Here is a 144,179-nt window from a genome sequence, read left to right as displayed (position 1 = left end):
TTTCTTATTAGGCCTATTTAGGCACTGGAAGGGACTCTAAGATGTCCCTGGACTCTTCCCCAGACAGAACACTCCCAGCTTTCTCCACCTGTACCCAGAGGGACTCCAGCCCTTGGAGCATTTTGTGGCCTCCTGTGGACTTGATCCAACATGGGGTCCTTGGGGACCACAGACCAGGATGCAGCACTGTAGGTGGGGCCTCACCAGAGAGGACCAGAGGGGCAGAATCCCTCCCCATCTCAGCCTGGTGGCCACACTTGTGATGCAGCCCAGGACACAGCTGGGGCCCTCTGGGCTGCCAGTGCACATGGCTGGGTCACGTGGAGCTTCTCATCAACCAACACCCACAAGTTCTTCCTCAGGTTTGCTCTCCAGCCATTCTCTGCCCAGCCTCTACCTGTGATTAGGATGGCCTTAACCCACCTGCAGGACGTAGATTGTGGCCAAGACTTTTCAGATATGATGGACAGTGGCTTAGACATTAATTTCCTCACTTTTCTCAGGATCTGCAGTTGTGTCTCAACAGACCCTACAGACCTTCCATTTCCTCAGATGATCTCAAAGCTAATCTTTGACAGTGGGCAGTTCTTCATTCTCCTAGTTCCTGCCTATGCTTTCTGCAACTTGGGCAGTGTAGCTGCAGCACTTCGCAAGCAATGAGACCTCCTGCTTCCTTCTGGACAGCACATTTTCCCTTATCATACCTATAAAATCTTTTCAAGTTGCCCTTGATGTCCCTGGTGAAATAGGACTCTAGGACTGCTAGGACTTTACCTTTCCTAGCCTGGACCCCATCTGCTAGACAACCTCTCTGTATTCCTCCCAGGCTACCTGTCCCTGCTTTCACCCTCTGCAGATTTCCTTTTTTGTGTCTGAGTTTGCCCATGAGCTCCTTGTTCATCCATACATGGCTCCTGGCATTTTTGCCTGATATCCTCTTTGATATTCCCAACTAAAACATCCGGGGAATAAAAATCAAAGCCCAAGGAACAGAAAAAAAGAGTGCAAGATCATAACAAAAAGAACAACATGACTGGTTACAGGAGTGGAAAAAGCCTAAGGCATAAAAAACAGACTTAGTCCTTTGTATTTGTGGTACAATGGGACTTTTTGATGTGTTATCACTACAATACCAAGTATATAGGAAATTGGTTCTATTGTAAAACTCTGAGCTTTCAGAAAAGAACCCTTACAAGCACCTTTAATCTACTCAGTCACACCAAGCCTTCTTAACTCACCCATGCAGTGGTTTGAGTAAAATCTGCAGCTGCAGCTTGTGTCCTCTGAGGTTCCAGGTAAGGGTCAGGCTCTTGCTTTTGCATTTTGGCTCTCTGATTTTTTGCACTTGATTTTTGAAATAAAATAGAATTTCCAATTCACTTCATTATCCACAGACTTGGGGATTTAAAAATAATCCAGCACTGACGTCCAAGATAAAATTGTGAATGTTGGCAACAAGTTATTTGCCTATATCACAGTCCAGAGCTTCAGCCTGGTATAAAAGGGGTTTTACTTATGCATGTATTCTTACAGATGTCAATATAGTGGGTCATCTTGTATAAGGGTTACCAAGCCACAAGTGAAAAGCCATCCATTTGGAGAGTAAGAACAGAAATATTTATTATACTCTTGTAAACTTTTTTTTTTTTTAGCTGCAATTGAAATGGTAGAAGTTAATGCAAAAATCAACAGAAGTCCAACAAGTTCTTGAGCTTCCACGTAACACTGTCCAATGCTGATGTAAACAGACATGAACTCCAAGATATTTTAAAGTGTACATAGCTCCACTACAGGGAGAAGTAAGTTTGCACCAAGTGGGGATGTAAACTGTCCCAAGAAATATCCATGTTGCTTCATGCTAATGCTGTTGCCTTGCAGACACACTTGCAAAGAATGAGAGTCTGTTTCTGGACATTCAACCACCAAACTAATGCTCACCTCATTTACCCTTTCATTTCAGACTGCAGTAAGGAGAACAAACCTCAGCTGGGACTTTCTGGCATCAAAACAAAAATGTGAAACTATCCTAAACTATGCTGGGGTTTTTGGTTTCTGTTTTTGGATTTTGATTGTTTGGGGGCCTTTTGCAATTCTGAGTTTAATGTAGAGGTTTTTTTGCTGTGGTAGGACTAGGAGAAAGGAAACCAACACAATAAAGGTATTGTAAAAAGGTTAAATTATGGCTGGGTGGACCCAAAAGGAAACTGGCTCCAGAAAGGGTAGGATTTGACCCTGGAGAACTGTGAGAGAATGAGAGAAGAGAGACAGAATACATATGATGACTTGTGAGATAGGGAAGACCCTCACAGGTAATTTCTGATTGCCTTCATGTACTGAAATCTGCTCACTTAGGATCCTTGCTTTATTTGAAAGTTGCTTTTAGCTGCAGTTGCAGGTTGAGAATACTTCGGGAGATGACAAGGTTGTTAAAGCGCAAAACCAGAGTGTAGCATGTGGAAAATGTGCCTGAACACACACAAAGATGCAATGAGGTGTGATACAGACTTTCCAAGGGACTGAAGGACCACCAGGTCAAGAATGCTGAAATGAACAGGGTCTATGCCTTTATTACTGTCCAGCTCTTTATTAAAAAGTCAGCTCAGCAGGGGGGTGTTGTAGCTTCTTCCGGTAGCCAAAGGGTGAGAAGGCGTGCAGAGTCTGTCCCTGGAGTCTCTGTGGCACGCTGGTAGCCAGAGGTGAAGAGGTGTCCAGTCTGTATCTGCAGTCCCAATCAGCAGACCGTCCTCTCTCCTTTCCTCCTGGCACACTGGTAGCCGCAGGGTGGGGGGGGATGCGCAGAGCCTGCTGCCGAGGTCCAGCAGCAGCTATCCCTCTCCTTCCCTCCTGGTAACACCAGGAAAAGTGTCTGTTTTCCTTGTGCCTGCTTCCCACAGCCCAGTCCAGTCTGGTCCTCTGCAGGTTATGGTGACAGGTCAAACACAGACTAGGGATGGGATTCCCTTTTCCCCAGCCTGCACACCCATCCAGACCCCTCCACTGTGTCCAGCCTTCCATTTAGGGCTGTTTTCATCCCCAAAACCCCCTCCCATGATTCCACTGGTCTTCCTATTTTGCATCCCAGTCCCAAAATGGTAGTGAGGGTGGGGCGGTAGGTGATTCCCAGGAACAATTAGCTAATTAACATTTCAATGTCAGTACTTAGTTCAAGCCAAGTGTCCCAGCCAGGCTGTTTTGTTCATAACAAATGCCTTTTGTATAAAACTCCTGAAGACCTATTTGCTACTTAATCTGCTGAAAGCCCTCAACATTCTGTCCCATACTCTCCTAAAGTTTCTTCTGTATTTGGATGTCTTCAACTCCTGCTCTTATTCCAAGGAACCTTCTCAGTGAAGTTCCTTCACTCTTTAGCTTAACTCCACCTTCATCTTGTCAAAATTTGTGGGTGGTAGAACACCTTCTCCTGCCTTCTGGCAACCACCTGCTTTCCTGCAGTGACTGTAGCCACAAATCTCTGTCAAAAGCAATTTCCCCAGAATTTATCAGGACTGCAAAAGATTGCATAGCAAGCGTCCCATTAGACTTGTAAGACTTCAGCCACTGACACCTGAGAAATCATTAGCTCCTGTTCTACACAGAAAATCAGTGTGCTGGATGCTTAATCAACTCTCTGTTTAAACATGTTGAAGATATTTAATTGTTAATTTAAGATAGTTAATGGGGAGCCTGATAGTCAGCTAGTGAGCTGGTGTGGCTTAATATCACAATGGTCTCTCCAATGTGTTTTACATTGTGAGTGAAATAACCATATTATATTGACTTAATGAGTACGGAAAAGAATTACAACCATTATTACCAGTTTACATACTGACTCTTAACAGCAGAATTCAAACATAGAAATTGCCCAATCTATTGCAATCTTCTGCTATTGCCTCCAGAAAAATAACAGTTACCAAATACATCTTATTTTCTTGAAAAAAAGCTGGTTTACTCATGACACTTTCTAAGATCAATCTTTACATTCTTCATCTTAAATTTTTTTAATCAGAAGCTGGGGTATCCAATATTGTAATTACATGAATGAATATTTTTGCCATTTTTTTGTTACTCTAAAATAGATACTGTAAAACATACACCTGGAAGGGATATGGTCTGTCATGAAAAGTAATGGTTGAGCTTTGTAAGGTTCACTTCTTAATCATCATGTCACAGAATGTCTGAGGTTGAAAAGGCCCTTAGAGATCATCTTGCTCCAGCCCCTCTGACCTCAGCATTTTTCACTGCCCAGGGCAGCCTGGCCTTGAACACTTGACAAAGTCTGGCCTTGAGCACTAAACAGCACTAAACAGGAGGTTTTAGGACTTGCCTGCCTTTCTTCCATGTCAGCTGTATCCTAATTCAATCCCAGTGTTTCACTATTCATTATTTACTTTCCTCAGACCTTCACAGATATATTCTTACCATAGAGTACTTGACCTCTAAACTGCTTCATGTCATTATGGGTCATTTTCCCTCTTCTTTTTGTCCCTTTCTGTTGCTGAAATGGCAGCGAATATATTCACTTCTCCTCTGCAAATACACACACTCTTAAAAGCACATTATTGAAATCAACAGTTTTCTTTTCATATTTACAGTCCTGAGAGCTTCAGCCTACAAAACAAACGAGACTCACCATGGCAGTCACTTATTTTATTCTCGTCTCAGAAAGTTTGATTGTTGTGAGGAACATATTCATGAGATCCATCACAGCAAAAATTATTATTTTCTAGTGATTTGCAGATGCATTGAACTTAATGTAAAAGAAACTGATAATCATGGAAATAACATACAGAATAAAAACTCTCCTATAGAGCTGAAATTCATACTGATGTCAGCAGAGGTGGGTGAGCATTATGATTACAATACTTCTCTAAGTAATTACCCTCTCTAGATAATTGAAAAACTCTGCCTAAATGGTTAACAAGCTGCAATGACAGTCTGCATTTCTTTAGCACATTACAGCTCAGAAGTGCACAATTAAACTTCATAATATCTTGAAAAAAGATGTGTATGGATTAATGAAAATATTATTAAGTACACAAAAGTAAACATCTTCTGGTTTTAATTTTGAAGAGTGAAACATCATCCTTCAGTTCACAAATATTCTTTCCTTCCTGCTATTTTTGAGCCCAGGTCTATTTGAATTCTCTGCTAGAAGTCTTTAGTGAGAGAGACTTCACTTGAGCTTCCTACAGCTTTTTTTTTTTTTTTTTTTTAAGTGAAAAGCTGGAATTGAAATTAGAAAATTCTTGAACAAAAGTATTGGAAAGACACAGAGTGTTTGCTTAGCAATTCCTCCGAATTAAGGAGGATTTTATTACTGACTGCAATGAAAACATCCTGTCATTAGAAAGCTATTTTGAAGTTATTTAATAAAAGAGAAATATTTCTCAATTTATTTTATGCAGTAAATCAGAAAAGGTAAACCCTGGAGCTCAGTATCAGTACCAAATTTAAGCAATTAACAAAATAAATACTGTAAATATTTCCAGTTCTGAAATTTCTCCTTTAAAAAAAAAATATACAATACTGGTTAAGGGCAAATAATGTAAGGGGTGTTTATAACATTCAAAGCATGTTGCCTGAGGTTACCGTCCCATCAAACTTGCAATTTCACAACCTGTTGACACAGTCCTTAAGGAGGTTGTTCTAGGGGTTTCCAAAAGTGCTGCCAAACACTCTGGGAGCTTGATACTGTTATGTGTAGTAGACATAATTTGCACCATGTCTATTATGATATATGTTATATTGAATATTTGTTGGAGTATACACGTTTGTATTAGGAGCCACCCTTGCAGGCAAAACCTGGTGTATGTTGAAACCAAATTTACAAGTAAAAGGATGTGGCTCTCTGGAGATGGCCGTATCTGAAGCGATACGGGGACACCCAGGTGCTGATCATTGTGTGAACAACCTGAGGTAGGTATCATGGAAATCCTCCGGACAGATACATGTGAATGCAGGGTTCCCGTAAATTTCACCAAGGGATTCACCAACTCCGGACATCAAATTGTTCTACCTCGTTGCCAAGAAAAGTAATCTCATCAAACAATGGGACTCCGAATAGAAGAAAGGCCTGACTGCCGAAATCCTGGTCTCAGGCAGAATTTTCCCTATAAAAACCGCTTGTACCAGAATGGTGGGGTGGGCATAGAGGAAAACCGCCCCTGAGGCTGACTTCTTTGTTGCACACCCAGCGCCAACTCTGGGCTCAGCACTGTTCTTCCTTGTGGCTGGCTAGATAGAATTTGAATTGCAAAATAAATACTTTATTTTTTCATTTTAATTTGGCTGGACAAATTTTCATTTATAGCAACACCATGACCAAAACCTCTAGCTTCACTGCTGGGCACTTTTTCCAGTGGCAGGGCTGTCCCTCAGTGTTGTGAACACAGCTGCCAGGCCTGATGGAGTGCAGATCTGGGTCCCTCCTAGCATCCCCTGAAGCTCAGCCTCCACCTCAAGGCAGTGCTGCTCTCAAATGCCCTAAGAATTGTGATCTGGTTCACCCTGATTCCAGGATTAATTAGTACTATTATAGCTTGCTCTTGTAACTCCTAGGGGCTAATTAATTTTTGCAGTTTTTTGTTTTGGAACTGACTGTACCCACATGGGTGACTTGCATGGGAGAGGAGAGCGTGACTTCTTCATGGTCTGGTTTGTCTCTTTTGGCTTTGTCTCTTTATTATATCTTTCCACCTATCTGAGCCCCTGAGTTTTGCAGCGAGTAAAAAAGCAAAGCGAACAAACAAATAAATAAATAAATATTTTAGAAATATGCAATGCTTTGGTTAATGTATCTTGAGGGTTTGCTTTTTTTTTTTTTTTAATATGTTTCTTTTAACTAAAAATAATTTAATTTTACAGCATATGCCTAGTGAAATAACGAGTTTCCTCGCAAATGCTTGGCAATATTCACATTTATGCATTCAGTACTTAGCTCCATCCTAAGACACATTGATTATTGTTTTAACGCATGTTTAATTTTTCTGCTCTCTTCATTTCAGAACTGGTTGTAGTTGGGAGATTCAGTAGCAGAGTGGAAATTATAAGATCTTCAGCTTTAACTTTTTACTGTAAATAAACAAGGTTTCAGAGAAAGTTATCCCTGCTATCCTGTCCCACATATGTGCAGCTTAAGCCTTGGCACCTGGGGAACTGTCTGACAGGAGACACGTAGATTCCATGTGGCTCAAAGCAACTCATATTCAGCTAAGCCACACTGGGAACAACATAAATATGATTTTGCCTGGTTCTTCTCCACCATAAAGCATAAAGTGGTGAAGAAGATCAGCACTTGTGAGGCAATTGATTTCATAGCAAAGGTAAAAGATTTACATACTCTAATTAAGGTTTTCCTGTGATTAGTGCTTTGTAAAAGGAACAGAGGGAAATTAAAAGTACTTCCAAGATTTTTAAAGGAGCCAGCCATCAAATTCAGGACTTTGTTACCTAAGGCACTTCAGCTAGAGGAAAACTGGAAGAAGAAATAAACTCTCTTCTTATATTTTTGGACATACCCACATGGAAAGGAGATTTCCTGACAATAGATGACAAGACTTCAGAACCTGACTTCACCCTGAAGACCCTAGAAATCAGCATCATGTGGAGGGCTCCCCAGATTTTACTTCTTTACTTCCAAATCTGATGTCTTATTCTCCTTCCACTCAGGCACCCTTTCTGTGCAATTCCTCTTGGATAGCTGATCTAAGACAAGCTGATCTGAAATGCACTGAGATAGAAATACATTCATTTTCATCCCATCTCTGTATCTTTGTACAGCTATTCCCAGTTTCCCCTTAAGGGCACTATCAGCCCCTCATCTTTTCCCCTATGTCCTATTCTAGTTCTCTAAAGGCAAGTGACCCAATACAGGAACAACCCTGGGGATGTTTCAGTCCAGTGTTGTGCTGTTATGTTTTTCTGCCTGTATTCATTTTGGAGCAGGTGTGAGTCCAAGATCTTTGTATCTACAAGCACAGGCACTGAGCTGAGGGCACTAATGTATTAGTTGTTTAACCCGGCTATGGCTGCAAAGAGGGGATGAAACTTTTTCTGCATCAGCAAAATTACATGAAGTGACGTGGGGAAGTGTGTGTTATGGCAGGCTGTAATGAGCTTAAACTGAGGAATAAAGAGCTGCAGAGGGCAGCTGAGCCCGGTCTCCCAGAAGGACTGTCAACCACAGAGATGCTAAATCACTGAGGGATGCTTAGTCTTGCTCCTGACTTTCTCAACTGAATTAATAAATGTCTCCCTCCCCATATTTCTCCAAGAACAAAACAAGATCTGAATAGCAGAGTCCATTGTCACTCCATATGGTAAAGCAAGACAAGATGGACAGAATCCAAAACACAGAGATGATTTGCTTTGTTCTTCCACCAGCTGCAACAAGGAAAGTGTGAGGAGGAAAAAATCTGTGCAGAAGAGAAAAAATCTTTGTCAGAAGACAAAGAAAAGTTGCTAGGCAATCCTGTATCATGACCTGACTTTCTGATATTGTAGGCCTGATTTTATTACAACTTCCACTGAGTAGGGGATAGAATCAATAATGCTGAAAAAGTCCACTAAAATCATCAAGTGCAACCATTTCCTCAGCACTGCTGAGCCAACCACTAAATCTCACATCTACATGGCTTTTAAATTCTTCCAGGGATGGTGTCTCCACCATCACCCTGAACAATCTGTTCCAACAGTTAACCACTCTCTCAGTGACAAAATGTTCCCAATATCCAACCTAAACTTTCTCTGGTGCAACTTGAATCCGTTCCCTCTCCTCCTGCCCCTGTTCCCCGCTCCCGCCTGTCACCTCCAGGCAGGGGGATGTGCAGAGCCACAAGGTCCCCCTGAGCCTCCTTTTCTCCAGGCTGAGCCCCTTTCCAGCTCCCTCAGCCCCTCCTGGGGCTCCAGCCCCTTCCCCAGCTCCGTTCCCTGCCCTGGACACGCTCCAGCCCCTCAATGCTCTTTTTGCAGTATGGGGCTCAAAACCAAATTTCCCAACAAAATAACACTAATTCTACTGCCTAGTCAAAGTAGTCATGGCAATGGAACAATTTTTCTTTTTCATGTGATAATGAGTCTTTTAATGGCAACAGAAATGTCCTATCTACCATCATGCAGGTTCAGAAATTCTTTTCTTGCATAAAGTTGTTTCTCCCATATCCATCCCCCTTAATGTCATTTCTTACGGGCAATCAGTGTGTATAGGCAGTTTTCCAAACGAAATATTATAATATTATAAAGACATTTTAATTCCTAGCCGAGGTCAAAAAGAAGCCTAGAAAAGTCTTTTCTCTCAGTCTAGAGGAGCAGTCAGTCCCAGGGTCATTTTGTGACTGCTTGCTTTTCCCTTGTCTTTTAATCAAAAAGTAGAAGTCAATGTTTTCTATTGCACTAATATATGCAAAAAAAAAAAATCCCCAACTGAACACAAAAAAAATTTAAAAAGAACCTAATGGAAGAATTACAAACTGTACAAGCAGCCAGAAGCCAACAAAGAGGTTGTATTGAAAGTTAGAGAGCAGCACTTTCTGGTTGTCAGCTGCAATTCAGTCCAGTCTGACAGGCTCAGAGATGTTACCAAGCAGGCTGTATATCTTTAGGAAGAAGTCTGTGCAGCAGTTAGGGAAGATGCTGTAAAATTATTTAGAACTTAGTATATAATCCCTATATTTGTGGGTAATTCTTAAGTTTTGTTCCACACAGTGCTTAGTGCAAATGCCAGAGATTAATGTGGCCTTGTGTTAACTCCCAACATTGTCACTAATAGGTCTTCAGCCAGATAATGCTTCCCTGTTTACTTATATCAGTTATTAATATGTGCTTACTGGTATCTTAGTTTTGAGAACAGAGATAAGAGTGTTGGAGTAAAGAGTGATAAGTGCACCATAACCACATAATAGAGGTACTCTCAAGGAAAAACGTTCATCAGAAAGTCCAGGGCCATAAAAGGGAATTTTGAGCAATAGGATGTTCCCAAACAAGCAACAAAGACCCTCAAAAGACCCTTACTCATACTGAGATAAGTTCGTGGGAATAATTAGTGTGTATGTATGCATGCCAGAAATTTAATGAAAAAGTAATAGAAATGTGATGAACAGGTTCTAGTTTCATGGGTATAACCTGGTCTGTTGGATTGCTGTCCATGCTTTGAGAATAATTCCCCATGCATCCGACACTGTCGGATTTCTAACACAACAAATTGCTTGGAGAATTTATTTCCCAGTTGTTGGTGCCAGACACACTGAAGCTGTCACCTTTCCCAGATTCACTAGTCACAGAACAGAAATATTACATCAAGTTTTTCAATGTAACTGGCAATGGATATTGACTCAGTATCACCCCTGTTCTAGTGTTGTGTTATTTTGTTGGGTTTTGGTTGGTTGTTTTTGTTTTTGTTTGTTTCTTTAGTGTAAATATTAGGGGAGAAAATAGTAAAATTAAGTGAATGGAAAAGTTTCAAAAACTTAATTTCTCTGTATTTGGTTTATGTGACCAGATTTTGGTGGGGGTGGGGGACTTTGAGAAGCTGGCAGAAGCTACCACCATTTCCAAGGTAAATAAAATCTCATTGTAGTAAAGCCTCTGAGGTAATGTATTTGAGAAGAGAAAAAAGTGAGACCATGTGTGAGGAGCAGCCCTGCAGACAGGCAGGGCAGTGCAGAAGGAGGGGCAGGAGCTGCTCCAGGCTCTGGAGCTCAGATTCCCCTGCAGCCCCTGGAGCAGCCCATGGTGAGGCAGCTGTGTCCCTGCAGCCCAGGGAGGGCACGGGGGAGCAGAAATCCCAGGCTGGAGCAGGGGGACCACAAAGCCACAAAGGAAACTGTGAACCTATATGAAGCCTGTGCTGTAGTAGGGTCCTAGCTAGACTTGTGACCCTCTGAGAGACCCACTGTAGAAGCTTAAAAATCAGTTTCCTGTTTCAAATACTATTAAGACCACAGAAGGATTTTGCCATGAGATAAGCATGGAAAGGAGCAGTGGAATTGTGATGGCTGCAGGCCTGGTGAGGCCTGGCTGGCACGTCCTGAGTCATACACACAGAGAAAGGTCCCCAGGGTGGCAAACTGTGTGGAGAGGCAACCTGTTGTACACATATAATTGGCCAGGCAGTCTTGTTGTCTTACCCTGAGTTATAGGACAGATGTCATCTGTAGCCACCAATAAACACTGAAGCACAACCTCTCACCCCCAAATATGGCCATAGGAGTACGGATTCCTGGAACTTGGACTGCAAGTTAAGCCAATAAGTATTCATTCCTTTGTTTGCTAATTTGCATAAATAGCAAAAAGCTTTGAACAAGCTCTGGACCTCCACCACTAAGAAGCCTAGGGTGAAGAAGGACCCATGGAACACTGCTGGATCCACGGGTGGTGCTATCTCATCTTTCTATTTAATCTGTCTCTCTCTCACTCTCCTGCCCCATCCCCCCTCTCCTCCCTCCCTCCCTCCCTCCTTCCTTCCTTCCTTCATCTGCTGTTAAATAAAATCTATACTGTTGTCTTTGGGATAAGGTTGTTTGCACCTCAGTGCAGGTAGAGCCACCTCTCTAAAAATAATGTCCTAACATCCATGCTGGAACAAGTTGTGCAAGAAGGATCAGGCCCCAAGGAAAAGTGACCCAAGCTGGAGCAGCTTGTGGGTAATTGCTGCTCAGGGGATTAACTTACACTGGAGAAGTTCATGGAGACCTGCCTGCTGTGGGAGGCACCCACTTTGGAGCAGGGAAAGGATTCCTTTCTGTGAGTAGCAGCAGGAATCATGGCTGATGAGCTGACCATAACCCCCACTCCCATCACCCTGGACTGCTGAGCGGGAAGATCTACAGCCCAGAAAGGAGGGAGGGGTGGGGGAAGTTGTTCTTATGATTTGTTTTCCTTTGTATGATCCTGCTCTGATTTTGACTGGTAATAAATACAGCTAATATCCCCAAGCTGAGTCTGTTTTGACTGTGACAATAATTGGTTTGTCATCTCTCCTGGTCCTTACCTCAATCCATGAACCTTTTGTAACACTTTCACTCCACTGTCCATGTGCAAATGGGAGTGAGAAGATGGCTTTGATGGGTGCCTGGCACCCAGGCAGGGTCAACCCACCACACAATGAACAATTAAATCTGTGCTTCTTGGACCACATTGCCATACTGTTGAAGCAATGGGCAGAGCCATGGTGAGCCATAGCTTTTTCCTTTAATATGTGAAGAAATAAGTAGTTTTCTACCATCATTCTAATTAATTAATGTTTTCTAAAGCAATAACCAAACATTTTGTAAGCCTTTGTACATGCTGTGGGACAAGTCACATGTGTGTCTCAAATCATTCCTCCATGATGCAGAACAGCATCATGGAGTCATAGAGTATCTCATCATGAGGGCACAGTCTGAATTTCAGAACTGGATCTTAATTAATCTCCCAGGATTCCTAACAAACCTCCCCCAGCATCCTGTAAGGTAGGCACTTTGCCATCCAGACTCATCCAAGCCTGCAGTGTAGCTGTGTACCTGCACTGGCTGAAGCTTTCACCTACAGGCTGAGTCCTACCTGCTGAAATCTAGTTTGCAGAGGGGCAAGCAAAAAACAAGTAATTCATGACTAACATTCCCAGTTCTGCGGGAAATGCAGCCCCTTTAATGATCCAGCAGCTGGAACAAATGACTGCTCACTCATAACATACACACTGCAGTTGTCATAGAAACGCACTTAGCAACAAAGAATCCTTGACCTTTTCCCCATCTGTTTTGAGTCCTCAAACAGGCACATTAATTTCTATATATTGATTTTTCCTGGTTTTTTTCCTCTTTTTCTCCACACCCAAATACCACATTTTGTGTGGCTCCCAGACATCAGCAAAAATCTTCTGTAACTTCAGGGGCAGTACTGCAGAGGTCCTGCCTCTCCTTTAGCCCTGTTCAGTGTGAGGCATCAGCTAATTCCTGACAAAAAAGCTTAGACTGGATATAAGAAAACATTTCTTCACTGAAGAGGGTAGTCAAGCCCTGGCAAAAGCTGCCCATGCAGTGGTGGAGTCCCCATCCCTGGAGACATTTAAAACCCATGTGGATGTGGCTCCTGGGGATGTGGATTAGTACTGGGCTTGTCAGTGGTGGAGGACTTGATGGTCTGAGAGGTCTTTTACAACACAAACAATGCTATCATTCTATATAAAGATGACTGCAAATTAGGCTGTGCAACTGACTACTCCACCTCAACCTGGAAACTTGAAAAATAATCTTTTGTTTTAGGAAGGATGAGGGAAGCTCAGAGCTCTGTGGTTTTGGATTAACCAGTACAGTAAAAGTCTGTAACTAAATCAGAGCATCCCCTTCAAATGGATGGACACCATCCAGAAAACAAGAATATTATCAAAGGCCAAAATGTATATAGCAACACCACCATGATAAGAATAGCCTTGCTACAAAGGGCATTGCTAAATTCCAGGAAGAAACAGAGATGGATGAAATTAATCCAGACTATGAGTAATGGTGAAATCACTGCATGTTCTGAAGGCACAAAGATTTTAGATAAAGCTTGTCTGATGTAATCAGATTAGCCATCAAATTAGATCCCCAGAGTATGGGTGTTTTTCAGCATGTATCATCACCCTATGTTTGCCATTTGAGATAAATAGAATAAACTTAATTGCAAAATATATATTTTTAAATTAAAATAATAAAAAAGAAATAATTTTCCTATTTAAGTAATTTTGGAAAGGTCCTAGTGCTCAGTTTACTTTTTAATTTTGCACCTTCTCTCAAACTGATGATGGTCACAGTAGGATATTTTCTTTTCTCCTCCCCCCCAAAAAATGTAATGAGAAAAAGAAAATCATACTGCACACATATACATAAACACACATAAATTCATAAACACACCCACAGAACTCAAATACCTGCTAAAAATAAAAATAACTTTGAAACACCTAGTGCTTCTGAAGGAAAATTATTATTAAATACATAATTTTCCCATTATTTTTGAAATAATTTCACATTACAATTATTATTCATCTTAAATGTTTTCTGAATTACACAACAGAGAAAGGATTGTGTAACATCAATGGCAAGTCACTCACAGCTTTAGCAAATCTCACAAAGCAGTGGATCATTGTTAAGATTCAAAACATTTCCAGAAACACCACACTTTCTTAGTGTCAGAATTTTATTTGGAAAGAAACATTATGGGTTGTTATGATTTTGCAGGATGGTTAGGAATCACATCCTGGGTCATTTGCTGTCTGCAGACCTCAGCTTAAGTAATGCTGGTGAACAAAACTTTTATCTGCATTGGAGAAAAACAACATGGCTACACCTTCTATTTGTCTGCTCCAACTGTACTAAAAGGCAAATAAAGGAGATACAGAGCTGTGAAGGCTTGTGGGGAGAGAAAAACATTTTTAGAATTGAGAATCCTGAATTCTAAGATCAAAGTGGTTTTTCTGCAGTTTACATAAAAATACATGGCACATGTCTGGGTCTAATGTATTTTTTTATGCATTAGTCAATTGCATTAGCAAATGCACTGAAAAACAAGCATAGCAGGTGAAAGAAGAGCATGGCAGTGTAGAGAGAGAAAGAAGAGATGGATTTTCAGAGCCTATGATTGCTGGTTTTTACATGAGCTGGCTCACGTTCAACATTTTTTTAAATGTTTGGATTTGTGTGTAAATATCAAAATCATATCAATATCAATTTGTGTGTAGATATCAAAATCATGATTTGGGTTCCCATTTAAAATTTATCATAGTGGAAAATCTGCAAATCAGTACCTAAATGTAGATTTTAGCAGCTCCTTCTAAAGAACTCACAATCAGAATCTCAAACCCCACCAAAATTGATTGATTAGGCTAGCACTGGCCTTATGTCTAATTCCATTTGTTAATACAGGTCAGAATCCTCTGAAATCCCCTGAAAAGTTTGGATGGGGCTCTTACCAGCCTGGTCTAGTGGAATGTGTCCCTATCCAGGGCAGGGATTGGAATGAGATGATTTCTAAGGCGCCTCCCAAACCAAGCAATTCTGTGATTCTGATTCTGTGATTCTGTGATTCTGTGATTCTGATTCTGTGATTCTGTCATCTAGCCTACCTTTATATCACTAGGGCCTGAAGCTGAATTTTCCATGTGCTTTCCATGGAGCATGGACCAGCCCTCTCTCCAGAGAGATAAATAAGCCCATGTGCATTTTTTCAGTTCTACAGCACTTTTAATCTTGCTGGTATTTAAGCTGCGAGCATGAAAAACAGTTACAGCAATTGCAGATATTCCTGTTTATAGGGATTTAATGGAAACCTATAGCATAAAATTCACCAAGCAGCATCCTGCTGTTGGAGCAGTTACATTTTAAACACCATTAAACTTGATGGAAATCACAGCACACAGCCTCACATAAACCTTTTGGCAAACTTAAATGCAGAGGCAAATTCCTCTCTAGGATAGGTGGGACATTGTGGCACAGTTTTCTTCACCTTTTGTCCATCCCCATACCACCTAATTAGTTAATCATGCCCACAATTAGCTAAAATCTGTCACCACCAATAAGTTTTACTCACTTCCCCAACTCTCCTCCCCACACATGCTAAGATAGGTCCTGTATTCATGCAGGCAGCACAAGGCCACACAGGACTCTGTAATATTTAATCTGAAATGTTTTTGGGGGCAATTTATTGGTTGTCTCCCTTTGGTGAGATTCTGAGGTTGGACAATGGGATGATAATTTTCCTTTGATGGTCTCAGGAGTAACCAATTGTGTGTCCTTCTTCACCTCACCCTCTGCAGAACTCTGCCTACCATCATTTGTCTTTAGCAAAGAAAAATCTAATAAAAAGGCAACCTAAAAATTCCCTTCCTAGTGCAAATAACACACAGAGAATTTGTGCTGGAAAAAGAATATTTGCAGTGGACAGTGAGTTCATTCTTTGTACAAACAGGAAAGGCCAGGCCAGTCCTGACATGAGATGAGTCACATCCAGTGCCTGCTATCCCCCCAGGCAATATTTAACTGTTCAACCTCACAGACCCATGTTCCAGCACTCCCAGTGGGGACAGCAGAGCCACCTTGAAATAAAAAAATTCTTTGTTCTCTCCATCAAGCTTTCATCCCAGACTGAAAGAGGGAAAGGTAATTAATTCATTTGAAATAACTGTATCAAATAACTGCATTTAAAATGCTTGCCATAATCCTCAAGGCATGAAACATGGGCCTTGGAGGAATGGTCGTAGAGCTCTTCTGTGTTTTTAAGGGCTATTGAGGGCACAGGGAATGGTAATATCTGCTATGCATGGAGAAATAGCCAACCTTTTTGACACACAAGATCATCTCTTAACCTGAAAGAGAAGCAGCACCTGTCAGTTTAAATCTGGGTGGAGAACAACTGTTCTGTGTTACACTTGATATGGTAAGCAGTTAAATCATCTGAGGGAAAATGTCACTGGTATCTGCACAGCAAAAATTAGTGTTCACAAGGGAAAAGAAGAGCCAGGTGATTCATCACCTGTAGGAAAGGTAGGAGCTTGCAAAAGGAAGAAGGAAAACAAACCACACCTCATATCACTGTTTTTCCTGGTGACGGGATTTTTAGTCTTCAGTGCAGTTTTGAATTCCAATTCACACATTTGTTTTTTTGAACAATTTGGTGTGGGACTGTTTGGAAGGAGCAGGTTGCAGATTAGCTTTCCCTTGAGAGTCAGGACTGAGAGGCCAGAGCTAGAGGGGTTATTCAGTGAGAAATCTCCTCTCCCTGACAGACTAAAGCTTCTGTCCCTTACTGAATTCTCTTAGAAATCTGTGCTTCTGCATGAAGCTTCCAGGAGAACACACTTTGCATGGGAGGACATTCCTTGCATTCAGGTATTACCAAGGTGTCCTACAAGAAAAACTCACACATTCTGAAGGCTGCATCATTAAAGTAATTTATTGTGATGGCTGTGGAAATGTGTTTTCAAACATATCTACTCTTCCAGGACAGCCTGCCTTCATCCAGAGTGTTGGGTTTTGGGGGAAAGCTTCCAGGAGCTGGGGAATCCTTTGAAAAGGCTCCAGAAATCCAGAAAAATCCACAGAAAATCATTGTGTATAAAAAAACAGGTAGCACAGAAAGCACAATGAAGGAGAGAATAATAGGCTGTTGTTGACTCTAAGAAATTATTCCTCCTACCTATATATATTATAAACACAAGCAAATACACAACTGTGTACACACAGTTTTGTTACACTAGTGGATGACATGGAGTGACTCCAAAAGTAAACACAACTGAGCCACAACCCACCTGCAAACACCTTTCCAGCCCAGGCAAGGGAGGTGATGAAGCACCTTAATCAAGCAAACTTGACAAATAGTGGTGCTACTTCCCAGGGCCAAAACCCCACAGAGCTGGAGTCCCCCTGCTTGCTTGAGAACATCGAGAGGAGTATTCATTACTAGCTCCATTATTCCCACTACTTCTGTTCCTATTTATTTTTCCAGGAATTATTGAAGTGACTGACTGTCACATGTTGGGATATGACCCTCCTGACAAAATACAGCAGCATGTGAAAAGCTTGAAAAGCTACTGAAGCAGCACATGACACATTCCATTTCCTCAGGAATATCCTACTTGACTTTTGTGAGGGGAAACAGCCTTGGCAGGTCCTTTCTACCCTCCAGGCCCCAGCTGCACCAAAATCAAAACAAAACCATGAAAGAAGATAAATGTGAGTGCTTTTCTGCCCTAAAATACTTTGAATAGTGCAAGTCCACTATAAACCTGCTCTATAGGGGAAAATTGGGAGAAGCTCTATAAAGCTGAAACTTTTAAAACAACATGCTTTTATGAAAGAGCTAGAGATCCACAGGGTTTGAACTTTCATTGAGTTGTTCTATGTTCTCTTTTTCTTTCATGATGCAAGAAATTAAAAATACATCGGTCATAATTCTGATTTCACCTTATCAGCACTATAAACTCTTAGAATTACTCCTGTTTACACTAGTACAAAAGGATATTCTGACAGATCCAAGAAAATGCAGACTTATTAAAAGCAATAAATAATTGTTATGATCCCAGAGTAGCAAAATCTACTACTCTACTTGTTTTGTGTACGACTTCAGAGATTAGGGGAGCCTGCTACTTAATTGCTCAGAGGGACACTAATCTTGTAAAGTTCTTTTCCTAGCAGAAGTTATCAAATAGAAGCAGGACTCCTTAATAAAATTACAGTTATTAAATTCTCCCTTTTGCTGGGAACTTACTTGGTCCAGAAGCACTTGCCAAAAACACTTAGAAGAAAAAATCAGGCTGCAGTATCAAGATCTGGAAAATTCAGATAAGTTAGAACTGAGGATTAATTTCACAGTCTGCTCTGTACATGTATGTTATTTAGTCATATATACTTTTTCTTTCCCACAGATTAAATTTTCACACCAAGCGACAGTAGAGAAAGGGAAAATTACTAATAGGGCATGTTCTAGCCAAATGGAGGTGTCAAAAATATGGTTTCCAAAATCTCTTTTGCCCACATAGCATTTTTCGGATCCAACTTACACAATTTCTGATACTGCAGTTACTTCCCCAGTGGCACTTCAGCCTCTCTTGGAGACAATTCTGAGTAACTGGACATTTTCAGTAAAATAGTGAAAAGAATGGGTTTTGCCTATTAAAAAAAAAAAAAAAAATTCCCTGAGATAGTTGTGAGACATGGCTGTAGATATCTGGGCTGAAAATGAGGCTGAATAAATTTTGGGCAGGTCATTGGTATCTTGAAATACAGTACTGTAATATGAGTACCTATCACAGAATCACTGAGGTTGGAAAAGATACCCAATATCATCAAGTCCAACCTTCAACATATCATCCACCCCCACAATTCTCTGCTGGCAGTTGACTGGGGAGTAACAGGACCAGCACTCATGATCCACCCCCAAAATGCAGGTACCTTTAACTGCTGGAGAGACCATCTGTGCTGCTAATAGCAGCGACAGAAATTGAGGAAGGAAGCTCCTACATGAGGCTGTGGGCTGTGTTCTGCTGACAGCATCCTCTGAACCTGTCTGTGCTGTTCCAGGTCTGGTGCTGTTGGTGCTACCACGTCACAGGGGATGCACCAGCCAGAGCTGCCTGCCCAGGCTCTGTTCAGTTCAGCACAGCTCACACTCCCTTTGATCCATCTCTCGAACTGTGACCAAAATAACCCATCTGACTGCTGAATGGAATAGGATTTGCTGTGGAAAACACAACTCCTGTAGTCTGCTCATTATTAATAATTATAGCAGAATAGAAAGCACACAGCTAATTGCTGATCCCCTGCTATAACCTGATAGATTAATAGAAGCAGTTCTTTCTCCTCAGGAGAGTAGGCTCACTTTCGCATTACAAAAATAATTAAAGTGTAATCAAGTGCTGAGAAGCCACCCAGGAGGTCTGTGCATAATAGCCCATGGACACGTTTTGTCTTTTGTGCTCAAAACTGCTCACAAAGCAACAAATCTGTCCTGCCATCAGATCCTGATTCCTGCTTCCACAGGAGAAAGGGGAAGAGTGAACTTCCACAGGAGAGCTCTGTACTTTTTACACATTTCACATGGAAAACAATCACAGGAGACTAGACTTCCCCTCAGCATTTTTCCCTCTCCAGGGTCACTTCAGCACTAAATTCTGTTTCGGTGCAGGTGTTAAAGATTTAGGTGCCTTCCCAGCACCTAAAATAAACCTTAAGATTGCTGCAGCTCTGGAAAAAGCAGCACAAACGCCAAGCTCTAGAATAACAGATCAATAAATCTTCTTGTGGCTTTTTTTCCTCCCATTCTAATTATTCTTTAAACTCATAAATAATTTTAAGAGGGAAGATCAGTGGAAAATTTCCACCCACACACACTTACTTCTCTATAACTAATTTGCAGCTTCTTTGCACTCCAGGGTGAAAATTACTGTGATACTCATTGTTTATCTTCCCTGTGCCTGGAGGTAAAACTCCCCTGCAATGACCACGTTTTTACTCACAGGGTTTCAGACAGGAGATCTTCATCTTCTTAAGCAAGAGGCAAAATCTACTTATTCACACATTGGTGCTATTTTAAAAAACAAAAAACAAAACAAAAACAAAAACAAAAAAAAAAAAAGAAAAAAAGAAAGCAAAATGCCTACAGAAAAGATAATTTTGGTCATTACAATTAGGAAGAGAAGAAAATTTTCACCCTCCTAATTTTGGATGCTCTGTTCATATTTTTGGACAGAGAGAAAAATATTACAAAAATATTAACTCACCAAAAGACCAAAGTAAATAGGTTAGATTTCATTGATTTTAAATGGGAAAGAAAATGAATAATTACTTTATCCTATCTGATTTCTACAGACCATTGCGCATGTCTTCCATATTTCATCTTGATCCCACATCACAGTTAGAACTAGGCATTTCAGTCATTGAGAGTTTAAACTATTGTCTTTCACAGAGCAAAGAAAAAAAAACCCAAAAAAATAAACCAACAACAAAAAAACCCAAACCATACACACAAAAAACCCCAATAGCACTAATGCCAAAGGCCCTTCAGTTACCTTACAAAGATCTGTTCAGTATGGGAGTCACAAAACAAAGGAAAAAAATTAAAGATTCAAACTTCCCTCAAAATCTGAATCAAAATGGCAATTTCCAGAAACAAAGTCTAGGGAAAGCTTCTTTCAAGACCTGAACCCAGCAGGCATTTGGTTCTGGATGTGTTGACAGCAAATAGTGCAGGACTCTGGAGAAAGAGGCTTCACCTTTCCATTCTTCAATACAATTCCAATTTGTCCAGTGCCCTTGGGTGCAGTGGTTCGTATTTATTTCTTTAAGTCATTGTTAAATGGTTTGTTCTGTTATCCCCTATGTTTTCCCCAAGTTGGTTTCTCTCTAATTGTGCCCTTCCTACCTTCTGTCCCTCAAGGTATCCCCTCCCTTTATTCCAGACCCTTCTCTGCCTCTCAAGGCAACCCTGCCCCTTCTTCCAGAACATTCTCCGCCACTCAGTGCCTGGACCAATCCTCAGCCAAGATTTTTTCTTCCTCCCCCTATCCTAGTTGGTATCTGCCCCTGAACTCCATCTCTAGTGCCACCTTATTGGTTATCATTTTGTGCCCACACTCTGTTTTGTTGTGCCTTGAAACCCCATGCACAGAAGTGGTCAGTGCTCTCTGCATCCTGATGCCTCTGACTTCAATAAACTAGTTGGACTGCCACGACTGTGGAGAGTCTCCTCGTCCTTCCTTGCTCAGTCCCTGCCCTGCTGCTGAGGAATACGCCTCTCTGTGTGGAGCATTGCTAGCTCTAAGGTTCTTCCTCGGGCTTCACGCCAGCCAAGGCAGTCCCCCACACTCACTGCTCCACCAGAGCAAAAGAGAGCTAGCCCAGGTTTCAGTGGCACTCAGGCTCTGGCTATGCTGAGGTGGTCTTCACATTCTGAACCATCTTCTGTAATTGGTATTGAGACTTCTGTTTGTTCTGACTTCTTTGGCTTTGTGTCTTTTAGATCCTTTGTCTTTCGAGATTTTAAAAAAACTTGTTAGATGGAAAAGTACTGAAATTGCATTTTGAAATGCAATGCATTCACTGTCTCACAGAATTCCAGAATCAGTTAAGGCTGGAAGGGACCACAGTGGGGTCATGTGGTCCCACCTCCCTGCTCCAGCAGGGCCCTCCCAGAGCACAGGGCACAGGATTGTGTCCAGAGGGGTCTGGAATATCTCCAGCGAGGGAGACTCCATCCCCTCTGTGCACAATCTGTCCCAGTGCTCGGTCACTGCCCAGGACAGAGGTTCTCCCTCATGTCCAGGTGGAACTCCCTGGCTCAGTCCCTGCTCGTTCCTCTGGTGCCATTGCTGGGCCCCCGGAGCAGAGCCTGGGCCCTGCTCTGAGCCTCCCTGCACACAGGGACAGGCAGGGATGGGGTTCTCTCTCAGCTGGGCTCCCTTCAGGCTGAGCAGCCCCAGATCCCTCAGCCTTTCCTCAGCAGGGTGATGCTCCAGGCCCTTCCTCATCTTTGAGCCCTCTGCTGGACCTGCTCCAGGAGCTCCATCTCTGTCTTGTGTGAAGAGCCCAGACCTGGACACAGCACATCAGATAAACATTTTCCAAAAGTAAGAAAATTGTCTCCACTGTAACTTGTCCCAGGGAAGTATTTTTAATACTTTCATTTTTCTAATAAACATGACTACAGATGAGGAAAAAGTGGTTGAAGAGTGGCCTCTTGTAGGAGTCTCATTTTGATGTCATAAGGAATTTGTGAGAGCTCTGAACAGGATATTGCTTCTGATTTGGGTCAAGAGTCAAATACTTTTTCCAACAAATGGGAATTAAGAGGAATTAATACATCCAGGGAAACTCCTGAAGTCTCTGCATGAATAATGCAACTCCCATGTTTCTAGGATTTTCAAAGGTGTCTAGAGGGCAGGGACAGAGGATGGAAGAGGCAGCAGTGCACTGGAATACTTTTATAAAAAACTGTGCCTACTTGACTTCAATTTCACTGATATTCACCTCCTGCTCTTCTGGAGTAAAATGGTTGTGCCACACGTCTGCAAAACTAATAGGACAAAAATTGTGTACAATATGGGGATTTTTCTGTAATCTTTTACAACACAAATAACATACTGACTTTCACATCCTTTTTTAAAATTACTGTTTGGTTGGTGATTATTTGCGGGAGATAAAGTTTGAAGGCTTCTACATTAATTAAGTTTCATCTTTTTAGACTGTTCTTTACATGTAAAGGTAATTGGTTTTAGTTGTTATAAATCTTGTGTAAAATTCCTCAAGCAATAAACACAAGCTGTATCTCAGTAATTGTCTATTGACTACACTTTCCAGTATGAATTAAATTTCAATTACAAACTTCCTTTCTTACAGTATCAGGTTGGAAGTCTGCATTTTGAACACGTAAATATTCTCATCTTGTGCAAATTTGTCTCACATTATACTGGAAGAAGAGACAGATTCATTGAGCAACCATCAGTCTGAATATCAATACAGCATGACAATAATAGTTGCATGTCAAAACCCAGGTTTCCTCTGCAAATTCCCAGACAGCAACAAAGACTCGTTTCCAACCCTAATTATTTTTATTGCTGTTACATTGTGCTCTTCTCTGCTTCATCTTTAAAAGTTAATGGCTTGATTAGGAAGGAGATCCTAAACTCAGTCAAACTTTCACAATGACCACAAATGGCATCAATTCCTACTTAACTGGGAGTATTTACTTATGCATAGGATAGGCTGAGCTATCACGTCTCTTTCTGAAAAGAACTCCACCAAGACTTTAACAAGTGTTTATCTGGAGTTGGGTGCCCACAGTTTGCTGATGCTTTCAGAGATGTCCCAGCATACCTAACTGCAATTTTTTGTTGTGGGACACATTTCACATAAAAGTAGCTGAACCCCATCTGTGAAATCCACATGACTTACCCAGCACCACAAAGTCTAGTGAGTAGATCCACAGGGGTATAATCTAGGATGAGGGAGATAACAAATATCCTCCCACATCACATCTGGGGAAGACATGATGGCTTGGGGCCTGAAAACAGCCAGCTGACCTGCTGGAAAGAGCACCAAAGCCCTCTGGGGAAAAAAAAAAAAAAAAAGATAATGCTGATTCAAATAGTACAAAATACCATAATGGGCTATTGCTGCCAGAAAAGGAGGTCTCTGTCCTTCTTTTTTGTCCCTTCCTCACAGCTCCCATCCTCACCGGTTCTGACTCTGGCTGTAATAATTTTATTAAATAAAATAGCAGAAAACTCCCACCACTCCTTCCTCCCCTGAGAGATGGGGTCCTAAGAACTCCAAAAGCAGCGCCAAACTAATGGACAGGAGAATACACCCTGGAAGGGAAGGCTGGAAGTAGCTCCTACCCCAGAGTCACAGATGTGAGCTTTGAATCCTTTCCCTCAAAGGCTCAGGCCTCCTGACTTTGCCAAGGTCTTGTAATACTCAGAGAGAAATAATCCCACTTGCTGCCCATAGGCTTTACAATGGGACTCTGGGTGCCCAAGATTTCTTGTGTCTTTCCTAGAGGAGTGTCTTGGATACCCCATGGCATCTAAAGGCCCTGGACATGTATGTGTAGGCACATGAATCTCTCCATCAGCTATCTCAAGTGATGCCACTATATTTCAGTAATACCAGTGACTTTAAAGGGTTATATTCCCTCCAAGAAAAGGAGGGAATATAAACTCTTAATTATTGCATGAAGTGTGAAAAAGCAGAAGTTTGTTTACAAGCAGTTCAAGTCAGAGCATATTGAATGCTTTTTAAGGTATAAAATAGGAACTAATAAACAAGAGATTTCAAGGTATGTGCTCAGGACATCTGCATTTCAAATTTCCGAGTTCCTGTTCAGGAATGTTAATAAATTTAACTGGCTCAGTGTTACTATATTTCTGATAGGGGAAAAAAAAAAAAAAAGAATACGCAACATATACACATATGTCTGTAGATTATCCCACATTTATCTAAAATATAGATATTTTTCCATTCTCTTGTATTTGACATAACTGAAAAAAAGAAAAAAAAAAAAAAGGAGAAATAAAAATATCAATACTCCCTGTGCAGGAGTCCTGGGAATGGGACTGAAAAGAACATAATGGTACAGGCACATAAAAGTGAAAGCTGACCATGTCACTTGACCACTGCAACATGAAAAGCTCCATTAGCGAGATTTGTCCTTTTCCTTCTCTTCTCCTCCGTGTAGGATTTGTTCTTCTGGCTGTGAAATCAAGACTTCAGCAAACAGTGCCACCATATGGGCCTTCAGTGGAACTGTATGCGCTCAGTGAGATCCTAGCAGGAAAAGGAAGGAAAAGAAAACCCCACACTACAGCATTTCTATTAATTTCATCCTATCTTTTAATCTCAGCTCTGGAAATTCTCTCTCTCTAGCAAGAAATTCAAGGTTTTATTGTGTCTTACATAATAAGGTGAAAAGACCTTAGTTTTACTTTCAGTGCAATAACTTGGTGCTTGCAAATTTCTCACTTCAGGTTAATTGTCTCTTCAGAATGCATGACCCCCACTGCCAACAGGCAGAATAAACCAGTTCCGTATACTTCTAATGGATTTATTTAAAAGGATGATGTGAGGAGTCAATTTACTTTTGATTTGTCTCAACCCTGGTTGTCAGAGGCCTGTGGGGGAGGAGCTGCACATGTGCCATGTCAAGGAGGCAGCTAGGAGAAGATGGAGGAAAACCTTGACTCCGAGGAGACTTTGCCTGGCAACCAGCTCATATCTCACATGGGACAGGCAGTCAGCAGGAGAACATCAATAACACTGAACCCTCCAGAAACATTCCGCAAATGGCAAAATGTCTCTACCAATGGACTGCAGTGGGACAATGGATTGGGCCAGCGGTCTCCTGTCACTAGATGGAGTTTAGGGGAAGCCAAGGGCATAAAAAGTAACAGCGTCACAAGCTCTCCGGGCTTTTGAATCTTCCAAAGGCAGGCTCCTGCCCTCACTGGCTTGTGCTTGTCTCTGTCCTGCTTCCCTGTGTCCCTGACCTACAGCCTGCCTGCTTCATCTCTGTGTACCTGCCTGAGTCACCTGTGTCCAGCCCTGCCCAACTCTGAGCCTGACCACTACTGTGATCCTCGCTGTGACACTGTCCAGGCTTCTGGACTTCCTGCCTTGTGTTCCCCTGCCTCATGTCAAATCGCCTGTCACCACAGGAATTGTCCCCAGGCAAGCAGCATGCACAACCCCCGCCTTGTGGATGTCAAGAGCACTCCCCAACCCCTGGTGGTAAAGCCCTCCTTTTCCCCATCTCCCCTCTCTCCCCCTCACATTTTGCTTCCTCTTGCTCTGTCTTTTCTAGCCCTCTTTAGTAGGGTAACTCCTTTTTATTTTTTCATTATCAATAAATGCTTGCCCTGTTTGGCTTAATTTTAGTTCTGACTGTGGGAGACAAGAAATCCTGCTCATTTTAGCTCAACAGAAAGCACTCTGGGGAAAGGTTCAACTAACAGTGAGGTACAAAAACCAGGTCCTGTAACCAGACACCAGGTTATACGGCTGGCATGTGCTTACCTCGTGTATGAGGCAGTGACTGGCTGGGGAGGTGCATGGATGACACATGATCAGAGAGCTGATTGAGTAAAGGGATGCATGAATGGTGGCTCTGCAGTGACAGGGAGCCAATATATGCTTGTTTGGGTTAAGTTTAGAACATAAAAGTCTTTTGTTTGTTACAATAAACAATGTATGGGACAAGCAAGGAGGTCTGTGTGTCTTTGTTGCCCATTGCTGTGCCCAACCATCTATTTTTAAAATAACTTGTCACAACTCCCACGGTGCAACATGACATTTTTATTGGTGGCAAAAGCAGTCAGGGTGACCCCAGCCTAGGCAGATACCAGCAGCTGGATTATCCTCACTGCAGATGCAACTACAAGTAATGCTAGTGTAGATTCACAGCAAAAAGATGACAAGAACTTTTCACTGATCACCTGGGACATTGATTGGCTGGATCTAGGAAGTATGAAAGATCAAGCTAGTCGAATCTGTACATACCTGGTATTATACAGTCCACATATTATGTTTTTACAGGAGGTCATCTCACCAATCTGCAGATGAAATCAGGCAATTACTATTATCCCAAATAACACAGATGAGTATTTCACTGTCATCATGTTAAAGAAATGAAGAATGAAATTAGTGAAACATGAAATAATACCTTTTCTGACAACTACCGTGAGGAGAAACCTTTCAGTTTCACATGTAAGCATATTTGGCATTAAACTTTGCCTAATGACCTCTCATCTGGAGACTACTAAAAACACTCAAAGGAATGTATAAAGCAGCTGCAAATAGTGTTAAACTAAATGCAGAAGGCACCTGAGTCAACCACTCTCATATTCTGAGGGGATATTTGGTGGTTTTAAATAGCTTAGTTTTTGGTGAGGATGGAAAAAGCCAGCCAGAAGTAATTTTTGCTGTGAGGAGCTGCTAGCAGGCAAAACCAATCACTGGCTAGCTTTGAGAATAGGCACAATGCTAAGATATTTAGAAAAGCTGCTAATGCCTCTATGAGAAAATATTTAAGATAGACAGAAACCACAGGAACCTCTCTTTCTCCCTACCCTTGGAGTGGTGGTGGTGGTGGGGGCTGTTGGGCCCCTCTCCAGTGCGAACCAGACAGGCCCCCATCTCGGAGGTGGTTGCTGGACCCTGTCCTGACACAGCCACCAGGCCATGCCACCGGGGGCCATCCTGGCACCACAAGCAACCATGCAGCTGCCACCATCCCAGTCCAGGAGCAGCCATGTGGCCAGGACTATGCAGCTGAAATCGGTGCGACCAGGGTGGTCCCGCACAGCCACAGCTATCTTAGCATGGTTCGCAATGGACTTTATTTGCTTGGCTGCTTTTAGCCAGCTATGTTGCGGACAGACAGACAAAAGTGGCGACAGCTTTCCTTTTTTGAAAAAAAAAAAAAAAAACTTAAAAAAAAAGCCACATGAAGAAAAGGTGTGGAGTGAAGCCAGCAACTGGTGTGGCTTGCTCAGTGCCAGCTGGGATCACGTAATCAACAGTGAGAGGCACAGCGAGCGATTCTCCAATCTGCAGCCTGGGCATGATGAACTTTTCAGTGCTGCCGAGCTCTGTACAATCTTTTCAACTTATACAAGTTGAGAGCAGATGAACCTCCCGAATCAGAGAGAAAGAAAAGGTAAAGATGTCAACACAAATATCCATACAAAGGGTGGGGGGGGGGGGGGGCGGCGGGGGGGAAGGGGGGAAGAGATGCTCCAATCTCAGAGCTGAGATTTTTCTGCACGCTGTAGTGAGAACTATAATACAACAAACTATTTCCCTGTAATTCATGAAGTGCATGGAGGGATGCAGAATTCACCCACAGCCTGTGAGAAAAGAGTGCTCACGTGAGAACATGTGGATGGTGAGAAGCTGTGGTGTGGTGAGAGGCTTGAAGAAAGAAAGAGAGAACTCTTGCTTTCAGAGATAGAGGAAAAGGACCCTTGCTTTTATACTAAAACAGCTCATCCTTAAAAATTGCACCCCATGAACTAATGGAAAAACAGTTGTGGAGTTGCCAGAACACTATTTTTTGCCCATGGGAGGAGCTCATATTGTAGCATGTCAGGCGAGACTGACATTCGTGAAAATTAAACTGCATTGGAAAAGTTCACAAAGTGCTGTCTCTTGTGGGAAAGACCCTATGGCAGAAGAGACTCCTCTCCCTAAGCAAACTGAACAAAGATATTTTCAAGTAATAAACTGACTACAAACCCCATGTTTTGTTCTCTGCACTGTTGGTGGGAAGGAAAGAAGGGATGGAGTGGGGGGAAAAGTGTTCTAAAGGTTTATTCTAGTTCTCATTGTTATAAATAAATTTGTTTTAGTAGGAGGGGTTTCTAGTTAATTGTTTCAAATGAGTTGTAATGAATTACTAATTAATGTAATGAATTGTTGTCATTAATGTCGTAAATTACAAAGTTCTATGTATTGTCAGTTAAGTGTGCGTGCATATCTGTCAATCCAGGAAAAGGGGATGGGTTGAATTAGGGGGTGATGTCACCAGCTCAGCCTGTGATTGGAGAGACTAACCAGCCAATAGTGCCTCAAAGTTCCGGAATTATTGGCTAGGAATGCACCATCTTATGCACCAACCATTGACTGGAAAAAGGACCAATCATCAAGAGGATCAAGAGTGCACCAATCCTGCCCATTTTAGAGACTTTAAAAAGCCCAGGGTGCTGGGTCTTTCTGCTCAACATTTTTCTAAGGAAACACCCTGTGTTACTTGTAACTGTGTCTTGCTGCTGAGACCCTGTGTTTGTCCTGGGGCCGTATCTCCATTTGTCTTTGTTTTTAATAGACAGTCCCAAGCCTTTTATATCATCTCTGCTCCAATTTGCCTGTTTTTAACAATTATTCTTTTGGAATTATGTTAATATTTTTTTCTTTATACCTTTCAAAGTTTTTAGCCTGTTTTGCCCTTAAAATGTTTTCTCCTAATCCTTCTCTCACCCCATGAGTTTCCTTCCCCCCTCCTCTGCTTAACTATAGCAGAGGAGAATCAATGAATGATTTTTCATGGGTGCACTGGTGTTGGGCCAGCGTTAACCCCCTACAGGATACAAGGTTAACGAGGTTACTAACCTTGGTGATTTACCTCACAGCATGAAGAATGTCTGGGAGTTTTTGGATAAACCTGAACACACTGATGTTACACTTGAGACACCCAGTCCAACAGCAACCTGAATGCAGCCTACAAGTGCAAGATGAGGTTTGAAGGGTTTACATTTGGCCTGCAGTAGAAGGGAAGCATTTTGCCCTTTTTCTGTGTGAGGTTTGTTCTCCTGAGAAGTGCTTTTTCAGGGTCCCTGAGAGTTGGTTTGAAGATGTGGCCCTCTTGGGGAAGCTGTTTTGCCCCTTCTATTTTGAAACGTGTGTTCTAAAGAAAATCTTCTGTGTGCTTTTGGGTGGTGCTTACTTAGGGCACTTAAAGAATATAAGATTTGAAGCGTGACCCTCACCAAAAAATTTTCTGCCCAAGAACAGTAGCAATGAGTGCTTGTGCTGTGACAGGGGAGTGGTACAGAGACCTATCTTCCCCCTTACTGGATTTCTTAGAAGCTTTCAGAGCATGACCCTCTGTGTCTGTGAATGGAGTGGGCAAAGGACCATTGACACAGTGTCCAAAGTGTCATAGACTGGGTCTCAGCCCTCTGGGCAAAAGCCAAGTCCAAGCCAGGAAAGGAGAAATCTTCCATTTGTGAGGTGTTGGGTGCTGCTTTATCTGCCACTGCACAAGAGAGGCCGCTGCCAGGAGACAGCAGCAATCAAGTCCCTTAAAGTGCTAGTGCAGGTAGCACAGGTCCCTATTGTGGACCTGCAGGGGAAGCTAGAGGACAAAAGGGCGCACAATGACAACTTGTGGCACATTTTATGGGCCATGCTAGCAACAGGAGCTGGCATGCTGGTCCCTGCCATGATCGCACCGAGCCCTGCCATGGCACTCAAACTTAAGAGCACCTATCAGTGAGTTAATATACTACACTGATACTGGAAAAAAATAAAGACTGTACAATGCAATGGTCAAATTCAGATCATAATTAAAATTAAATCAGTAAATCACTAGACTGTATCAATACAGTATATAATGAAATCAAATTATGGGTTTGCACTGGTGTTACAACACTCGGTAGAGTGTTGGCCCAACAGGTAAAGAAAACAAATATCCTCATATATGGTTCTGGTAGTCTCTTGGTAGATTTCCCTGGGAGAAATCTAATGCACATCAATGGAGGCTTAAATTACAAAAAATATAGCTCTTGGTTGATTTTAACAGTCCCTTCTAGTGGGAGTCTGCCAGCCTGAGGTACAAATAGACTTAAAGCCATGGGAAAGACCCTTATAGTTAGGGTGAGGAGAAATGGCTGCTGGGAGTTCTTATGTTAAGTGAATTATTCCATATAAGGTTGTGCTTCAAGCTACAATTAATGATTGGTTGGTCATGTTTGACATAAAAGGTTATATTTCTAGTTCTTTTTTATTATTGGATCTCTGCCCTTAGATGTACCTTATATATTCTTGTACATTCCCCATTTTCAGGTCCTTCGGAGTTGACGCCAAACATTCTGTGCCTTCTACCATTGTTATTTTATCCATTAAAGTTCTTTTGTTCTTGGGCAACCCAATTGATCCATCCCTTTATTTGCCACACTACACCTAGCTGGCCCAGTTCCATGGTTCTGGCATCTGAACTGCAACACCTTAATTCTCACTGCTATTAATTCTGCTGCAGTTATTCTTAATTACCACCCTCTGTTTCAGCAGTGTAACACAGCATCTCCCTTAGGAATCCACCAGCATTGAATATTTAGACACAGGTAATTGGAGCTTTTGGGTAAGTCTTTCTAACACAGAAGAAACCACTTAATAAAGCACTAAAAGCACAAAGAAATAAATAGTGCCTAACTGCCATTCCACCATTTGACTGAAGAGATTTACCCTGTTTTTACAAAATACTTATGAATATCTTCTGGTAAAAACACTTAAAAGTATTTTAAATTGTCATGGTGCCTGTCCGTCAGTCCAGCTTGCCCAGCACTTGGAGGCACTGTGGGCAGTGGGGGCCACCTTCCCGGGCCATGGATGGCAGGGACGGCAGCTTGTGGGTTTGGATCGACCAGACCCGAGGAGACGTGATGCAACGTTGACAGAATGCACAGAGTTGTCCTTATGGAGGGATCTAAAGTCCAAGTTTATTGGCGCACCCTGAAGGGCTACATCAACTCAGGCGGAGATGCCTCCAAAAGGCCCCAAGTACAGTGTGCAGGGGATTATAAAGGGAGGTGGCAACAAGGGGTTGGGACAATGAGCCAATGGGGTAACAAAGGGGTGTAGCAACTGGGGTAAAGAGCAGGGAGAGGGTCCAAGAGAGGGGGGGGGAGGAAGGGATCCCGGAGCTCAGCCTATCACTCAAGCCCTTGGATGGAACTTTCTAGGTGGAAAGGAGAGGCCTCCGAGTGACAGACAGGCCCCGGGGTGGGGTCAGGGGAATGACTCAGCAGGAATACATATATAGTGGGTGGAGGGAGGGAGGATTGACAGGCAGAGAGAGAGGAGGAGGAGGACAGGATCTTTCTACAAAGGGGGTACAGAAACAACCATTAAAAGGGGAGCAACCTAAAACCACAGCCCAACATTAAATATTATTTTTTCAAGTTATTTATCCCATTAGTTTCCCACTTCATCTGTTCTAATAGGTATTTCCTCTTAAAACACTCTCAGAAAATAAAATAAACATAATACATTTTCATAAAAATAAACCAATAGCAAATAAAGAGTATCTCAACACCACAGGATTAATGCTCAGATATTAGTTAGTCAGTTAAGCTACAGGCTTGGTAGCCAGTTGCTTAAAGAGAGGAAACACATTTCTTAGTGTTGGGGAAGATTAAATAGGAAAGTCTTATAAATATGATTGCCTGGCAAAAGATTTAGAAAATACAGAGATGGAAATGCTAACAAGTTTTGAGATACCCAACCTTAATTACTGAACAACTAGAAAACAATAGTGCAGCCAGGATGAAGTCAATCCCCTCTTCTGGTTGAACAATGCCCTTATCTCAGATAGGTCCAAAGGTCAAATGGAATGTTCTATTTCACCCCCAATGTATGGTTCATCCCACATTTGTAACCCTCCCCTGAAGCATCAGGTATCTGTAATCCCATAGGCCCAAGTCTTGTTCCAGACCATGTTGAAGCCCCCTGATAAGGAGTGCCTGAGTGTGGGAGCGGGTTCTGGAGGCAGTCCCCCTGAGATGCCATGGAAGGCAACCAATGTGTGAGTTCCTGCCTCCCCCGATGTGTCAATCTTTTGTAAGCCATCCCTCAGTTCCAGAATGTTCCTTGTTCTCTGTACCCCCATTGGTTCCTTCCTAATAGCCACTCCTTCCCCTTGTCCCCATTGGCTGTTACCCTATCACTTATCCTCTACTCCACCCTTGAACCTTTCCCTCATTGGTTGTTGTACACCCTGACCTTCCTTCCCTGCTACTGTTAAATATCTTACCCCACCCTCAGGCCGGAGCTCTCAGAGCAAGCTCCCTTCTTGAGTGGTTGCTTCCCTTTGCCCCTGACTTTGCTTTCCTCATAATAAACCCTCAAGAAATCAAAGCTACCTGAGTGTCCTCCCACCGTTGGTGGAAGCATCACCTTAGCTACCCGGCTCCTGTGAGACCTGACCCACTGTAGCACTCTCAGTGGTCACAGGACCCAAGTGCCACAACTGGCGCCCAAACAGACTGACCCCTCGCTGGAGTCAGTCAAGAGCGACTCCTCAGCATGTTCGGCTCTGTGATCTGCTCTCTTGACGACAGCAAGCGCCGTTCGGACCCAGTGCCGTGGGCATCTGCACTTTGATTCCGAGAATTCCTGCTTCGTGGGCTTTAGGGAGTGCTTCTGTGGGTTCCAAGGATGCTGCAGATCCTGTCAACATAAGGAAGGAGAGTCTCTTGCTGGGGGTTTATCTCCGAAGCTTTGCTGGGGCTCTGAGGAGCCCAACAGCATGTGAATATAAACAACCAACAAGAGCACCGGAGAGGTGCCTGCAACAGTTTATATACCGGCAGGGAGGTGAGCCGACTGACAAATAGGGAAGCGGTAGGAAGTGGCTCTTGTAGGGACTGACAGACGAGGTATCCAATGAGGGAGAAACAGGGGAGGGGCCCCAGGCCCTCATCCAATCACCCAGTGTCCAGCATGGAAGCTTCCAGATGTAGGGGAAGGGACACTGAGTGACGGACAAGGCATCTGGGAGGAGACAGAGGAAAGACTAAGCACTTTTGGGGGTGATAGACACATGAGGGGAGGCGGGAAAACTAACAAGAGACCAAAGGGAATACAGGGGTACATTGGAACAACCCATTACGGAGTGAAAATATAATAAAACATAAAAAACGCAACTCTACAGAAGGCTCTATGGGAAAGGCACAGCTACAGGCTGGACAGTTGGAAGTCATTTGAGGGGTTGTCGTGGTTTGACACGGAAAGAGAATTTTTTCCAGAAGGAAGAGGTCAGTTTACATATTGACCAATTGAAAATAGACACGCCTCTGAGAACACAGAGGGGTTAAAAGCAGAATTCCCAGGGGAACTAGCTCTCTTTTGGTTCTGGTCAGCGCGCAGTGCAAAACTCTCCCCTGCCCAGCAACAAGCTGGGTGGGGGAGGGGAAGCCCCATGGCCTGATGGAGGTAACTCCGAAGGGTGGAGCGACTGGAACTGGGCTGGGCCCTGCTGATGGAAGGGTGGAAGAAATCTGGGATGTCTCTGTTCCCCCCCCCCCAGAGTTTCTCTCCCGAGAGGGAGAGAGAAAGAGACAGTGGCAGTTCTGTCAGCAATTCCACCGCGAGGAAGGAGGAGCGGGAGGGGGGGAAGCTGCAAGGTGCCCAGTGTGTGGGAGTTGCTGGATGTCCGGGCATCGAGCATCCTGGGAGTTTGGACTTTTAACCCTTCCTTGAGAAATGAAAGCTTGTGAATTTTTCCTTCTCCTCCTCGGTTTGAAAGAGAGGAAGAGGGACACCTTGGACCCTGGGATGTTAGAAGGAGGAATTCTAGATGGGAGGGGGACAAGGAGTGGCTTTTGGCTGGACTTTTCCGTGTTAGCCACAACCTGAACCAATCTTCTCCTCCAAGAGGGACTGTGTTTTGGGAGGATGCCAGTGAGTCAAGAGACCTGCTTCAGCTGGGAAAAAGACAAAATTGGAGTGAACAGAGAAAAGGTTAGGGGGTTTGTGGTGGCGCCCCCTGCCCTGGAAAGGAAAGAGAAGAGAAGAAGATCTCTGTTCTTGAGCCCTCGGCCCCAGGGGAAAATGGGGGGGACTGTGGTCCCAAACAATGAAAAACTGAACTGTTGTTTTCTCCCCTCTTGGCAGGGCATCCTTGAAAGGAAAAATCCTAAAAGCAGTCTGTCCATCTATGCATTGGTGGTGAGAGCACTGTGCATGGAAAGGAGAAGGGTCACCATGGCAAACTTTTCTCCGGGCAGTGCCATGTGTGACATGGAAACACAGGATGTGGGAGCTGTGTTTTCTTGGGGGGTCTGTGGCACAGGAGAGACTCTGTTCCCTCGATGGACTGAATATTGATTGTCTGGAGGATGGAAACCTGATTGGGGTCCAGATTGTGTCTCACTGTGGTTTGTTGGAGTTGGGTGGTGGGGGGGAGGAATGCTTTGCAAGGTTTTCATTTGATCTTTGTGTGGGTTTTTTTTTCCCCTCTTTAGATTTCTCTTTTCTTTTGTAGTAGTAGCTTAATAAAGTTTTTTTCAGTTATTAAGCTTGGGCCTGCTTTGCTCTGTTCTAGATTCCACTTCACAGCATTCAAGGGAAGGATCACATTTTCATGGGGGCACTGGCATTGTGCCAGTGTCAAACCATGACAGGGGTGAGAGGCAATTGAGTGAGGAGAAAGTCAATCAAAAGTGAGATTATGATTGGCTGGAGGAACAAGTGGACAGCTGTCATGGTTTGACACTGGCACAATGCCAGTGCCCCCATGAAAATGTGACCCATCCTTGAATGCTGTGAAGTGGAATCTAGAATAGAGCAAAGCAGGCCCAAGCTTAATAACAGGAAAAAACTTTATTAAACTACTACTACAAAAGAAAAGAGAAAACTAAAGAAGGGAAAAAAAAACCACACAAAGATCAAATGAAAACCTTGCAAAAGATTCCTCCCCCCACCACCCAACTCCAACAAACCACAGTGAGACACAATCTGGACCCCAATCAGGTTTCCACCCTCCAGACAATCAATATTCAGTCCATCGAGGGAACAGAGTCTCTCCTGTGCCACAGACCCCCCAAGAAAACACAGCTCCCACATCCTGTGTTTCCATGTCACACATGGCACCGCCCGGAGAAAAGTTTGCCATGGTGACCCTTCTCCTTTCCATGCACAGTGCTCTCACCACTAAATGCATGGATGGACAGACTGCTTTTAGTATTTTTCCTTTCAAGGATGCCCTGCCAAGAGGGGAGAAAACAACAGTTCAGTTTTTTATTGTTTGGGACCACAGTCCCCCCCATTTTCCCCTGGGGCCGAGGGCTCAAGAACAGAGATCTTCTTCTCTTCTCTTTCCTTTCCAGGGCAAGGGGGCGCCACCACAAACCCCCTAACCTTTTCTCTGTTCACTCCAATTTTGTCTTTTTCCCAGCTGAAGCAGGTCTCTTGACTCACTGGCATCCTCCCAAAACACAGTCCCTCTTGAAGGAGAAGATTTGGTTCAGGTTGTGGCTAACATGGAAAAGTCCAGCCAAAAGCCACTCCATGTCCCCCTCCCATCCAGAATTCCTCCTTCCAACATCCCATCCCAGGGTCCAAGGTGTACCTCTTCCTCTCTTTCAAACCGAGGAGGGGAAAGGAAAATTCACAAGCTTTCATTTCTCAAGGAAGGGTTAAAAGTCCGAACTCCCAGGATGGCTCGATGCCCGGACATCCAGCAACTCCCACACAACAGGGCACCTTGCCGCTCCCCCCGCTCCTCCTTCCTCATGGTGGAATTGCGGACAGGACAGGACCGCCGCCGTCTCTTTCTCTCTCCCCCTCGGGAGAGAAACCCCGGGGGCGGGGTGGGGGAAATGGAGACATCCCATATTTCTTCCACCCTTCCATCAGCAGGGCCCAGCCCGGTTCCAGTCCTTCCACCACCCTTGGGGCCTACCTTTCTCAGGCCATGGGGCCTTCCCCTCCCCCACCCAGCTCGTGGCTGGGCAGGGGAGGTTTGCACTGCACACTGACCAGAACCAAAAGAGAGCGAGTTCCCCTGGGAATTCTGCTTTCAACCCCTCTGTGTTCTCAGAGGCGTGTCCACCTTCAATTGGTTAATATCTAAATTGACCTCTTCCTTCCAGAAAAAATTCTCTTTCCGTGTCAAACCACGACAACAGCTATGCTGGAGCAAGTGGACAGCTACTCTGGAACAGAGTCTGAAAGAACGTTCTGCCTTTGTGCCATAAGTGGGTTGGAGAAAACCAGGTTGCTAGCCTCTGTAGAGATGGGAGCAAGGCTTTCAACCCAGGAAAGGGAGGTTTACCTCCAAGTTGTGGGTTCGCTGGTGGGAGGTAGGATGAATGGTAGGAAAGGTGAAGAGATTCATTCATAAGTCTGCAATCCGTCAGCGTCCTATCTTGTTTGTGAGACATGGACCCATCTGGCAGACCTCTGGGTCTCTGGGACAATGAGTAAATGGCCACCCCTGCTGATGGCGATGCCATCACAATTAGCCATCTAGTTGGTGAAGGCAACTGGGAGCTGTCCCAGAAACAAGATTAAAAGATCCCAGAAGCTATTTTAAATGCCATAAAAAAATGTGGCAGAGAAAGCCTTTCATATGCTTCCAACTGAAGAATCTTTTCCGAGTCTTGTTTCCTCTCATCTATAAAACCCCTTAATTGGCTTTTGCATTTGTGACTGTTAATTAGCCTTTGCATTTGTGACTGTTTACAGTTACTAGTTTGATCAATTAAAGGTGTTCAAGTTAATAAAGTAAATATTATAAAATCATTATACGGTTATACTAGTTATCTAATACCTTCCAATTAAATGTTTAATGGTCCTGTTAAAACAGTTAACAAAATAGGGATAGTACTATTTTTGCAATCTCTTATTCTTAGATGAATTACTTTTACAACATTATTTTTAAGCTTGATGATCTCTTTTGAATATTTCTCTTTCAAAGGTCCCAGTGCAGTTTCCCCTCACCAACAGCATGCAGCACTTTATAGATGATTTTTAACCTACTCCAGGAGACTTGTAACTTGATGCCATAGCAACGATGCATACTAATGAGAGACTTTCCCACAAAAAAACCTCAGAGATATCATCACACGCCAGTGACAGTAAACTATCTGAGAGAAGATCTTACCTCATTGTCTACTAGCACCAATCACTGTGGGAGGTCATGGGACAGACACCAAGGCAGGGATGCTTGGGGAAGACTTTCCCCTTTAGTTCAGGGTCAGGGACTTCAATTTTTTCCCAGAGCCCTCTGTTCTTCTATGTAAAACAGCCCTGCTATTCAAACACTACACCACTCCTCTGTTCTAGAAGACTCTGTACCCTTTGTCTGCCTATTGGCCGCTGGCACAAACCACTCCCCTCTTTGCTCCCCATTAGTTGTAGTATTGTCACCCCATCCTAGCTCCTCCCTCCTTCCCCATCCCCATTGGTTTGTTTGTATCCTGACTCCTCCTACACCCTCTTGGATATATACCTAACCTCTCCTCTGCTGTGGGGTCAGGAGCTTGCAGTGCGTCGTGTGGGTGTGCCTGCAGCTCCTGTGAGAGAGATCAGCACCCTCTCTCCCCAGGCTCTTGATCTCAAAACCCTTCAGCTGTGGCTGTGAACCCTCTTGCCCATCCTACCCTCCACCTCACCTGTATCCTACCCTCCCTGGACCCTCCATCACTCCTGCAACAAAGCCCAGTTGGATCCTTCATGTCAAGAGCCTTCCTTCATCCTCTGATCGTGCACGCATTACAACATCTGGGCCTGAGTGCAAGGTGGGCTGGGGGAGTGGGTCGTCCGGACCAGGAGGAAATCACTCTCAGCAAGGCAGTCACCCTGACAGTGCCTGCCCAGGGATTCCTGCAGTGTCCATCTCAATGGCACACTCCGTGAATTTGGACCACCACATTCCACCCCCTGCTATGGGCAGGGACACCTTCCAGTAGATCAGGCTGATCATGGCCCTATCTAGTCCAAGCCACTCAAACAGGGTCCTTGTGCTTCTGTCTGGCATGTGTTTCAGGACCACAGGCCCGCTTCTACTCTACATTACTAACTTTGACTAAAGTTCTACCTTTTAAGGTAGGTAGCACACAGCTGGTTTCCTACCTAAAAAGCAGCCCTGCCTTTTCATGGGCAGTTACATTCCAGACTTGTTCTGGGTCAAAAAACAAAAAAGTCCAGAGAAGAAAATCACAGCATAGCCAACACACAGAGGAGAGAACCATTCCCAGACCCAAAAATGCATCACATGACAGAATTGCTACAGCCCTGGTGTGTCTCACAGTCTCTGTGCAAACCTGTTAAAGAGATTCACTTTTATCTCTGCCAGAAGATAAAAAGTCAGTAAAATGGGCTAAAGGGGCAGCTTGTTACCTTAATTCCAAAGGTATGGATGGCCACCACAGCTGTGACCAGGCGATTCAAACCTGCAGTTCCTAAACTCTGCATGGCTTCATCAGGGAGGTAACAGCTCATGAAGTTCCTAAGCAAACATCAAAACAGTTTTGAATGCAAGAAGACTTTGTACTATTATATTAAATGAAATCCATGATAGATAGGAGGAGGCCAGGAGGCAGCAAGCCTTTTCTGGTTTCTTCAGGTTAATCCCTAAGTTGGTCTGCACAGTACATGTTACTATATTAATTAAACAGGGAAGCAAACAGGGTAAGAAGCACAAACTGGCAATGACATACACAGTGAAGAAGGCTGCCTTTTTCCACCTATCTTCCCTTAACAGACCATAGATTATCCCACCAGCTGGAATCAAGTAAGGGAGTCCATTCTTGGTTAACTACATATGCTAGTTTTCTGATTTCATTGGAGATGTTTCTAATGACTGTGCTTCTATAATTGATTTCTAAGCAGCATTCTGATGATTTGAATTTGCCACATATTTCCCCTCATCAGCAAGTCGGTAGTCTATGGCCAATCTGATGTGATAAATTACTGATCTGGTTTGGGTGAGTTGGTCATTAATATGATTGAGGGCTAAGGAGGTCTGATTAGATACCATCTCTAATAGTGCCTGAAGCCTGATGATCCTGTTCAGCATATATATCGGGGTCCAATAGCTCCAGGACCCATCTTGAGCCCAAGTGGCTGGGCCATAAATCTCGATAATTTTCTCTGGAGTCCAAACTTTGCTTTTCCAATTTTGTATTCCTTCAATTTCAATTGCATTTCTTTTTTTTCCTTTTGGTTTTTCTCAAATCATCATATATAGGGACTCCCAAACTCAATCCAGATTCTTCGGGTAACAGGAAGAAGGCTGGTTTTATAATTTCTATAGTGCAGATCCCTGACTAATCCCCTGGTAACTTAGTGTACACAGTAGTCCCACAAATCCAGAATAGATGCTTGGGGGCTTCCCAAAAGGTATTAGTAATTTTGGCTGGACATTCCCAATATTTTGAAATCTCTTTTATTCCCTAAAAGGGGTTTACTTCTTTTTCAGCACATTTGTGCAGTCCATATGCCAGATTATATATACACTTATACCCTTCTTTCTTTTCTATGGACCAGAACCTGTTTGGATCTTTCAGGATCCATCAAGTGACCAAATTTTTTACTGTTAAATACCTTTTGCAAGCCATCCTTCCCACCTGGGTGCTGTACTCTATTCCCCTTCTGGAAATACATTATTCTATTATTCTGGTCTTTAGATTCCATTGCTCTTCCCCCCCTCTCCTTGAGGATGCTGCTAGATTCTGGGTTATTTTGTTTCCACCTTAGAATTTATAATGGTTCCAGGCTAATTCCTTCCCATGGCCAAGCTTCAGACATTTGCATATTCCCGCAGACCCAACAATTGGTTATATTCAGCTTGTGGATGGTTCTTTCCACTAGATCTGTAAATAATTTTTTACCTTAGGGTATTTCCCAATCATTTAGTTCTTGTTTTTACTATTCTTTTTCTTTAATCAAATCTACCAGACCTGCTTGAGTGGTATCCTGCTCAAAACGCAACCAGGTTTCTCCTACTGAGCACTCTCCCAGGAGTCGCTGCCTAAAACTGGCAGTATTCCAAGCCATCCAATATGCTTTCCCGTTCTCTTGACAAGAAATCAGTTGCGAGAGGTTAACACAATTAGGGTTCAAGTTGGTATGGACTCTTAGTAAGGAGCTCACTTCCTCTTCTTCGTAAAGGGGTTGGTAGCATTTGCTACATGTCTCTCCCAGGTTCCCCAGGACCCCACTAGCCATTATAGCTATGACTACCACCCTACCCAAGAGTCTATATGGGTCATCTTGCACAGCCTGCCCACTCAGCCTTGCCTCAAGTTCAGAGTCCTGTAGAGTCTTTTCTGCCCTTCTCTGGCTAAACCTCCCTACTCCTACCAATTTTGTCCTCACCTAGGGGAGTGCTCTGTAGAAGATTGACCTGGGGGTCTCAAGGTTTAGTTGGGGGACTTAACTAGAATCAGGACTATTTTTAAAACACTTAGAATCACACAGCACTTATTAACTGATAACCCTTTTCTAGAACTCCTTTGAACATACACAACTGGTTTAAAACCCTTTTCAATTCTAAAACAAGATCCCTTTTTATCAGTTCATTAGTCTTCTTGGTTCTTCCTTTTGAGAGTCAACTTTAAGTCTTTTAGTCCTTTTATAATGGTATACACAGGTGGATTAACCTGTGATGTGGTTGAATCCTGTCCTGGATTAGGGGATGAGACTGGTGTTGAATCTGGTCCAGTGCCAGGGGGTGAGACTGGCATTGAATCTGATCCAGTATCAGGAGGTGAAACTGACGTTGAATCTGGTCCAATGCCAGGGGGTGGGACTGACGTTGAATCTGATCCAGTATCAGAGTGAGACTGATGTTGAATCTGGCCCAATGCCAGGGGGTGAGACTGGTCCTTTGACCCTTGTGATGTGTGTCCAACCCTTCTCTCTGGTCCATACAGCAGAATTAGTGAAGAGGAGTACTTCGAAGGGGCCTTCAAATTTAGCATTAGCTGTCCACTATTCCAAGATTTTATCAAAACCCAATTCTCCTGGACTAATGCTATTCACTTTCGTGTCAAGAGGGGAGGTTTGGGGGAGGTATCCTCTTTTCCTAAGTCCTTCCAGAGTTCTTCCAATGACCTGTAAATATTTACTGGTAGCTTATTTTCCTTATAAATAGTCCCCTGTACTATAGGGTGTTAACAAGAATGGTAATCCAAACATCATCTCATAGGGTGAAATTCCTATATCAGGCTGGAGTCTTGTTCTGATGTGCAAAAGCACTTGGGACAAACAGTTTTTGTTTCTTCAATCTATTTAGTCAATACATTTTTGAGAGTTTTGTTCGTCCGCTCCACTCTCCCAGTGCATTTTGCAGTGTCTGCAAATGTGGACCCTGATCTCAGTGTATGGTGTTTACCATTCAGTGTATGGTGTTTACCATTCTGTATCTGGGGATAATGTTCTCTAAAATTACTTTGCCACGACCTGGGCTGTTTCCTTTTTGGTCAGGAAGGCTTCCACCCAATGGGTGAGATGATCCACCATAACCAGTAGATGTTTGCATCCCTGCACTGGGGGCATCCCAGTGAAATCTATCTGTATGCTCTGGAAAGGTCTTAGAGCCAATTCCCTCCCTCCAAGTGCAGTTTTCCTCATAACTTTCTGGTTTATTTTTTGGCAAATTAAACACTCTTTCATAATTGCTTTTGCTAAGTCATATACACCTATGCACAGGGTATTTCTTAGGAAATGATCACATAGTCCTTGGACTCCCCAGTGGGTTAATTTATACAGTTCTGTTAGCACTGTCTGGGCGAGTGCTTTGTTTAAAAACACCTGTCCATCTGATGCTAACAACTCCCCCCATTCCCCTTGATGTAACTTTAAATCTTTTATTGCTTCTAATTGCTTTTCACTAAATATGGGTTCCTCATCTCCTTCATGTGTGGTTTCTATTTCTGCAGGCTGTTTCCCTTTAGCTTAGGTGGCTCCTCAGAGCCGCCTAATAAACCTGGATTATAAACTCCTGCAAGAAGCCAACTCCCACTTTTGTCCTCGCCGCAAAAGTCTCTCTGAGACTGGGGTGTTCAGATCCACAAGCCACTGTCCTGACTTTCCGAGGACTGGGAAGGAGGCCACCGCTGCCTGCGGGGTCAATCAAGGCTGGGCTGGTTACTTCTAAGGAACTGACACTGCAGCAGTCGTCCCCTTTTTGGTGCCCTTTTATATGGACCACAGCTATATCTGTTGGTTTCTGTAGAGATTCTAGTACAGACCTGACCAAATTCTCATGAGCTAGACCTTTTCCTTTTGAGCTTAGATATCCACACTCCTCCCAGATTTTCCCAAATGTGTGGACTATCCTGAATGCATATTGGGACTCCATATAGATGGTTCCCCGGTCTCCTTCCAAAAAATCTAATCCTCTTTTTAGGGCATGTATTTCACAACTTAGGGCTGACAAGTTTGGAGGTAATTACCCTTTTTCATTAATTTGTAAAGTTTCTTCATCTATGATGGCATAACCTGAACTTCTTTTTCCATCTGCTACCCTAAAAGAACCATCTATAAAAAAGATGGGTTTTTTTCCATTTGCTAGAGTCTGATTTTCTAAATCCTCTCTTACTTTTGTTTAGAGGTTAATCAATTCAAGGCAATCATGTTCTAAATTTTCTATAGGCTCCCCATAAGAAATTGTGCTGGATTGAGGGCATTTGAGATGATTAATTCTAAATCATCTGTGTTCATTAGTATTATTTCTTATTTTAAAATTCTGGCATCAGTTAGCCGTTGTTGAGAATTTTGGCTCAAAATTGTTTTGAGGTCATGTGGAGTATGTACTTTGATTTTTCCTTGTAATGTCAATTTTTGAGTCTCCTCTATCTGGATAGCAGTAGCTGCTACTGCTTGTACACAAACTGGCCAGCCTCTAGCCACTGGATCTAACAATTTGGAAATATAAGCCATGGGTTTCCTGCAGCCTCACCACTCTTGAATTAGTATACCATAGGCTATATTCAGCACTCATGAAAAGATCAAACTCCTTCCTAAGGTCTGGTAAGCTTAGGACTGGGGCAGAAGATAACTTGTCTTTTAGGCTTTCCAGTTGTTCATCTCCCAAATTATGGGATCTGGAGCTACCAATTTATCATAGAAAAAAATTTACACTGTGTGTCTATTGGTCTAACCATAGCTTGCAATATCCAAACAGGCCTTGGAGCTTTCTTACATCCCTTTTGGTTTTTGGAGCTGGAAGAGATAAAACACCTGAGATTCTTCTTATATTCCTCTCCTATTATGTGCCCAAGGTATGTTATTTCGGACTGTATGAATTGTAGCTTCTCTTGTGAAACTTTTAGTCCTTTCTGCCACAGAAAATTTAGAAGTTTAATGCTAGTTGTTTTGACTTGGTCTTTCTCTTTTCCTGACACCATCTACATACTGGAGGATCGGTGCATCTTCCTTGTGGATAAACTTTTCTAACAAACCCTCCATGGCTTGTCCAAAGAGGTTAGGGGATTCAATGATCCCTTGGGGTAATTGGGTCCATCTTAGCTCCATCTTAGGTGCTGTTTCCTTTTTGTATCTGGGTCCTCCCATTCAAAGGCGAACCAATCTCTACATTCCTTTGCTAGGGGACACGCCCAGAAAGCATCCTTTAGATCTGTAATAGTAAACCAAGCATGGTTCCTTGGAATTTAGCTTAGAAGACAATACAGGCTGGGCACAACTGGATGTCTAGCAATGGTCCTCTTGTTGACCTCCTTCAGGTCTTGTACTAATCTGTATTTCCCCTCAGCTTTCTTAATTGCCAGTATGGGGGTATTGTGTGGTTACATACAAGGTTTTAAAATTCCCACTTGCTACAATTGTTCAATAACTAGCAAGCCTCCTTCTTCCCTCTAAGGAAATTGGATACTGTTTACCCCATATGGGCGAAGTTCCATCCTGCATTTTTGTTATCGTGGGATGACCACGCTTTCCTTCTTCAGCCCATTCTTTTGGATTTACCTCTGCAATACCCCTTGGAATAACTTCATTTTCTGTACCACTATCTTCCTTTATCTTGGGATGATCCCAACCCCCAAGTAAACCTGTAGGTCTCTTCCTAACAGACTTTTCTCCAGTTCAGGCAGATAAATAAAATTAGCTTTACACTGCCTTGAGTTTCCTATTATTTTGACATCCTCAGTTACTGAGGCTCTAAATGGTTCTCCTTCAGCCCCTAATATCTCACAAAATTTTCCAATTACCATGCCTTCTAGTAACTTGTTGAGACAGGACTTACCTGCTCTGGTATCTACCAAAAATTCAAACTCCTCATTTAGGGGTCCCACTTCAAAGTTTACCAAGGGATTTTCTAGATGTTTCATCAGTCCCTCATAGTATAAAGCCCATGGCACCCCTAATCATCACCTCTAAGAATCTTCCCTAAGGCTTCCTGTTCTTTGGCTTCATCTATTGCTTCATCAGTACTGAGCTTTATACAAAACTTCCTAAGGTGCCCAGTTTCTCTGCAATAATAGCAGTGCCATTCACTTAAAGGGGCTTGAGGTCTCCTCATTCTCTTAGACTCATTATTCATGTCTGATGGTACTGGCCTATCTTTGACTGCTTCTGGTTGTGGACCCGACCATCCTTTCTTTACCTTGGGTTGTGGTACAGGATTATTTGTCCCCACACTTTCTTTAGCTACAGCCACCATGAGTCTCGCCTTAGCTTTGGCTCTTCTTCCCTCCTCAGATACACCTTCAATGCTTCCCGCAGCAGTTCATTAATGTCCTTCTCTTGGCAGTCTTCAATCTTTTCCAATTTTCTTTGTATATCAGGCCAAGATTTAGTAACAAAATGCACTTTTAACAATACTTGTCCTTCTGTGCTATCTGGATCTATTTTGGAATATAGTTGGAAATTCCACTGTAGGCAGTTAAGCCAGGTAGCAGAGTCTCATCTTTTTCTTGTGCACTCTCGAATGCCAGTTTTGTGTTAGTTCTTTTGGGAACTGATTCTCTGATCCCCTGGATTATCAACGACATGTGCTCCATCATGGCTTTCCTCCCCTCCTCCTGGTTGGGCTTCTAATTAGGATCCACTAGAGGCAATTTTTGTTCTCCTAAGGGTACTTGGGGTCCAGGCAGGTTATCTTTTTCCCAAATTCTTATGGTTGAGGCTTGAATCATCTAAACCTTCTCTGGGGAAAACAATATATTCAGAATAGAATTCATTTCCCCCCAAGTATAGATGTTTGGCCCCAAAAATTGATCTACTTGGTTGGCAGTGCCCACAGGGTCCTCAACAAGGTTCCCCAACTCCTTTTTAAACCCTCTCACTTCAGAGGCTGTTAAGGGAGCATTTACAAAGCCAACACCTCCCTGCACTCCTCCCATAGGAACCTCTCTGAGGGGGAAAAGCCTTTCTACTTTTGACATCCTAGACCGAGTGCCACAGTAAGGGCCCTTCCTCAGACACTAAATTCTCTCTCTGAGACTTGTTAGTATTAGCTTGAGCCTGTTGTAAATCAGTAATTGTTCCTGATAATAAGAGATTACTGGGCAAGGGAGTACCCATGTCCGAATTAGGAGGAGGTAAGGGGACAGAGGGAGAAGGGCCTGGGTGCATAGTAAATGAAGTTAGTGAAGGTGCGGAGAGTGCAACCACAAGCACTTGTGGTGGTGCAGAAACAACTGAAGGAGCTGGAGGGGGTGGTAGGGGAGTGGCCACCAGGGGAGGTACCAGGTCTGCCACAGAAGAAGCAGAAGAAGGAGAAATTAGAGGGGGTGGTAAAAGGATGGCAGCTGGGAGAAGAGCCAGGTATGCCATTTGAGGAGATGAGGATAGACTGGAGGGGCAACAGGAGGTAAGCAATCCAAAGGGTCCCAGTTCTTACTAATTTATTTTTCTACCTCCTCTCCTTATTTATTCTCCTCTTTTTTTCCTCTGTACTTTGCACACTCGTACACTTTTATCCTCAGTTATACTCTTTAGCAAACAGGTTGCATATAATAGTTGCTCAGGATCAGTATCCTCTTGAGCTTTCAGATAGTGACTTGCTTATTGACACATCCACTTGTGTTTTGTCCCACACCACGGCCATCCTCCCTTCACATCTAGGTTTGGCCATACTTCTACACAATAGTGTATCACCTTGATCTTACCTAGCCCTTTCATGGCTTCTATTGAATCTCATTCCTCTGAAAATTCACCCAGGAGACTACTAGGGGGAATGTTCCTTACCTGCTTCCCCCTCCCCTTGATCTTAAAGGAACCTGTCTTCTTACAATTACATCCTCCCGTTTTCAGGCCAAAAAATAATCCCAAAGGTGCCTCTACCCAAACGGAAATAAACTGACAGGCAACCTAAGTCTTACGGCGGGGATGGCGGTGCCCGGGAAGCAGGGCTGGGATGGCCGTGCCCGGGAAACAGGGCTGGGATGGCCGTGCCCGGGAGGCAGGGCAGGGATGGCGGTGCCCGGGAGGCAGGGCAGGGATGGCGGTGCCCGGGAGCAGGGCAGGGATGGCGGTGCCCGGGAAACAGGGCAGGGATGGCGGTGCCCGGGAGCAGGGCAGGGATGGCGGTGCCCGGGAGCAGGGCAGGGATGGCGGTGCCCGGGAAACAGGGCTGGGATGGCCGTGCCCGGGAGGCAGGGCAGGGATGGCGGTGCCCGGGAGCAGGGCGGGGATGGCCGTGCCCGGGAAGCAGGGCAGGGATGGCTGGCTGCAGCGGCGCCCGCTCCGTAGGGGATGCAGCGGAGCGATCGTCGCGGTGACAGGATGGTTTGCGGGAAAGATGAAGCAGGGAAGCAGGACAGCAGGGACAGAAAGCCCGGGGGCGTGGGGGCGGAGCGGATCCTGCAGCAAGGCGCCGCTCCCGCCGAGCAACTCAAGCAAAGCGTCCCCCGCGGCATCGCAGTTTCTGCTTTTCTCTGCTAAGGTACTCCCACAGCCCGACTTGGCGGGCATCCGGGCTGTTCACTCGCAATCTAGTCCTGGAGGCTGTGTCTGCCCTGAGTGGCTGCCACGAGAACTCTTCCCGGGGACAGCTGTAAGAATATAATTTATGCTGAGGCATAAGTGACAATCAGATTGGTCGCTCTCACACTGGAACAGGCTCCCCAGGGAACGGTCACAGCACCAAGGCTGATGGATTTCAAGACAATGTGCCCAGGCACATGGTGGAATCCTTGGGCTGCCCTGTGCAGGGCCAGGAGTTGGAGTTGATGGTCCTTGTGGTTTTCTTCCAGCTCAGGATATTGAGTGATTCTATGATGCCTAGTGCTCTGGATAAGCTCCACCAGCTTAGCCAGGTGCAGTTTGAGCTCTCATTCATGAGAGGCATAACACAGAATATCAGGTAGAAGAGCAGAAACTGTCATCTCATGAGGTTAAAAAAAAAAAAAAAAAAAAAAAAATCCTAGAGTTGTAACACAAATTCTGGGGCTTCAGCAGCCTGGGAGTGCCTAGATGACACTGCAGTCTGTCACTCTTTGTATTGAGATGTATGTTTTTAGAGGCCAGAGAGCTTTTGAGAGATTAATACAGCTGCAGACAATTTCACATACAGAGGTTTGGGACTTCCCTTCACGTATTCAGTAAAACACAGCAAATGGAAACCTAAAACATTTACCAGCAGAGATTCATAGATCTCGAAGGAGAATTGATCATAGCCCTCTACAAGCATGACCTTCTGTTAACACAGGCCATAGGATTTCACCTGCTGTGGCAGAGAGAATTATTCTTTCTTTCTTTCTCCCTAACTGAACACTATCAAGCCCAATAACTTGCTGGTGGTTGAACTATAGCTTATCATTAATAAGACATCCAGTCTTGGTGTAGACCTTCCACTGTGAATTTACCACCACCTTTGCCAAGCTTACAAAGTGCTTAAACACCTTGACTGAATTAATTCTTTTCCATTTGAATTTATTTGAACTAACCTTCTTGCTATCCAATTTTATTATGCCTTAGAGCACTAGACTGAATACTCCTCAGTATGATTTCCCTGGTTAAGACTGTTAAACAAACTATTACACACCAGACACCAGGGACCAAAGTGGGCAGTTTCAGTGTAAAAATCTGCTGTATCAACAGTCTGAGGTAGTTCAAAGGTGAAGGTAGTTCAATTTATCCTCCATGGCAAGATAAATTGAGCTGGGACTGCCACACAGAGATACCCTGTCCCACTTGCACCACCCCTGGTGTTCCTGAGCTCACAGAGTAAATCAGTTCAGTGAGTTCAGCCATAAGAAATCCAGTACTATAAAAGTGATGGATAAGGATTTTGTTGGCTTGCTGCCTGAACTCTGTAGGCATGGGCCTTACCAGTGCTGGGACAGGGAAAGGCAGCTCTGATAGACGGGGTTAGGCTGTGAAGAATTTGCAGTTTTGGGGAACCATGGCAGGTTTGTGCCATCTGTGCAGAATGGTCATAAAAACATAAAGTAGCCAGTAGGTCAAAGCTGATATCAGGATCTGAAAATACAGTCATTAACTTGACATAAAAAAAAACCAACCCAACTCAAACCTCCTTGTTTCAACAGTGATTCCTGAATTGATCTTCAGTGCTGGTCAGGGAATTCAGCACCATGTGTGGACTTCTGGTAACAGAAGAATATGAAAGGAGTGGCAATTTATAAATAGAATTTGAAAACCAAGATGGATTATCAATCCCAAAATGTATCTCTCAGGCACTATATCCTGAATAACTACCACAAAGAACTGCTCTTTCTGAAGTGAACAAATGCAAGACAGATTAATGAACTGACCTGAATAAAGACAATCAATTTTTCATATTATTTTAAAATATTATCTTTTTTTCCCTTTCTAAATAAGCAACTGGAATGTTAAATCAGTTAAGTGCAACAATTTGATAAAAACTATGCAAATCTTTAAATATATAAAGGCACCATCTATAACATTGACAGTCTAGATAAAGGGTTTAGTTTTAGTGGAAAATCAAAGTTCCCAGTGTGGAATGTAAATGCAAACATTTGTTTTATTTATTTTTTTGTATTTTGTTCTCTGACAGTTACAAATTGCATAGGTAATTTATTGTAGTTTTCTCTTGTCACAAACACAGTCCTCCCTTCATGAAAAGGCTTGCTAATATCATAGGAGGCTGGATACAAATGCAGAACTTGAGGGACAGTGGGAAGAATAAACACAGAGGAATGACACAGATTAAAATAAAACAAATAGCAGGCAGCAGTTCAAATTAGAAAATGCTGGGGTATTAAAAAGAAATTTATCATGTGTGCCACAAAAATGCATGCACTACACAGCATTCCTCTGCTTCCTTTCTAACTTGGGGGTCACTGTCCACCTTTTTTTCTCTTTGAAAGGGAACTAGCTATTAATGATGTACCAAGCTCAAACCCTTGCCTATCAAGAAATAAAAGAGCAAAAAAGGATGGAGGTAAAGACACTCCTTCAATTTCCTTCTCTAAAGAAAACTTCCCCTTCCCTTTCCCCTTCCTTTTCCCCCCTTCACCTTCCCCTCCCATCTGCTGTACCAGCACAACAGAGTCTACAGTGATGTTGAACAAGGCAAAAACATAAAAATGATGCAGTAAATAAGCTTTTGCTGTTTGTTTTAATGAAAATAATTCCACAGACCTGGTTTAAACTGCAGCTGTATCAACAGGGCTGAAGGGATGGCAGGAAACTTCATGTGCTGCAGAAAAAAGTAGGACATAACTACTCCCAGGGGAGCCATTCAGACAAATGGTTTGCTGTACCCATTCTGCCTGGGGAGAACAAATTCTAGGATGGATTCAGCTCAATGACATTTCATGGTAGTTAGGACCTTGCTTAGTGCCAAAGTGTTGTGTGGTGGGGTTTTATTTCCCTGAGTTAATGTACATAAATGGTCTTTTAATACTAGAGTGTCTAATCTAATCTTGACCTTGCAGAATTTGAATGAGGATAAAAAGAAATTATACAGACAATGTGGAAATCTGAAGAGTCACCTAAAGGCCCAAGACAAGGTGCTATGAAAATTACTGTGAATTAGATAAATGCTCAATCAATTTATTACTGGAAACACTTATGTGCCTCCCCAAACAACAAAGTAAAGGCAGGCTAGAAATCCTACCCTCTGAAGTCCACTCCTGTATAAAACAGCACAAAACTCACCTTTACAGAGTCTTCTGTAAACTAAAAATATGGAGCCCAGAGCACTTCACATGTCTGTAATCAAGCCAATACCATATGTGCCTCTGATGAATGAGAAGCTGGATGTATTTCTTGATATTTGGGTGCTAGAAATAATTTAAAAGGTCCAATTTAAAAATACAGTCCCATCATATCCTCTGCAGATTTTTTTTTCAAGAAACTAGTGCTTCTTGAAAACCTCCTCTCCCTAACTTTGGGTATATTTTGTTTTGAACTTTCTCCTATAAAGAGCCATACAAAACTCAGTGTACTGAGATCTAAACCACTTCATTGGATTTTTCTAGAGCATTACAGGGTCGTTATTACTAAGAAACACAGAACCATTAAGGCTGGAAAGACTTCTAAGACCATCACATCCAACAATTAACCCACCACTGGAAGGTTCACTATGGAAACACCTCCCCAGGTGCCACATCTAAACAATTTTTGAACATTTCCCAAGACAGTGTTTCTACCATTGTCCCAGGGCAGCCTGTTCCAGTGCCTGACAACCTTTTTGGTGAAGATTTTTTTTCCCCTAATATGCAGATTAAACCTTCCCTGTCTCAGCTTCATTTCTTTAAGGCTGACTCTCTGCTTCTAAGACAAGACTAGGATTCAACACACGTTTTCATCAGTCTGCCAGAAAGCTGAACATCAGAATGGTGGCTTGATAAACTATCAGTCTTAATCTCCTACAGTTTTGAAAGTCAGTAATGTAGACAGATGGTGGCAAAACAATCCAAATTCCATGGGAAACTCAGAACTGAAACTATTTCACATCATTGTTAAGTTACATCAGAAGACAGAAGCATTAAAACAGCTTAATATGCACAAAGCATTTGCTCAGTCTAAAAACAGCTCAAAGATTATAGCTGGTAACTCCACGGACCAAAAAAGTCTCCAGGCAGATGTTGCAACATTCTACAGCAACAGGAACATGATCCAGCAAAGCTTTCAGGTGGCTAAATTTATTTGATTAGAAAGAGATACTATCCCTGGGTGGTTGTAGCTCATTTTAAGCTGGTGTCAGAGGTGGGAAGGGCCCAGTCTTGTAGTGCCCAGCTCTCCACATCCTCCTGGATGAAGGACAGGTCTGTTCTCCAGCAGCAGCTCAGAGTAGCCTTCAGACTGCCTCTAAAATGGAGAAAATGTTAAAATGTCTCAAAACTGGCATGAAAAGAGTGCTTTAGACAGCTGCCTCTATCGGAAGGGCAGGACCCATCCCTTTGTGATCAAGAAAGGTTTCAGCTCAGTACTGGGTCAGTGGTTGGACTTGATGATTTTAGAGGTCTTTTATTACTTCAGTGCCTCAGTGATGGGGATTCTGGAGCACACACATCTCTGGAGCTCCCAAGTCTGTTCCTCCCCTCCCAGACTGCACGCTGGGCTCTCATGGAAGGAAACAACTGCTGCAGCTGAGCACCTGCTGAAGCAGCACCACCATCATCATCAGGAGCAGGAGCGTCAGGGAACCTGAGCAAGGAACAGCTCTCCTCATACGTCATCAGGGGATTTCCAGCAAATCCTACTGATTGCCCTCAAAGCCCTGCACTGAGACACACACTGCATTTATTTTCAGCACTACCCTCACTCTTTGCTCTACCAAACTCCTTGATTTAATTATTCTTTTCTTTTGCCTTTCCTCCCTCCCCAGCCTGCTGCCTCCCCTGCCAAAGCCTCGTCTTGCCTTCAGTCCCTGATCCAATTTGTTCCCAAAGCTCACCTGAGCACCCCCCCTGGGTGCCAAGCTGGCAATTCCTGCGACACTTCAATATCCCACTTGATTGCCTCAATTAGCTCCCACTGTACACTTGGGTGTAGCACTAATGTGGCATCTGTGCAGCTCAGGGAATGTCTGCTCCACTATGGAGCTTTTCCATCACTTCTAGGAGAGAAGGATTACTGCGCCTTTAACTGTGTCACTGCCTTAGCTGGAGGGATCATCCTCTGCCTCCTTGGCTTACCTAGAGACCTCAAGCTTCTCTGCAGATGTTGAAACTTCAGAAAAATAGTTTCTCTGTGAGAAAGGTGAAATCACAAACCATCAAGGCTGGAAAAAGAGTAATTTATTGGAAAGCTTGAAGCGCGAATCACAGAACTGCACAAGGATGTTATAACTGCTGTGCCTTGATTGAACTTTGTGTAATTCCAGCCAAGTGCAGCTCTTTGCCCTGGTTGAGCTGTCTGTAAAGCTGAGGACCTCTTCAGGCTGCAGAGCAGGACTGAAAAATCCTCATCAGGCTCAGACTGGTCAAGCTGTTTGCAATAAAATGTAGACAAGGATAATCTTGAAGGGGATAGGTCTAGACTTTATCATGGATATTTTCCATTTGAACCCATGAAAGTTCTGCCCAGAGACTGAAGGACAATAGGAAGGGCACACTCAGAAGACAGAAGTACAGACAATATGAGTTGTTTTAAATATAGTAGTAGCAATAAAGTGTTTTAAAAAGTAGTGTATTCAGTAGAGGAGATGAGAAGTGAGTGCTAATATTTTCTATCAAAGGTGATGGTTTTGCCCCTGGTTGTAAGGTGATAAAACAGCATTTTTCAATAAGACACCATGTTGGGTTCAGAATTTTTTTTTTTTTTTAATATAAAATTCAGGCCCTAATATCCCTTATTCTGAGGATTGGTAGAGGAGAAATTTTCTAGCTTAATTTTATTTGACAGACATCAAAGCTAAGGAGAACATTTTCAGTGCTGGAAGGGATATGTTATCACTTTTCATCCATCTGAGCTTCCTCACAGTATTAACTGCTGAAGCTGCCGGCTGGCTTCAACTACATCTGGTGGACTGGAGAGGTCACAAAGAGATTTTATGAATGTATGTTTCATGGAAATTAATTTTTAATCAAGAAAGGAGACCATATTAATTTCTTTGCTGATTAGAACAGCTGCAGTGTGAGAGCAACAATCATTAAAAAGAGAAGATGTACCAGAAATCTTTATAATCCTCCTAGCTTCAGGAAGCAAAAAAAACAAAACTAAAACAAGAAATACTATCACCATTTGAAAATCTGTCTGAGTAACCACCCTGTAGCAGACCAGTCTCTTCCATTCTTCGAATTTCCAATGTTCAAAGAACCAGTTGTTCCAATGCAGTGATTTTAATCCATCTCGTTAAATATTTGTCTGCCAATGAATATCTGCCACTCATTTATCCCACTAGATTATTTGACAATTAAAAGACTAGATATCAAGATGAATGGGCACCAGATTTCTAAACCACCCTCAGCCCACAATAAAATTTTTCCAAAGCATTTCAGCCCTTCACAGAAAGCCCTTAGAAGGCAGTGACATCATGGAGGCAGAACTGGACTTACTCTGGAAGCTCAGCTATCCTTCCAAAATATAGAGATATTCCCCAAGGGCTGGGAAGGATGGAGCTCTGTGGTCTCTGTTTCCTTCCATAGTACTGCCCAGCAGGTACTTGCATTCCTCAACATGTAGGGAACTTTTTTCACTCACAGCAGAGTTTCTAGGGCCTCTAAGCAGTGCACAGGAATTGATTTATCTTCATTTAAGTGTTAACAAGGCGGATCTTCCTTTGAACTGGAAGTACTTTAACTACATTGATCACTTCTCTCAATTAAACTTCTTTCATCCAATTTCTTCATTCAGGAGAGCCCTGTATTTGTCACTGTGTTTCACGTTAATTTGTATGATTTCATCGCACACAATTTCACAGTGTAACACAGAGGCAAGAATGAGCTGTGGGACAATAGAAAGAAAAATCTGTCCTAAAGTGAGCTTGCTACTAGAGACAATCTCCCGTGGAAACTCATTATGAAAAAGATCTCAAATAGGTATCCTGAGCCACAGCACAGTTGTTCTCTTCCTCATCTTTTATGAAGAAACAAAATAGAAGCCGTTTTTCTAAGGGACCTGTGCTGAGCCAGTAAATCATTCCCCACAGAAGCAGTGTGTCATTTTTCATGTCTCTTGGACCGTGTGATCTGCAGGCAGTAATTCCCTTTGGATTTGGGTCTTTTTTTACATACTGAGAGACCACAGTACGTGGTTAAAGTGGAATCCCAAATGAGCTCTACTACCTTCAGGGGAAAACTATTTCTTCCAGAGCAGCCTCTCATGTCCTGCTGTGTCACTCTGTGTCTTTTCCTGTGGCAGGTATAATTTCCATATACTATAGTTAATTTCAGCTAATCAAACAGTTCCACCAGTTGAAAACATTGTGGTGAAAACAAACCTTAACAAAATATACATGTAAAATATATGTCTGTAGATTTTGACTTCTTTTGGGAAAGGGAGAAAAATCTCAAAACAGTTCTGTTTGTCAGCAGTGCCAGGGTTTGCATTCATAGTACATCCGTCTGTGGAAATTTGATTAAAGTGATTAAAATCACTGTGTGTTGAGTTTTATGAGTCTGTCCAAATCACCTGAGAGGCAGTTGACTCACTGGAGTGCAGGCTTGTCTTGACTACTATGGACTAAAAGTGGTTTTACAAAGCTCTTTCTGTTCATAAATGCTGTCTATAGCAATCTTTCATGGTACAATGTGAGCTCACACACAGTGAATAGTTAACAGCCGATGGGTTAAAAATAGTGGATATGGAAGTTTCCAAGAGGGATTTTTTCTCTTTTTCTCACTTGACTTTTCAGAAGATTATTTAAACAGTCAGAGACAGGAGGGATTATATCCTAGAGGTAATTAATGTCAATCAGTCGTCAAAACTAGCTGCTTTTATGATCTCTAATGAATGAGGAGTCCAACAGCTTGGGGGATTATGCTTCAGAGAGAAGTTCTGGCCATGTCCTTGCTCTGGTCCCTGGAGTATGGTGGAATTTTCACTCAGTACAGAGATTTCTGAAGGAAATCACAGCCCATGGGAAGTAGCAGTACTCAGGGAAATGATGTGAGCCTGGAGCCCAGGAAGGACACAGGCTTTGGCTCTCCTGGAAAATTTTCATCAGTAGCTGACAACTGTTGTAACATGGTTGTTGAAAGTCTGCGTGGTCTGATTCTCGACTTGTTTCATATTTCTTCAGATCAAACCCATCTGTTGCTATCATGCTGGCATGGTAGCGTGGAGGAAGGTTTTAGAAAGGCCTTGGGAATGGTAAACTGAGGAAAACGATACATTCATGTATGCCCCATTGTTTTAGAAAGGCCTTGGGAATGGTAAACTGAGGTAAAAGATACATTTATGTATGCCCCATTGTTTTAGAAAGGCCTTGGGAATGGTAAACTGAGGTAAAAGATACATTTATGTATGCTCCACTGTTTCGGGAAAGTCCCGCTTCAGCATTCCTCTGTAAACCCCCTTCTCCCCACCTCTGAGCAGTTCCCATTGGACCTGGCCCCTGGGGTGGTTCTGATGTGCCTTAGCTGAACACTGTCTCTATTGTTTAGACCTTATCTCTTAATTTTGCTGTATAAAACTGTATCTGGGCAATAGCCCAGGGCCTTTGGTCCCTGCTACGCTTCAGGCAATACAATCTCTCTGGACAAGCATACCCTTGGTCTCTCTTGGTCTCTTTATCTCGAATCCTAGCGGCGACTGAGGCAGCGCCGCAGCTCGGACCGTGCTAACCCAGACGCTGCCTGGTAAGCCCAGGGCAGCGGGACCGCGGAAAACCCCGGCCCCAAGAGGGGACAGCTAGCCGGAGGGTCCCGGGGGGCCGGGGAGGGGCGGGGGACAGCAGCGAGGAACCCCCGAGAGCAAAGTGGCGGTCGAAAGAGAAGCAACACCCATCAGATTAAGGCTGCCACAAACTGAGAGGATCACCTGCACTCAGAGCCCTGATTTAAGTGCTGATAGTGTTTAAACCCAGCAAAACAGACATAATGTTGTGTTCAACCTGAGACACAAACTTTAAGGTCAAAGAGAGTGACTGAGAGATCTGTCGAAGTGATCTGGCTCAGTGCGTGGTGTCAGCACCACAGACACTCGGATTCCGCTTAAAAGCTGTTTTAAGCATATGGGTTCCTCCTTTTTCTTTTCCTATAATCTCAGCATTTAAATAAAGGAAATTTTTATCCCACTTCCAGCACAGTTACATGTTTATTTTGTGTACAATTCATTAAATGTTCTTTAATTATCATCACACATAACTGAAAAATATTATCAAAGCAATCAAAGTACAGACAAAGGGATTTAGAACAGTTACAGCTGTGTTCAGCTCTTCATATGAAGCTCACAACAGCTTCACCACGCAGCATGTATCAGGCTCAGGTGCTGGCCACAGAAGTCAGTACTCACCCAGGGCAGATATGGGGGAAAAAAAGGTAAAGAAAGAAAATAAAACCAAAACTCCAAAACCTAAAGCTGGAATATTCAAAACTAGTTTAGGGGAAGAAGGAGATAGAATATTCCATGGGATTCTTGCTACCCAGACAAAACCATCAGCCTTCCTGAGTTAGTAACCCGAGTTCCTCCTTTTCTACCATCTCATTCCAAAGTGAAGTGAAGGCAACAGCAGGAAAAAAACGCAGCCTTAACAAATACGGAAGCATAATTGATCTGGTTCATAATCACTGCTCCACATGGACTGGCAGTGCTTTAAAAACAAGATGTATTTAATCATAGTGTCCCACTGACATCAGTTCAAAGGCAGCTTCAGCTGTTCGCATCTTCAAGAGAAAACTTGCTTGCCCAGACTTCAATTAATCCCCACACTGTCCAATTTCTCAACATTTTCATAATCTTTGCACAAAATCCTGTCACATCCACTTATTCTTCTTTGTTTGAGCTCACAGGTCTTCAGCCAGAAAAGAAACATGAAAACTCTTACCCACACTAGTTCTTTCCTGCACTGCAAGCCAGTGGTGTAGCTGCTTATTAACTTTTGCGTAATCAGTGCTAAAGATAAACCCTAGGGTTCACTCTCCTCAGTTGTAGTCCATTACAGAGATAGCCTGTCTTCTGGCTTAAGCAAATCAAATTCTTCCCTATTTTGCCTAAAAATTAATTATAATAAAACATTTCTTCAGCATATCCTTCAGATTTTCTTAAAACTGTAAGATTTGCTTTTTTTAAACAGGAAAAACTTCAGTCTCCTAATATACTCTTGTGTTTTGCAAAAATCACAGACTTCCTAATTCCCATCTGACATTAAGTCATTTAAGTAATTTTATTTAAAATTCTATACTTTAGAAGTAGACCAAGCCTCTGAAAAGCCTATTAAATACTCACTTATGCTTGAGTAGTTTTCAGTATGGAATTTTCTGTATTATATATGAAATATCAATTTTTAAAGTAGCCTTGGCAGTCATCGAAAGCAGATATGAAAATGGAACTGTCTTGCTGAACAAATCTGATCTCTTTGCAAATAATTTCTTTCTCTTCTTAAGGTACATTTTCTTCTTCTAAAAAAATTGGCTTTTTTTGGTAGTGTTTTTCTTTCAAGTAACAAAAGTCAACAAAAGAGTGAGATTAAGTTGGTAAGAATATATGAATATTTTTCTGTTTATTCTCTCAGCTTCCAGTAACTTTTAGATTTAGGAAGTCCATGAATTGTGGGTAATACTATATTTAACTGACCTTGATGAATGTTTCTTCTGTGCATTTACCTAATTACTATTTAGCATCCACAAACACTATGATAAAGAGTTCCATAGTTCAATTATGCACTGTGTAAAAAGCTCTTTTATTTGTTTCCAACCTTTGTCTTGTTAATTTCCTTTTGATACCATCTGTTCACTAAGAAAAGTACAGTAATTTCTTCGTTACTGCTTTTTTTTTCCTTACAACTCAGGATTTTCAGAGTAGCTTATGATAGAGGAACCCTCTTGAGAACACCTGGTCCAACTCTTGTGCTCAAATAGAGCCATTTGGAGCAGATGGCCAGCTGGGTTTTGTGCACATCCGCTGATGGATATTGCAGCACTTCTCTGGGCAGCCTGTCCCCAAATTTGACCACCTTCACACCTCTTGTCATGTTGCTGGGCACTGTGTAGAACAGTCTGACCCCTTCTCTTCATTCCTTTCTACTGGCTGTTTATACATGCAGATAAGATATCCCTGTGCCTTCTCTTCTCTAGGCTGAGCAGCTGCAGCTCTCTCAGCCTCTCCTTATAGGGAAGTCCCTTTCTCAGCAAGTTTTTATTTTTCTTGTTCTACCCAGAACTGAACATGGCACTGCAGATTTTAAAGAACTTTTTCATATTGCTCTTCATTCATCTCCTTCCTAGACTAAAGCTTCCAGGCCCAGCTATTGGTCCTAAGTTAGGAGGCATTTTCTTCCCTTGCTTATGTTTTTTATTCATCTTCTTATTCTCTAGGCCCAATCCATTTTGAAATCCATTTTGGAATTGGACACCAATTTTTCTTTCCTTACATTCAGTGTGTGGATGCACAAGCAGACATGCAGCAGCTTGAGGATGTTCTCTATACATTCTCTAATTCTAACAAATCCTAATGTTCAATTGCTCTGTAACTGGTACTGAGAATGAAAAGATTTTTCCTTAAAATATTATGGGTATTAGAGCTGTGAAATCTCTGAATAAGCATTTCAACAGTTGGACCTGCATAATGCCAGTTTTTCCTTATGGTGATAGTGGTGGGCAGACTTTCAAAGCTTACGGAGTGCCTATAAGAAAGATGGGGGCAGACTTTTTATTCGACCTCTAGCAAATGGAAAAGGGATAGTGCTTTTAAGCTAAAAGAAGGTAAATTTAGACTCGATATTAGGAAGAAACTTTTTACAGTGAAGAGTGGTGAGGCCCTGGCACAGGTCAGCCAGAGCAGCTGTGGCTGCCCCATCCCTGGGAGTGTCTCAGGCCAGGTTGAATGGGGGGTCTGAGCAACCTGATCTGATGGAAGGTGTTCCTGCCTAAGGCAGGGGGTGTGGAACTGGATGGTTTGTAAAAATCCATTTAAACCCACATTATTCTATCATTCCATCATTTTGTAACAAATAAATCTTGGATAACAGTTTTTGCAATCCAGCACATGCCTTCATGATGAAGAGTCAGTCACAAGAAGGCATTACTGCCCCCTTAACAATAAAATTTTTCAGGCTTAACTTTTGGATGTCTCTTTCCAGTTGTATCTTGTGTAATCCTAAAGTCTCTGAATATATTATCTGTTTTGTTGTCCACCAGAAGTCATTCAGCGTAGTGTAGAAATCTGACTAAAAAGATTTTACTGTGTGCTTACATAGTTTGGTTTAAAACCAATCACTGACAGTTCTTCTCACTGTGAATTAGAAAACAAAACATTAATTTCTGTTTTCTGATATTTTCAGGATGATCAAAATGAAAATGTGCACGTACACATTTTCTTTGCAGGCTTTTATGCAGCTATCCAGTGTTCCTTCTGATTTTACAATTAATTTAATTATCAGGATCTAGCTATGCTATTTACAAGTGCCTTGTCCTTTGGGCTTAGATTGTTAGTTTCTTCCATAACTATTTATATTATAGGAACACTCATTGATTCCAGACCTTTGGCAATAATCACTATGCAAATGTAATGATATGATCCTTGCTTAGAAGAGCTTGCAGATTTAAAAGGTCAAGAGAAGACAACACAGGTGGATGCAACTGATGAAATAAGAACCACTTGGATACTTGATGCCAGATATATAGGATTTAAAGGACACTGGCAAAACTCTATACGTGAAATGGAAGACAGCTGGCATGATAGCCTGATAGCTGTGGAGGACTGGAGTGAAGTCTGTCCTTTCTTGTGCCAGCAGCAATTCACTGTAATTATTTCAAATTCAAGTAAACCTAATTTCTTCAATTATTCAAATATATATTAGTAAGGAAAAAAATCCTCCCTCTTATCCTCAGTCATGCTGGATTTTATAGAATTAAAATATGAAGGGAATAACCAATAAAATCCTCAAGAGACATTTGAAAACTGCAGTATGAGTAGAAATTCATGTTTAATTTCACATAATTCCTGCAAATCTCTACCTTAGAAAAGTTAGTGATTTATGCCTTGTCTGGCATCTTTCCACTACCAGGAACTGAACATATTTGCTATTTTAAGCTTCAAAAAACATCTGAAAGCAGGTAAATAAGAGAGAGCAGAGAAAGTCTGTCTGAAGCCTAGCTATCATGGCAACTTGCATTCAATAAGAAGATTCAGAGCCCAAGTTGGGTATATGAGAACAGCTTCTTGATTTTCTGGGACCATGTAATTATCTTTTCTGTGATTTAAGCTTGATGTGCCCAGTTGTGTGAAGTACACTTGACTCTGCTCCAGCTTCTGAGAAGCTGGCATTTCTAGAACGTGGTGCTTTCTGCTTTCTGCAACATCATCCATTAATACATTTAGGGAAAAGCAGTGTGTCTTCTTGGGACACCACCATCTCCTATGATTCTGGGGGAAGACTGCTCTCACAGAATCTCACAGAATGCTTTGCGTTGGAAGGAATCTTAAAGACCATGTCTTTTCAACCCCCTGCCATGGGTAGGGATATTTTTCACTAACCCATGTTTCTTCAAGCCCCATCCATGGGCATTTGAGTATGAGAAAATTATCACAGTGCTTAGTGATGGGGCTTGTACTCCTTATACTTTATTGTATTTGAACGTCTCAATTTCTGGTGAAGATGGGCCCATGGAAAGATCTTTCAGGCTCATAGAAACAAAAGTAACAAGCTGGATGAAAATGTGATAGGATTAATCCTTTCCCTGAACATTCCTGTACCTATGACTCCTCTTGGAAAGCGTGTGCATGACTAGAGAGTCAAACAAATTAAAGCCTGGATGCACACTTAATCCACAACTCACAGTGAATTCCACTACTCAGAGTCTGCGTGCCCATGGCTATGACCTCCTTTAAAGATGGAGATGGCTCAGTGCCTTGAACCTCTCTGCTGACAACTAGGAGGACCTGACTCTTAAAATTGTTAGGAATACCCTCTGTTTGGTTCTTTCAAGGAACATGCCAGTACTGGAAAGCAGAATTGTCATGTGTATTTTGGCTTCATACAAATCCCTGCATCGAGTTCCCAGCATGGTCCACATAAATCTATTCAGCATTGTCAGTGGAATTTAGTAATTTCAGGATCAGCCCTTACTAAAGCAGGCATATGGACCTTGATCCAATTTGGCTAAAATGAAGAACACAGTGCCATTTGCAATGGCCTGAGGTAGCCAAGACTGCCATTGCAGGGTGACAAAGACAACATGGAAAACATGGTTATATCCATGCTCCCATAGAGCAATACCTAGAGTCCAGGAAGGATAGTGGTTAAATTGAGGATCTACCTTGAATAAATTTCCTTTAGAAATCATAATCCGTGATCCAAATGAAAAGCAAAGGGTGGTGATCCTTACCTTCTAGTCTGACAAGGCATATGGGAAGATGAGATTATTGAGCAGTTATCCATGGGTAGTAAAGAATTGAACAGGGTCCTGTAGATACTGGAACATGCAGGATCATAACATGCATGCAGCTGGCAGCTTTAATCTAGTATAATTCAAATAGGGGTAATTGCCCCAAATCTGTGTCAATATGGTAGTAACTGCAGTGGCCCCAGATTCCTCCTCAATGCTTCTGCATTTCAGTATTTTGTGCAGCTGAATTCAAGCATTCAGTGACTATGACTTCAGAGAGAGTCTAATTCAAGACTGACACTGCAATCACAAAACTCAGGACAGCTGGTAACCTCACCACCATAGCTGTGCCTGCCTTTGCCCCAGGGCTGAAAAATGGCAATGGCTACAACAGAACTCATTATGAGCAACAAAACCAGCAACCTTTATGACTGAACAGAAGGCTCAACACTAAAACTATTGAGGAACATTTGTAGGTACATGACCAGGGACATAAACATGGACAATCAAATAATGAAATAGTGAAAAAGCATATGCTAAGCAAGCCTTTTGTATACACACATAATAGAGATGTAGGACTGAGCTGTAGGCATCCTGATTTATGCTGATTTCCAAGTTTGAAATGAGTTGTTCTTGCTCATTTATACACCTGAAACTAACCAAGAAAACAATTCTTTGGACTCATAATTCTCAGTTGTTCTTGTACAGCCCCATTTGCACTCCATGTGGTGATAAATTATAAAAAAATCATACAGCTTTTAGCTATTCTTCTGGCTTTATCTCTTCACTGAATGCAATAATTTATCTGTTACAACATATAAAATCAGGGTCAGGTACACACTAAGCTGGACAACATGTATGCAGGAAACATGGACACTGATAAAAGGCCTGACAATGTGTCTTGTAGCTATTGCTTGCTTAAGCTGAAAACCTGATGTATTTCAGTTTAGTTTTACTTGTGTATGTACAGAACTGTAGGATTAATTAATGAAAGCACAGAAACATATTCATTTTCCCTATTTTTTCTAGAACTTTCTAATACAGAAGGGTGGAGAGAACTGCCAGAACACTGAGAGGATCAGGAGTTCCAGCAAATTTCTTCAGGCACCTTTGAGCTTTAAGGTATGGAACAAACAAAAGCCAATGAACCAAGTCTGAGCACAAAGTGTGATCAAAACACACTGCTATTTGGCAAGTTATAATGGCATTTCCCAGATCCATCTCCAATTAAATCCCCAAACTGGTACTTTTTGTGTGAACAAGTTAAAAATGGGTTCTGCACCACTGAGTTTACAGAGCTGGGAGGGAAATGGAAGTTCAAGAAGCAAAAAATCTTCAAGGCCAATGGACAACATGCCATGGTTGTAGCACAGAGCCTCTCAGTTTGGGTTTCAAAAGTAGCATTTGTCAAGTTAAAAGGAGAACAGGAGCTGACACCTGTCATCTCCTCATTTGGAGTAAGATGCCACAGAGCACCTTGTTACTGGCATGCTGCAACTTGGAAAAGATAAATGCAATACTGCCTAATATCCTTGAAAATGTACCACCTACAGGTTTTAGTAAATTTTGTAGATTAACCATGCAAAACATCTCTGAACTATATAACCACATTATTTCCCATATTCAGGATTTCAACAAGTACAGGTCTTACAGGTCTCCACAGTCAGGTCTCTGCCATGTAGTTAGCTTTCCCAAGGTTTGCAGCTGTACTCTCCCTTGGAAAAGCAGAACCTGACCAGAGACCTCAGCTGAATCATTCCTTTAAAGAAAGAGCTTCCTGCCATGCCAGTGAAGTCCTCATCCCTGAGGCTGGTGAATGACTCAGACAACCATCACTGAACCAACATCTCCCCTTCACTGTCCTGGGGTCAGAAAACAGCATCTGAGACTGTCACTGCAGGATCAGGGAAGTTACCTACGTAAGAATAGCTCCCAGCAGGGACAGACAAAGAGAAAAATTACAAGTTTAAGGTGAAGTGGAAGCTGCATACTTCAGGGAGTAAACACTGCTACTAGACCAGCTGTGCTTTCATCAGAAATCTCTCACTTGTATGTCACTTAGTGAAAATACAGCATTAGAAAAATGATGGGACAGCTGAAAGCACTGAGTGAGTATAACTGGTATCACTAGATAAGGGCAAAAAAACCCAATCCAGTATTTATTAGAAAATAAAAAAAGCTGGACAAGATGCTACACCATTAGGTAGGCAAGATGCACAGCCATCTCTCTGTACATGCACCTGGACATGGGACTTAGGTTACGCCACCTAAAGTTCAAAGGGAAGAAATTTGTGGCTGTTTTGTTAAAAGTAGAGATTCTACCTAAATACTTTGTATCTTCTCAGCTAGAAAACTGTTCATATATATCTGTGCAAGAAAATAAACTTACCTAAAAGGAAAAAACCTTTTTTTTTGTAATGTGAGTTTTTCACTCTGTAATAAGTGAGAGATGTTAAATTAGATTTGAGAGAGAAAACACTTTGATGCCCAGTGAAAGAAGACACACCAAAAAAAGGACTGTGGCAAATTACCTTCCCACTTAATAAATGAGGTAGAGACAAAGTAGTTTGTTTTCCACTTTGAGATGTGTATCTTTATGATTCACCTGTTAGATTATCCAGTCAATATCTAAACACAGAGCAAGAGAAATAAAATGGAATTATCTGACTGTCACTGTAGGACACAGGCTGGACCAAAGTGAATTGCCTGACCATGGAAGAAAGGATTCCAAAGCTACCCAGACTGCTCACACTGGTTCAGCCACACCTCCTCATCTTTTCCTACATTGCAGGTTATGAACACTGACCCTTGTAAACTGCCATCTTGTGATCCCTCACCACGGATCAAGAGGATACTCTTCTGTCACAGAAAGGAATTCCAAATGCTTAAGTTTTGCACAGTTTCTAATTGCAGAGATGTTTTATTTGTAATTTAAGTACCTCCCTGGGGTATAGCTTAATTCCCTTTGGAAAGGACTGTCCCACATGCAGCTGAAGTGATTAATGCCTGTATGTAGATGAGCTATGAATTCTTCCCCAAGCAGTGCCCTCCCTGTTTCAGGTTTGAACCCAGGCAGGTCAACCACTTCACAATACTCAGGAAGCAACAGGAGTTGGGCATTTTATCCTCCAAAATGAAATTTCTTTCCCCCTTGAAGGGTCCAGTCTAAATGACAGAAGGACAGGCAGGCACCAATATCACACTAGAGTAGACTCACTATTACAAAGACTCATCGCATCAGCTGAAGCGGTTACAAAAATCTATTTTAACACAATCCACCTGCAATCTGTTTTCAATGACTCCCTTAAGACTCCTTAAATGTAGGAGCTTCAGATAATTCATAATAACCACAGTATTTTACCATCTGCTGATGATACCAGGTCTTGTGAGTAAAAGCTCTCCCGACTACAAAGGCAGGCCATTTAGACTACCTCTCTTTCTGCTATCCCCACTCTGCAAGGGGGTATTATAATACCCATTCACTGTTCTTTCCTCCCTTTTCCAAAATCATTATTCCTGTAAAGCCTTGCAAAAGCACTTTTTATTTTAAACTGCACACAACAACACCAGGGGCCTGTCTGTAAGAACAGGGATGTTTCTTGCCAAAAGTAGAGGTCTTTTGTATAAAACACATAGAGTACATTCACATCTTTCTCATTCCACTACCCTGCCTACCCCAGAAATCCTACTTTGGCAATAATTGCTTCTTCACCCCCAAAAGAAAAGCCTACTCTGGGGCACTTTCTACTCCTGATGCACTGGCAGTTGAAAACAACCAAGGACAGTCTACATTAGGGAAGGAAAAATCAAATTATTTAATTTGCTTCTCTCACCCTCGATCCGATCCCAAAGAACCATTACAGAATCTGTAAGACGAAAGATCAGTATGAGACCAAGATGAATGCTGAAAGGCAAACAAAGCACCTACAAAGCAGTTTTATTGTACTTTTTATCTTAAGTTATATGAAATACAACTGTTGGTCAAAATAAGTCCGTGGCAAAATTACTGACTGCTTTATTTCTTTTGCTCTGTAACGCTTCCTGGAGAGACTTAAAAGGGTGACTTTTGACAAATTACTCTGTGACACTGTCTTGGTTTGGAAAGACAAGTGTCTACTAAGGAAGGCAGAAGCCTCCTCTGAAATGGAAAAAAAAAATGCAGACCCCCTCTGTCTGAATTGTTATAAATTTGAAATTAAGGGGGACTCTCAGGCAAAAATACAGGAGCAGGAATAACAATTCTTCCTTCGTGAAGAAAACAACAAAAAAAACCCCAAAAATTATAACAAAGATACATTAAACAAAAGATAAACAATAAAACAAAACAAACTGACAGAGTCAGAATACCACTTGACACCCTGTTTGACATGTTGGCAGCAGTCCAATTGGAATTGTGGCTGCAGTCCTCCTGGATGTCAGGTGTGGGTCTGTTGGAGCAGTGATCCTGTAGAAAAGAGTGTAGTTTTCCTCCGAAAATGCAGTGGAAGAGGCAGCTGTTCCTCTGGGAATCCAACGCAGAAAAAGCTGTGCTGGTGAGCCAGAAATTCAAGATTATATCCAGGTAGGAATGCTTGGCTTCTCCCTCTGGGCGGAGCATCTCACAATAGGATGCTGCAACTTTTATCAGTTATGCAGTGGCACTCAATAGGCCATTAACAGCAGATGTCTCCCAGGGGCAGGGGGGAGGGAGGATTGTTTTGTGGAAGAGATAAGGAACAACTGCCCAATTATGAGAAGATAAACTGCCACACCTCTAACAGATGGCAACTGAATACATCTTGCCTTGCAACCTAGGACAGACACCCCTGGTACAGCCTGGTTTCCTACCATATGCTGCTCCATGCTCCAGTACACATGACAGAGCTCACTGTCTCACCCCACGCAGAGCTGAGTGGCTGTGTTTACCCCGTTTATGCACTCACACTAGTAGAAGTGCAGGGTAAAACTCCTGTCTGACATTCACATGGGTACTATCGCCTGACTGGGGTTCTACCTTTGTGAAATATACAAGGATTTCACCTTATGGAACTGTACTCCTCAAGACAGAATTTTATGTAGTTATTCAAGGGATTCAGAATTTATTAGAGACAACAGACACATAATACACTCATGGTATTATACAGTGATATCAAGCCATGATAGATAACCTATTATACATATTAAAACCAGTAAGTCAAAGATTTTACCGGACTATTTGGTAACATACCAAAAAAGGAAAATCTTTCATTTAAAACAAAGTAACTTATTTACCCTTGGCAACCCAGCTTGTTTGGTTTTCTTCTTTTCACCTATTTTACTTCACATAAATTATGCCACATGAAGGGCTAAGAGCCATTATATTTTACAAAACAAAGTCAGAACTTTTATAAGACTATTAAAAAAATAAACTTATTGATGTTTTTCAATTTTCAACAATACTTGGTATTTAGAAGATAACGCCTAAAGTATAAATCTACTTGTATCAAGTATGTTGTAGCAGCCTCAGTGTTGTCCTGTTTGTCATTCTATAAAAGTTCCTATGAGCTAGGAACAGAATAAGCGTATCAGCATAAAAAAAGCCACTAGCTGGATGAAAGACATATCCAGTTGGTCAGTACTCACTGTTTTACAAAATTCTTTGGAAAATACACTGAAAATATATGCAGTCGCTTCACATGCAGAAACATAGCTGAACACACTGGCTGGATTATTTCCCACTGATTCAGGCAAGCTTTTCTGCTTCTGTGCCTGATATTCTCTGTAGGTGAACTACAGTGAAATCTGGCTCTTCCTAAGCCTTACCTACTGTAATGACATTCCACTTGGGTTCACATGCTAACATTTATAACTTAAGACTACAGTTGTAATAGGCTATTGCATAGTCCAGCCTATGAAACAGGTTAATTCTAAAACACAAGACATAATGAACAACCATGCATTTATAAAGGTCAATATTTAACAGTTTATAAACATCTCTGCAAAGTAAAATGTATTGTAGGATTGAGTTAATGATGTCTTTTGGGTTTTAATAAGGAGACAACCTTGGCCTGTCTGGTCAGCTGGTACACAGCAGGTCATGCCCATATGCTTCATAATTAGACTTGAGCAGGAATAACAGGAAGTTTTCTTCAAAAGAAATAGATGAAAAATCCTACAAAATGTACAGGTGAAAGGGCTGAGGTCAGAGACAAGAACTCAAGACAAATGAAGTGTGGCTGCTTCATAAAGATCAGAAGTTGTCTGAGCACGTAGGATGCACATTTGAAACATATTAAAAGAGAAAGACTTTTTTTTTGCATTCTCTCTGAACATCTGAGAAATCCAGGCTCTCAGAATTATACTCGGAAGATGCCACAAAGCACTGTACATAGAACAAGTTAATGCGAAACACAGACAGTAGAGGAGTATATAAGCCTGACAGAAAAAAAAAACCAAACAAATCACAAGAAAATAATCATTACTACTTCTCCAAAGAAGAGCGAGCTAAAGATAAGATACTGTGGCTCTTCTGTGGCACTGTGTATTCCTAGACAACATGAGCACCAAGAAACTAGGGTAGTGGAGTTCTTAAATCACACATACAGGGGAAAAAAGGGACAAAAGCACAAAGCAAAATTGACTCAAAAATACCAGTCAGATTCACATTCAAATCAGTCCCTCTTATCTTTATAACTGGGAATAATTTTTCCTGACTTAAAATGTTATTTAAAAAATACGGGACTATTAGAGCACCCTTTGAAGAGAGCCACACATTCATGAAGAGCTAATTACATTACTGATCATACAAACCAGATTCATTATGAACTCTACATGTGGCACAAAAGTAATTTAATGTGTAGCATTATTCCAGCATCAAGTAAACTGAGAAGTGAAAATCCTTGCAAAAAGACAGTAGTTACAAACATCATCACCTCTAGTGTGCCATGTCTCAGCAAGTAAGATTAAAAAGACAAAACAGAACACCTCAAGACTGCAACAACAAAGGTTTTTATTAGAGTGAAGAATATATAATCACTGTACAGAAAATATCTGAAGTGTGAAATACTGAATTGCTCACTGTGCATTCCCGTTGCTGAGCCTGTTAGTGATCTGCCTACAGCTGGGGTAACTTATCAGCACTTAAAAACACTTTTATAAGCAGGCAGGAAATGATTGTCCGTTCTAAACGATAACATTGCCTAAGGCAGAAAATAAAGGATCATATGAATTATATTAAAAACTTACTCAAGGAACAAAGTGGTTAGGGAGGGATGAGAGGGGATTACCCTAGTTTTTGTGAGGGGTTTTTCTGCACCAAGAAACTGTAGCCTTCCTGCTTTAGCTTTGTATCTACTTCTATTTTTAAATAAAAAATATATTAACACAAACAAGAATTCACCATTAAATCCAACCTCTTCCAATTTTCTCTGGCTTGAGAGGACGTTGCTTATGTCAACCTTTGAGGCTCCCAAGGATGGTACAAACAATCATCTTCCTTTAAAAAATGGTTGGTTTTGAACCTTTAGTGAACAGAGATTCAAAAACCTTATCTACTTTCTGAGTTCTCAGTTCTTCACACTATTAAATCTGCAGCTTTTGCTTTCCAAACTGTTTGGTGAAGTCTACAAGGGCTTGAGAAAGCCTCTGTTTTGAGCATTTGCTTGTTTCCACCAAGAGCAGGCAAAAAACTTATTTTCTCCAATACTGAAAGAAAAGAAAAAAAAACACAACAGCACAGAGGTTACTCAATCTGCTTTACTCTCAAAGAACAAATGCTATGCACAAATTGAATTCTGTCTTGAAAAACATGGTGAAATGTGTAAGGGTAGATAATTCTCACAACCTTTTAAGGGAAAAAGCAGAAGCCAAATCTATGTGCCCCTTGACCAATTATTTTATCCAATATACACACAGTCCTGGTGGTAGACATTCCCTATCTTATTTTGACATTCAATAGGAAGAAAAACAGAAGCCCTATGCTGAGGTGCCTGCATCCCCTGACGCAGAAGCACTGGGATTACAGCCTGGAGATATTCTAAATCCATGCAACCTCAACAGCTGAAACTGAGTTTGCTCCTAAACAGGTATCAGCCAACCATTAAAAAAGACCCCAAAACTTTACAGTTACAGTTTAGTTGAGACACCCTGTATCCCACGAGCTTTTTTAATCACTGCTGACTATTTTAGCCCTGAATACAACTGACTTGATTTGTAAATTTAAAAGGGAAATAAAATGTGCAACTAGATACTTCAACTGTAGATTGTTTCCTTCCTCTGCAGAAATAAATAATGCTGCTAAAATGAAGTGACTCTCCAGGGAGAATGGCTATCTAGTCTTCATTAGAATCAACTAAAATTAGTATGCACCTTTTCCTCCTCTTGAGAACTATTGTAACAACACCATTATCTTATTCTGAATACTAAATTTATTTACTTTTGAGACAACTTTTTTTTTATAACCATTAAGGAGACAGGCAGTGCATGAAAAGGTCTGTAAAATATCTGATAAAATAACAGATTAAAGAAACATTAGAAAAAAAAAAAGTTTCATAATACAGCTGTAAACTGAACGCAATTTAGTATTTTGTTATACAAGAACAATACTGAGCTGATTCCAAAACATCCAGAGTACTTTATCCAAGAGCTTTACTTAATGCAGAGTGACATATACAACACTGAAATACCATGGTTACTGTAATAACTAGCCTTGTTAAAAAGCTCTTAAGTGCTGCAGTAGACTGCACAGGTTCTTCACAGGCCTACTTTGAAGGCATTAAAAGAATAAATATCTACTGATAAACAAAAAATTTGTTGAACGGCATTTGAAATTAAATATTGTGTGGCATTAGGCCAAATCTGCTGTTTTCACTTGTGTCGTAACACCTGTGTAGCGTTGGGGTTTTTTCCAGACAACTTACAATACTATGAAAAACAAGGCCATTGGCAATTCAATGCAGAATTATAGATGAATGAACTGAAAGCTTCAATTGGCCATTGAGCAAGGTGACCCCTTTACAGCAAATTCACGACCCATTAATTGTTCATATGTTTAATGATTTGCAGACTCCACGAAGACTACAGCAACAAATGCTTAAGACTGCCTCAGACAAAAAGGAAAGATAATGATTTTGACTGATGAAGTAATAAATGTCGCTAAGAAGCATCCCATTTCACCCATAATACAGAAATAGACATTAATTACACTTAATTTTCATTGGGTTTCTTTGAAGTATTTAAAAAAAATTACATTAATAAAGCACAGATTCTTAAGACTTGTCAACTGCTGATTAATCTTTGTTCTTTTTGCATCCTCCTCACACTTTCAATCCACTATTTTTGCAGGAGAAAGCCTGCAAGCCTGTATTTTTTAGAGTATGAATAAAGGCAATAACTGGAACTCCAAAACTAGCATCACATAAAGTCATGAGATGCCTTTAGCACTTACAAATCAAGACACGTGTTTTTCATTCTAGGCACTGGATGCCCAAAGCAGAAAGGAAAGCTAAAAGCACATATGTTGCACACTCTGCAACAGTGCACAAAGATTGCACAGAGCCTCAGGAAAATACCTCTGTAATGAAATTCAGCACAGGTCAGCTGGAGAGGTAAAAACCACAAAGTAAGATAACTGTATCAGGCCTACATTAGTGGCTGTCACATCTGCTTACTTGGTATCCAAAGTGTAACACATTAGTGGGCTTGCATATTAACTGCCAAAAATATGAATGGAAGATGCAATCAGTGCCTACTGGAATGTGTAAGCTTTTTGCTTAGAACACCATTCCTGGGAGCCAGAATCACAGAACAGTTTGGTTGGAAGGGACCTTAAAGATAACTAATCCAAGCCCTTCTGCCATAGGCTGGGACACCCTCCACTAAATCAGGTTGCTCAGAGCCCCATCCCACAGAAATCTGGAATAACATTCCTGGGTACTTTTAAATATTCTGAACAAATCTGTCCTGTGATTTTAAAAGCAGGGTTAAGAACTGAAGAACTATCAAGAAAAACAAGCCTGAATGGAAAAAGAAAAGGTCACCCGAATCAAACCTGTAATACACTTTCACAAATACAGTAATAATTATCTGGGAGAGTGTGGCAGGCACCTAAGGCAAATGAAGTAAAAAGACATGTCTTAAAAAAAACCAGTGACTGTCAGTATTTAATGAAAAGAAAGGCCTACACACATACTGGACAAACTTAAAACTTCAAACTTGAATATTTCTAATAGCTTTTTTTTTTTTTTTTTAATTTGAACCCTAAGGCCAATGCCAGGCATTTTTCACTTTTCTTATGAAATTACCATCCTACAGCCAAAGTTCAAAGTAATCCATAGTGAATGACAGCAAATTTTACATAATTTCCATATAGTTACACTTCCTTTTTTCAAGTCTCATAAAACATCAGCTTTATTAAATATATATGTAGGTGGAAATGAAATTATTTCTTCTCATCCTGCACTACAGTGCAATTCTTCAAAATAAAACTACATTTGAAGTAAAGAAGAGATGCTTTTTAGCAAAATGGATAGCCATAGCAATACTTCTCCTCAGTTCATATCGGAATTTGACTAGCCTTTTGAAGAAAGAATTGATTAAAAACCAGGATAATGACTGGCTTTTCAGAGCTGTTTAACTTTTCCCCTTCATTCCATTTCTTGTCATGGTCTAATACTTAAGGCGAACAGTGTAATATCTTAAATCCCCTATAAACACAAACTAAATGTCAGATGGTTTTAAGGAAAAAAATTAATTGGAAATTCAAAGCAGAAATGCTTTTGTAAATACAATTTTATTTAACATGGGAATCGAGTATTTTATTGTCTCAGTGTGTATTGTACCATTACAGTACATAGTATAAGATGTTGGGTTAAACACTTAATTCTTCAAAGAGGGTATATTGTAATAACAAAAGTAACATAGGCAATAATTTATTGTCAACCCAGATCATCAGCAAGAGGACTGCTGTAAGGTCTTCCTGGAGCCTTCTCTTCTATAGTCTGAAAAATCCTAGCTCTCTCAGACTGTCTCCCTAGTAGAGGTGCTCCAGTCCTCTGATAACTTTTGAAGCCCTCTGGACCTTCCCCAGCAGGACCCTGTCCTTCCCATGCTGGGAGCCCAGGGCTGGATGCAGTGCTCCAGGTGGGTCTCAGCAGAGCAGAGCAGAGGGGCAGAATCCCCTCCCTCCCCTGCTGCCCACGGGGCTCTGGATGCAGCCCAGGACACGTTTGGCTCTCTGGGCTGTGAGTGCCATGGCCGGGCCATGTGCAGCCTCTCACCCACAGCACCCCCAAGTCCTTCTGGGCAGGGCTGCTCTGGGTCTGTTCATTCCCCAGCCTGGATGGGCATCAGAAGTTGCCTTGTCCCAGATGCCAGACCTTACATGATTGCTAAGATGCTTAAAAAAATTTTATAGGACCTCTACAAGCTTGCTCTCCAGTCCTAGGACCTCTACAACATTGTTCTCCAGTCCTTATAACTAAAACAGATTCATCTTGTAGTAAAATGAACTAAAACTTACCACTTGCAACCTCTCACCTTAGCTACCACAGAGACCAGCAACTGAGAAGAAAATACCTCACCTGTGCAAACTTGTGTATCTGCTCCACAACAGCTGCAAAGAGGGCATGAACACTCTCATCAATTAGACTCTGCATATAATGGACAGCTTCTTCATCAGACAGGTCCAAACGAAACTTGTCCTGCACCTGGAATGGGAGTGGTAATGGCTAAAATCAGTTCAATGATTAAAGACATGCATTATTCTATCAATGTATACAGAAGACACCGTGATTTTGGTGTTTAGTGGAGAATTAGTGTTTAATGTTTGGCTGTTTAGTTTAGCTCTTCCTTCTAAGCTACAGCAGATGGTTGGAAATGTACAATGTTATTAAAAACACATAAAACCTTTAATAAAAGATAGTGTATATATAAGCTAGAAACAATCACCTAATTCAAACTAGTAATTTCAAAGCTCAAGGTTAAAACGTCAAGAGAAACACTTGGGAATACAAGTTTAAGTGGAACTGAAATGCTATGAGAAAAAGAGGTAACATTCAACATTCACTAGAGAATGAAATTCCGCTTGAGAAAAAACACAGAACTTCACATATTAAATACAAATTTGGAAGGGTCTAGATGATCCTAATGATTTTAGAAAGGATGTAACACTTTGTTACTCTAAACTTATTTTTAGGTAACATTTGTCTTTCAGAAACTGTAGGGCAGTTAAGTAAAAAATACAGAATGGGAGGAAAGTGTGAGCAAATCAACTCCATCAAAACTGACCTTTGTATGGTAAGTGTGAATTTCATTAACTGTATCCACCAGCCATGAACAGTTCACTGGAGACCCTTACATGTTTTTTTCTTTGACAGCAACGTTGTACCAGTAACACATTCTGCTTAGTACTTGCAACTTGTACATGAGTTAAAAGCTGAATGCACAATTATTAAGAATACAGCAATACATATATTTTCCAATTTCCATCTTGGCAATGCCAAGAACATCTATGAAGGTGCCTTTCTGTGACTTCCAACTAGTTCCAAGAAAATAGTTCAGAACTGATCCAAAATTCCCTAACATACTGGAGCCCAGCCCTAACTCCACTGAACCTAGTTTTATCTTCTTTCTCCTTGAATTTTCTTCTGATGAGCCTATATCCTAGCACTGACTAAGCAATATTATGGCCATCATTTAAAGTACTAGTTACCTTGCAAAGTAGTGTTGGTAACAGTAAGTAAATTGTCCAGCAAATTCACATTAGTTGTAGATTTATTGTTGCCATGTTGTCACATGCTTTATTCTCATAAAGATAAATCTCAAACAATTCAAGCTCTTGTGGAGACCATCATATTGAAGTATATCAGCCTCCTGCACAATGAACTAGGTAAAATGGTATCAAACAATCTCTTTTACCCTATCTTTATGCCAAGTCAGAATGTTTCACATCCTAGGAAAATTGTTTCAATGATTAATTGTCCTGTTTAACAACTGTGACTTATTTGCTATCTGAATTTGTCCAATTTCAATCTCAAACAGTTGAGCTCAAAACTTTTTATATCAAAGAGCTGTCAATCAGGAATCTCTCATGTAGGCAAATATCCAATTATTTAAGTTGTTTCTTAATCTTCTCATGATTGTGACTGTAAGACAGAGTCAAGTCTTTCCTGAACATTTTCTAGGAATTCACTGTTTGCTAGCCATTGACAAAAATGTAAGCTATTTCAATAATTTTCATAATAAGGTTGAATTTGTGAGGTGATACTACCTTTATGTCCTATTTTTTATGCTTTCTATGCACCAGGGATACCACATACTCAACCACTCTCTTTATGAGAGCAAAAATGCTTCAGGATTTCAGTTGCGTATTAACTGATTTCTGTTTAGTATGACTCTGTATTCCTTTCAAAGGCAATATATTCCAAAATAGTGCCCTTCAACACTGTAATAAAGAGCCTAAGCTAGCCAGCACAGTATGGAAAGATTAAAGAATCCTTTAGGTTGGGAAAGTTTTTTCATTCAAAATTATCTTTATAACTTTTTGCTGTTATGTTTGAAATAAGTATAAAGTGAGTTTCTCCTCAACTTCCTCTCAAAAAGATATTTGATCAATAATAATTAATTTATTAATTAATTTAAGCCAATAAAGTTCAAACTTCTAATTAAGCATGTTACCAGTGAGAGAGTCAGCAGATTATTCCAATAAGTTCTTGTTACAAAGAACTTTCATCTTCATAACAAACAAGAGGAGAAGGAAGTTTATTAACCCTCACATCAGAAGTTTTCGACAGTAAATGATGTACACAGTAGAATCCAACAGAATTTAATCGACTACTCACATGCTTGCAGTTATGCAAAAGCTTAAATAAATGTCCAAATTACAGAAGAGATTTCTTTCAGATCTAATTTAGTGCTCACAGAAAAGGTGATGTTAATGAGAATTCATCAAAATCAGTAAGTCCAGTTTCAAGAAAAATAGAAAAAAAAATCACCATAACACTCTTTTACACAACTTTAGTAATCAAATATTTTGGCAATCTTCTAATTTGTTCATAGAAGACCTTCTCAGAATTTCTGCAGTTAGTTATATTAAGATGCAGCTTCATTATATGGATTTAATGACTAATTAAACCCACTTCCCAAAAAACATTGGGCACACTGATATACATGCAAAAAAACCATCCATTGTTAGATCTTGCAATCAGTTTGCAATTAACAGAAGGCTCAAATGATGCCCAGTATTGAATCTTTGCTTTCAAGTTTTTTAGCCCTGCATGAAAACTGACCGCTGAAAACTAGATGAGAAGAAACAAGGCAAAATTACAAATAACCTCTTGAGCTGCAACAGCAGCAACAAGATTAATACGCACTAACTTATAGTTCCTGTAGAAAAGCAACAGTAATTCTTATTTGAAATCTCTCAAGTTTCAATGTGGGATGAGTTCTGACAGTTTCTCACAGATGAGGTTAACAGGAAGAGATTTTTGCATGGTATTAAAAATACAGGTAAACTTGGGGGGTGAAATTCTGATGACATATACAGTTATCTCATTCTACACATTTATGAATGATGACCACCACAAAGGCATCAAAGACGTCCACCTGAAGACTTAGAGCTCCCACTTTGATACTTAAATAAGTGCATTGTTATAGTTCAGAATTCGTAAAACACAGAAAAAAAAAAAAAAAGCTTGATGAATCTAGTTGAACTTTTGCTTTGTTTCCAGAAAAGGAAACACTAAACTCCATTTGATATACAAATACTCTTTTGAAACATTAAATCTCAACAGCAGAACTTGAATTTTCCAAGGATGAAGAGGCTAAATAAGAATAGTCTATATCAAGATACTGACTTTCAACTTGAAACTACATTAAAGTTGTCCACTTCCTATATCCCTGAAAAGAGGATAGTTTAGTATCAAAGTCTACAACAAGAGCATTAAAGAGTTGTAAGAAACTGTTTGACTAGAAATTTTGCTATACTTCAGTTAAATTCGACGTACTAAGGAAATTCTGTTTCTAAGGAAATTCTGCCAGTTACCCTGATACTGCTTCTGTTTTTCAAATGGCAAAAAATTAAAAGGACAAAATAATATCAAGAACAGTTCAGAAGAAAATATGAGGGCATGAGGGTGAGGGGACAAGCATTTAAGTGTAATGCCTGTAATAATTTACTTGTGGATTAATTTTTGATGATGAAAAATGAAGGGGATCATCACTTGCGGCAGAATCACACAGAAAATGGGAACTTAGTGAGGTATCAAGTCAAAGAAAGGGGGAAAATATTTTACAGAAATAAAAATAAAGAAACACTACTTCACACCACTATTATCCCAAAAATCTAACTCACAGGGGAAGAGCACATCTACCAGAATAACAAGCAATGTTAACTGATAGTAAACTCAGACTCCATTCTTTTCCTTGAAGTGTCTTCAAGAACTAAAAGGAGTATTTTTTGGAAAATGGCATCAAAGATGTCCTATGAAGCTGATTTCACAGAAAACTTAGAAAACTCACAGTAAGCCCCACAGAGCTGTGTAAGGTAGAAAAAAAAAGGATGACAAAAGGGAAGAGAAGAAAACACTGATCATCTTATTAAGAATGGTAGTTAAAGACCTGAGAAACCAGGGTCTTCATTCATTTGAATGAATCTCCAAGCTCAATCTTCTGTCTTTGGCTGTTTGGAGTGTGATGGGCTTATAACTGGGAAATCATATGAAAACACAGTTGGGAGTAGTACTACTGTAAGTGCACTTCCCTGCAGAGTTCCAAGACTTTTTGCTTGTGCCTTTTGTTCTCAAAGCACAAGACTGACCTCTCCCTTCCATCAAAGAGCAGATTTCTATGGACTTCCTGTGTCCTCAAATGAGACTTACTGTCCAATATAGACCACAGTTACTATATTAAACTCAGGAATTTTTCACTAGCAAGCATCTTCTCACTTGTAAAACTTGCTCTGAAATTGACTGGTTACTTAATGCTCAAGGTTAAGACAAACTTTGGAAATTCTGTGGAAACTTTTATAATCTTCAGGGCAGCCCTCAAATCGATATTTCGTGGATACTCATAACTCTGTTTTTCAGAATTACTGGTGGGATTTTAAGGTGACATAGAAGATATACATATGGGAACCCTTTATTTATCCTATTTAGTTTTCAGAAAAAACACAACTCAGAGATTCTGAAGACTGGTGGGGCTTTAGTATTTATTTTTCCAGCAACATTAAGCAACACTTATTATGTTTTATACAATTTTATCGCTCAAGTATGGGATTGCTCATTGCAACTTCAGCTGCTTTAAAGAGAATCTTCAGTGTCCTTTTCCAGTGAGTCACAATATACACTGGCTGTAAGCACTACTAAAATGAGACAAAGATCAATTAACAGCAAAAAAAAAAGAGGAAAAAGTAGGGTTTTTTTGTGATTATTTTTACTGTTTTGCCTTATAATTATTACAGTATTCATCATCAGTATTCAGTATTCTGCCATATTACAATATTTATGTGGCAGAAACTGGCATTAATGCTTGGCTTAATTGCTATCACATTTCATCTTTTTCAGTAAATACTTTCCTGTTATTTCTGTTGCTTACAGTCCAAACAACTCACACCACAAACTATTCAGATGCTTTAATTGCATGAACTTCATTTGAGAGACTATTCTGACAACAGTCCTTGTTTCCATGGGCTCAATTTGAACAAAATGTGGTTTCTAAACAAGGCCATGTGAGCTTCTCTAATTATTTTTTTTAGTAGAAGACAACAAAGATGTTAGTGAACATCTCTAAACTGAACTTCTGTGAGAACTGAAGTTTCAGCCACTACAGTAGTCAAAAATGACACTGTTCCTGCTCAGAATTTCACCATACTGGCCAAAAACTTACAATCAGCTAGAGACCAATGTAAAGCAACAGGAGCAAAAGAGTATTCTCACACTTGGTTCATGTTTTGGTGTTTACACCAACTTCTGTATTTTTTCAATAATTTGAAATTAATTAATATACATGAAAAATCAACAGCCTAGAAACAAAAAAACTGGGTGTGCAGCTGCAGTGTTGTGACCCAAATGGACAGAGAGATGAACATCTGCTGAAGCAAAATAAGCTCAGTGGCAATGTGACTCTTTTACAAAGCATAAACCTTCCTGGAGCAGCAAGAAAATACTACTGAAACAAACAGACTCTAATCAAGCAAAAGTGACTTCTCCTGTAAATTTCATACTGGCATTAATAAATCTCAGAAAGGTTTCTTAGTACCACATTTTAACAAATACTATTTTTGGTCAGGTGAAAAGGGACAGTTATCCACTGCCTAAAATGGCTTATCAAGCTCCAACTTAGAAAGTCCTTTCCATTTCACTAATTTGGGAACATAACTCTCAGTTATCCTTTGACTGACTGGGGAGCACAGGGGCAGGCGAAAGCAGTGTGAGTTTCACTACAAGCCAGGTGAAAGAAACCAGAACGATTAGCTCAGGCTTAGAAACAAGTAGCTCAGAAGTTTTCTGTACCTCCAGTCACATCTCTGCTTCAGCTTTTATACATGTAGAATGAAAATAATTTTACTTTGACATATTTACTGTTAAAGGAAAAAACATGTCTGCTCTCTCTTTTTGCAAGTTTCCAAACAATTAGACTGATCATTTTCTTATCAAGGGGGGTGAGCCCCCATCAGTGTTCACAGAGCCTTGGAAACAAGGAGAGTGCACTCAGTATTACAGCCCACAGACAGACAACTTTCCTCTCTTTTGATTTTATCCTTTTTTGTGTCTACCCAAGGGCGGTACCAAAATGAATGGGACTACTTTCATAAGCAGCAGTTAAGCTCCTGCTTACGGGAGCCAGGTATTTGTGCTTTCTGCGCTCACAATAACCTTGCCTATAACGCAGCATCTTTGCAGCACCTTCTTTAATCAATGGATATCTGAAACAGAGCTCAGTCAATTAGGACACTGTTCTTTAATGCCTCTGAGTCCTTTGTCTGACAATGAATCATTGGTCCCTGATGATTTCTCATTTAAAGGTCTAATCTGCTATGAAGGACAGATAGAAACCATCTGGCTTTTCTGTAGAAAAGAGGCTTTTTTTGTTAGGAGGTGACAATGCTGAATCCATTAGCTACATCTGAAGAGTGATGGTGCACCTCTTCCTTACGCAAAACTGGCTACATAATTGACTCCAGATTTTAGTCATTACTACTTAAAATTTATAGCACTGGCTAATTTTACAATGCCCAACAATTAGCAATTAGCACTGCAGCTGTGCTAGAAATGGAAAAGCATGGAGCAATGGCAGGAAAAAAAGTGAGTGTAGCGATATCTTCATTGTATTATTAGTTATGCATTGACAAGTCAATATAATGATTTCAGCCCAGTTTTTTCCTGAAATCTGTGAAATGGAAAAGCATATGTGAAGAGTGGAAAATTTAAAGGCAATTATCTCAGAGGCCAAAGAAAAGGAGACACAAACTGAGGAAAATCCTCTGCTACTTTTCAATTTAATTCCATTCTGTGACATTTTTGAGCCAGGTTTTCAGAAAAGCCTATATCAGAGAGTGGCAGTAGGAGCCAGTGTCATGAGCCATGAGATGAAGCACACTATACCAACAGCTTTCATTATAAATAACATGGAGAGGACAAAAGAAGATGAAAGCATCAAAAAGACAACTAATTTTAAGCTTTGCAGTTACTTTTTCATGGTCATAATCTGACAAGCTCTTTACTAAGGAACTAAACAAATGGGTTTATCCAGGTTTGAGGGTGGAGGCAATTTTGTGAAGTTGGTAATCCCTGTTTTCTGGGTTTTCCTATGGGGAAACTAGTGATCAAAACTGAAGTGAGGGAAGTGAGTCAGTGCAACAAATTTTTCTTCCAAAGGGGAAGTCCTAGCCTATTTTTCTATAAATACTGGGTAAACTCACTGAGTGATACTGTGTATACTCACTGCAAGCAGACAGCTGGTTCATAAACCAGTTTTCCATATGCTCATTAAGAATAGTTGTGAAACTTCAAATAGAGCTTTGTTTATTTTCAGGTCAGTGATGACTCACTTATTTTCAGTCCAATTTCAGCTGTGAAAATGCATTATTAAGGTCAGCACTGATTTAATTTCTGAAAACAAATGCTATGCAAAGCAAGTAAGAGTGTACTTCCAAATTCTCATGTGCTTTAAATCTGTATCTTCAGGTGAAGCCATAGGGAGTTTCAGTTTCTTTTCATGCTAGCAAGAAAAAATTATCACTATTGCCATTTTTTCTGGTAAGTAAATCAGTTTGTGTAGTCTGCTGTCTTTTGTACAAGAAGAAGATTGTTGAAGTTCCTTCAGGGAGGACAGGAACAGAGCACCTAGATGTGCTTAGACCATCCTCTGCCAATAAACCATATAAAAGAGGTGCAGTCTACACTTATTTTACAGGATGTTGTGTATGACATTAGCTACTGTTCCAATTTTGCCTTCACTCAGTCTGTGTTTCTCCCAAGACATTTCATAACTTTTGGACCAAAACAACTCTTGGACAGTTTCCTACTGTTGGATTTTAAGCTTGATTATACAATTGAATTCTGTCAGTGAGCTCCATGGGATGTCCCACTGTTATTAGATAGTAGAGGATAATTTTGAAAAAAAAAAAAAAAAACCAAAACAGTCTTTGCTCCTCAGGTTAGTAGTTATAGTCTTTATTTTCTGCACTCAGATTTTTCTAGGAGGTCTCATTCAACATAGCAGTATGAAATTCTTGAAAAAAAAAAAAAAAAAGTAATCACAAATGAAATCATCCAAGGCCTCACTAAACAGAACATGTTACACTGAAGTTTCCTTATGATCTTACTTGGTTTCTTTCTTTGACTAAAAGTAAGAAAGTCCTTCCAACATCTCTTAACTAGTCTCATGAATGAGTATGCCATTATTAAACACCTATACACTGCAGCAAATGACAATAGACAATATCAAGACCTGGAATATCAACTAGTGTTCTTTATTTTATTCTATCCAGCACTACCATATGGCAGGTGCAAATTTTATTTTTATTTAAAATATGTATATGATTACTAAAAATCTTCATTCTGGCTCTAAGACCACATAGATTATCTGCTAAAAGTTTAGAAAAGGGGAACACAAAATTTATTATAAATGCAGTTTTACACTGTTCTATAACCAGCAGGCAGACACTTCCTTCTTACCCACTGGTGGGACAGGATGTCTCTTTGTGAAGACAAAGATTAAACTGGGAGTTCAGTTACCATCCAACATTGTAATGCTTTCACTTTGAGAAAGCAAAATTATGGCCATTAAAGAAAAGTCTTTCTTTAGCAGTAACCTTTATAATGATTCATGTCTATTTCATAATAGCAGTATAGCTACACCTACTGAAAATACTGAAAAATCAAAATTCTTTATGACAAACGGACTGTTTGACAAAATAACTGCAGTGTAATATTTCAATAGGCATTATAAGATATATATTTACTACTTCAGTAAGCATTCCTCTGTTTTACAAAAAAGGAAATTACTCTCCTTGCAGTTTAATCATCAAACTAGTATTCTGATTAATCCAAACTGAAATACAGTTAACATATCTTGTTGCCTGTAAGCTCAGAGCCTGACTAGCTCCAGGTCCCTTAAGCAAAAGAAGGGTTCTACAGGAAAGTAAGTGTGAGTGCTGCCAATACAGCACCAATGAGGAAAATATTGGCTATGAACTTCAGCTCTACTCTCCACCAGGACACCTTCTTAAATACCGAAACATTGGTAAATCTCCACCTTTGTCTTCTGTGAAAGTGATACCCTGGTTGAAATGGCTATTGACTTGTCTCACACATCAAAGGTAATTTAATTTTGCAGGTCAGTCCAAAATGGATCTTTACCTAATCTGAGTCTGTTAAAATATATATAGATTTTCTGCTAAAGCTTTAAGGAAAAAAATAAAAATCAATTGAGATGCTGAAAGCATTTATTCAATTTTTCTACAACAAAGTACAGTATTACCTTGTTAAATGACTGAATCAACTTGCTACTAACCCCAAGAGAGGCAAGGCACCTTGTTCCTTTTTTTATTAGTTCTAACAAAGCTTATAACTGATTTCAGATGAGCTTCAGATGGGCTAATGGGTATTTAATACCCCAAGCAAGTTTTCTAGCACATTATTAAAAAAAAGAAAAACCCAAACAACAATGACCTATTCAGTGTAATACAAGAGGTTAAGATGATTCTGATCCTAGCCCATTTAAAGCTATTTTGTGGTTTATCCCTTTAAAGTGAAATGAAAAATTGAGAACTAAAGAAAACAATTACTTTCACAGGAGCTTTGAACACTGTCATAAGCATCCAGCAGATCACAGTATCAACAACTGCTTAATGGGAGGCTCCTCTGCTTACCCACTCTTTAGGGATCCTGTGATGACGTATTTTTTGTGTACAAATTTAAGGAGTATATTTAAAGGACAACTTTGAACCAAAAAGACCAAACTGTCAACAGGGTTCAGAGACAGCTGAGCTGTCAGGGAAAAAAAAAAAAATTATATAAGATAACAAAACTTGAGAGAGCTGAACAATTTGGGTATCCTCCTGACAATACCTTACTGTGCAGGTTTTGGGTTTTTTTTTAAAGTAACAAGCACACTCTACGTTAATTTAAAAGAACCTGGGGAAGTAGGATCTTTCCCTCTCAAAATGATTTGCATTCCTTATCAGAAGCACTTTTCTTACTGCTTCAGTTCTATCTGCTTTCACATGTTAAAGCCTCTATGAATGGACAGCCTGGAATCTCCCATGATGATAAAAGACACAGTTTACTGAGCAGCAGCACTGTCAGAACTCAGGAACCTAATAACTAATTGCTGCATTTGATCTCACAGTGATCCATCATGTAACAACTAAGCTCGTGTTCTTTCCATGCAGTGAAAAGCACTGTTATTTCTACTTTGTAATGGAATTTAGAAGTAACCACATGGATCTAATTCAGTGTTCAGGTGGTCAGAGTGTGTGCTGGTAATGCCACAGCTGTGGGTTTGATCCCACATGGACCACTCAGTTGAGAGCTGGACTTGATGATCTTTGTGGCTCCTTTCCAACTAACAATACTCTGTGATTCTGAATTTCCTTTTGGATTCTGCTGCCTTCATTGATCTCCAAGTGTATGCAATACTGTTATGCTTTACATAATCTTGATTTTTAATTATTGTACATAAGTGAACTGTAACATACTTCTCAGCTGTAGAAAAGATTTTCTGGCTTTCAATTCTGTACCTTGATTTGTTAAGTCAATAAAATTATATTGAAAATTTACAGAGAGTAAGAGTTTTAGAAGAGTCTGAAATACTCAACTACTCTTATATTAAAACCATCCTTTACAAGTATTTTACAGAGCCCAACATACCATTATCATAAGTAAATGAAAGCATATACCCTTGGACAGCATTTCTAGGGAGTTTTCCACCATAAAATGCAATGCCAAGATATTAATAAGAAACACAGACATTGCATGTTGATTAGCAGCAAGTATCAGAAGACTCTTGCTAAAAAATATCACAGCTCACAAGAACACATTCAAGGCAAGGATGAACAACACTGTCACATGAGCAACCTGTCCTAGTGGAAGTGGCCCATGGCAGAAGGATGGAGTGAGATCATCTTTAAAATCCCTTCCAGCTCAAGCCATTCTGGGTTTTGTGACGAAATGACAGGTAACCCTAGACCAGTAATGAATAAGATTAAAATGCGCCATAAGTCTAAAACTTATTGGTGCAAACATTAAAAACCAGCATTTCTGAAGTTCAATGAAACCACTGGCTGGAGCTCCTGATGACTTTTTCAGTCAAGCACAAACTTACCCCAAATTGGCCCCACTCTACCTTTTGATGCATACTTCAAATTTTACTAGGATTTATGGGGCATTTATTAGTAAACTTTGCAATATAAAATACCTTCCCCCTCCTTACTGTATTCACTCATGTTTCCAAGGGTAGGCAGAGCCAAATGCATCTTTATAAGAATGAAATTCTTAAGACACGACTTGCATACTGTTGGAAAGGTCTCTTCCTTGAAAAGATGTCTCTACAAAAGTGTAGTTACTTCCAGAACTTGGCAGGTATTGAACCATTTTAGTTGCCTACTTTAGGCTTTTATTTCCCATGTTCTATGTAAGTAATCTACTCAATCTGTAGGGCATTTAGGTATAGATGTGAGGTTCAAGTATTGATAAGAAATAAAAAATATTCTGTAATTTTCTCTGGAAAACAGCTGAGTGGAGGAGGATTGTCATCTTTACCACAAAACATAGCACTTGTGACTAGCTTAGTTTCCTGGATATGAAACTGAAGAGCTGCGAGAACTCTTTGTATTGATTTGAAACTAAGAAACTCTAAATAGAAAAGCCTGGAACCTTGAAGAGAAAAGGAAAAATCTGTGCAAGTCACAATTTAGTATTCCTCAAGGAAATTTTAGTAGAACATGAAGTATTTATTTGAAGATTCTGAATCTCTGCTATCATAGCTTATTGAAAACAATGAAGAATAGCCTATCTGAAAGACAATCCACCACTTGAATAAAAATTACAGTGAACTAATTTCCATTGGATACACAGGCTCCACAAAGTCTTTCAGAGAATTACAACAGATAGCCCTTCACTATAAATCAGTTTATAAAAACTCCCAACATTTGTCTAAAAGGTAAATGTAATGAAATCTAGATGGATATGTATCCAGTATTTTTCATGTCAACTCTTGCTCAAACACCAAATGGAGAATGACTTAAGCTAGTATAAAGGACAAAGTCAGAATTATTGGACACAATTCTGCCTTCCCAATAAACAAAAATTTCTTGTTGATGAAAATAATACCAGCCTACTGGTTTTACATCTTTAGTAGACTGGTTTTATAACTAGAATAAGACTGGTTTTATAAAACCATCCATATCTTAAAGGGTTCTAGACTAAATGAGACAATCTTTCATGATATAGTCAGTATTGACTGCTTCACTTCTAAGTTTGATAAGGTGGAAACACTATTTTTAGCTAAAGTACCCATTGGAACAGAGTGCTAGAGCAGAGTGTGCAGCATTACATGGTGATGACAAGCCATTCTGTATTCACAGGCAGATGTGCTAAGTGTTCTCCAAGTACACTCTTATATCTTTAACTTCAATGAAGAAAGAAATTGCTCAAAGTTTATAAAACCAGAGCAAGTATTTTCAGGTGAGACACAAATAAGCCATCATCACAAGTGACTGAAATTTTTGTAATGAGATGCCCTGGGTCACTGGAAAACAATGAAAGCTTCAAATTACCTTTTTTACAGTCTTGTCAGGTTCAAGAGCAATATCTGGAATGTTGGCATCCACCATGAGGGAAAATAAATTCAAGATCAAGTTGGAATACCTAAGCAGAAGAGCAGATTAGATAAAACATGTTGTAAACTGTATAAAAGATATTTTGTAAACAACTTAATTTAAGAACTCATCACCATCTTACAAAGAACTGTTAATGCTTCAGAGATCCATTTTTAATATTAATTGAAAGTATTTATGTTAAAGAACACAAGATACTGACATACACTATCAAAGTTTAACCTTCAAAATCTCTCAAACTGCCAAAATTGAATAAAATACTCTGATTTTGTTATAGTTTTCTAAAATTGTCAGAACATTTACTCAGAGACACATATAAATATGAGACAAATATAAACTCTGATTTCATATATTTTAGGTTTTAATGCCATTTTCTACCTCTGTTAGGATATACACAGGCTAGAATACTAATGCAAAGGTTATTTTTTTATTATGAAGTGATAAAGCAGCATGATATATATCCAAAGAGATTAAGTTTTCATAAGTACAAAAAAATATTTTTCCTATCACTGCAAGGGCTTTTGACATAATGAGTTAAACGTTTAACCAGATCCAAGTCTTCAGCTGCTCAGTTAAGCGCCAGTAAGAGTGGTAGCACAGTACATTTAGGAAGTACAAATGTCATCCATAACCATTAAAAGTGACAAATCAGAGAACAGTTTTAGGCTTTAAAATGGTGTTGGAAACACTCACGACTATCTTTTTAAAGTGCACACTTTGCCCTTGCTGAAAATTAGCTGTCAGTTTCTTTTTGAGAGGATAACTTTCAAGCAGTTCAACACAAACTGGAACTCCCCTTCCTCTGCAAAATATCCAGTTCCCTTCAAGACACAAGACATGTTACTTTACCATTTGAAATATTGCTTTGCTAAGAGAACCAGTAGGTTCACAGATGAGAGAAAATTAATTCTTAGCAGCAAAACTTGTTTATTAGGAAGCTGCTGAATATGTATCAACTGACAATTGCAAGGAGTGCAAAGTATTTCAACTAAACAAAAGGTCTGCTTCACAGCTGTATTTTACAAAGTAAACACTGCTCAAAAAAGACACCTCTCTAGAAAAACTTAATTCCAACAAAACCTCTTGACATTTTATTATTATCTGGAACTAACATTACCTAACACATTCCAATATAAGTTTTAAGACATTATAAGAAAAGCATTCAAGTCAACTGTTTGGCTAGAAATCTTCAGTGCCTTATTCCTTTTAGCAGTTTTACTTCAAGGGCAGAGAGCTGGAGTCAGGAATATTACTTTTATGACAAATTAAAAGAAACAAAGGAAAATTAACTCTACCATTTTGTTTCGGGTCTGGCTAAGAAATCTGGAAGTCAGGTTGCTCTGCTGCTAGAACTGACACCACAGATTTTAATCAATTTTTCTTCTACTTGCCTGAAACTAGCAGATTTTGTTTTAAACATGCTTAAATGTTACAAGTACATGCTCTGAAGTCTCTTCCTAGATTACTGGTGCCTTCTATCAGTAGTTTTCCCTTCAAACTGACAGAATCCAAAGTCTCAGAGTCCCTTTTGCTCTTCAACCACACAGAGGATAAAAGCTTAAAAGCACTACATGTTATTGGAGCTATTTATGTGATGGAGGCTTGTAAAAAAAGATTTTAAAAGTCTAGGCATCATTGTTGGATGCCAGTTAAGAGATGGTTCTGTTCCATATAATAAAATCTTCTGATTCTTGAAGAATAAGATCACCTGAAGAAACTCATTTGGGGGGAAAAAAAAAAAAAAAATCAAGAAAAGGGAATCTGGGGGTGAGTATGGAGTGGTAAAAAACCCTAACAATTAAAGAAGAATTGCTCACTATACTATCTGCAGATCTGTCCTCTACCCCTCACCCCAACATTTCTACAACTCGGTAATCAACTGTGATCCTTCTTATAGGCAACATCTTTGGCAAACATGCCATGAGGATAACAGCTGGGGAACTGACAGCCCAAACTCTAGAGGAGAGATTTTGCTGAATCACCTGAGTTAGGAGCCTGACTTGTAAGAAAAACACTGTTGTCAAGCAAGGTATATCACTTATCTTTGACATGTACATTACAAAGGCCTCTGGAATGGCTGACATCCATCCACAGCCAGAACAAACTCTGAGCCAGGTCTTCCTAGTTTTAAGGAGGTTTAATGAACTACCCAAACTGAAACCTATATCCTTCTTACATTATTCTTTGCTTTCTTCAAACCCAGTACAAAATAAATGAGGACTCAGCTGCACTGAAGGTTGATTATCTTCTGGTTTGAACATGGAGTATTGTTGAAGAAATTCAACAAAAAAAACTCTACTTCTACATACAGGAGGTCTCATATAGAGACCTTTCCCTTACAGAGGGAAAGAAACCCATATCAGTTAAAAGGTCAAATTCTCATTACTATGTTTTCTGAGAATAGCAACTTTTGTTTTCAAGTAGATATCTCAAACACCTGCTTGATCCTAAGCATTCATTTATTTATTTTTTCAATATTTACCAGATCCTTTGCATATAGATGTCCTAAACCAATCAAATATTTAGGATGTTGATGTTGCAATACTCTTACCAAATGTGAAGCTACAAACATCCACTATAAAGACAAGGACAGGAAAGTATACAGTTATCTGCAGTCCCAAACTAAGGCCCTGCTTAGCTGGTCTAAAGTAAAAATTCCTAAGTTTAAAATGCCTTAAGGATACTACCTTTCTTTCCCCCACAATGAAATTATCTTCTCAAGAGCATGAATACCCCTAATCATTATCATGTCACAGCTGGCTATAATAAATTATGGCATTTATTCTTCCCTATGTATTTCCTTACAGTCCAAACTCAGTGACTATGGACCGGATCCCATTCAGGTTTGCTTTTGCTCTTCTCTCTTCACCATCTAATCCCAGCTTTTAGAACATTATCCAGACCCTGCACTACAATCTTTCCAAAGGAGCAGCACTTCCCAAGGGCCATCACACTTTCCACTTGTTGCACAGTGTTTCCGCTAGATCTGGAGAGCACCCCCAGTCACTAAATTGGGAACAGACTAGGGAAAAACTGCTCCAGCCAACGGGAGAAACCCACCCTCACAGAGAAAAAAAAATTCAGCCCAACTACAGCTTCTGTCCCTTTTCCAACTTACCTCCTACTCCTCTGCCCTCACCTATGCCCACTAACTCAAGCTAAACAGCAAGCTTCTCACAGGACTAATGCAAGGGAAAACCTTACTTGGAAGGAACAAAACTAGAGCCTCACTCTGGAAAAAATTCTGAAATGCTCTGACTCAATTCTTCACTGCCACAGATTGCCCAGAGATGGTGCAGAGTCTTCCTCAGTGGAGATATGCCAGAACATTCAGAACATCTGTGTGCCATGTGCTCTGAGATGACCCTCCTTGAGCAGGGCAGTGGGACAAATGATCCATTTTGTCATACTGTGGAACCTGCTGAGAACGTGTAACCAGGAAATTCTTGATGGAAAGGAAATGCTGACATGTAGCAGGATTTAAACATCTTTAAACAGGCTCAACATATATAATGGAAGCATAAGAGGCTGCTACAGCCCAAGTCCTGCTGACAGCTACAATTTACCCTGCAACACATTCAGAACGCAACAGCTGCTCCTTCACTACTGCACTGCTGACAAAGACACTTGACTGATTAGTGTTGCTCAAGTAGAAAGCATCTCCTTATTCCTATTCCCCAAGAAAATCCTCCAAACTAACTATACAACATACAATAACAATTATATGCCAAAATACTTACGACCAGAAACAACAGACACAACTATTCTTTCACCTGTAATTTTAAAATTCCTTACTTTTTTTTTCACTATGCAACCAACATTCAATCCACCAGGAATCCTGATACACCAAGATACAGTATTTGAAATATATAGAGAACTGGTTATTCCTCAGGGAAATAAAGAACCAAACTATAGCACAATCTGATGGAGATAACAGAGTTTGCACTTTGTCTTAGTCATCAGAGGTTATGATTTCACATTACTTGGCCAGAATATCTGTCTCTAAGTGGGCTTCTGTTAAAATGCAGAACTGTTAGAACTAAAATGTTCCAGAACCAATTCTTCTTTATTAACAAGTAATTGTAATTATTTTTACTTCTAGCTGCTTAAATAGTTACACTAATTTTAATATTATCATACACAGTAATGATCTACATACAATGTAATATAATAGATATGATCATAGTATTGTTGTTGAAAGTCTTAAAGGTATTTATCCAGAACCATGTAAAAATATTTTCCAATAAAATGAGCAAATACTGGCGATACTGTAATTATAATGACAATTCCAGATATTAAAAAGGAAACCATCTTGATTTACAGTTTAGTTGAATACCCAAATTACCACTATTGTACAAATTTAATTATGATATTCGTAGCAAATCATTACATAAATTAATTCAATGAATAATCTGTCATTGACACAACAGACCTTTTCACTGAAATAACTAGGTTTAAACAAAAACAACTCAAGTATATGACAAATAAGAAATACAGCATTACAAAACAGCTTTAACCAAAGTTCAGAAGTTGGACTATTCTTTGAAGCCACAAATATTGCTCGTTGATAACATGCCACTGTTTTTTTCAAACTGTTGAATGTTTTTTAACCCATTAATAACTTCAGTTCCTAGACCAACTGCTTAGTCTTACTCCTTTTATCAATTGAAGAACTACATGCAGCATTTTATTTTGCATCACTGGCTGCTTTCCATATTCCAGGTACTTTGCACATAAGCTTACCATATTACCAACTAAGAAGTTGGTAATATGGTAACACATATTTGAAGGTTTCCATTAGGTATTCTTTGATATTAAAGTAAAAATATTTCTTCTTCATTGAAGACATGCTAAATCAAATCCCCAGACAGACCAGGAGTGCTTACCTGTGCTCAGTTCAAACAACAAAAATGAACTACTTGGCTCAGAGAGTTAATGCAAGTAATATAGTCACTGCTAAAGAAGGAAGCTGATTCTAAATTTAAAAGACAGATCTGTTGGTTCAGAGACTCCAGAGTCTAAAGAGTTTTTAGCTGCCACAATTCTGGGTATTTAAAGACATTTTGAACAAGTTTGATTGTCACTACAAGTTGCTAATTTCTGTCCCACTGGAGCTGAACTGAACTAAGCATATGTGTGTGTGTCATCTTCAAGCCAAAGAATTTGATCATCACTAATTTAAACTGGAGGAGGATAAAGCAGCAAATGAGTAATGACTTAAATTAAAATGACAGTTCCTTAATCATCAATAAGAGGAAAAGAAGCTTATAGGCAAAAACATACCCAAAAAGAAATATAATTTAATATCCCACTTGAGTTATGAAATGAAGCTATTTAAGTTATTAAACAAGCAAAACTGAGGCATTTAACTCGAACAATTACATTCACCCTCCACATTACACCAACACTGTGATGTTTCCATTCCTTTGTTTCATACAAAATCTTGTGTTCACATTTAAAGAAGGTTTGAATTTTCAACAGAAACATTTCAGCAATTCATTTAGTGGTCTCCTCTCCTGCTTTAGAGTGGCTCTCATGAGTTCTGGCATAAACCATAAAGCCAGTGCTGTTACCTGCGGAGGTGGAGAAAGGCTGTGTAGCACTGCTTACGGAACTCCTGGTACTGCTCACTCTGGGTGCCTCCCATGCCTTCCACCATCTCTTTGTTCAGCTTCATTGGCGGAGGAAGGGGCTTGGGGTCCCGGCCCAGAATATAACCAAAGTCAATGTGAAACAGTTTACCTGTAAAAGAAGGCAAACATTGCACATAGTAAAAGTTCTTGGTGCAAAAATTAGAAAAATAGAATCATTAAGAAGATAGCAAGCAGTTCCAAGGAAGTTTTCTGGAAGATATACTGTTATAAATTTTTATCTTCAGCTATTAACTGGGAATTATGGTTTTTAAAGAAGCAAATCTGATTTAAAATTCAAGGTTTTTTTATTTTTAAACATGTGGAGTATATTCACAAAGACTGAACTAATACTGAAACTGGTCAGTGGATATTAAATGCACAGTTTACATAATAGATACTACTAATGCTTTGCACTTTATAATTTCTTAGCAAATTTAAACATTAATACTTAAAGAGGTGTAATCCGTTTCGCATTTGGTTGCTGTGGCAAGAAAGATGGTAAATTTAACATAAAAATAATACAACAGAGAAAGTAAGACTCACAATCCTATACAAAGCCACTGAACACCAATCAATGCTGCTTCAAAAGTCTTTTGAGTTGTTCAGGTAGGGTCAAAATTATCAGTGGTTTTGAAATACACTGAAGACACATCGCTACACCTTCAAATTTGAAAATGGATTTCAAATCCACCAAGAAGTTTGTCATACCCTTTTCCAGTACTAAAATGAATTCCTTCACTTGATCACTAGGTTTCTATTCTCATTTCAACTGATTGCATTTAGAACACTTCTACAGCATTAACAAAAACTTATATATACCTCCTCTTTTCAAATGCACAAGGCAATTGCCCTTCCTATCAATATCAACAGCCTCCCATACTGCTCACCATAATGCTAACAAATTAAATGGGGAGAATTCAGAATGTTCCCTTTAAATATTATTGAACGTATATACATGAGATGTTATAGGTGGCAAAATGAACAACTGAACTTCCCTTGGTAAACTTCAGTTTACCAGTAACTTCAAAAACTCTAAAATATTTAGATTAACTGAGGAATAAGTATATTATAAATGCACAAAAAATTATGTTACTAGTAAAAGTAAAACAATTAATAATTCTTAGGTAGCCATTTTTTAGGAATAATATAAATACTGTCCATATTAAACAGAAAAATGCCTCTTAATGTGTTCTGAAAATGTATTTTTAGTTTGGAGTGTGTAATTTAAGCCATACCACAGCTGTATTACAAAAAGATGGTGAGACTGCAGATATGCATGCAGATACAAGATAAGAGATCTTTTAAACAAGAAGGCAGAAAATTATTAGCCTGATTGTTATCTAGACAAACAGCACAGAGGATAGAATCTTGCTTCAGAATTATGGAACTGAACAGCATTATAGACAGAGGTGTATTTGCTATAGGGTATTTTAACCTGCATCATGTTTATTCATTTTAAGATTTCATAAGATTAGGTTCTCAGTGCTCTTGGAAAAAAATGCAGCATTCATATTTTACAGTTAATTATGCTTCTTTGACTGTTTCGTTGAATAATAATGTAGTATCAATAGAAAAGGCTTTTTGACATCTATCATAAACATTCTTTTTCAATAAAAGAAACAAATTCCATGACAGTCCAATTTCAAAGAGACATCACAAGTATCCTCAACAAGAGGCAAAGTATTTCCTGATTGATAAATGCCATAACCATTACATTTTGCATAACTAACTGTGCTATAATAAAAAACATTCTTTCAATACATTTTTTCTGGGCTGGTAAAGGAGATTCTTTTAGCACTCATTTTTGTACACCAAATTTTGGAAGCAATCACATACAGAACCCTTTCATCATGAAGCTAGAAAAATTGTTTAGCTGAAAAGTTTTGGGGACCGTTCACTTATTCAAACTTGTCACCTTGAAGAGTCAAGAAACAACAGTTTGAATAAAACAGTAACCCTTGTAGCAGAAAATAATTTTTTTCAGTTTGCTCTGGAGATAAGGAATAAAAGATGATAATTAATAATTTACACTGGTAACAAAGACATCTAATACATTCAAAAATATTTCAATAATTGAGTGAAAGACTTAGAAAGTGAGCTGAGGCCATCCTGTGTTAACTTTATACGTTTCCTAGATGTACTTCAGAATTCAGCAGCTTTTTAGGCTGATTTAAAATGTATGTACAAGGTCACATTTAAATAAGTATATTTAAAACCTTTCAAACCTGTCTACTAAATACAGACTTAGTTAACTTTAATTCAGCTCCTGCAAGATCAATTAAACCAGAACACCATGTTACCGAACATGGACAAAAGGCTCTCCCTGGTGCTTGCACAAAGATGCTATGAGCAGCCTGAGGGAGCACTGAAGGTCTAGAGATTTTTACAGGGGAACCTGACTCGTGTTACCCTCCAGACTTAACAACTGAACAAGTGAAGAACAAGCTTGCTTTGGGCAAATTAAATTTGCTACGTATATAATACTGAAAATAGGAGGCAATATTTATATTATTATTTATGCTAATATAAATTTATCATGATAATAAACTCAATTATTTCAAATCTTCAATACCAAGATAAAAAGGTTGCAAGTATCTCAGCTGATCTTCCCAAGTGCCATTTGTATCAGGATATTACACTGACTATTCCACTTTCATAATATTAATGAATGCAACAATTTTCACTCAGAATAACTCCAATTGCAAAAATAAGGAGACCTCTGGAGGACATCTAGTCCAACCCCCGTGTTGAGCAGAGACACCCAGAGCCAGGTGGCTTAGCTGGGACCATGTCCAGACAGTTTCTGAGTATCCCCAGGGATGGTCTCTCCACAACTTGTATCAGTCACTTCCCTACTCATATCATGATATTTATATACAGTAATCACCTATCCTCCCAGTAATCCAGTCTTCATGTGAACTTTGTGCAATACTACTTTTTCTAAAGTATGTTATGCATATTCTAAAGTATGTTATTCTTTGTGCAACAGTAGTTTTTGGAAAGCATGTAATTGTAAAACATGGTTTTACAATCAATTACATGACCTTCCTTCAATATACAGTGTGAGTGTCATAACACATACACTTCCAGCTGTTAGACCATCATGTTTTACCATGATCCAACTTATTCTGATTTATTATGTCTTAATTTAAAAGGCTCCTAATCTATAGACATGCATATAAATTACAGACAAAACTGGGCCTCTACTTAGGTTTACTCATGTTCCCAAAGGAGTGCTCAATCATAAAGGTGAGGGGTTTCTTTGTTTGTTTCAGTCATGACTTAAATTAAAACTAGGAGTTACATATGACAACATCTGAAACAAATCTCATCTTTAAAACTAGTGCACTAGAAATCACCCTGCCCTCCCCATTTATTTTACTGTAGAAAAAGGAAGACCTAAGGCATTTACTGACTGGAAGAAGATGAGAAGCTTCCAGGAGTAAACAGCATGCATATATAAAAATTTTTAATTCAAAATCTAAAAGTTGATACTATTGAGTACTTTTGAGCTTTTGGTTTTTATATTTTTTTTCTATGAATTAGGCTACCTTTTTCCACTCAATACCTGGTTTTCTAACATATGGAATAAAGAGGAAAGGCCACAGGAGACTTAAGTATATGGCACAAAACATGGAAGTTACCCTGACTACTAGTCAGGGCATCAGGGATTTCCAAGTCCATCTGACTTTCTTTCAGCAATCTTTAATTAAGTGAAGCATGGACCTGCAGATAAACACCCATGTAACTGCTAAGAGCCCAGCCTGTCTTCAGCATTATAACTCACTTCCCTCCCTAAGCTGTCCATTTTCAAAACACATTCCATTCAGGCATGTTGTAAGAAAAAAAAAGAGGTCTGATATTTATAACTAGATTACAAATGCTGTTCAAGGTACCTAGAAGAAAAAGTGTTTTAACAGATCAAAAGCTAAAAGGTTATGTTCTTTTTAATAATAAGCATCACAGAAAATGGAATTCCAGAGAGAAGTCTAAAGAACAAAAGTATACATTAGTTTTTGATTTTTATTTTTAAATAAGGATATCCCTCTATCAGGACCAGTAACATTTAAAAACATCATTAAAAACTGTATTGTACATACTACAGTATTTTGCAACATTAATAAATATATTTAACAATGTACTTGTCTACGTACTGATATAGAGAGAATCTTGCAGGTTTTCAATTCTACCATCTCAGACCTGCTTTGGGATATGGTTTTTTTGACTGAAAAACTCAGGAAGTACAAACACATGGTGTAATTTCATATATGAATCTGTTCAGGTCCTTGCTGTCTTTCCCAATAACCCTTTTTAACCAAGACTGAAGAACAAATGTGGTGTCAATTGGTGACCACAATTCTACCTCTAAGGATTAAATGAGAAGACAGTCCAGTTCTTTCATCTATTTACTCATGATGCCAAAAGCAAATGTGGTTTTCGAGTTCTGAGCACCCAGTCTCTGACCTGCTCTTAGATATTAACAACATAATTTTATCCACATAGCAATTTTTCCTCTGTATACAGAGCAATGTCAAGTGTATGTACTTTGGGAACTCACACTGGGAACTTGCATATTCATGCAGCTCACCAGAAGTTACTGATAAGCTGGTCATCACTAGGGTGAGAGTAAGTTGGTCAGAAGCACATATAAGCAGTGCTATCAAGAAAGCCATTTGAAAGTCTAAGAAATCCTACAAGATCTACACACAGCCTAGACCTTTGTGAAACCTCTGTATGTCTATAAAGCAAGTTGGAGCTACTAAGATACTTCTAATGGGACAGGAGACTTCACTTGTCTATGAAAGCTGAAACACTTTCTAACTCTCCTTATGACTGTACTGACTGTCTTGCAAATATTAGTACCTAGATCCTGACTCTACAATCAAATCAGAGAGAGTGTAAGAACTGCAGAACATAATGTTCTCAGGAGAAGGCATGGCATAACTACAATATAATAGCCTAGTGCATATTCCATGGAAGTTAACTGAATATGCTACACCTTGTATATCACAATCCAGCTTCACAACCACCCAGATCCTCCTTCCAAGGCAACAAAAAAAATTTTAGCTGTTAAATCAGATGCCAGCTTCAATAAATAAATCAGTCTGTAATCCTAAAAGGAAGCACTGATGCTGCCTAAACCTGGGCATACAGCTGAACAACAGTGTCTTCTTATCTACAAATCACAGTAGTATCTGCTACAGATTTAGAAACAAGATGATAAAATGCAGACTAATTGAAAATGCATTTTGTCTCCATGAGAAGAAAAAAGTTCAAAGTTTTCAGAGAAAATAAATATCCAAGGATATAATGGAATACTGAGTATACAATCTGACCTTTGGGTTACCAGCCAGGACACATTTATGAAACTGATGCAAGTCTTTTTGTAATTTTTAACATTACTGACAGATAAGGATGTTTTGACTGAAGGTTCCCCACATCTCCTTCCAAACACACTTCTACAGTTGTCCTTGAAATATAATGATACAGCACTTAAAAACCTGAAAATCCAGATCACTTTTTCAAGATCACTACTACAAAAAAGCCACTCAATTTCTAGAACTATAGGCATAAAAGAGTAATGAAAAACAACAGAAATTATGTCATTAGATAACTGACATCTCATGCAAAAAACTACATTTCTAATGTATAGAAAACAGTATGTTTTTATGAACTTCTGTATATAGTGCTTAATATTTAAATTATCCTGTATCTATTATAAGCATGAACTTCTGTATGCTACAAGATGATGCACCAATTCTATTGGAAGGAGTCTAATAGATGTGGCTACATTCACCAAACTGAAAAGCTGAGCCAAAAAAAAGGTAATGACATCTAAGAAATATGTGAACCCACAGCTGGTACCCATCATTCTTTACTTACTGGAAAACTTCAATTCATTAAATGAATATCATTAAGAAAGGATGCATATAGACTCATATGATTTTGAAGGTGGTACTTGGAGCATGCATTCTTCAAGAGAAGAATGAAATTACTTCTTCCAACTTAACAGTAAGGGATTCTCAGCAGCAAGAAACAAGCCTTGGTAGCAAATCTTTATTGTACTTGTAACATGTGGAACATAAGGATTTCTCATCATAGCTCAAAAAAGCTCTCAGTTGGTGGCAGACTGGGTTTTCAGACTTGGAATATATGATGGATATGCACTGCCCTCTGCTGTACTCCCCAAATTATTCCAGTAAAGCCACCGTGTTGTACTTCTTAACATAGAGAGGTAAGATGCACTTTATCCCAAATCAAAACACTGAACTATTACTACTCTCAGCATGCAAGCAAAGCCTGCTATGAAAGATTTATACCCACCACCACAGATAAATGAGAGATCTCTCAAGACAGATCTTTAAATGATTGTTTATATTTTAAACAGATAAGGTAAAATACACTTACTTTAGCTGTTCCCCCATGAGCTTAGAGCAAGACCTTTTATCCTAATCACCAATTTTTAATTTTTTATGTCTTTCAGACATACTATCATGGTTAAAAGCAGTATATGCTTCAGCCTTACCTGTAACTAGCAAGCCTTCCATGTGGATTGTTTATTTTTCAAAGTAACATTTTTTATTTAAGCGTTTCTCATTCAATAGACGTTTCACTTCATAATAAACACTTAACCACAACTCTTAATTCTCCACCACTATGTAATGAAGGTATTCAAGCAATAAGAGCTCCTAGGGAAGCTAGGAGTAAGCAAGCAAGTAAAAATAAACTAAACAAAAATTCAAAAAGACGTTCCTCTGTAAGAAATGTTATTTGACAAAATTTTGTGAAGCACATGCAGCTACACATGAACTCATTTTCAATGAAAACTGCTGAAATTCTCTCTATTCTACAGCAGTTATTATAATAGTTGAAGTAGTTTTATTTTCAAATTCTTCATTTCCTCTAGTTAAGAAATCATCTTCTTATTACACACTGGAGCAAATATTACCTTAAATGAGACAATATAATTTACATTTAAAATATAATCTAGTCTGCAAAAAAACAGTGGGTTATATTCACAAGGAAAATGCAACGAAAAAATACCAACACATTAGAAATTAAACAACTGTTGCAATAAAATTATACTGCAAAAAGAATTACCTGTTTTTGTTAGCAACAGATTATCCAGATGTCTATCTCCAACTCCAAGGATGTAAGTAATCACACAATAACCAGCTGTAAAAAGAAAATTGTAAACATCAGTATGAGTACCTTTCCTGGAGAGAAAGAAGTTCCACACAATTAACAGCATATTACATTATCTTAGGTCTCGTTCACTAACAATAAATATACCACAGAGACTTGGGGCAGGAGTGGTGCTGGTGAAGAATGATCAAGCTTGTCAGCACTATCAAGAATATTTGAAGTACTACAAATCTGGAACGTTTTCAGTACTGTCAGGATTTTAATTTCTTATGATACAATTACATGCCTAACCCTTAAAGACTAAATTAGTTCAATATTGGAATAAAGGTACTTCAAAAGAAGCTGAAATATTTTGAACTAAGTGAATGTACATGTTTTGAACTGAAGCTATTTTAAGGCCACTGCAAACAAGTATTAGGCATGGTTATGAGCCTGGATAGCCATGTCAGCAGCATTCACAAGATCAGCAGTGATAAAAAGCACATTGTTTCAATTGCTATTTTCACCCACTAACCACAACAGTTTGAAGCAGTTCTAAAGACTGCACCATCAGAAAGAAAAGGACAAAGGGGAAGATACTGTGGAGTCACACCTGAATGCTCTTTTTTTTCCCTTTTGTTAGAATGGAGTTTTTTTAATTTTATGGAGAGCACACGTAGTATTTTAACACGGTCATCAGTTTATTGAACATGAAATACACTGCCACTTTCTCTTTTCATATAAATGTAACCACAGACCCCAAAAGGCCTAATGTTTTCAAACCCAATTAGAATCTGATACAGATGCTTTATCATTATATAAATGTTTTATGTGTCCCTCCATTATGAAGACCCCAACTCACAATACAGACAGGGCAGAGATAAGATTACTGCTGGAAAGCAAAGAGTATTTAACTCATAATCTCCTTGAAGAACCACCAAAAGTGGTCTTGTGTGTGACATGAGAAGCTTAAAATTATTATTTTCACTGCATTTCTGACAGCAAGTACATGCACAGTGCCCTGTTTGCAGCCACATAAACTGAAATAACTTAATATCTCATCCACCATACCCTTCAGACTTCCCCTAAGACGTTACCAGCTGTTAGACTGTAACTCACCACAGCTCTTAACATACGTGTCCATCACCTCTGCACTGATTCCATGAGGGCCCGTCTCACTAGGGGCATGCTTTCTGAAGAAGTTCTGGAGAAAATGCCATGAAGTTATTTAGTTATTCCACGTAATATGAAACTGGGTCTTTAGGAGAAAAAATATTTAAAGCAAGACCACACATGGCCGTTATTACAATGTGTTAAACTAACAATGACCCCCAGAACACCTCATAAGATCTAGTTTAATATACCTTTATTTATATCCTGTGTCAATCATTGTATTCTTATACTCGACACAGAAACTGAAAAGCAGTTTCCTTTATTAAATGTTTCAGAAAATTAACAATGAACTCAAAAGTTACTAATCAGTATCTATGAGTGACAGTACTTCCAAGGCAAACTATTTAGGTCACATCAACCAAAACTAAACCTGGATTAACAGTCCTGCTTTATAACTACATTTGGGGAGCATGCTCTCACAGGGTTTACTATCCTGATTATCCTTATGTCTCCCTATTTATCAATAAAACCAACTGCTGCCATTGAGTTTAAAAAGCAAATAAGCCTAAGTCATCAAATGGAAAATCTGAATTTCCTGTGAAATGTGGACAAGGCCAAACAATCCTCTTAACCTTCTTGAGTAAGAGAAAACTTGGTTATATCCAAGCCTAAGCAAAGTTTCTTCCAGTAAGCACAATCTAAGGAAGCACTGTAGTAGTGTAGTAGTCCCCTGGACAGCATGTACATTACTAAAATCATAATGAAAACTAAGACACTTACATAAATGAACTTCTAAAATTTAACTGCAATTTTAGGGTTGTTGACAGAAGGTAAGTAACACTGAAACACCAAAACACCTTTTCTCTCCTGGAGATCTGCATTTCACCAGGCAACACTGGTGTACTGGCTTTAAATCTTTTCAGTAGTTTTATACAGTGCTCATCTTTACCAGAACTGCTGTGAAATCCAAAATGAGTATTTCCAAAAAGACTAAACCAAACTTCCACAATATGTAAAAGTATTCAATTACTTTTCATTTCCTTGGCCTACAATGCCCAACTATTTTATCTTGTTTCAGAAAAGGAAATCTCACTCTTTTGCTGCACTGTCTACTTAGATTAAAAATTCTTCACAGGAATAATTGCTCCTTATGTCTGCATAGCAACTGAAACAACAGGACACCTATTTCCAGTCACATGATGTTGTAAGGAATTGAAAAATAACAGTTCGCCAGCATTTCTAAACACATTATTTTATAAAAACATGTAATGGAATGAATCATGAATAGCACACTTCCAAATTACAAAGGATTGTCAAGAAAATACTTTATAAGCACTGTAAAATTATTGACTGTGCAGACATGCCTTATTACAACCTATATGGAATGGAAAGCTAGAAAAACTCCAACTTATGTAACTTGATGCTGGTCACTGATTAGTGATAAGCATTTTTTATATGTGATAAATATTTGGTAAGCTTATTTGTTAAGCAAATTATAAACAATTTAGATCTTCATATTTTTAACATAGGTAGTTTACAGGAGCTGAAAGCTAGTTTGCTTTGGCTCAGTTACTGAACTGTAAAAAAATGCAAACTTCAGTATCATCTACACAAAAGAAAAAAAGCACCGTGACAAATCAAATCCAAATAAATATGTTCTATTGTCATTAAAAAATCTATTAGCTGCTCACCTCATTTAGCAATTTGGTATGTTTTTATCCAGTTATATTTATCTCAGCTAGCTGAGCTCTGCTATCTCACTTGTGTACTGGGCTTGAAACCAGTATGAAGTTGTGTGCTACTATTCAGTTGTGTGCCCCCACTCAAATCCATGAGAATTAAGAAAATCTGCTAACAAAACCAAGTTACAGTACCTATACATCCACAATTGAGAGGAAACAGGCTTCAGAAATTATATGAACAAATTATTTAGTTCATATAGTTTAGTTCATAATAGTTTCTTTGTTTCATTGAACAAATAAAAGAACTAATCATATTTTGACAAGGTCAAATGAATGAAACAATAACACTCTGAAACAAAGCATGCAGCAAAAAGTGTCTGGTATCTGCCATTTGTCATTACAGCAAAGCTGGGATTTCAATATCATAACTAAATCCATTGTAATTTATTTAAATAGTGTTACTTTCAGAACATGAGATACTCAAGTGGTCATTTATACATACCTTTTTAAACAAACCCCAAATGTTTCCAGCTGTAATTTGTCTTCTAACAGATCAAAAAATCATCTGAGAGACTAAGAATTTTGCACAAGATCTAAGCCTTCAGCTTACAGTGTTTGATCAGAAGACAATTTACAGCTCCCCCATCACATACCTGTATAGTTTCCTCAGTAGCAAGAACTTCGGCAACTGGTACTGATGGAATAAATTGCATGAAGCCTATGACAGAAAACAGCCAGAAGAGAAAATCTCCAAGGCACAGAACTTTCAAACTACTCTGTAATACATGTTTATGAATGGCAAAACTAATACACAGTCATTCAACTGCTTCTCATAGGAAAAAAACCCCACTTTTTTTGGTCCCATTTTCCAATATCCTGCCTTCAATACTTTTAAAACTACTTCTCATTAACACCAAATTACCTTGCAAAAGGCGTTTTTTCACAAGGCTTCAAGATGAGAGAAAGTAAGTTGATGGCTTTCTAAATATTTATCTAGAATATATCTAAAAGTAGTCAAGTTTGATTTTTTGTTTTTCTCCTCCATTTTATGCAAGGATCTCTAAATAGAAGTGTTAGGTTATTTATTCACGATCACACTGCAAGCCAGCAGCAAAGACTGGTAACTGCTGATTGTCATTTACTCGTAAATCCTGACCAGGCTCCTTTTATGAAGACATGTGAGTCACCTATGGAACCCTGTGGTGACTCAGATTGTTTACTTCCATGGCTTAAACTCTAACAAGACTTTCTTACACACTAAGAACACAGGGAGAAGATTCTTCTCTGTACTGTATTTTTAGTAAATAAATGTATTCATACCATGTTTCGTACTAGTTGCGAGCACTTTATAAGGTGTCAGCTTCAAATCCAGATTCTCTTTTCTTAACAGCTGGAAAAAATAATATTAAAAAAGGAAAGATGAATGCAACAGAAAGGCAGATTCTATTACTAAAAGGCTGTGTATTGGACATTGATCTCCACTGTTCTTCACTGAAACTGATAATGAGTGAGAGCCTGTTTGGCAATTCTGTGGTTTTTTTTCAATCTACACAAGGTAATTGCACATCTATACAGAAAAGAAAAAAAAGGCCACCTAGAGATCTGAGAACTCTGGAATTATCAGCAATATAAGCTGCATTAAAAGTGTTTAACAGTCTTGCTTTTGACAAGGAAAATCAAGAAAAGAGAAAGACAAGGATATTGATTAATAATTTTCACCTTATCCATGAGTGAAATAATCTGAAGAATAAGTTGATCTTGACGTAAATCATCGCCATGCTTAAAAATTACAGGATATTTGCCTCCATCTTCTGTCTTGAAGAATAACTGAGCAGGCATTAAGGCACTCTGTAAAAGGAAATGTACTACTAAGCTGGTTTACAGCAGTGCTCATATTAACACATTGCTACAATGGAGCTTAGAAATAAAATCTTTGCATTGTATTTGCATTGCCTCAATAGTTTAGAGTGTACCACCTCCAATTACCAAAATTGTAATGTATCTTAAAGAGAAAAATACCTTAATGTTTTCCTTCTTTTTTTATCAAGGATACATTCTCCCTCCCTGCACCCCACAGCAGCAGAAGAGGAAAGGGCAGAAGTATTCCATTTTGCATGTTACTCCAGTCAACAAGGAAGCACTATGCAAAAGCTCACATCAAAAGAAATTTTAAGTGATCAGATCAAAAAGTGACACAATTACAGGATAAGCAAGAAAGAACTCCTAGGGGCACGTAATCTTAAACAATTAATTGCTTCCTTAATCTCTTTAAAAAAAGCAAAAGTTCCTTTTTACATTATTGTTTGAGCAAGTCCATTTAATTGTTTGCAATTTTTCCACATAAAATGGGTCAAAGGGGATCAATTATCTACATGAACATTACAATCTATTGCAACTGACCAAGTCACTTCTCTCCACAGCAAACCAAACAAAATAATCGAGGTACAGAGTTTAATCTTGAGCAGTTAGATTACATTTTTAAATTAATACCACAAAATTATTAAGGTCTAGAAGTAAAAGCAAAATTATTCTTTACGTAGTCCTAGAAAAGCTAATGTGATGTCCAAGGGCACCTAAAATTAGTAATTCTTTCCTTTTTAATTCCATCTGGATTTTTATCCCACAGCCCAGAATGGAAAAATGGAAAAATGTAAGCTATCAGACTTAGGAGAAGGAAAAAAAAATCTTTGATTTTAAATCAAGTTGCATCTCACATTTTTGGCCCTACATTTTTTGCACAGCTACAGAAGACCAATATGTAAAAGACTGCATTGAGTTTGTCCTAAAGAACTTCAGCAGTTATTACTGAGAGGAAACAGTTGCTGTTCCAGCAATCTGTTTCTCCACATTTTTTCCCTAACTCTTAAATCATACGCACACAAAATGATTATTTGAGTTTGCAAAAGTTTGCTTTCGTAACAAAATCTTTTCAATGTTGTCTCCAACCAAAGGTGCAAGAACATGCCACTGGAGAAGCCTATGATTCAAAAGAACTAACTAGATACAGAAAGAAGCAAGCTAAAACTTGTAGAAAGCCATGCACAAAATATCTCTGAATTTAAGCAAACTCAAATTGCAACAAAATCAAGGAGTCTGATGAAACTACTGTGCATAATAAGTCTAGGACCTATTAGAGATGACAGATTTAACTGTCATAGCAACCTACAAGAATTCTTTAACTGGCAAACAAAGGGTTCCAGGACATAGGCCCAACTTCTACAGCAAATTTTGGTCATCCTGAAATTAGATTGCAGTTAGCTATAGGAATTGAAAGCCAATTTATAAAATGTTCCGACACCACTGAGCACAGGTAATAAATTGCACGGCAAGAATTAACTTATATTTCAAGAAGTAAAATAAACAAAATAACCCCAGCCCTTTCAATGGTACATGGGCTATTTTTTTGGTCACAAGCAGCAGCTATAGTTTGGCTTAAAGAATTACCAAACATAGGGCTATAATATTTACCTGTCAGCTAACTGCAACTACATGATATGGAACAGCACAGTGTTTTCCACTCTCTGTGAACTTAAGCTTTATTAAGCAATGGACTAGACCTACAGATCTTAATGAGACACAGCACACCTGCTTTCATTTACATGATTTTAATCTTAAAATGCTACTCCTGTTGAACACACGAACAAAATTCTGGGAAATTCTAAACTTCATCATCTGTATCACTCTTATAAAAGCTGCTTCAAAATTAAAAAGTTTAAATTAAAAAACAACAGAAAATAAGGAGTTGTTTAACCACTTAAAGAGCATGCTACAATTGCATTTTGCCTGGACTAGGGCTGTCCCTTTAAATCTTTCAACTGTTGTTTCTAAGCTTAGGATTCACAAGACTTGTTTGTATTTCAACTATTCAGAAGCTCTCATTTACCTTGAAGAGTGTGGCTTTTTCAGGGATTATTCCTTTAATTTTCACCTGAGGTTCCAGAGGAAGTGGAATAAGTTCCATATCTGCTAAATTCATCTTTTCATTATCAGCTAACAATGCCTGAAGCCTCTCATTCTAAAAGAATGAAAATTTGTTTAAGAAAAAAACCCACAAAACATAAAACACACACTAGGCATACATGAAGTCCATAAACAAAGGATGCATTACTAACAAATATTCAATTTATTCAATTTATCCATACAAAGAATCAAGGTTTCACTCATACAATCCAGCAAAATAAAAACTCACTATTTGCAGTAATTTGAATAACAAAGGAGATACTCCATCTAGTACTAGTATAGTCAAGCAATTTTCTAAGTTCTATATAATATATAATATAAATATAGTATATCTATATATAATATAGACATATATATATATATATATAATAGCCTTAAAAAAACTTGTTTCTAAGTTGCCCACACAAAGCACAGGATGATTTGTTTTTCATACCTAAATTAAATGTTAGTTATGTTTCAGAAATTGATTCAAATCCAACTCAGAAATTTTATATACCTCAATTCCATCAAGAAATTTCCTACCACCAAGGAACCAAATGGCCAATAGGTTGCACTGATCTGATTTACAGACTTGCTTGACATTCCTACATCTGTAGTTATCAGAAATACAAAACTTATCAATTTTTGAGTACTTTACACTGTATGTCCTACACAGTAAAGGTTCAGTATGTTAAAGTTCCTAGCCTTTTCCCTTGCTGAATATAACAGACACACACCAAGGAGGCCCACAACTGTTACAAATAGCTCCAGTGCTTAATTGCTGCTAGCTAGATTGCAATCTAAACGTAAAAGCCATGTATTTCTTAGTTTTACAGAAATTTCTTAAAAGAATATAAAACTGAATACTACCAATGCACAAGCAGGAAAGAGAATCTTACAAATTGCAAAATTCTCTCCTTTTAGTCTTTGTTACTGATACACAGAACAAGTTGCCTCACTTTTTGTTAATAATTGTTTTATTTTTCTGCGTAAATATACCCCATACATTTAAAGAAACCATCACACTGAAAAAATCATGTTTAAAAATACTGATGTGTGTCAAAGGAAAAGCTTATACTGAAACAGAAATCCCTCTACCATTTCCACTTTCTTTCCTAGACCTGCCTGCCAGGTGCACTTAAAACTTTAGGTAAGAAGGACAAAGCTTCTTGAAATATGGAATAGAAAGTCTTTTCCTCAAGACCTGACCGAAAACAGAGTTCTGATAAACACATACCTTATAGAAGAACAGATTTATTGGTCTTGGAACCAATGAAACCTTCCTGCTAACTGATTTTCACTATCTATCCTGGCATATCATGCATGTAACAATAACGTCATACTCTCCCACATCCCCCGCAACATGTTCAATTATATTAACTATTTAATTATTCTGATATCTTTCTTTGGCCGAAACATCCCATGAGTGCTCCTAAGGGCATCTTCTCTTTTCTAATACACTTTGGAACCTGAACATCAAAATTTTTCCAAAGTTTGTTCACAGTTAAACAAAATTATTTCGGAAGGATGGACATCTGTTACAGACCTAAGCGCTAAGAACTTTAATGAAAGGCCAACATTCCTACCCGTTGTCAAATTTAAGCCACAGACAGGCTTTCCAATCCTTTAGTTACCTTTTTCTTACGATTCCCACTTTCACGCTGCACTGCCTTCATTACATGAACCAACCGATCTACAAATGTCTGCTGGGCTGCCAAAAGTGAGCGCATAACTCTGACAGACTTATCACCCTAAGAGAATGAAAAGAAACAGAATTAATTTCTTGTTCTGTAATTATTTTATCTAGAAATCATTCCTTTTTTTCTTAGACCTTTGGGCTTGTAAGAGGTTAAGTGAATAATGATCAATTTCCCATCAATTCAAAAGGTATTTTCTGTAAAACACAATCACAGTCACTGTAGCTGGCAATCAATTATCTGACCTAACACTGCACTTCAATTTGCTTCAACAATTTCAGTGGTGAACAGTCATGCATGACAAACCAATTCACACAGCCAAAATAAGTTAGTATGGATAACTGTGAAATACTCTTATAAAGCACAAGAGTCAGATTCAAGTAACTCCCCTAAAACTGGAAATAATATTAAGTGTGAGATACATGAAAATCTGTAAAGACTGCAAATCTGCTATACAGTAAAACTTCCAATTCACAGATGTTTTTTCGGCTGTTTTAGTTTGTTTTTTTTTTTTCCCCGCAGCTCCAGTACCCTCTGCTGCTGACACACAGAACAGCAAGTGCTGTTTCAGAGTTCCAGATCAGTCTGTACACTTTCACCTCAAGGACAAGAGTTTACAATAAATAAATAAATAAATAATAAATAAATTACATTGACTTCACAAGGCTTTTAGAACATTTTAGATTTAGTGTAAGGCAGAGTATTCTAGAATCAGTATGTTACTAACAGGAACAAAAACAAAAGAGAAGAAAGACTTATCAATATATATCCTTTTCCTTCTTCACAGTTTCTTCGGCTTACTACAAACTCAAAATTCAAGCAGAACTGGAAGCTTTTATAAAATTTCAATGCATGTGACATACATACACAAAACACCCCAACACATCCTCTTAGACACCAGAACCTTCTTAAGGAAGGACTATTCCAAACGGTTATGGACTTCTTTACACAGAGGCATTACCTTCAGCAAAGCCTGACTGAATCTTCTCATCACGTTTAAGTACATTTCATGAGTCTTTGGGTCCCTCTGCTGAGTATCTTGGTCTTCACACTCCACTATTACATACCTGCAGCATAAAAACAACCTGCGTTATACCATACTCTTGGAGCTACACAATTTGAGAGAAACATAGGAGCCCTGTATTACAGACCTGGAACTAAAAATTAATATAATCTTTGAGTTCTTTAGCTCAACCAACAGCTGAACTCTTAAAATTGCATCGTCCCCAGCTCCATTTGGATCAGGAGAGTCTATCAAAGTGTTTGATAGCATCATGACTCAAAGAGGATACACCTGAAGTCCAAATCATATGAACACACCAGCCAAGAAGTAAAACTGAGCATGTGTTCCACTGTGATACCACCTGCTACATAACTTAGTGGCTGCAAACTTGTTATTCAAGAGCACCTTGTTATTCAAGGAGAATCTCTTCCTACCTGCTCCCTGTTTTAGCATTAGAAATGGTGGAATGAAAGGTATTGGTCCTACAGCAGCTTTGCAGAGTCTACATGCCAGAGTTTCCACTTCTAAACTATGAATTGGATACAAATCCTAATAATACAATCTGGAATACTTACACTGAAAATTTATTTTTATACAAAGCAGTCATTTGGAATGCTTTTAACTAAATTTCTACTTGGAGCACTGACAGGAAAAAAGTAGCTATTCACTGAAAGCTACATACATGTCTTCTTTCTGTTGGTCAATGTACTACTCAGCAAAAATATGCAATAAAACCATAAGAAAGTAAAAACATATAACAAATACTATTAAAAAAAGAAAGAAATTAGCATATTAGTAAATTTTCAAACACTGCATTTGGATTCAGAAGTGACTAATTCAAGACAGTTTCTTGGACAATACATGTCAGCAAGAATTACACCTTCCTTACATACTTGTGCAGAGTCTCTTCACGAGAGAATAACTGTGAGACAAGACTAGAGGTCTGTCATTTGCAGCTGATCAGATTTGAGCAGTCTTATTTATAAATACACAACATATTACATCCAGTAGAATAACGCATATGTAACTTATTCCATGTATACAATCCCAATGAAACCTCTAACAAAAGATTCTTCCTGGGGCCTTGCTAATACAGCATTACAGACTGTTCTCTCACAAATGTGTGTATAAGAGTAAGTCCAAAATCTGCACATAAACCTGAAGGAAAAGGGGAAGTAATGAATTGAAACGTGCTATTTTCATCTTCATTTGTTAAAATCCCTGGACAGTTTCTCAAAGCTATCTTGAAACAAGGAGTAAGAGTAATGCTTCACACTTGGGTAGGTGTCTCATATCTCCAAAGAGGAGACAGAAAAAGTAGTATCACTGACTTCTGAGGCCACTGTTAAAGGACAAGATAGCTTTACAATGACAAGTGACTGAGCAGAAGGTTTAATTTTCAAGGGTTATTGTACTTTTTCCATTGATTATTTTGGTTGCATACTGTGTCTGGATAGTTGAAACATACAATTGATCAGCAGCCACGAGGATTTATGGCTACATCAGCTCATAGAGTGGCTGCAACATTTGTATTTTGTCACTGAGAAATTGAGATGTCTAGAAAGAAAACAAAGAATAAATTGAGTAGGGTTTTTGGCTTGGTGGAATATTTCTTATTTGTTTTGTTAAATTTATTTTTTTTTAAGTCATAAATTAAAAACTTCACAGAGTTATGGATGCCTGAACTTTGTGTAGCGTAATGTCCGAGATGCTGCTGAAATGGATCAAGCTGATAGAAGTAAATTAAGCTACCAATATCTTAATGAAGAACATTTGATTAGGTCAAGCACTTGGTTTCTACCCACACCAATTCAGACTGCAATTATTTTAATAATTTATACTTAATAGTAATTTCTAATGAAGCCAAACATTATCTTTGGCCACTGCAATAGAAGTACCTACTCCTTGCAAATGTACATAAGACATTCAATTGAGTATCCTAAAATTCAATCTACTAAAAATAATTACACAATAAAACTTAGAAAGTTATAAATGAAATCTCTCAGCATAGTTCACAAGTTACTTGCAAGAATTTTATAAAAACAGTTTGCTATGTTTTACATCATATATCACACTTAGTTCCCAGTTCACAGCTTATCTGTAGTTAATGCTCTTAGCACACTGAAATATGATCATATGCATTAGTATTTTTAGTGTTTTGATGCAACTACAAAGGTTACAAATGACAATCATACGACTTAGGTTTAGCTATGTAAAAGGCATCTAAGATCTTCCTTTTAAAATACATGAATATATGCAAGTAAATAGCTGTGAGTGTTGTGCATATGCAAAGTTTGCACACTAATACACACATAGATTCGCACTTCCACAGTACAGCTCTACTCATCTGAGCTTGCTTCAAGTGAGAAAATTCCTACATGCAAATGCTTGTTCAGAAGGCTTGCAGATTACTACTTTAGACATCTAATTTTACTCTTAATACACTGAGCTAAGACAAGACCCTAAACTAAGCAATCCTACCTTTCTACGGTATAGATGAACTAATATTTACCACTGAAGTTCCCCCTTAAGATTGCACGCATCTGCAGTGACATTTTGTTTGTGCTCATAACCATAAATGGAATAAAATTAAAATTAGGTTAAAACAACAACAAAAAATGCTTTATGAATCTTCATAACACAAACCTTTGATTGATATTTAAGTGTATAACTTCAGTACTCCAGCCAACACTGTCAAACATTGTAAGCACAAAAAATTACAACCACACACAGAGCAAAGCAGAGCAAAGGTGAACTTAATCTCCTCCCCACCACCATAAATAACTTGAATGACAACTTTTAACATAGTTAGGCTGCCTTTTGTGACATTGTGTATAATGTTCTAGACATCACCTTATTTTGTCTAACAACAATGCATATTACTGCATTTTATAAGCTCTGTTTATAAATTACTATGCATAGTATTATGTTTTAAATCTACTACTTTACCCTTAGAAAAACTGAGATTCTGGAGCTCTCATGACAGGTCATATTTTGGTGAGCATCCTTCTGGACATTATAGTTTGATTTCAATTACATATTGGTATAGTATAAAGAAAAAGTTTCTAACATAACATACCAGTACAAGTAGTTTGCCAATGTGGAATTTTTGCATGCCCGTGATATCAAGAAAGTGCAAAGGTCTTGCTGGAAGGGATTTAAGAAGAACAAAAAAAAAAAAAAAAAAATTACAAAGACATCTAAGCAAAATCTAAGCATCTGAGATCTGAGAGAGTGACAAAGTTAAGGAAAAACACTGAGTTTTAAACATAAGAGCTGTGAGAGATATATTTCCTTCTAAAATCTGAATCCAATCCCACTTAATATTAAAATCACAATAATTTAAATATTCCTTTAAATCCAGCAACACTACTGAAAGTTAAAGGTCCACTACTCCAATAATGTATTTACCAACTATAAGAAGCACATGATATTCTCCAAAAATAAACCTTTAATGTAATTTTTACTTATAATACGTTACTCTTTCTTCCTATGCAATTGCATCTTGCTGGAAATGCTGTAGCATTCAACTCCCAAAGAGATTTCCCACTCTGTTTTGTATGCAGAGCATCTAACAATCTTGAAGATGTTCTACATACAAAGAAAACAAATTTGTGTAAGATATACAGCATTTAGCTGCTTCTTTCAGATTTAATAGTCCAGGTAGTAAGAAATCCATGTATCTTTACTGATATACTCAATTTGAGGCTTATTTTCTATGCAGTAGTAAGACTCAAGACAATTTGCAACAGGGAATGGATCATTAGTTCAAAGACCAATTAATCTGCATATCAGATTAAAATCAGATTCCTTCAAAATGTCTTTACCTTCTATCTTTCCCTTCTACACCTCTACTTCTGGCATAAACCGAATGTCTTTAGCAGAAGTAAATCAACATAATGTCTCAGGCTCAAAAAAAGATAACATGACAAAGACTAAAGCTATAGAAAGAACAGATTGCAGAGACTGAAATATTTGGGTAACTGTTTTCTATTAAAAGACTGTTATAGAACACCTTGAACACATGCAGTTTTCAGTGTCTAATCAATATGTGATAGCCTTTGCTATCATATAATAATTTTCTCCTTTACAGAAGAATACTTTAATTTCAATTTCCAGTCCCCCAGCTTTGTATACTGTGATCATGGACATAAAGAGACATCCTGTAAAAAAAAAAAAATCAGTTAAGCTATTGCTATTTTCTTAGCATTTACTTTAAATCTGTATTCTTTGGGCACTTTAAATATTCAGTAAGATTCACCAGAAGGATACAAATATTTACACACAAAGGCAAGAAACAGTACCAGGTCACTAGAAAAGTACAATAAATACAAAGTAAATTGTGCGACTTACATCAAGGTTTTCATTTTCTGCAAGCTCTTTTGTCTTAGAAGTAAGAGGTGGAGAGGAAACAGGTGGAATAGGACTCATAATCTGGGAACTACACAAAGGAAAGCATGCAATTGGTATGATTCAAAGTTCTTGCTTAGAGGCCAGGGAACATGCATGGAAATCACAATGAATTTCACTTCCACAGCATAATAAATTCAGAAAACTGGGAGAGTTTCTTTGCTACCTTTCTTTGAAGGTAGCATCTCAACCCTGTTTCAGAACAAACTGCATGAACAGCAACTTTGACAGCTGCAGTTCCTGAAAACAGCAAAAATCTGCGCCTAGAGAGCTATACAGTTTATGCTTGTGAAGGACATTCACTTAAACTTTGATTTTCTTACATCTTTCATTCAAAATAAGCAGACATAGATAGGAATTCAACAAATCTGCATTTTCAGGAGCTTTCTCAAATGTTCTAAGATGAAACTCCTAATACACAACACCTGCAAGCACTAGTCTTTGGAATGCAACTACACAGACTAGACAAACGCTTATTTGCAAGGCAAAGTTTTCAGATGGCAAATTTAGCTGAAAAGAAGTAATTAAATAGCTCTCCTAAGATCTAAGTATCATTGCAGCCTCAAAATACACCACCCTTCCCACAACACCCACTTTTATGGCTTTGCAGGAAGACAATGAAAAGCTGTAGAACTGTAATACAAAAAATACATCCGCGTGTTACAAGTCATTAGAAACTTAAGACTGAAAATACTGGAATTCTGTAACAAATGTTCACAGATGACTTTGGTTACCAAGTTTGTTTGCACTTTGCTTAATATTTTATTAGCTAACTCAGTCTTTCTTTTGGATTCCTGAAATATAAGTATGCTTCCTCAAGTCTCCCCTTACACTTTCTTTCATAAAAGGATGAAATTTCTTTTCACTTCAAATTGATTGGACTTTTAGATCCACATTCTGTGATGAAAGTGGGAAGTGGAACCTCATATAACTTCAGTGAAGACATCTTAACTTTTGCAAGTACAGAAGGAAGCAACAGCAGTGTTTTTGCTGCTCTACAGAAGTTTTCTTCCTTTTGTGTAGTAAGAGCAAAAGCCATAACTTTAACATTGTTTGCTCTGTAAACTATGTGCAATCAGGACACATTTCATGAATGCTCACTATTTGTTAGGTTTGCTTTGATTCTTGGATTTTTTTAATGTTCAAATTATAAAATAGCATGAAGATTATACAAAGCTCCCCTAAAAAAATAAACAATTTGATGTCTTAGAATACTACATGTTTCTGCATTTCTGCTGAAGTCTAAGCTTCTTACCTGTCTATTTCTGGAGCATTAGATCCAGATGTTGTCATAGTTTCCGACATGGAACCTTGACTGTCCCTCTTGCTAGGCTCCAGGCCATTCTTAATGTCATCAAAATTTTCATATTTCAATGCTTGGACTAACTGTAGCAGGTACATCAGCAAATCCTTATGGAGGAAAAAAATCCAACAGAAATAAGGGTGTCAGTCAAAGCAAACTAGAACTCCTTCTGTTTACAAAATTCTAATTTACAGATAAACTTCATCAGGATTTAGTGACCGCTAATAACACAGAAACTGAAGTACCCCTAAACAAGCAATATACCATAGCAACACTGGAGTTGGACGCATTTTGACTCCCAAATGATACTGAATTATCATTCTACTATTCTTTGTTACTCAAAGATAGTAAGTGCTAATTTAGTGAATATGCAAGTGTAATTACTATGTTTAAATTCTGTTTAGTTAAGCTGCCCTAATTGCTTCCAGCATTCACTGAATAAAGCTTTCAATTTGTGTCTCAAACGAAGAAAACCAAAAATTCAAGCTTAATTTGGACTATAGTATCAAGAATGGAGAATCTCTCTTCTCTTATGGACTATTTTTTTTATCCTTTGTGTAGCTGGGGATCTAACGGAAAAAAACACATATCAAATCTGTTTTAGATTAAAGAACAGATTTTTAACCACTTGCTGTTTAAAATAATCTTGTTGCATTTACTCTTCAACTTCTTCTGTTTACTTACCTTCTAGTACTTTGCAAAAGGTACATTTTTAATGTCAAAGCAGTATGACCTAGGCTATTAAAGTAGGCTTGAAAAAATATGATATACTTATGGTCCTTATTTTAAACTCTATTGATTGCCAAAGATTCAAAAGTTATGGTAATACATGCAAAGCTGGGTTTGCTTTTTTTTTAACTGTCAAAATAAAATATATAATATATAAATCATAAAAAAATATAAAACATAAAAAATAAACATAAAAACATAAAAAATAAAAATATAATAATAAAAAATATAAAAACATAAAAAATTAAAAAATATAAAACATAAATAAAATATATAAATCATTGATATTTAACATATTAGATTCTTTTAAGTAGTTCTATTCATAATCACAGCTCATCACATTCTAATCAGTATACAATTACAAAGACCTCATTTCCACAGACAATCTTCTACTCATTTTCTTCAGCAAAAGAGTATGATTATATACTGAGTTCAACAGATGGATGTGCTGAAAATCCTTTTATTGACTATTTAAGATCAGAGCACTTCCACAAGTTGACACTCAAAATTTATCACTGGTTTTTGGTGAGTGTGTACTGCTGTTTTACCTTGTTTAACAAAACCAGCTACTAGTGGCAGTTCATACTAAGACAATTATCAATGTGTGACACTTAACAATGCAAACACTGCTCCCCAAATACCTTACAATAAATAGCAACACAGTGAATCATCTTTTGTTTTCCACCAATATTCACAAAAATGTCATAAGAAGTAGCAAACATTTCAAGGACTCAATGAGATGAAAAGTCCTGAGACCAGCTGACTTTTTCATGTACCAACAGACCAGTGAATACCTCATCATCAGCCTGCTGAAGCCTGGCAACAGCATAGCGCCGCACCGTTGGGTTGGTAAAGTGAGATGACAGAAGCTCCAGAGAGTCTTCCACATCCATGGGCTTCCATTTGCCCAGCAGCTCCAGTGCTTGCTTTGCCTCCTGTGGTAGATCCCAGTTGACACACTTCAGGAACTTTGTCAAGGCCTAAATAGGAGATTGGACAATTCATCAGTAGAAAGCTAGAAAAAGGAAATTATTTTAAAAATTAATGTCTCACACAAAGGAAGAACTAGATTCAGATTATATTTACATAAGCACAGACCTGGAAAAGCTTACTGATCTAAGTGACAAGATCCCTTCCAGCCCAAACCATTTAACAACTCAACTCACCTTCTCCTGATGAGTAAGGTAATATCTGAATTTCCACACCAAATCCTGTTCCTCATACGTTAGTTGCTTTGTTGGTGGATAACTCACTATGATCTATTTGAAACATAGTCAGAAAGTGAGTTTAAAAACATGAACAGGCATAATCAACAAGTTAACAAAGTATACTGTGAGAAAGCACAACACTGACAACACAATAATAGCTAGGGAAAAAAAAAAAAGCTTTCCAACAACACAAAGCTATGGTATCATGGTGATGCTTCTCAGTAACAAGTAGATTGATTTGACAGTGCAGGCAAACACAGTTGCTTTAAGTGTATCACTCACACCTACATGACATACACAACATACACATTCTTAACCCCTCTAAATGGTTAAAAAAAAAAAAAAACAAGCACCTTGTATTCCTTTCTGAGTTGGGCTCTTCTATCTAAATACTCTGAAACATTTAATTAATGATTTTCTATAAACTGAAATTAACTGTATTTTCCTTAAGCTGTTACATATATGATTACCAACCTACCTACTAAAATTGAACTTAGTCATCATATGACTGACTTACATTAAGCTGGTCTCGTGTAGTTGCATTAGGCTTCAGGTCATGATCAGAAGGTCCACTTCTTAAACTTCGAGCAAGTTTGTGATGTTTGCTCTCTACTAAGTTCTCCTAAACACAGAGGGTTAAGTCAGTATTTATAAATACTAAATTTCAGAGAAAATTATTATTGAAACAAAACCATCCAGAGAAGACTCGTCAGTCTCTTGAAAAATGCATGGAAATGAAAATTTAAATCTGAAACTTCTGGCTTTTTTTGTTTGCTTATTTTACAAAAAAAAAAACCTCCTTTAATATATGGAGGGCTGTTGGGAGTTTTGATGGTCTGTTTCAGTTTATGACTTAGCATTAACAAACCCTACCTTGCCTTTCAGTGAATTGCTGCAAAATGTAAGCATTTCAGTCAACACATCCATGATTGACAGCACTCAAACGTACTAGACACTTCATAAACATTTTCTTTAGGATGATGTTTGCAGCATAAAGCTTTGTATGCAAGAAAAAACATCTCAAAAACTGGTCCCACTGTTAATACCATGTTAGCAACAGTAGGAGCCACAATAGGAGCCACAGTGCCAACAAGTTTTCAGCAGCCAAGGCAGTTTCCAGCATTGTCAGACTTGCTATTGCAGTGTTAGATTACACAGTGCTCAAACAGTGTTGCCAGTACAAGCCCACTTACATTAAGGTTCCCAAAGCTGCCAATACCAGTCCCACTGAATTGGCATCCACAATAATGGAAATCTTTTCTAGAACTGTACTTAGGCACTGTCTACATGACAAACAACATACAAGAGAGTGTAGGGAGAAAATAATTTAACAGAGGAAGTGACCAAGAATTATTGCACCAGTCTCTAAATTCTGCATTCCTCTTCTTCAGCTCCATCTTATCTTCCCACCCTCTGACCTCTTTTGCCAACAATCCCCCTTCCTCTGCTTTCTCACACCTCAGAAGCAAGCACATTGTGCATGGAAAGGAGGAGGTGAACATAAGCATTAAATCAATACTTGTATTTTAATCTAGAAGCAGCAGAAATAGAAAAAAAAATACAAAATTCAAACCTCCTGATATTTCTCAACTGGTTAAATATATCTTGTCACTGGAATTTTAAAATATTTAAGATGGCAAGCTTTCATCTACATTTATGAAAAGTTCAACAGTAACTCTGTAATACAGGTGGCACCAGATGTAGCATGCTTACCATAGACATCTGAGGATCTGGAATCTTAACAATTTCAGGACTTGTTAAAACTGGAGATGACTCATCACCATCCTGAATGACAAAAAGTTAGAGGCATATTAAACATCTCAAGTTTTAGGGAAACAATGTATCATATTCATGCATTATGAACTCTAGTACAGTAGAAGAATGATTCAACTGCCAACACTTTTAAGGGGAAAAAATAAAATAAACAAATTATTTTTCTTGTCTTTTTCCCAGATGAAAAATGATTTGGCAAGACAGCTGAAGTTCACCAGAGGAGACACAGTTTGACAGCTCACTACTATTATGCACACAGATGAGTGGAGAAATTTGCCACCATTGTCATGCGTCCTCTAGAAGCATGAAGAGAAACAAAATCAGACTCTGTATTTCCACAAAACCCACAGTTTTCTAGAAAAAAATCACCATGTTGCAGAAATCAGACATATTAACTGAAAAACGAAAGTTTTCAGACTGGTAAAAGTGGAACATTTACCCCACAATTAGAAGTCTGTGTCAAACATTAAAAATTCAAAACTCACCAGGATGAGAATGCCAAAAGCACTATTGTCTAAAATTTGCTTACTTACAAAACAAACAAACAAAAAAAGTGCAAAGCCCTACAGTGTGTCATGTCAAAATGTTTATAAATGAAGGTTAAGGAGTTTTTTTTCCAAGACTAATGTTAAAAGAATTATTTGTGCACTCATTGCTGGCAACTCTTTTTGGAACCTTTCAAAAGAGTCATGAAAATGACTGCTTATTTTAAACTCTTTGAATGTAGTCAGATCATGCTGCAGAGTGAAGCTGACAAGTTCTAGCTAATCAGTTCAAGTGCCAGGAAAGCCATTCCCAGGGTTATACTGCATGACAGAACAAAGCCTGAAGCTCAACCAAAACCAGCCATGAAATCAAGTTTTTCCAAGAATTCATGGGACAAGTTATGGTGTCAGGAGCAAGAATTTTGAAACAGATTGTTTAATGAAATACTCAAGATGGTACAATGACATTACCTGTCCTGTGGACGAAGTCAACTGTTTAACTACCCCTCTGTAATTCTCCATTATACCTTGAGAGCAACATGTACAGTGCCACAACCCTGACCATACAAACTTACTAAACCAAACCAGTGTCTAAATTAGCACTTGAATTTGGCCAAGGGTATCCTTTTGAAGTGCCTTTCATGGTCATGCCCATATAGACACCTTTAGTTCACATCATGGAAATCTCAGAAATCCCCAACATCTTCTAACTGCCAACAACCACATGGGATGTGATAACAGACAGACCAGAGCACAAGAACAGGGTGCAGACACTGGGCCTTCAGCAGCCTCTTCCCTCAGTGAATCTGCTCCTCTTGGCTGCAACACTTCCTAGCACAGGCAGAGCCTGCTATTTTGCCACCAGGAAACAAAAGCAACATCAATACCAAACAGCACTGACCTGCTTTAAACTGCTGTGTTACAGAGCTCTGAAGATATTTCACTACAATAAGATCAGTGTGTGTGACTTTATATTAGAGTCCATTTAAGACAGTCCACAGAATTTGCAAAATTTTCTGAACCAGCAACATTCCTCTATACTTGCTTGAAAATCAATTTCATAGCATAAATAAATAAGGAGGTTCTATTTATTTTTTAACCAAAACACCATTTAAAGTAACACCAATGTGAAACAACATCTCTTCAAAAAAAAAAAAAAAGACAGACAACCAGTGGTGTAGACACTACTTCTTCTATTTCTACTTTAAGTTTATTAAATCCATGAAAAGATATCTGATAATCAAATTTATTTATCTTTTTTAATAAACTGGATGCAGCGGTGCAATCATTTACCCAAAATGTGACATGTTTCACTTGAAACCTGCACAAAAATACATTAGTGATAAATGCTGGTGTTATGTTGGTGAGTTACACAGAACTTCTACCTAAATGGAGAATCAAAAGTGATGCTTTCACTGCTAGCAGACCCTATTCCTCACGTCTCGAGCACTGTATTTAAATGAAGTTAACACAGAACATGGAAAGAGACACTGCCACCTCCCTTCATTGTAACTGAATGTCGAGTCAAAGAACCCCAAATCCTATCAATCGCTGCTTAACAGGCTAGTTCTTCCTAAACACTTGAAAACAAATATATCAACAAAACTGTGACAAGTAATCTCCACTTTGACTATCGGTCACAGGCAGGTGACAACAGAACCTTCTTTCATTATGCTTGGTGCACTGGATTGGTGATGCCCAATACACAGACTGCAGACTGTAATTGGAAGCATGACAAAACTGAGAAAACAGGCATTAATTTATGTACCATTTTCTACTGCTGTCAGAAAAGGGTCAAGAACTTGTTGGAAAGCTACTTTGTAACAACAAATCCTTGAAACTGCAGTTAGTTACAGCTCTAACATGTACTATTACATATTCAATTACTTTATTTCCACATGAGCAGCCAATTCATAGGTATTCTGCTCCATGCACTTTTAATATGCTTCAGAAACATCTGTTAAAAGAAAGATACATGCTTGGAGTCTGAATCTTCTTTCCTGCACCGTGCACATCTATAAAACCACTATGATGGAAAAACAAGAAGTCATGTGTGCAAATCAGGAATAATTCATCTATAATGGCAGGTTGCTGGATGTAATGGAGAGAAGTCATTTTTAGGAACAAGTTCATTTATAAAAAGAAAAGAGCCAAGAGGACACAATGTCACATCCTCAAATGTTTGTACCTGTGAAAGGTATAGCATGTTCTCATGTAAAGATCTACCTGTTAGTAAAAAAATTTCAATATTTTGATCATATTCTGTTATGCTCTCCAGACAAGTATTTCCTTTATTTCCACAGAAGTAAATAATGTTATGTTCATGGGGAAATCTGACACATTGTAGGTTACATTGTGATTTGTAACACAAGATAGTTTTGCAACAGCACAGTCCTCTATAATTTGCTAGTTCTAGGATAAGTGTACAGAAGCACTGTGAGAAAACCTATTCTAAAGGCAATAAGATCTGAAACGTGTGGAGAGGTCTTACTGTCAATTACAGTCCCCAAAAAGATATGCTAAACAGCTAACCTAGACACCTGCGTAAGACCCACTTTCATCCATTTTACCAAAATTCACCAAGAAACTAAAGTAAAAGAAAAAGTCACAAAAAGAACAAAAAGAAAATCAAACCAACCATCCCCCACCATAAAACCCACCAGAAATCTCCAAATGAACACTGCCCTCAGAAAATACTCCTGAAGGCTAAAAAACTCCAAGTCTTAACTTGCACTATATCAAATAGTTGAAGCAGATTCTGACCTGTTTTCTCTTTTTTTTTTCCTAATCCTGCTTTTTGCTATTTATTACTGTATTTTTCAATGCCTTATTCAAGAATTTTAAGTTAGATCATAGCTCTTTTGGGCCAGAACAACCAGTAATAGCCATATACACCAAAATACTCATAATCCATTTTCCATTATGTTAAAAGTTTGTGTAATGAATTAAGTCTTTCAAAAGTCTCAGAATAAATGCTGCTTAAAGTTAGTGCCTCTGGTCTCAAAAGCACTAGTTTTGTTTTTTTTTCCTACCTTCTATCTCTTTCCAATAAAGCTGCACTATTCAGTAACTTTCTGACTTCTTAGGAATCTAAACACAATGAAAAATCTAAGAGACAATTTTATTTGAAATCAGATTGTGGATACACTGTTTTTTCCATCTCAGTGGGTCTTTCCAGAATACATAGAGTGATAATGCCTTCCAATACCACACTGATATCTGGTAAGCTCACTGTCAATGCTTCATCCAATTAAATTTTGACTTTAGAAAAATACTGAAGGCATTAGTCTGCATATCTGTTTAATAAACAGCAAGGAAAGATGCAAGACATTCCAATCTAGAAGTCTTTTACTTAATTACTCCAGAGCATTTTCAGTATTGAAGACTAAACTTCTATATTTGTTCATTTTACAGAAAATGTTCACCAGCAGAGCTTCTGTGCAAAATTTTAATAACTCATCTTCTATAAAGTTACCACTCAATACGGGTATATATCCTCTGGATCTAAGTCATAATTTTACATACATACACTTGGAAAGTACTGCTGGATGATTGAAGGAAATACAAATCAGAAAGTTTTTAATCACTCACACTTGTTAAATTCTGTAATCTTGAGCTCTATTACACAAATGACTGACATCTGCAATCATGTTGCATCTATACTATTTGATTTGTATATGCATAAACAGTTGCCACTGACAGCTGTCTGCTGCTCTACTGCAGCAGAATATTTCATCTCAGCAGAAAAATCCATTCATTTTAGGTACATATGCTGCTTTTTAAAGACAACCATAAAGCCTGCAGGGTACATACCTTTTCATAGTAAACTATTCCATATTCTTTATCATCGCACTTGACGCAACGGAATTCAATCATCAGGTACATAAAATTGGAGCTTCGTTTTTCCCTCTGAGGAAAGAGCCACCACAGATGTGTATCATTTTTTGCAGGACATCAATCTTCAGCATTCTCAGTACACCAATTACCCTACTTCCTTTGTGCTGTAACTAATTAATTAGGTTATCAGCTATTGCAGTAATTATTTAGTTAATCATTTCATAGAACTACTTGAGACCATATCACCTCCTTCCTGACATTCTTACTACTTCACATTCCCACTTCATGATACATATTCACATTTTACAGATGAAAACCTGTTTTATCAGCAGCTTCCAGCTGTGAGTTAAAGGTATAAAAAAATGCAAGGCAGAATAATCAGATGACCAGTGGGTAGTTGCTGTTTGCTTTTTTTGTTGAAATCATTACCTATAATTATGCACATCAAATTAAAAAACAGAATATTGAGAAAAAACGATCATTTCTTAAAACCAAGACCATAAAAATAATAAACAGACAACAACACCATAAAACAGAATAAACTTGAACTACAAGATTAGATTTGCAGCTTATTCATCTTCAGTGGAAGATTTGCTCACATGTTCATTTTTTAAATGCTTTACCTATAAAAAGTGCCCAGAACTTTAAAATCTGGGTCAGAAAAAAGAAAAAAGTTTAATACTGAGTAATTTCAGTTCACTTAATGCATTCATAATAGCTTGCCCTTCCATCATAGATAGAGTGGTTCTCTGTTTAAAGCACAGTTCTAAAAACTTTTATTCCACTGTACTGCCAGTGACGGAGAAAAAACTAAAGGAAAAAATGGGATAAAAAAGATGATAGGCTAATTTCTAAAAAACACTGAAATATTTATAGGGGGCTTATATAACCACAGATTTTAGTTAAAAAAACAATCTGATTTCCAAAGCTCTAGTTACCAATAAGAGAAAAAAAATCTCAGGGCAAAGAAAAAACAGAGTTCTTTGGTGCAAGATGAATATAACAAATGTAACAGTTTGAGCTGATTTTGATCAATAAGGGTTAAAATTTCATTTAAAAATTAAACTACTAGATTATTTTATTTTTTTTAAATATTTGTTCAAAATTACAAATGTCTTTTTTTCTGCATCCAAAGTTAAAAAAATAAAATTTAACAGGTCTGAAGCCAAGGAACAGGTCAAATGTCTAAGAAGCTCCCCATCACAACCTAAAATCCTACAGGTAAGTTACTCATGCCTAAAAGTGTTTGTTCCCAGCTGCTCCAAATTATTAATAAAGCCCGTTTTCTGTGATCAAGTTCACTTGAAGTTGAAAACAGCTAAGACAGCTATGCACCGTGGATGAAATGCTGGACATAAGCTACCTTGTGCACTGGTTGTCCCAAAACCACCTCTGTGCTGAGCTGCTCCTCAGAAAAGTGGGCAGCAGGTCACAGGAGGGGACTCTGCCCCTCTGCACTGTGAGACCTCACCTGCAGAGCTGCATCCACCTCAAGACAAAAAATATGTGGACCTGATGGAGGGAGTCCAGGAGGCCACTAAGATGCCCCAGGGGTAAAAGCAAAAAGGTACCTCTGCTTTTGAGACAGGCTGGAAGAACTGGGGTTGTTCAGCCTGGAGGAGGGCTTTAGAGGCCCTTCCAGTGCATAAAGGAGACCTGCAGGAGAGCTGGAGAGGGACTTTAGAAAAGGGCACGGAGTTAGAATACTTTACTGTGAGAGTGCTGAGGCTGCAGCATAGGTTGTCCAGAGAGATGGTAGAAACCTCATCTCCAAAAACATTCAAGGTCAGCCTGGAAAGGGCCCAGAGTATCATGATCCAATTGAAGATATCCCTGCTCATTGCAGAGGGGTTGGACTAGATGGTCTTTAAAGGTCCTTTCCAAACCAATCTATTCTGCGATCCTGATTATTGCTGAAATAAATCCAACTTTAAGCTTCCAAATAATTACTTTTTCCTTTACCATTTGCACTGGCAGTTGAAGGAAATAAAACCAAGCAGTTAAGAGCTAAGTCTCTTAAAGAAGCAAAGATTTATATTAGCATGATAAAACCCCCAAAATTCCAAACCTGACCCTACAATGACTCACCTCATTGATCATTTCTATTTCTCTAAAGGTGAGTCTGTCCAGCCAATCCACTTTCACCATGTGACCCTGCCGATGAGACTTGGTGAGCTGCATGAAAAAACAACAATGACAGCATTTAAATTGCTCAGAGCAAGAAAAAGAACACCAAAGTTATAACAGAGATACTAATACGAAATGCGATTAAAAAAATAAAGGAACTGAAAAAACTGTATTCACCTTGGATAGCATACACATGGTAACATAGTACACACCTTGTAAACAGCCAAACCATACCCTAAAAATAAGTCTACTATCTAAAATATCAATCTCAGCAAAGACACTAATAATTATCCAAACACTTCACCTTTGCATTTTAAACACAGCAAAGCCAGGAACTTGCTTCTTAACTAAAGTCACGTAAAAAAGATATCCCATTTTTTTGTATTACTATGTTTCATATAGTGAAATTCACCAAGCCAAACAAAAAGAAAGTATCACTGGCATTATAACTGGGTCAACTAAAGATCTCAGAGTAAGTCATAGACAACTTGCTCTCTCTTTTAGTCATCTGATAACCAGCTCAAGTTTTATTCCTATGTCTATAAACTGCTGTAGCAATAGCAAGAAAGTTGTTTAAAGTACTCCTTAAGAATGGAAGACAAGACGAGAGCATACTGCTTGTAGTTTTAGATACACCAACGCAATTTTTGATGAAACATCCAGCAGAAGACCACACAAATATGAAGACTGCCTTTTCAGCTGCTAAGAAATAACAAGTGTTCTTCAAAAAATTCAATAATTATTGCAGAATGCAAGAGATGCAGAGGGACTAGAAAATGTGAAGTTACTTCATCTCTCAAAGAAATTAGTATCTGTCTAGAAAATGGCTAGCAAAGAGACCCCTCAAAATTATTGTTATTAAGGGAAAGGTTGCAACCATGATTTCATTAACTTTGTTCTGTGGTCAGCCAGCCCACCCATGAGCATCTGGATGTGAACAGGCTATACAGTGGCACCAACTGTCACTTCTTGCCCTAAGGGACAGGCAATACAAAGACCTAGGACAGCAGGAATGAAGGTACTGGATGCAGGAGAACAGCAGTCTGCTGCTTCCATGTAGAACTGGAGATGGTATTAGTACAGAAAAACAACACAGAAGATTTAAGTCTAGGGATACACAGGTAGATGTCCAGGTTGCACAATCTGTCAGATATGTGCACTAGACCTTCCATAGCTCAACACTAGAGAGACACTAAAAATAAAAGTCACTATGAAGATAGAGAAGTGAAGAGTTTGCACCAATTTTACTGATTCATTATTCTCTCTCAAATCCTCACTAAACTGGTATCTTACAGAATAAGTATGTTGGGCTAAAGTTTCTGTAATCAAAGTCTTGGAGGAGAAAACTTGTTCACAAATTCTTAATTCATTTTTTATTTACTGCACTAGAGAATAAAAAAAAATGAAGTTATTTTGTGTGTTTCAGAAGAAAATTATTAATATTATAAACCTTTAAAAAAAAAAAAAAGTTGTAATACAGCAATTAATTAGGTCTTGCATACAAGACCTGGAAGATCTGTCAGCATATAAATACACATGAAGAACTGTTGTATTTAACTAATATTTACAGTTTAAAATAAGAGAGAAGCTAGTATCCCTCTCAGAGAAAGGCACATTCGCCATTTGCTACTAAGTAAGATGTATCCCTTTAGATAGTATCTAAACATTATTATTATCTAATTTCATTTAGCCAGCAGAAAGTGTGAGGGAAATGAATGGATCAAAAAGAACTTAAGAGTACTTTAAGTAGAATAAATTAACACACAATTCATGGGAAAAACCTTTTGATATCATTCATGTTGGTGATGCTAAAATACTCTTCCCATTAGTATTCCTCAGTACACAAAAAATCTGCATTCGTAATGCCTCTAGAATGCAACACCATGTTTTTTTTTCATCAGTAGCAGTTTTACTAGCAACATTCACATGTTTTGTGAGAGCACAACCATACAGCACCTCAACATGAAAGGGGAGACTTGCCACAGTATCTATTATGTAAGGTAAGGTAAAATTCCTTGACCACCTAGTCACTGGTTTCATAAAAAATTCAATGTGACAATAACAAAAAACATGCAGACAAGCTCAGAAGCATGTCAAGAAAGGAGTTATCTTTTAGATGGAGAAAAGACCCTTCATAAGCTCTTCTCCAAAGTCACCCGTTATCTGGAAGATTCTAGTTTGGGCTCTGGTACCAGATATCAATCAATAGCATAATACTGGGCAAATATGTTCAATAAACAGAAAAAAACCCAAACCAAGAACAACAAAACCCACACAAACTTGCCATGTATGTACCTAAGTCCTAGTCCTTTTACCTATATTTAAATATACCTTCACACAGAGTAGCATGAGAAGGCATTCAGAAACTGATGAATAAATTACAGAAGAACTGAAGCAGATTATGTTTGAACAATGGCTACTTAGGAGTGACACATCACAAGAACCTCCTCTGCTATGTAAACAGCTATGCAAATGAAAGCTCCCATAGACACACTACCCAAAAACCCTAATTTCCCAAGCATCTGATGAAAAATGGTTTTATAAAAAGGACCACAAAATATCAGTGAAAACACTCCTCTTTCAGAAATTGCCATCTCCCAAAACAGCTTTCAGAAGAATGGGGGCAATGATGTTATTAGCTTTCTATTAGCCATTAACTACAACTCTCAGATAGGATGTGAAGAATTCCCTCGTATTCCTCAGAGGCTGTGGGTCATCATCTTCCAAATGCCAAAACAACAGGCTAAAACAGAATGAGCTATTTTAAGACTGAAGTACTCTATTTTATTTGTGCTTTTTGAGCTAGAGAGAGTGAATGGTAATGTCTGTACAACAGAACTAACATGAAAGGCATGGCCTACACTCTCTAAGCCTTTCTCAGAAACCCATGGCATCCATCATATAACCGTGTCATGAATTGGAAATAAGACTTGGTATTTATTGCCTCTCTACAGAGATTCCTTAGGCCAGAGGGCAGTTATTCTACTATGATTAAGAAATGGGCCACCACTGGCTTTAATGAGCTTTCCATTATAAATTCAGTACAAACTATACTAATAAAACAGAGACCCCTTAAATGAAAGTTAGTTTACCACTGTCATAAATCTCTAGATGAGAAAATGGTTCTATCTTTCATTGGGAGTCCCACAAAGGTCTCCATAAAACTGGGAGACCAAGATTAAAAAGAAACTCACTGAATAAGCATACTGGAGCAGTCTGGAAAGCTTGGGGTAAGCTTACCTGAATAGTCAGAGATCATCTAGTAAAACAGCCCAGTAACTAACACACTCTGACCAATTGCAGTAGTTTTGATGGCGAGAATATACTCTGCCATCAAAACTTGCAGGCAAAAATACTAATATACATATTTGTGAGCTTAAATTAATGAAATTTGGGTTAATTTCTGCAGTCCTATTCAAGTTCTTTCTAATGTACAGGTATGACACACTTCTGAACACTACACCAGACAGCCTCAAAGACAATGGATGCCTTCTGAAAGAAACCTGACTGTCCTCACAAGTCACTGTTAGGAGAGGCTTTTAAACCTGATAGAATTTTGGCTTTAAGCATCTTCAAGGCATATTCATATTTTCATTCTTTACAAAAAATTTAGCTCTTAGGTTCTTCCAACAGAATGTTATGTGTAAAAGAAAGATTTTTAAAAAAAACTTCAGAAGCAATTACATATGATCTGCTTTACTCCTTTGTATAAATCCTGTGAAAAACCTAAATAATCAAATGAAGAGAGCTATCATGTGAGAAAACAGCACTGGGAGCTGTCTTTATTTCTCTCCAGTGAAGTGCATGCCTGTCACATACATTTTAAAGGTTACTTGCTATTCCATTACCTTTGCCAAGCGGCTCATTTGATCTTCAGAGACTGTACTGCTGGTTCTCCCAGGTGTTTTGGTGGGCTCGGAGCCATCAGCTTCTACATTGGGCCAGACTTTCAAGTCATGCATTCCTTGTCGAAACATACTGCATGGAAAAATGCAGAATCACTTCAGTAAATTCAAAATAATACAGCTGTCAGGAATCAAAGTTGAGCAGCAGCTGCAAGAAAATGAAGTTGCTTCCTTTGCCAAAGCTACAAAATTGCATAATTTCACTCTACTGTATAAGTGCCTTGCACCTTGTGTTCTCTACAACCTTTATTTTACTGGCACATGGAGTTTAGAAGAAAATTGTGAAGTCAGAGGTAACTTACCTGGCAAGTGGAAGAAAAATGGGTAAATATCAAAGTCAGTGGGGTGGTACAAACACAAACTGAGGAGAAAGCTCAACTTTCATTGTTTCATTATTTGTAATGAAGCAGAAAGTATTGTATTCCTCTTGACTTGCAAATTGTAACAAGTAACCCCACATCTGCCACTATGAAAAAAATCAACTAAAATACGACCTAAGTTGCATTTGAAGGTCAATGGCTATAAAGCAGCCTTCTGAGCTGCCAAATAATTAAAAAAAAACAAACAAAACAAAACAAAACAAAAAAAAAAAACAACCCAAAAAAACCCCCAAAAACACACCAAGAAAAAGAATGCCACAACTCGCCACATACCACTTTCTCCACCAGTGTCTGAAACTGAATTTATAATTGAAAGTGTGGAATGAACAGAACTTTTCAGGGTAACTGACCACATCTTTTCTCTGCAGAACCCTGCTTACCTTGCACATTTGTGCGGATCCACCCATAAAAAATGCCCCAAGAAATCAAGTGTGTTCATTACCTTTGTAAATAACAGGTGATCACTTAACTCTAAAACCTTCAGGTAAATACAACCAACAGGAACATTTTTAAAAGTGAACCATTAAAACTGAGAAACAACAATTAGAAAGACCATCTGACTTTTAATTTATACATCACTTCATGAAGTATTATTACTAGGGTTTTCTTTTAAAAACTACAAAATTCAAAATTTTTTGTTGGTTTCTCTCAATCTACTTCATCCAAGTTCCACATGCTGGAAGTAAGACTTATATTATTTTTATCTTTTTCCAGGTACTGTGCTTTAATGCTTTTATAGCTACCAGCAGTCTTTGGGGCACAGTCCAATTGATCAGGTTCAATTTTTTGCCTTAAGGCAATGTCATCCTTTTTCGTTAAAGCCGTATCTTCAATGAGAGGGATACAACCTCTCTCTACAGTCACTTTGTGCATTCAAGCACCATTAGAACAGCTTTCCTAATGATAATCTAAACTTTTCCTGCACTTCAGTCTAACCTTATTACTTCTCATCCACTAGCAAAACAAAACAGGCTATTTCTCCCTTTTTCCAGCAGTATATACATACTAGAAAAATATTCCTACATTCTTTTTTTCAGCCTGACTAGGCATTAACACTTCCTCCATCACACCTATTTGCTAGACATTCAATGATACAGACTCCCAGCAGTCTGAAATTTGACAGAAGTTGGTTAGAAAGAACGGAATACACACCATCTGAGTGGAAAAGGACAAGAAAAGAAATGGGTACGGAAATGTCTCCTATGCACATACTTGTAAACTATTTATGTAGTCAATGTTGTTCACACATTTTATACGGGCACCATGATGCTGAAACACACAAAATTTAAGATTCACTGTAAACTACAAGTCTGTTCCTCTCTTTCCCTGGGCAGCTACTCCCCACTCTGTATGTGATAACAATCAATTACAAAAAAGTACCTATGCCTCTTAATCCTCCTTAGACCACAACCTGTTTTTTCAGTCTCCTTTGCACTTAGATAAGATTCTTCTGGGGTATTGTTCACCTCACAGATTATTATTGTAATCCTTCCCACCTTAGTCATACTATCCACAAATTTACTGAACATATCTTCTATAAGATCATAGCATATTAACTTTGAAAAGTGCTGATTTACTGAGTGACATTTTACTCCCTATCAATAACAGGGCATTCACAGTCTAATTGCAAGCCAATTAATTTTTTTAAAGTAATCACTACTGCTATCCAGGCAGTACCAGGCTGTAGAGGTGAAGTGATTTCAGCACTTGCCATCTTAAAATCCAAGTTTGCAGATCATTAAAAAAAATAAAAAATATGTTATACAGAAGACTTCTCTTATACAGCACTGTAGCAAATGTGAAATTAGACTCAGGAATAATCAGGAGCAAATCATCTTTGTGTCTGATTTTTCAAACGTGGAACTGTTAACCTAGTTTAGAAAATATTAAAAACTTATCTCTCACAACCTATCCTAGATTACTATTCACAGGTGAGCTTTAAATGTGTACCAGAGAAGAAAAAGCAGTATACCCATATTTTCCGAAGAGTGAGACCGTTGTTCCTCCCACAGGAACAGCTTTACCAGGTCCATACACATCCCAGATGGTCAGAGCCACCTGAGCATTTCGAGGCAAGTCTGGATACTTCACAGGCAGTTTCAGCCACTCGTTCCAGCTGCAGAGAAACACTATTTATCAGTCATAAAGCCTTACAATTCAAGTTACTCTCTATTAGTTTACACAACCCAGATTTTCTTCAGAATAAAAACTTCTTAGGGCAAATGTACTATTTTCCTGGGGGCTTTAACCATTCTAACACATGTCTGGAGCATGACTAAAAGGCTACAGAACAAAACAAAAATATTCCACCTTGATGATTGAGTAGCAAGGATCAGGCCGCCAGTGAACAGCATTAAAATGTATCATTCCAGCCCCAGAAGTTACATAAAGTAGGATTACATGGCCAGGCACACAAGTAACATTTTATCACTTACCCCTTACACAAAAAGGTTGCTTTTGTGCTGGCTGGATATATACACTAACCATATGGACACTTGAAGAAACATAAGCCACTTTGTAGAAGATGACAGAAAACAAATCTTTCTGACAGGAACAAATACTTGATGCCCCACTAAGAAGAGTATGAAATAAAACGCAAGGCACTTACTTCCATCTAGTGCTAAAAGCCTTGTAGGAAGTTCTAATTGGAAGAGCAAGCGGCTTCCCCTCTGCGAACACCTGACAAGTTACATACAAGTCAGAGCAAGTCTCTTGGTACAGTCCCGAGAACTTCAGCATTGGATCTTCTAGGAGAGCTTTGTAGCTTTTCTGCTCCCTTTTCCCTTCCAGACTTCCTCTAAGGGGGAAAGGGCAGAGGAGGAGGAAAAGAAGAAAACATATGTAAATTGTAACTTACTCTTTTCGTAGTAGAAATCCTATTGCCTTTCCATGGCTTATATTTAGATTACTGAGCATTGAGGCTATTCTCAGTTTGCATTACTGCTTGTAGTGAAATCCAAACACCAGAGAGGAACTCAGGATGTGAAATGCTGAGCAAACATGGAATGTATTGCAGTACTGATTTAGGCAGGGGTGAGGGGAAGAGCAGGGAAAGCAAGAATTACTTGTTTGTCTTTTAAACTGAGGTAACTTCTAGTACAACCAGTGGATTCTCATACAGACCTTAAGTAGGGCAACAATAAATGAGAAGACATACACTGCTATTATTAAAATAGACAAAACAAGCATGAGATTACATGTACTCCAAACACTACTGGAAAAATAAAACCCAAAACAACTATGGTAAGTAAATTTTTAAGACTATGAAATGTATGACTGGTTTTGGAAGTCAAGCATCTCTCAAATCCACAAAAAAAAAAAAAAAGTCCATTTCAAATAAAATTTGGTTAAAGCTTTGCAGCACTTTGCACAATGTTACTGTTAAGAGGAATTGATGGAATTTCTCAGACTTCAGCTATACCATAATTAAAACAGTCATGCACATTAGATATGCACATGCACATTAGATATCTGTCTGTGGATTCACAAGTTAAAACAAAACAAAAACTGAGATGATGGTGATGGGAAAACATGTAAGATCAGTCCTCCACCAAACAAAAACTTACTTGTTTCCACAAAACCATTTCAGAGTAAATAAACAAGTTACTTGTATGGAAGTGGCACTGCACATTCTAAGAGTGACATACACGTCTATGTGAGTGACATACACTTCTATGTGCTAAAACCAAAAAAAACCAAAAAAACCTGCTAGCTTTAATTTTCTTTGGTGGAATGAATTATCAAAGAGGCCACACAAATCTGACTCCTGATGACACAGAACAGTGTGGGCTGGCAGGGATCTTAAAGATCATCCAGTTCCAGCCCTTGTCATGAGCAGTTCCACTCCTTCCACTATCATCACCTGTTCAGAAATTAAACAACCCTTAACAAGTTTCACCAAGTTAGTTTGCCAAAAAAAGTGCAAGATACTTGAATATTCCACCATTGGGTACACTACATTTGAGAGTCAGCCACATCTCTCCTACTCCTCAAACTTCTCACTGCTGTGATGAAGAAAAGTAACTTTAAAAAACAAACCAAAAATTACATCACTGTGTGGAAACTCCAGCTTCAACAAAAGTGCTGCTACGTGCTCATGCAGGAATATATTTACATGCTGCAGTACCTGGATCTTGCTACATTAACACATCCTACTAAGACCACCACACTTTCACAGGACCATGGAAACAAGCAGCAAGAGCATCACCAGTTTATCTCCTTCCCTTAACACTCAGGAGTGACCTGCGACACAGGGGTGGCCCTCCAAATCCTGAAGGGAACTTACAGGAAAGAACAGGCTAGACTATTTACAGAAGAATGTAGTGCCAGGGCAGGGGAGATGGCTTCAGACAGAGTAGATTTAGACTAATTAGAAACTAATTCTTTACTGTGACGGTGGTGATGCCCTGGCACAGGTTGCACAGAGCAGTTGTGGCTGCCCCATCCTTGGGAGCATCAAAGGTCAGGCTGGACGGGGCTGGGACCAACCTGGGAGAGTGGAACGCGTCCCTGTCCATGACAGGGGGTGTAACAGGATATGCTTTAAAGGTCCCTTGTAACACAAACCCATCTGTGATTCTCTGACAGGTGAGAGGCCACGGGAGCCTGCACTGACAGTCGCTGCCTTAGAGCACCTGAGGACACGGCACGTCTGACCCGCGCTCGCAGCGCAGCTCCAGCCGGGCCCCTCGCCCGCCGCGTCCTGCCGCCTCCCCGCGGGCCGGGCCGCTGGCCGGGTCCGCAGCTGAGCGGCACTGCCCGGGCACCGCCGGGCAGCGGCACCAGCGCGCCGAGGGGCGGCCGGCCCGGCACCCCCCAGGGCGGCAGCCACCGCTTCCCTCTGAGCCCCAACGCCGCTCACTCACTCACATCTTCAGCTGCACGTTGATGTCCAGATCGCAGCTGTACACATAATAAAGCCTCTCGGTCTCGCCCATGGCCGCCGCCGCTGCTCCCCGCCCGCCCCCTCAGCGCCCGCGGGCAGCAGCAGCGGCCTCTCCGGCCGCGCTCCGGGCATGCGCTGCCGCCGCCATCTTGAGTAAGGGAGGAAGGCGCGGTGCCGGCCCTTGACCAAAATGGCCGCCGGCCCGCGGCGCCCCGCTCCCCCGCGCCGCCCGGCGCCGACATCGCGGCCGCGGCCGCGGCGGCGAGGTGGGGTTTGTGCCGCCTGGAGGGGGATGCAGCGCGGCAACAGCCTCACAGAATCACAGAGTATCCTGAAGGGATCCACGAGGATCATCGAGTCCAGTTCCTAGCCCTGCACAGGATGCCCCAACTACACGGTAGTCCCCTCAGTCTCCTCCAGGCCTAACAAACCAAGTGACGTTTGCTACTGTGCCTAAGGCTTCCAGACCTTTCACGATCCTCATGGCCTCCTTTGGACCCTTAGTTTGGCTTGGAAGTGAACTTAAAGCTCCCTATTTCCAACCTCCCACCATGGGCAGGGACACCTTCCTCTAGACCAGGGTTCTTCCCCCTAGACCAGGGCTCCCCCAGAGCTCAGAGCTTCATCCAACTATGCCATTATTTATACATAGAAGTTCAGAGTTAATAACCTTTCCAGCATTAATAACCTTTCCCCCCATTATGATTAATTAAGTAGTTTTCATAAAAGTTAAATAATCTCAGCTCAAGTAAAGGGTCTTCCCCAGGGCAGGGGTCACACGATGATCCTACATCTGGCACAGACAGCCAGAAACTACCCACAACTTAAATATTGTAAAATAATATATGACTTAAAAAAAAGAATTAGTGTTTTGAGAATTAATACAGATTGCTAGCACCTTTAAGTGACAAAAATACAGATACTATGTGCATATAGTTATTATTACCCTACACTTACTCTCTCTGTGTAGGCAAAGCAGCCAGCACTGACAAACAGAAATCTTGTGTTTTATGATCCACCACAACCACTGAACTTCTCAGAACTGCAGGAACGAAAGTATAACAAGTGCTATTTTGCTCTAGCTCACTGTACTTTAAAACACTTCTGGTCCTGAGGAAGCACCCAGACAGGTGCTCTCCCACAGCACAGCTCAGACTGAAAAAAAAAGTGTAATTGTCACCTGGAAACAATGTTTTCTCTTCCATTTTCACAGGAGGACAGGGTTAACAGGTGGACATGGAAGGATGTCTTAGCTAGTCCTCTTCTTGTGCAAGTCAGCAGCTGGAAGGGCAGAGGCCAAAGTAGGAAAGCAACTCTTCTTTGAAGAGAAGGACTTTACCACCTTACCACTTTTTTCCCCCCTCAGGTGCTATCACCAGAAAGTATTCCCTTCCTTTTTTTCCAAAACCAATATGACACTAGAGAAGTCCCTAACCCGGAACCTGTATTACTAAAACGAAGTCTTTGCTTTCCAGCACCCCCTGGCATGTATCATGAGTGCAAAACATAATTTAAGTATAATTAAATTAACAAACTCCTCTGCACAATAAAGGTGACTTTTTTATCCATCTTTACTATCTTAATTCTTCACTTTCTGGTTGCATTTACAGTTTTAGCAGCCCTGGCAGGTACCATTTGTTGCCTGCCTCATAATTTTTGATATCTTTGATATATGGTTCCACATATAGGTTTTTTTTGCATAAAATTTCTGCTTTCTGTAACAGGAATAAACAAATATATTTTTCTCCTTGGGTATGAAGAAAAAGTAAAACACAAACCTACAAAAGATTAAAAGACAAATAAATCTCACTGTTTTAAAGCTAAGCAATGTATGTCTGTGTGCAAACAATAAGCATATTCATATGTGTGTACCTGTTTTGCTATGATTTTTTTGTCAGGAAAAATTAGATTCTCAATGAATGAAATTAGTGGTATCAATTTAATAATCTCACACTCTATTGCACCACTATAGACACTTTCAGATAATTATTGAAGCTTTTTTTAAAGAAAAAAAAGAAAAGGAAAAAGGTAAGGGAAAAAATTACAGGACGCCTCTGAAAAAGGCATTAAAAAACTTTCTTTCAGATTCCAACATGCCTAACTAGATAACTAAATTAAGGGAGGTAAAAGAAGAGAAAAATGTTTAGGAGAGATGTTTTTGACATTGAGAAAGATGTTATTTCAATCAGAAATGTCACTTTATACCATTTTCTGATATTAATAACCTTACATTTCTAGGTTCTCATATACTGCCACAGAGGCAGATAGGAAGAGTATTTTTCACCTTGAAGGGTCCTGAAGCACTTGGAAGAGGCAGTGATGAACATTCAGGGCCACTCCTTGTGCTGTGACACAGTTCTGGCTGGAGGTGATGGGCATCTGAACTGCCACAAACCTACAGCCAGTGAAGCTGAATGGGGCCTTTTCTTGTGGAGCAGATGAAGAGCTGGATAAGGACATTTTCCTGTTTTACTCTCTGTTGTCACTTCTGTGTGTCCTTCACTTGACATTTCTGGCAACATCTGTACTAAATGGTAAAAGTATCCACCATGGGCTGTTGCCCCTAAGTCAAGTAGTTCATGTGACTCGGCTACCCTCTCTTCATCTGGGCCCTGCAGAGTGGTCTATCCATATCCCAACTGGTTGATCTCTTCTGTCTTGTAAGCTTCAGTGACCACTCCTCTGGCCAAAATATATTTATTTAAATTATTTATGTGTGTGTTTTCCAGCTCTAAGTGCCTGATGTAGTAGCAGACTGTGCTGGCTCAGGTTCCCCAGAGAAGTTTTGGTTGTCCTGTCCCTGGAAACATTCAAGGCCAGGTTGGATGGATCTTGAAGCAGCCTGGTGCTTCAACTAGGAAAGTATCCCTGCCTATGGCAGAGGAGGAGGAAGTGGGAACTAGAGGATCCTTACGATTCCCTCCGATTCAAACCATTCTGTGGTTCTATGATCATACAATATAAGGATTGTTTTACTGCCTATGGGAAGGTTTTGTAGTGTGACACCTCAGGCATGTCATGAGATGACTTTGTGGTGGCCTCTTGTTTCTGGTTTTGGCCTCTTGAAGTAGAGCAGGATTATTCCAAATGTTGCATTTCAAATGAGGCACATCTGTTCTTCTGTTGCTGATCTGTAGCAAACCCATAACCAAACTCTCATGGCAACTCTGCTTGGGTTTTCTTCCTTAAGTAGACTAATAAATATATGCCACAAGGGAGCCCAGGAATGAACTAGTATGCAACTACATATATGTTGATACCAGGAACACATTCTTGAAGCAACCCTGAGTGCCAAGATTTCTGATGCTCCAAGTGCATTGTGAAGCAAATTCTGACCTTCATTGTGCCAGCAAAAGAAGGAGCATCTGTCCCTTCTAGCTTGGGGTGAAGCTGAGCGTGACATGAGAGACTATTGGGAGTTACTGGTAGCCAGTCCCTCCTGCTTATGGTCCACGACCCCATTTCAGGAAGTTCTGTGTCCAAGCAATGCCACAGAAATCAGTCTCCTGCTCTACCACAGCCCTGCCTGACCCAGCCATGGACTTCCCTAAGCCAGTTCTCACTTTTAGACTATTAATGTCCCATCCCCACAGAGCTGCCTGATGCTCCAGTCTGGACTTGCTCTGGCAGCACTGCAAATCTTCCCTTTCTGGTGCATGCAGTGGGAAAGCCCCTGGCTTTCTTTCCCGGGACAGCCCAGAAACATGTTCTTGTAGTTCTCTAACATTTACCTGAGTGTTTGGTCTTGAAACACCAGTTTATCTCAGAATATGTGAGTGTTTAAAATTTATTTTGGAAAAAAGTACACGAAGAGTAATCTACTGTATTTTCATGAAATCTGTAAGTAACTGGCTAGCTACACCTAGATTTAGTTATTTGCTAATATTATACCATTGGAAAAAATATAGCAAGCATGAGATTGACACTCTTCATTGCTCTGCTCATGCATTAGAATTTCTCCTACCCCTGTTCTGTTTCTCAGTCTGATAGTTTGTCAGCTCCCAGAAGTCTGATGAGGTGAAGCATTGAGAAAACAGTGGGAGCAATAGAGAGGTCTGCTACTGACACAATTCTCTTTGGAGGGAAGAGAGCTATTTTTCTTGTTTTGAAGCAGAAGTGTCACTTGCAGTTCAGCTAGTAGCCACAGAAAAATACATAACCTTTCAATCCCACCAAGAAATATATGCCATCTTCCAGAAGGCAACACTGATTCCTCATATGCTGTCTATTTTCTGCTGGTGGGACTACCATGATACAGAAGAGGACTGATCAGATATCCAGCCATGCCGCACATTGCTTTTAAAGACTTTTAGCAAAGTTGTTGTAAGTAGCTATGTTGTCAGACTTGTTTTATCTTTTCTGAATGTGGACATCTGTCCACTAAAATCTGGACCGAAACAACTAGGAACTATATATAACCCTTAGTGCATCTGTCAGACAATAATGACTTTCACTCACTAATGAACTGGAACAAAACTGCCTTGGCAACTGCCTTTTCCCCTCTAGTAATATCCTGAGAAAGACTTTACATGCTGGGTGTACAGCAGAGAGAATTTCTGCTCATCAAATACCACAGTGGTGATCAAGTTTTCAAAACCACAGTGGAAGGGTGGTTAGCACATTGTATTTCCTTTAAAAATGGATAAGAATTGATTTTAGAAAAGAGCATCCCTTACCTTCCCTTGATTTGCGGAATTTTACCTAATAAGTTTCACTTTCCACCTGATTTTATATTTTTCTGTTATTCCATGACTAAGTAGTACCATCTAGCATATGCCCAGCCTATTCTCATTAAGAGACTCTATGAGTAAACAAACTCTCCTGTTTCTGCATCCTTATGTCCAAAATCATTCCTTGTGCTCAAATGAACCAAGGACTGGCCAGCATTTCTTATCTCTTCACCCACTCAGTTGCACCCTTTCCTATGACCAGCACCAGCTGTTCAGTCTGTCTCAGCAAGCTCCACTTTACAAGCTCCATTAAGACCACGAGACGGGTATGCTAACTCCTGGTAAAAAACAACCTTTAAAAAAAACCCACAACCATAGCATGTTGCAGATGATAGATAAATATGATTGTTCATAAATAATACATCAGGATGAGAACAGTCCTCCCAGCTAGCCAAGCAATGCCCCTGCCTTGGGATGGTTTTGGGGTGAAATGGACTGTTCCATCCCACCCCCCAAAAGATGTATGGTTCATCCCACACCTCTGTACCTTCCCCTAAAACATTAGTGTCTGTAACCCCATTGGATATGCCTCATCCCAACTCTCTCCAAAGCTCTCCTGATAAGGGGGCTTCGAGGGGCCATGCGGTCTCTTGGAACTTCCTCCCCTCTTGGAACCTCTCCCCTTCCCTTGGAGCTTCCCCTCTCCCAAACCCTCCTTTTGTCTCTCCCCTCCCCCACCCTCTCTGGCCCGGCCACGTGCTGTGTATGGGAGCACGAGGCAGAACCTTCTGCACCCCCAATAAACCTCCTTCCCCAAGAGCAACCTTCAGAGATCTCTGCCTCCATCCACCCACACCGTGTTGGAGCGTGTTATTTTCCTCAATAGCGGTCTCTTTTCTCTGAACCTAATCCAGATTAGTGAATTTTAGGTAATTTTAGGGGTCCAATCCTCACAGTCTTACCTTGCTCCTGGGATATTTGTTATACCAGTCAGTCAGCCCTGCCTCAGTTGCCATTGGTAGAATTTAAAAATCAAAGAATCATTCAGGTTGCAAAAGATCTTTGATATCATCAAGTCTGACCATGAACCCAGAAGTGCCCAACTTTCTCCTAACCCATGTCTGCATGTACCGCATCTCCATGTCTTTTAAAATCTCTCCACATATGAAATGATGGAATGATGGAGAAGACAGGCGTAAGTGTAATGATAAGTTACACTTAAAACTTGTGTTCTCCAGGGAATAGGTAGACATAAACAAGAGTATTATTAAATTAATTTTTGAAAATAGTGAAATATTTGTTCTAATCCATTAAAACAAGGTATGATTTTACCTTTTCTTGGTACCTTCAGGTTTCATCACATCAGCTGAATATAAAGCACTGGACTTCCTTAAACATTTAATTTCTATTGATATTACAGCAAAGCTCTGGACTTCCCTTTTGTTATAGAGTAAGCCTCTGAAATAACTGTCTTTGGAGAAGTCCCTGAACTCATTCATCTCTATATAACTTGAACTCAATATATTAAGTTGTACTAGGGAAGAGTTTGGCCCATTAACTTTAGTTTTCTAATGCTGTTTAGTCAATAAGCCATATAATTCCCAAAACAAATAAGGGGAAGGAATAATAATAATAGGAAACATGAAGTGTCAACACCACCAATTCAGAAGGGAAAAAAAAAAAGCTAAACACAAACTGGAATACTGAGTTAGATCATCACCTAGAGAAAATCTGTGTAAATTCAGTGAAATCAAGTAAATTGTATTCAGTCATCTCAGATCAAGTCCTGTCATGTAGTTATGTAATTTTAGGGTTTTCAGTTCTTCCTCCCCTGCCCCCATCCTAACATTTATTTTAAAAGAATTCCCAGTCTGCTAGATTTTGCAAGTTAAGTAGTCTGTTAACTGAGTAAGTAAAGATATAATGAAAACCATAAGTGCTGAAACATAACACATGCAGTACATATCTCCAGCCAGTCCAATTTTATGCTGAGTTCCTGCTGCGATTCAAATCTTATGCCAAATTTATAAACTTGTTTTCTCTATTCTCTCCTATCCTCGTGCCCCATCAATCCAAGCTTATACCTACAAAAAGTCTGATCCATCGTTAAGGAGGCAGGTTGCAGCCAAATGTAAATTTGCACTTAAAAAAAATAGAAGGAATAATACTCATGCTGCAGGGCAGGGTCACCCTCTGACCCTAGGCAATCTGCCTCTCAATCTGCAGAACAAAATCTAAAATAATGTGTCCGTCAAACAAGCAGTAAACTTTTCTGCTTCTGCCTTTTTGAAGATTCTTGGAGTTGCTGCATCTGCCAGCTGACACTCTGTCTGACTTTTAAAATATGAAAATCTCCTCCATATGCATTGAGCTCAGTTTTCTACTTAGCATTTCAAGAGCCCTAAGGACCTCCAGAGGAAAAAAAAAAAAAAAACCAACATATTCTGAATTTTCAATTTTGATGACAATCTTCTTTCCCTGCAGGATGTGCAGAAACACCTGGAAAAGTTTGTCAGCTGCTAAAGGAAGTGTTCTTTGCCATGGGAATGAGGGCACATCACTTTCAAGTAATTTGGGGAAAACAAGTTTGGCTCTGCACCCCATGCTTCCCCAAAGTAGCTGAACATCTCTTTTAGGTTGTTCCGAATAAAAAGCAACAATAATAACAACTTTAAAAAAATAAAAGACATAGAATGCCACAAATACAGGTTTTGACCATACAGTAAAGAAAATTAAGTCTGTCCATCCATCCATCCATCCATCCATCCATCCATCCATCCATCCATCCATTCATCCATCCAGTTGCAGAAGACTCCCATTTTCATAGCATCCAAATACAACTAAGGATTCAGGCCGTAAACAAAATATTATTATTTTATTTAAAATTAAATTGTTATGATGGGATATATAACTTTCCCTAGTCTGAGCTGGTCTCCCCTTGGATTAGAGACAAGGGAAGGAGACAGTAATATGCAAGAGCAGTACAACCACACTCACCTTCAGTAATTGTGTGAGGTCAGGATGTTCCAGTTGCAGTCCTGTTTTTCTCAGCTTGTAAAGGGAACCTAGATGATCTACTTGTATTAAACTCAGTTTTTATAAGCTAATATTAAATGGGGTGAATCCCTTCCTTTAGCTGAGGTTTATGTATTTTCTCTGTAACTTCCACATCACTGAAGGGCACACTGGAAGTGTTAATTCTCCAAGCACCAGATGTGTACAATTTTTTCAGGGTATGTTGGATTTTGTATCTTCTGTGCCACAGATTTTTTATCATCTGTACTCAGGAGCTGGGAATATGAATCTCAATATTTTCTTCCCCAGCCAACATTAAGGACAAAACCATAATTGACCCTAAAGTGTTCAGGTAAAAGTTGTGGGGCTCCCTGCTCAGAAAACCCAAGGTTACAGAATTCATTGGATTTCATTAGTCGGGATGCTCAGTATTCAGCCTCCATTAGTGACCTACAGCCAGATGAACCAGAAGCTGAGCTAGGAACAGGGTGGTTAGCTTTGATTTCAGGGCTTGTGTTCCAGCATTAGTCAGAATTTATCTTTAAGCTAGTCTTAGACACTGGGCTGATGACAGTTGGGGTTTTTGTTTGTTGGTTGGTGTGCTTGTTTGTTTGTTTGTTTGACATTACAGTATTTTCATGTTTTACATAGGCTACATGAAGTGTATGAATTCTAACATAATTTAGCATTTCTGCTGCTAATCCTGGTTTAGCTGTGACACAAACAAATCTCATATTAAGCAAAGAAGTTGTTGCATAAACACAGCAAATGATGCCTCTCTTCCTTTCAGTGGACTCGGAAATTCACACCAGAGCAGTCAGTTAGAATATTCAATTTATACTGAAGACTATTTAAATGTTTTAAAATGGGAGCATTCATTACAAATGCCTTCTCTAACCTTTTATTCAGGGTGAGATGCAAATAAAGCATTGACTGATAAAGGGAAACATGAAAATGAATATGTATGTTTGCATAAGCTGTATTTCTTTGCTGCTGTGGAACAGATTTTGCTCTTAGTCCCATTTAAGCATCCACTGCTGGTTTCAGTGCAGTTATGAGCATGCAGCTGAGGCCAGGATAAATCCTTCCATCCATCTATTGAATGATCAAACCATATTTATTATGGATCCCATTTCTATGTGGAAGTGAAACAGGCCTTGATCTCAAGGGCAGGCTCTGCAGCATCACCTCTGCAGCCCTGTGACATGATATGGGTATAAGCATCACTCCAGTGGGTGCTCAAGTTGGCTACAAAGGGAAAAAATGTACCACATGCCTCTGCAAAATCCTGGGGAACAGTCAGACACCAGCAATTAGAAACCTGTTATTTTCTTTTAAAAAGTATTTAATAATAAATAGAAGTGATAAGCTCAAAAAAGCAAGTTGAAAATTCATAATCAATTTTGTTGTTGCTTTTCTTTCTTATTGGTAGGAAAAATTACTCAGTTTTCTCCCACCTTCAGATAAGACTAGGCTTTTGCACTCTATTAACCCCAGGGACTAAAAGATAGACTGTTTTCTAACAGGTGAATTAGTGCTAGATAGCATTACCACAAATGCCAAGCCATTAAACATGTAATTGGATTTTTTTTTTTTTTTTTGCTATCTTAACTTTTCTACGTTATAAAGGATCTTTACAAATTAATGACAGAATATGAAGCTGCCCTGAGAGCTATTTGCCCATTAAAAACAGGCATGAAAAACTCCTATCCCCATCACATAGAGAACTATCCCACCAATTTCCAATTACTTCTGCCACTGACAGTTCACTGGACTGTTAAGTTATATTCTGCACCATGCTGCTTAATGTGGTTAAGTCAGGCAGGTATTTTCTGCTTTTCTTTTTTCTTTCTTCTTCTTATTTCTAATTTTTTGTCCCCTGATTGTGAAGCAATTAAGCAATGTCAATAATGAAAAAGCAGAATTCCATATAGACACAGTTAATTTAAAGATGGATTCGTAGAAATCACTGAAGAAATGCTCCTAGCACCCTGGTCCAAAAATGTTTCTCTAAGTTTATTCAGGACCTCCCAGTAAAAACCTGTCTTATGTCATTCACAGACATACAGAGGCATGAAACCTTAGTAAAAAGATAAAGAATTCACTTTTGTATAAGATAATGACTATGATGATATTAGTATTAATGGTAATAAGGCAAAGATTTCACAGTGTCTTTTTTCCTTCCATTTTATGAGAACCTTCAATTGAAAATGCAATGAAATATTAAAAAATGCCACTTATGTGAAGAGTTGTAAACAAAAAAAATGTAAGGCTTTAGAAGCTCTTTGATGGGAAAATCTAAGTGATGCTTGTGTTAGCTTTACTATTAGGTGATCTAGTGCTTAAAAAGAGATGTTAATGATGTCACTGGAAATTGGATATGGCAGTGAAGCACCCTTTGTCCATGGATACCCGCCTACTGGGGCAGTTGTGTTCTGTGTGTTGTGTGTGGTTTCACTTCCAAACCTCACCTCCTTGATTTGCTTGTGATATATCAAATAAGGCATTTGCTCTTTGTAGGTTGGTGATTAAGTACCACACAATTCAGAAGATTGCGCTATACAATTTCTATGATTTAAGTGGGATTTAAGGGAACATTTAATAAATAAAAAATAATCCATCTCAGCATGGCCAAGGGTGAGATAGCCAAAATGTAAATGGACTTAATAAGAACAGTGGGTCAAATGTGGACTTTCCTTCAAGTTGCTGGTAGGATTCCTTTTGAACCAGTTGATACCAGCTGATACTCCTAAGCTCATTCATGAGCTTAGGAGGAATTGTAACAGCTATTTCTGATTTAAAAAGAGAGATAATCAGTTATTACTGAGGAAGAGGAAAAACCTATGGTTCATAGTAGTTGTGTGATGTCTGCGTAATTTCAGTGATGCAGCTAGAGGAAAGACAAGTACAAAAAAACGTAACAGAAACTTACAGGTACTAATAGCTACAAAAAGATAAATCCAAGATGGAGTGGTTACAGAAAAGGAGTATTAAAATTAACAGGGGATTATAGAACCTATTTTATATGGACACTTTAAAAGAGACAGAACTTTAAAATAGAAGGGGCAAGAACAAGGCAGGGGAGTAATATTAATGCTGTATAATTACTTTTCCTAATGAGAACAAATGGTATTCAAGTTAAAGAAAAATAATGAAAAGTGCAGATAGGCGCAGATAAGTTGCATATCTGGGTGCAGCTGTCCTCTGGACAGAGTGCTGGGAACACCCACTTGCTGCTTTTAAGCATCCTCTTTGAGCATCACTGTGTATTTAAAGAATCTCCTTTATCACATAAACTCCATGTATATTTTTCAGTGCATCCTAAGAGGTGTCTTTTAAGTCTGAACTCCAGC

General features: G+C 39.3%; 1 protein-coding gene, 1 long non-coding RNA gene and 1 pseudogene across 3 annotated transcripts; 2 read left to right on the top strand and 1 right to left on the bottom strand.

The window, feature by feature from the left end:
* Positions 1-25,166: 25,166 nt before the first annotated feature.
* LOC110475044 (tyrosyl-DNA phosphodiesterase 2-like) lies at positions 25,167-30,684 on the top strand (annotated as a pseudogene).
* A 15,350-nt stretch (positions 30,685-46,034) lies between these two features.
* Positions 46,035-73,127, top strand: LOC110475064 (uncharacterized). Its single transcript, XR_002466204.3, has 3 exons — positions 46,035-46,059; positions 62,642-62,734; positions 73,111-73,127. It is a non-coding gene; the product is annotated as an uncharacterized LOC110475064 (long non-coding RNA).
* On the bottom strand, positions 68,563-133,288 carry PIK3C3 (phosphatidylinositol 3-kinase catalytic subunit type 3). 2 transcript variants are annotated; one of them, XM_077790059.1, is made up of 26 exons: positions 133,126-133,288; positions 130,865-131,053; positions 130,229-130,372; positions 127,820-127,949; positions 123,933-124,019; positions 121,821-121,916; positions 117,463-117,534; positions 116,943-117,032; positions 116,267-116,371; positions 115,708-115,800; positions 115,336-115,521; positions 113,765-113,919; positions 112,453-112,540; positions 111,179-111,246; positions 108,058-108,163; positions 107,034-107,150; positions 105,344-105,475; positions 103,180-103,308; positions 102,781-102,850; positions 102,114-102,178; positions 99,785-99,869; positions 98,642-98,716; positions 91,481-91,649; positions 85,848-85,938; positions 73,150-73,275; positions 68,563-69,274 (listed from the first exon to the last, which is right to left on the bottom strand). In XM_077790059.1, the coding sequence occupies exons 1-26, from the start codon at positions 133,191-133,193 to the stop codon at positions 69,260-69,262; spliced, it is 2,751 nt and encodes a 916-aa protein (XP_077646185.1). In that variant the 5' UTR covers positions 133,194-133,288; the 3' UTR covers positions 68,563-69,259. The 2 variants fall into 2 exon arrangements, with proteins under 2 accessions (XP_077646185.1, XP_021394597.2); XM_021538922.3 differs by lacking the exon at positions 116,943-117,032.
* Positions 133,289-144,179: the final 10,891 nt, after the last annotated feature.

Source organism: Lonchura striata, chromosome Z (genome assembly GCF_046129695.1).
Source record: "Lonchura striata isolate bLonStr1 chromosome Z, bLonStr1.mat, whole genome shotgun sequence".
NCBI classification, from domain to species: Eukaryota; Metazoa; Chordata; class Aves; order Passeriformes; family Estrildidae; genus Lonchura; species Lonchura striata.
Note: the sequence above shows the minus strand (reverse complement) of the source record. Positions and strands in the feature narration are given on the sequence as shown.

Bases quoted from the DNA above. Each gene is read 5' to 3' on its own strand.
- PIK3C3 (XM_077790059.1), bottom strand. From the start codon at position 133,193: ATGGGCGAGACCGAGAGGCTTTATTATGTGTACAGCTGCGATCTGGAC. The intron at 115,801-116,266 runs GTAAGTCAGTCA...TGTTTCAAATAG, and splicing joins CTACACGAGACCAGCTTAAT to ATCATAGTGAGTTATCCACC. The intron at 105,476-107,033 runs GTAACTAAAGGA...TCATTCTTTTAG, and splicing joins GTGGGAATCGTAAGAAAAAG to AATGAGAGGCTTCAGGCATT.